Source organism: Zea mays, chromosome 5, assembly GCF_902167145.1.
Source record: "Zea mays cultivar B73 chromosome 5, Zm-B73-REFERENCE-NAM-5.0, whole genome shotgun sequence".
NCBI classification, from domain to species: Eukaryota; Viridiplantae; Streptophyta; class Magnoliopsida; order Poales; family Poaceae; genus Zea; species Zea mays.
Genome location: NC_050100.1, coordinates 59,709,439 through 59,853,617, shown reverse-complemented (window position 1 = coordinate 59,853,617; position 144,179 = coordinate 59,709,439). Strand labels below are relative to the sequence as shown.

General features: G+C 44.7%; 2 protein-coding genes across 15 annotated transcripts; both read right to left on the bottom strand.

The window, feature by feature from the left end:
• Positions 1–34,868: 34,868 nt before the first annotated feature.
• Positions 34,869–37,656, bottom strand: LOC100384040 (3-phosphoinositide-dependent protein kinase-1). Of its 4 annotated transcripts, none has more exons than XM_035958764.1 (7): positions 37,457–37,630; positions 37,221–37,303; positions 36,653–36,817; positions 36,343–36,420; positions 36,075–36,249; positions 35,259–35,626; positions 34,879–35,155 (listed from the first exon to the last, which is right to left on the bottom strand). In XM_035958764.1, exons 2-7 carry the CDS (start codon positions 37,274–37,276, stop codon positions 35,026–35,028), a joined length of 972 nt encoding a protein of 323 aa, XP_035814657.1. In that variant the 5' UTR covers positions 37,277–37,303; positions 37,457–37,630; the 3' UTR covers positions 34,879–35,025.
• Positions 37,657–63,273: 25,617 nt separating this feature from the next.
• On the bottom strand, positions 63,274–123,452 carry LOC103626416 (achilleol B synthase). Of its 11 annotated transcripts, none has more exons than XM_035959042.1 (18): positions 123,072–123,451; positions 120,669–120,857; positions 119,575–119,664; positions 119,290–119,484; positions 118,805–118,889; positions 115,732–115,898; positions 98,433–98,621; positions 97,954–98,067; positions 86,973–87,095; positions 86,780–86,899; positions 86,594–86,692; positions 79,609–79,665; positions 79,385–79,431; positions 79,145–79,288; positions 78,866–79,073; positions 77,461–77,532; positions 77,253–77,336; positions 63,274–63,521 (listed from the first exon to the last, which is right to left on the bottom strand). In XM_035959042.1, exons 1-18 carry the CDS (start codon positions 123,267–123,269, stop codon positions 63,351–63,353), a joined length of 2,352 nt encoding a protein of 783 aa, XP_035814935.1. In that variant the 5' UTR covers positions 123,270–123,451; the 3' UTR covers positions 63,274–63,350. The 11 variants fall into 11 exon arrangements, with proteins under 11 accessions (XP_035814935.1, XP_035814936.1, XP_020393979.1 ...); XM_035959043.1 differs by having other exon boundaries at positions 78,896–79,073; positions 123,072–123,450; XM_020538390.1 differs by lacking the exon at positions 63,274–63,521 and adding an exon at positions 69,031–69,691 and having other exon boundaries at positions 123,072–123,450.
• Positions 123,453–144,179: the final 20,727 nt, after the last annotated feature.

Here is a 144,179-nt window from a genome sequence, read left to right as displayed (position 1 = left end):
ATGTGCATCACTTGCAAATGGACTTGTGAGGTCCGGGGAGTGCTTGTACAACTTGAGCACCATAAATAAACAACAAAATGCATTAAGGAACATGATCAAGGCATAAAACATATGTATGCTATAAATCAATCCAGGTTCCACGAATCTAAGACATTTAGCTCACTATGCAGCCTGCAAAAGGTTGACTCATCTAGAGGCTTCGTAAAGATATCGGCTAGCTGGTTCTCGGTGCTAACATAAAACACTTCGATATCTCCCTTTTGCTGGTGGTCTCTCAAAAAGTGATGTCGGATGTCTATGTGCTTTGTGCGGCTGTGTTCAACAGGATTATCCGCCATGCGGATAGCACTCTCACTATCACATAGGAGTGGGACTTTGCTCAGATTGTAGCCAAAGTCCCTGAGGGTTTGCCTCATCCAAAGTAGTTGCGCGCAACACTGTCCTGCGGCAACATACTCGGCCTCAGTGGTGGATAGGGCAACGAAAGTTTGTTTCTTAGAACTCCACGACACCAGGGACCTTCCTAAGAATTGGCACGTCCCCGATGTACTCTTCCTATCGACCTTACATCCAGCATAGTCGGAGTCTGAGTATCCAATTAAGTCAAAGGTAGACCCCTTTGGATACCAGATCCCCAAGCAAGGCGTAGTGACCAAATATCTAAGAATTCGCTTCACTGCCACTAAGTGACACTCCCTTGGATCGGATTGAAATCTAGCACACATGCATACCCTAAGCATAATATCCGGTCTACTAGCACATAAATAAAGTAAGGACCCTATCATAGACCGGTATGCCTTTTGATCAACGGACTTACCTCCTTTGTTGAGGTCGGTGTGTCCGTCGGTTCCCATTGGAGTCTTTGCGGGCTTGGCGTCCTTCATCCTAAACCGCTTGATCAAGTCTTGCGTGTACTTCGTTTGGGAGATGAAGGTCCCATCCTTGAGTTGCTTCACTTGGAACCCAAGGAAATAGCTTAACTCGCCCATCATCGACATCTCAAACTTTTGAGTCATCACCCTGCTAAACTCTTCACAAGACTTTTGGTTAGTAGAACCAAATATTATGTCATCGACATAAATTTGGCACACAAAAAGATCACCATCACAAGTCTTAGTGAATAACGTTGGATCGGCTTTCCCAACCTTGAAAGCATTAGCAATTAAAAAGTCTCTAAGGCATTCATACCATGCTCTTGGGGCTTGCTTAAGTCCATAGAGCGCCTTAGAGAGCTTACACACGTGGTCGGGGTACCGTTCATCCTCGAAGCCAGGGGGTTGCTCCACGTACACCTCCTCCTTGATTGGCCCGTTGAGGAAAGCGCTCTTCACATCCATTTGGAACAACCTGAAAGAATGGTGAGTAGCATAGGCTAACAATATGCGAATTGACTCTAGCCTAGCCACAGGAGAAAAAGTCTCCTCAAAGTCCAAACCTGCGACTTGGGCATAACCTTTTGCCACAAGTCGTGCCTTGTTCCTTGTCACCACCCCGTGCTCGTCTTGTTTGTTGCGGAACACCCACTTGGTTCCCACAACATTTTGCTTGGGACGAGGCAAAACTTCATTTCGCTTGAAGTTATTGAGCTCTTCCTGCATGGCCAACACCCAATCCGGATCTAGCAAAGCCTCTTCTACCCTGAAAGGCTCAATAGAAGAGACAAAAGAGTAATGCTCACAAAAATTAACTAATCTAGAGCGAGTAGTTACTCCCTTGCTAATATCACCCAAAATCTGGTCGACGGGATGATCCCTTTGAATCGTCGCTTGAACTTGGGTTGGAGGTGCCGGTTGCGCTTCTTCCTCTATCACATGAACATCTTGTGCTCCCCCTTGATCACACGCCTCTTCTTGATGAACCTGTTCATCGTCTTGAGTTGGGGGATGCACTATTGTTGAGGAAGAAGGTTGATCTTGCTCCTTTTGTTCCTGTGGTCGTACATCACCAATCGCCATGGTACGTATTGCGGCCGTCGGAACATCTTCTTCATCTACATCATCAAGATCAACAACTTGCTCTCTTGGAGAGCCATTAGTCTCATCAAATACAACGTCGCTAGAGACTTCGACCAAACCCGATGATTTGTTGAAGACCCTATACGCCTTTGTATTTGAATCATAACCTAATAAAAACCCTTCTACAGCTTTGGGAGCAAACTTAGTATTTCTACCTTTCTTCACTAGAATGTAGCATTTACTCCCAAATACACGAAAGTAAGATACATTGGGTTTGTTACCAGTTAGGAGCTCATATGAAGTCTTCTTGAGGAGGCGATGAAGGTATACCCGGTTTATGGCGTGGCAAGCCGTGTTCATAGCTTCCAACCAAAACCGCTCGGGCGTCTTTAATTCTCCAATCATTGTCCTCGCCATGTCTCTGAGCGTCCTGTTCTTCCTCTCTACCACACCATTTTGTTGTGGTGTGTAGGGAGCGGAGAACTCGTGCTTGATTCCTTCCTCCTCAAGGTACTCCTCCATTTGAAGGTTCTTGAACTCGGACCCGTTGTCGCTCCTTATCTTCTTCACCTTGAGCTCAAACTCATTTTGAGCTCTCCTTAGGAAGCGCTTGAGGGTCCCTTGGGTTTCAGATTTATCCTGCAAAAAGAATACCCAAGTGAAGCGGGAAAAATCATCAACTATAACAAGACCATACTTACTTCCTCCTATGCTTAGATAGGCGACGGGTCCGAAGAGGTCCGTATGAAGCAACTCCAAAGGTCTTGATGTGGTCATCACATTTTTTGCATGATGAGAGCTTCCCACATGTTTACCTGCTTGACAAGCTGCACAAGGTCTATCTTTTTCGAAAGTTACATTAGTTAGACCTATCACGTGTTCTCCCTTTAGAAGCTTGTGAAGGTTTTTCATTCCTACATGTGCTAAACGGCGATGCCACAACCAGCCCATGCTAGTCTTAGCAATTAAGCATGCATCTAGACCGGCCTCCTCTTTTGCAAAATCAACTAAATAAAGTTTGTCGTCTAGTACACCCTTAAAAGCTAGTGAACCATCACTTCTTCTAAAGACAGACACATCTACATTTGTGAATAAGCAATTATATCCCATATTACAAAGTTGACTAACAGACAACAAGTTATATCCAAGCGACTCAACTAAAAACACATTGGAAATGGAGTGCTCGGATGAAATAGCAATCTTTCCTAACCCTTTCACCTTGCCTTGATTCCCGTCACCGAATATGATTGAGTCTTGGGAGTCTTTGTTCTTGACGTAGGAAGAGAACATCTTCTTCTCCCCCGTCATGTGGTTTATGCATCCGCTGTCGATAATCCAGCTTGATCCCCCGGATGCATAAACCTGCAAGGCAAATTTAGGCTTGGGTCTTAGGTACCCAACTCTTGTTGGGTCCTACAAGGTTAGTGACAATTGTCTTAGGGACCCAAATGCAAGTTTTGTCTCCCTTGCATCTTGCCCCTAACTTCCTAGCAATCACCTTCTTATCCTTTCTACAAATAGTGAAGGAAGCATTGCAAGTATGAAAAATTGTAGAAGATTCATAGTTTACTTTCCTAGGAATATGAACAGCATTTCTTCTAGGCATAGCATTTTTCCTAGCCAAATTTCTATCATGCATAATAGAAGAACTAGAAGCAATCATGGCATGAGAATCAAAAGCATCATAACTTCTATAAACATTCCTAGAATGTCTCCTATCATGATACATGAAGGCATGGTTCTTTTGAGCACTACTAGCCATAGGGGCCTTCCCTTTCTCCTTGGCGGAGATGGAAGCCTTATGGTTTGTTAAGTTCTTGACTTCCCTCTTGAAGCCAAGACCATCCTTAATTGAGGGGTGTCTACCAATCGTGTAGGCATCCCTTGCAAATTTTAGTTTGTCAAATTCACTCTTGCTAGTCTTAAGTTGGGCATTAAGACTAGCCACTTCATCATTCAAATTAGAAATTGAAACTAGATGTTCACTACAAGCATCAACATTAAAATCTTTACACCTATTGCAAATTGCAACATGTTCTACACAAGATGTTGATTTATTAGCTATTTCTAACTTAGCATTCAAATCATCATTTATGCTCTTTAAGCTAGAAATAGAGTCATGGCATGTAGACAATTCACAAGAAAGCATTTCATTCCTTTTAATTTCTAAAGCAAGGGATTTTTGTGCCTCTACAAATTTATCATGTTCTTCATACAAAAGATCCTCTTGCTTTTCTAATAACCTATTCTTATCATTCAATGCATCAATTAATTCATTAATCTTATCAACATTAGTTCTATCTAGGCCCTTGAATAAACATGAATAGTCTATTTCATCATCGCTAGATTCTTCATCACTTGAGGAAGCGTAAGTACTAGTATTATGAGTGCTTACCTTCTTTTCCCTTGCCATGAGGCAGGTGTGATGCTCGTTGGGGAAGAGGGCCGACTTGTTGAAGGCTGTGGCGGCGAGTCCTTCGTTGTCGGAGTCGGACGACGAACAATCCGAGTCCCACTCCTTTCCAAGGTGTGCCTCGCCCTTAGCCTTCTTGTAAGCCTTCTTCTTTTCCCTCTTGTTCCCTTGTTCCTGGTCACTATCATTATCGGGACAATTAGCGATAAAATGACCAATCTTACCACATTTGAAGCATGAGCGCTTCCCCTTCGTCTTGGTCTTGTTGGGATGCTCCTTGCGACCCCTTAGTGCCGTCTTGAAACGCTTAATGATGAGGGCCATCTCTTCCTCATTGAGTCCCGCCGCCTCAACTTGTACCACCTTGCTAGGTAGCACTTCCTTGCTCCTCGTTGCTTTGAGAGCAACGGTTTGAGGCTCGTGGATTGGGCCGTTCAACGCATCGTCAACGTATCTTGCCTCCTTGATCATCATCCGCCCGCTTACAAACTTTCCAAGTATCTCCTCGGGCATCATCTTGGTGTACCTAGGATTCTCACGAATATTGTTCACAAGATGTGGATCAAGGACAGTAAAAGACCTTAGCATTAGGCGGACGACGTCGTGGTCCGTCCATCGCGTGCTTCCATAGCTCCTTATTTTGTTGACGAGGGTCTTGAGCCGGTTATACATTTGGGTTGGCTCCTCGCCCCTGATCATTGTGAATCTCCCAAGTTCGCCCTCCACCAACTCCATCTTGGTGAGCATGGTGACGTCGTTCCCCTCATGTGAGATTTTGAGGGTGTCCCAAATCTGCTTGGCGTTATCCAAGCCGCTCACCTTATGGTATTCATCCCTGCACAATGAAGCTAGAAGAACAGTAGTAGCTTGTGCATTTTTGTGAATTTGCTCATTAATGAACATGGGACTATCCGTACTATCAAAGTGCATTCCATTTTCTACTATCTCCCATATACTTGGATGGAGAGAGAACAAGTGGCTACGCATTTTGTGACTCCAAAATCCGTAGTCCTCTCCACCAAAGTGGGGGGGTTTACCGAGGGGAATGGAAAGCAAATGAGCATTGGAACTTTGTGGAATACGAGAATAATCAAAGGAAAAGTTTGAATTAACCGTCTTCTTTTTCTCGTAGTCGTTGTCATCGTCCTTTTGGGAAGAGGAAGATTCGTCGCTGTCGTAGTAGACTATCTCCTTGATGCGCCTTGTTTTCTTCTTCCTCCCGTCTTTTCTTTTGTGGCCCGAGCCTGAGTCAGTAGGCTTGTCATCCTTTGGATCATTGAAGAAGGACTCCTTCTCCTTATCATTGACCACCATCCCCTTGTCCTTAGGATCCATCTCTTCGGGCGATTAGTCCCTTTCTTGAAGAGAACGGCTCCGATACCAATTGAGAGCACCTAGAGGGGGGGTGAATAGGTGATCCTGTAAAAACTTGAACTTTAATGCCACAAAACTTTGTTAGGAGTTAGCACAATAAAGCCAAGTGGCTAGAGAAGAGTTCTTGCAAGACACGATAACCACAAGAAGATCAACACAGATAGACACAGTGGTTTATCCCGTGGTTCGGCCAAGTCCAACACTTGCCTACTCCACGTTGTGGCGTCCCAACGGACGAGGGTTGCAATCAACCCCTCTCAAGCGGTCCAAAGACCCACTTGAATACCACGGTGTTTTGCTTTTTACTATATCCCGCTTGCGAGGAATCTCCACAACTTGGAGCCTCTCGCCCTTACAATATGATGTTCACAAAGAAGCACGAAAGTAAGGGAGGGATGAGCAACACACACAAGACACAAAATCAGAGCCACAATACGCACACAAGTCACAACAGGAGCTCTCAACACAACTCAAAGAGTTCTCTACTCAAATGGAGCTCTAGTTGCTATCACAAAGAATCGAATGCGCGGAATTGAAGTCTTGGTGCTTAGGAATGCTTAGAGAATGCTTGGTGTACTTCTCCATGCGCCTAGGGGTCCCTTTTATAGCCCCAAGGCAGCTAGGAGCCGTTGAGAGCATTCCAGGAAGGCAATTCTTGCCTTCTGTCGCCTGGCGCACCGGACTGTCCGGTGCACCACCGGACACTGTCCGGTGCGGATTTCTTTCCTTCTTTGGCGAAGCCGACCGTTGGAGATTCAGAGCCGTTGGCGCACCGGACACTGTCCGGTGCACACCGGACAGTCCGGTGCACACCGGACAGTCCGGTGCCCCCTTCTGACCGTTGGCTCTACCACGCGTCGTGCGCAGATTACGCGGCCGACTGTTGGCCGGGCCGATAGTTGGCTCACTGGACAGTCCGGTGCACCACCGGATGGTCCGGTGATTTATAGCCGTACACCGCCGTCGAAGTCCCGAGAGCAGTCAGTTGACAGACGCCAGCCTGGCGCACCGGACACTGTCCGGTGCACCACCGGACAGTCCGGTGCACTCAGACCGAGCAGTCTGTTGGCTGTATACAGCCAACTTCTCCATAATTGTTTCTCCTGTTTCTAGCACTTAGACATAATACATTAGTCTTGAAAACAATGTACTAAGTCTAGAAACATACCTTTAATCTTGATTTGCACTTCTTGAGTCCTTGGCACAATTTAACACTTAGGCACTTGTGTTGGACATTTAATCACCAAAATACTTAGAAATGGCCCAAGGGCACATTTCCCTTTCAACAACCCTTTCAGATACGCTGGTATCCAACCTCGACACATCAAGCCTGCATCCCAGGCAGGGGGCCAGGTACCAGGGAGGAGTCAACAACATAACATCACACACAGCAAGAATAGGCGGTACACAGATAAGTGCTAATACTGCTTGATAAGTAGTACTCAAAAGTACCTTACAAAAAGCAAAAAGTATTACATCTGCTTTCAAGCGGAGCCTAGTTCCATCCCTACCCTGCAGGTATAAACTACCCGACGCTAGCAGGGTCACGCTAGAAGGCTGCATCCACTAACCTTGCGGAATCCCCCAAGACGGCGTAACAACGGTGATGGCCGCCTCAATGCGTGTGCCATTGCAAAGAGGTCCTTGCCCCCGTCCTCCTACGGGGGGCGATAATGAGGCCATTAAAGCCAAAGAGTTGGAGGCTCGACGGCAGGTGGCACTGATGGTCTCGCCAGTGGAGGCAACCACCTCTGCAGTGGGCAGCCTCACCAGTGGCGGCAACCACCTCAGCATCGACGACAGCGGCCACCTCTGCACCGATGGCTTACCGGCAACGGCGGCCGCCTCAGCGCGCGCAAAGAGGTCCTCGCTCCCGTCCTCCTACGGGAGTAAGGACAAGACCATCCAAGAACGCGGCCACCACCCCCACGGCGTACGACGCCTTGTACGACCCCCCGGACGGCGTCGGAACAGTGCGGCCGGCGGCACGGGAGACGCCGTGGATGTGGCGGACCTGCGCACGGCGCGACCATCACCCGTGCGGTGGACGGACAGCCACGCCCCGACCAAGCGGCAGGAGACAGCGTCGGAGGCGGCACCGAGGCCATCCAAGCCAAAGAGCCAAACACTCGGCAGCTGGCGGCGCCTGTAGCCGGCCGGCCCCGCGTAGCCAAAGTTCGCCTCCTCCGTAAGGCTGGTGAACACCCTTCTCCCCCGAATGCTGGAGGAAGAAGCGGGTCGCCAGCCCATGCGGAAGGCAGTACCCCAACTCGGCTCGCCTTCCACCCCAGCGAGGATGATGAACATCCTTGAAGCTGAGGGCAGGAGGGAGGCCACAGCCCGGCTCGCTTCTCTCCACCACAAGGCTGGTGGTCATCCTTCTAGATGACCACTGGCGGGAGATTGCAGCCGGGTTGCATGATGAAAATCCTTGAAGCCGAACGATGGCAGAAGAGCGCCAACCCCCGCGAGGTCGCGCTCCTCCAACAGCAGCAAGAAGAAGACAAGATCGACAGCACCGCCGCGCAGGAAACGAAAAGCACAAGCTCCCCGGTGGTGAGACCGCTGGGGGGGTGGCCCTGACGCGGATCCCTCCAGCGAACGCCGACGTGCCGCATCCAGAGGCACTGAAGGCGGAAGGGCGTGGTGAATGCAAGAAAGGCGAGGCATGGCTACTGCCCGAGGGATGAACTCCTTTTTAAAAACAGATCCCCTCGCTCGTGCCCCGAAGCGCCACAGGCAAGGTCTCCCCAATGTGCGCCAAGGTTCCTATTCTACGACATGGGGGTCAGGCCCCACATGTCATACATCCGGCGCTGGCCCGAAGCGCAAAGAAGGCAAACCGTCGCACAGGGAGCGTGCAACCGCCCTGCGGTTACACGCTCTTCCACCTTCGCCGCAGCCAGCGGTCAAGAAGGCGAACCGCCGCACAAGAAGCGTGCAACCGTCCTGCGGTTATTCGCCCTTCCATCTTCACCACAACCAGCGGTCAAAGAGGCGAACCGCCACGCAAGGAGCATGCAACTGTCCCGCGGTTGCGCGCCCCCTCAGCTTCGCTGCAACCAGTAGCCCAACCTCTGGCATGGGGGCCCGGGCCCACATGTCATACATCCGGCATGCCGGTTCCTGGGTGCATGAAAGCCGCACCGCCGCTCGCGTCAATACCTCGCCTTCTCAAGGCCGTCGCAGAAGGCTAATGAGATAAATTTTCAAAACCAATGCAGCGACTCGAGGCACCCCGCGCATGGCCCAACAAAGACATTAAAATACAGAGGTCACGGGCCAGTCAGCCGCGGGGGTAGGCGTGGCAGTCGGCGTGACCATAGGCGGGCCGGCAGTAACTGCATCAACGAGTGCGTAGGAGCAACGAGCCGATCACCAGTCAAACTTTGGCCCCACCTGCAGGCTCGCATCCTCCCCTGAGGCGGGCCCGGGGGCCACTTTCGGTACCCTGGATTAGGGGTACCCCTTACTACGGTATAAGGGCATGATGCCTGCGCAGCTACCCTTAAGCGCGCAGAGAACAACCCTAGGGGTATCTTGTGAGCAGTTAAGGTGGCGTTCTCGGAGGCAACAGCGTCGGACCCAGAAGGCACGGGACCCCTGTACGCACAACCCGGACCCCCGAAGTAAAGCAGCCCGGAGCCATTGGATAGGGTTCGGACCCCACCAAGTGAGCTCCGGACCACCCGTAACAAGGACCCGGGAGGGGAAGCGCCGCGACCTAGGCATGGGTTCGGTATTGATGCATGTCCAAGCTCTATCCGGAGCACCTCCACTCCCCACTCGGCCAAGGGGCTAATACTGCCACATGGCTTATTGTCCGTGACGTAGGCTAGCGGGCGGTGCATGATGTGAGGGCTCTGGGCCACGCGGTCTCCGCATTTATTGCGGAGAGGACGCGCCGCCTGTCTGCCCTTCTGACGGGCGATGTGCCCCCATGACATTTATTGCGTCTTGTCCATTCCACTGGCAGACGGCGCCAGGGCCACCCTGCAGACGGTGCACCTGTCCAGTCCGTTGCTGAAATAGTACGCCCGTATTGCGCGGTGCACTGTACTCATCCCTTGTGCGAGAAGCTTCCCCTGCACGCCGAGACTATACAAGATCTCGGGTGTTAGGGCGCAAGAAGATTGCTCCAGCAGGAGATATCAGAGGCTACATCCGCTATGTTTTTGGGCCCACATGTCGGGGCTCAGCACTCTTGTACATGCCCCCATTTAGCAATAAAAGGGGAGGCATGCGACGTTACAAGATAGGCTCACTTAGACCCAAGTGATTCTAGACAACTCAAACTCTCAAGCAATACATCACACAATGGAGTAGGGTATTACGCCCCGGCGACCCGAACCACTCTAAATCCTTGTGTGTTCTTGTGTTCTTCCCATTTTCCAACTAACAAGCAAAACGCTTAGGCCCCTCCTCAACTTAGGATTTAGGCGGGTGCACTCCGCCACCCGGCCGGAGATTTCCTCTCCGACAGTCTTGTTTACAAAAGTCGGCCTTGGAGTTATACCATCTCCTATGTCGATCTCCTCCAAATGATCGGTCGATGTAAACCCCTGTCCTAATTTATCGAGATCTCTGAATTCCTCTATCATGTCCCCCACAGAGGAATCAGATGATCTTTGTGTGATGGCGGACTCTCCGGTCTTGGGGGCCGGATTATCTGTAATATTGTCTTTACACTGTGGTAGATGTTCGGTCTTAAAGTCCGAACTGTTTTGTGAAAGACCAGACCATCCGGCCTTAGAAGCCAAACTGTCCGTGACCAAGGACTCATGAATTTTGTGTGTACTCATCATTTAAACTTTATTTAGGATTTAGCTGATTCTCCATCGGCTCTAGAATTATAGGAATGAAACCCTTCTTATCTATACTTATGAACTGGTAATCAGAAAAATCTACTCCTGTGAGACATGTAGCAGTCTCATAAGTCTAGAGTACAAGGGCATCGACCACAGCGATACAGGCCGATACATCAGCATGTACTTGTTCTATATCATCGCCTACCCATTGTATTAACATTTGATGTAATGTAGAAGGTATACATTGGTTGGCATGAATCCATTCTCTGCCTAGGATTAGACTATAATTTCCTTCTACATCATCGAAGAAGAATGCAACAGCAAGGGTCTTAGTCCCGATGGTTAATTCAACAGACGTGACTCCCCTGGCTTTGATCAAACTATCAGTTCCAACACCACTGAGGGTCATGTTGGTCTTGACAAGTTCGTCATCTTGTTTACCTAAGTTTCTGTACAATGAATAAGGCATTAGATTTACAATCGCCCCTCCATCTACCAACATTTTAGCAATCGGTATTCCATCAATGTGACCGCGCACGAAGAGCGGTTTTAAATGATTTACTGATTCCTTTGGTTTAATAAAGGCGACTTCTTTAGGACCAAAATCAAACTGGGCAACAACAGGTTCATCGTTGCCGACAATAGTACAATCGACGGAAAATGTAATAACATTTACATCCATACCTGGGCGCTCTGGAGAAGCTTCGTAGTCCACCAAGTCTTCTCCCAGTAGGTCGTCCTCCTCCATTGGTGTTGGCACATCGTCAGAGGCATCCTGGTGTGGTGCGGACGGTCCGGACTCAGAGTCGGACGGTCCGTGCCTGGTGCAGATTGTCCGGCCTTGTTAGCCAGGCTGTCTACCATACCTGTAAGGTGCTGCACAAGTGTTGTTTTATTTTCTATTTTTGTGGCCGTTTGCTTTTCCTCAACGGCCTTTGGTCTCCATTTCTTTTGCGGTGGCAAGTACTGTGGATGTGTTGAAAGGGAAATAGGGTCAAACCTTTTCCTAAATGATTTTGGTGGTTGAAATGCCCAACACAAATAATTGGACTAACTAGTTTGCTCTAGATTATATATTCTACAGGTGCCAAAGGTTCAACACAAACCAATAAAAAGATCTAAGTTAGGGTACAAAAGAAAGGAGCAAAAGAAACCGAAGAGAACCCTGGTCTGGCGCACTGGACTGTCCGGTGTGCCACCAGACAGTGTCCGGTGCCCCAAGGACCGTACAGGCTGAACTCTTCACCTTCGGGTTTCTGGAGAGCCGCTCCGCTATAATTCACCGGACTGTCCGGAGTGGCACCGGACTGTCCGGTGTGCCAGCGGAGCAACGGCTCCAGCACAACAGTCGACTCCAACAGGCACCTGCAAAAGCGCTATAGTGCGCGGACAGTTCACACAGAGTCAGAGCAGCGCCAGAAGGCGCACCGGACAGTGAACAGTGCATGTCCGGTGTGGCACCGGACTGTTCGGTGGCCCAAGCTGTCAGAGCTCCAACGGTCAAAACCGTCAGAACCCTAACGGTTGGGTGACGTGGCTGGCGCACCAGACAGTGTCTGGTGGCACACCGGACTGTCCGATGCGCCCATCGACAGACAGCCTCCCCAACGGTTGGTTTGGTGGTTGGGGCTATAAATACCCCCAACCACCACCACTTCAAGCATCCAAGTTTTTCAGACATCTCATTCAGTACAAGAGTTAGTGCAATCAATACAAGACACCATTCAATAGAATCAAAGCCTCTCCAAGTCCCAAATCCACTCCAAACAAATAGTGACTAGAGAGAGAGTTTTGCTCGTGTTCTTTGAGCTCTTGTTCTTGGATCGCTTTCTTCTTCCTCTTTCTTGTTCTGAAGACACTTGTAATCAAAGCAAGAGACACCAAGTTGTGGTGATCCTTGTGAGGGGTCTAAGTGACCCGTTGATTAAGGAGAAAGCTCACTCGGTCTAAGTGACCTTTTGAGAGAGGGAAAGGGTTGAAAGAGACCCGGTCTTTGTGACCACCTCAACGGGGACTAGGTTCTTTGGAACCGAACCTCGGTAAAACAAATCACCGTGTCATCTGCTTCATTTGCTTGTGATTTGTTTTTGCCCTCTCTTTTGGACTCAGATTTATTTCTAACGCTAACCCTGGCTTGTAGTTGTGCTTTAAGTTTATAAATTTCAGTTTCCGCCTATCCACCCCCCTCTAGGCGACTTTCAATTGGTATCAGAGCCTGGTACTTCATTAGAGTCTAACAACTCTAAGTGATTCGGGAAGATCCGCCAAGAGGGAGATGGAAATGGCCACAAGCCACGGGAAGGCTCCATCAAAGGAGTCTGGCGCCAAAGGAAGGGAGGAATCACCTCCCCGCGTTAAGTCGTGTCGGAGTGGCGACAAGAAGAAAAAGATGAAGAAAGTGGTCTACTACGAGACCGACTCTTCGTCGCCCTCCACCTCCGGCTCCGACGCTTCGTCCATCACTTCTAAGCGCCATGAGCGCAAGAAGTTTAGTAAGACCCCCCTACGCTATCCTCGCATTTCTAAACACACTCCTTTACTTTCCGTCCCATTAGGCAAACCACCGGTTTTTGACGGTGAAGATTATTGTATGTGGAGTGATAAATTGAAGCATCATCTAACCTCACTCCACGCTAGCATTTGGGACATTGTTGAGTTTGGAGCGCAGGTACCATCCATGGGGGATGAAGGCTATGACTCGGACCAGGTCACCCAAATCCGGCACTTTGACTCCCAAGCCACCACTATACTCCTCGCCTCTATGTCGAGAGGAGTATAACAAGATGCAAGGGCTAAAAAGTGCCAAGGAGATTTGGGATGTGCTAAAGACCACGCATGAAGGGGATGAGGTGACCAAGATCACCAAGCGGGAGACGATCGAGGGGGAACTCGGTCGATTCATCCTCAACCAAGGAGAGGAGCCACAAGCAATGTACAACCGGCTCAAAACCTTGGTCAACCAAGTGCGCAACCTCGGGAGCACCAAATGGGATGACCATGAAATGGTCATGGTTATTCTAAGATCACTCGTTTTTCGTAATCCTACGCAAGTTCAATTAATTCGTGCTGATCCTAAATATAAGCTAATGTCTCCTAAGTAAGTGATAGGAAAGTTTGCGAGCTTTGAGTTGATGATCAAAGGCTCCAAACAAATCGTCGAGCAAGGCGGCACCTCCACACCCAAGGTGCAACCCATCGCATTCAAAGCGACGGAAGAAAAGAAAGAAGAGTCTACATCAAGTAGGCTCCCCATCGACGCCTCCAAGCTCGACAACGAGGAAATGGCGCTCATCATCAAGAGCTTCCGCCAAATCCTCAAGCAAAGGAGGGGGAAGGATTACAAACCCCGCTCCAAGAAAGTGTGCTACAAATGTGGTAAGCCCGGTCATTTTATTGCAAAATGTCCATTATCTAGTGATAGTGACAGGGACAATGACAAGAGGGAGAAGAAGAAGGAGAAGAAGAGGTATTACAAGAAGAAGGGCGGGGATGCCCATGTATGCCGTGAATGGGACTCCGATGAGAGCTCCACCGACTCCTCCTCCGACGAGGACGCCGCCAACATCGCCGTCAACAAGGGCCTCCTCTTCCCCAACGTCGGGCACAAGTGCTTTATGGCAAAGGACGACAAAAAGAAGAAGGTAAAATCTAGAGCCTCCACTAAATATACGACATCTAGTTATGAGGGTAGCTCTAGTGATGATGAAGATGATTTGCTTGCTCTTTTTGCCAACTTAAACATGCAACAAAAAGAAAAATTGAATGAATTGATAGGTGCCATTCATGAGAAGGATGAACTCTTGGATAGCCAAGAGGAATTCCTTATTAAGGAAAACAAAAGGCATGTTAAAGTTAAAAATGCTTATGCTCAGGAAGTAGAGAAAAATGAAAACTTGTCTAAAAAGCTTAGCATTTGCCATGACACTATCTCTAACCTTAGAACTGAGAATGCCAAATTACTTGCTAAGGTTGAGAAGTTAAATGGTTGTGATAATTCTCTTGTCAATCTTAAAAATGATAATGCTAGTTTAATTGCTAAGATTGACAAACTAAATGAATCAATTTCTAGCCTTAAGATTGAGAATGATAAATTAATTTATAAGGCTAAGGATTTAAATGTTTGCAATGTTTCTATTTCCTATCTTAGAGATGAAAATGCCATGCTAAAATCTAAGATAGATGAATTAAAATCTTGCAAACCCTCTACATCCACTGTTGATCATGTTTCTATTTGCATGAGATGTAGAGACATTAATGTTGATGCTATCCATGATCACCTAGCCTTAATTAAAGAACAAAATGATCACATAACTCAACTAGCTGCTAAAATTAATGAGCATGAGATAGAAAATGAAAAATTTAAATTTGCTAGGAGCATGCTCTATAATGGAAGACACCCTAGCATTAAGGATGACATTGGCTTCCAACAGGGAGACAATGTCAAGCTTAATGCCCCTAAAAGATTGTCCAATTTTGTTAAGGGCAAGGCTCCCATGGCACAGGATAACGAGGGCTACATTATATATCATGCTGGTTATCCTGAGCATAAAATTAGGATAATTCATTCTAGGAAGTCTCATTCTGGTTCTCATCATGCTTTTATGTATAAGAATGAGACATCTAGTTCCAGGCATTCTACCCATGTTAAAATGCCTAAAAAGAAATCTCCTATTGCATCAAATGAACCTAATGTTTCATTTAAGACTTTTGATGCTTCTTATGTTTTAACTAACAAATCAGGCAAAGTAGTTGCCAAATATGTTGGGGGCAAACACAAGGGCTCCAAGACTTGTGTTTGGGTACCCAAGGTGTTTGTTTCTAATGTGAAATGACCCAAGACCGTTTGGGTACCTAAGAACAAGGCATAAACTTGTTTTGTAGGTTTATGCATCCGAGGGCTCAAGTTGGATCATTGATAGCGGGTGCATGAACCACATGACAGGGGAGAAAAAGATGTTCTCCTACTACGAGAAAAACAATGATCCCCAAAGAGCTATCACATTCGGGGATGGAAATCAAGGTTTGGTCAAAGGACTTGGTAAAATTGCTATATCTCCTGACCATTCCATTTCCAATGTTTTTCTTGTAGATTCTTTAGATTACAATTTGCTTTCTGTTTCTCAATTATGCAAAATGGGCTACAACTGTCTTTTTACGGATATAGGTATTACTGTCTTTAGAAGAAGTGATGATTCAGTACATTTAAAAGAGTGTTAGAGGGTCAGCTATACTTAGTTGATTTCAATAGAGCTGAACTCGACACTTGCTTAATTGCTAAAACTAATATGGGTTGGCTCTGGCATCGCCGACTAGCCCATGTTGGGACGAAGAATCTTCACAAGCTTCTAAAGGGAGAACACATTTTGGGACTAACCAATGTTCATTTTGAGAAAAACAGGGTTTGTAGCGCATGTCAAGCAGGGAAGCAAGTTGGCTCTCATCATCCACACAAGAACATCATGACGACCGACAGGCCACTTGAGCTACTCCAGATGGATTTATTCGGCCTGATCGCTTACATAAGCATCGGCGGGAGTAAGTATTGTCTTGTAATTGTGGATGATTATTCTCGCTTCACTTGGGTATTCTTTTTGCAGGAAAAATCACAAACCCAAGAGACCTTAAAGGGATTCTTGAGATGGGCTCAAAATGAGTTCGGATTAAGGATCAAGAAGATAAGAAGCGACAACGGGACGGAGTTCAAGAACGCTCAAATAGAAGGATTTCTTGAGGATGAGGGCATCAAGCATGAGTTCTCTTCTCCCTGCACACCACAACAAAATGGTGTAGTGGAGAGGATGAATAGAACTCTACTTGACATGGTGAGGACCATGCTTGATGAGTACAAGACTCCGGACTGGTTTTGGGCTGAGGCAATTAACACCGCCTGCTACTCCATCAACCGGTTATATCTTCACCAAATCCTCAAGAAGACATCATATGAACTCCTCACCGGTAAAAAGCCCAATGTTTCATATTTTAGAGTCTTTGGTAGCAAATGCTTTATTCTTGTTAAAAGAGGTAGAAAATCTAAATTTGCTCCTACGGCTGTAGAAGGCTTTTTACTTGGTTATGACTCAAACACAAGGGCATATAGAGTCTTCAACAAATCCACTGGATTACTTGAAGTTTCTTGTGACATTGTGTTTGATGAGACTAACGGCTCTCAAGTAGAGCAAGTTGATCTTGATGAGCTAGATGATGAAGAGGCTCCATGCGTCGCGCTAAGGAACATGTCCATTGGGGATGTGTGTCCTAAGGAATCCGAAGAGCCTCCACAAGCACAAGATCAATCGTCATCTTCCATGCAAGCATCTCCACCAACCCAAGATGAGGATCAAGCTCAAGGTGATGAAAATGAAGATCAAGAGGATGAGCCACCTCAAGAGGAGGACAATGATCAAGGGGAAGATGACAATAATCAAGACAAGGAAGGAAGATGATCAAGAAGTACACGGACAAAGATCGCCACACCCAAGAGTCCACTAAGCGATTCAAAGAGATCACCCCGTGAACTCCATCCTCGGCGATATCCATAAGGGGGTAACCACTCAATCTCATGTCGCTCATTTTTGTGAACATTACTCTTTTGTGTCTTCTATTGAGCCATACAGGGTGGAAGATGCATTAAGAGATTCAGATTGGGTGTTGGCAATGCAAGAGGAACTCAACAACTTCACGAGGAATGAGGTATGACATCTTGTTCCACGTCCTAACCAAAATGTTGTAGGAACCAAGTGGGTATTCTGCAACAAGCAAGATGAGCATGGTGTGGTGACAAGGAACAAAGCTCGACTTGTAGCCAAGGGATATTCACAAGTCGAAGGTTTGGATTTCAGTGAAACCTATGCACCCGTAGCTAGGCTTGAGTCAATTCGTATATTACTTGCCTATGCTACTTACCATGACTTTAAGCTTTACCAAATGGACGTGAAAAGTGCCTTCCTCAATGGACCAATCAAGGAAGAGGTCTATGTTGAGCAACCTCCCGGCTTTGAAGATAGTGAGTACCCTAATCATGTTTACAAACTCTCTAAGGTGCTTTATGGGCTCAAGCAAGCCCCAAGAGCAAGGTATGAATGCCTAAGAGATTTCCTTATCACTAATGGCTTCAAAGTTGGCAAAGCCGATCCTACACTCTTTACTAAAACCATTGCAAATGATTTGTTTGTATGCCAAATTTATGTTGATGATATCATATTTGGGTCTACTAACAAATCTACTTGTGAAGAGTTTAGTAGGATTATGATTCAAAAATTCGAGATGTCTATGATGGGGGAGTTGAATTATTTCCTAGGATTTGAAGTAAAGCAACTCCAAGAGGGCACCTTCATCAGCCAAACCAAGTACATTCAAGATATACTTACCAAGTTTGGAATGAAGGATGCCAAACCCATCAAGACACCCATGGGAACCAATGGACATCTTGACCTTGACACGGGAGGTAAATCCGTAGATCAAAAGGTATACCGGTCGATGATAGGATCTTTACTCTATTTATGTGCATCTCGACCGGATATTATGCTTTCAGTATGCATGTGTGCAAGGTTCCAAGCCGATCCTAAGGAAGTTCACCTTAGGGCCGTGAAAAGAATCATGAGATATTTAGTTCATACACCTAAGTTTGGTCTTTGGTACCCTAAGGGATCCACCTTTAATTTAATAGGTTATCCAGATGCTGATTGGGCAGGGTGTAAAATTGATAGGAAGAGCACATCAGGGACTTGTTAGTTTCTGGGGAGATCCCTGGTGTCTTGGGCTTCAAAGAAACAAAATTCAGTAGCTCTTTCTACCGCCGAAGCCGAGTACATTGCCGCAGGCCATTGTTGCGCGCAATTGCTTTGGACGAGGCAAACCCTTAGGGACTATGGCTATAAATTGAGCAAAGTCTCTCTCCTATGTGATAATGAGAGTGCAATCCGCATGGTGGAAAATCCTGTTGAACATAGCCGCACTAAGCACATAGCCATTCGGTATCACTTTTTGAGGGATCACCAACAAAGGGGGGATATCGAGATTGCTTATGTTAGCACCAAAGAACAATTAGCCGATATCTTTACCAAACCATTAGATGAGAAAACCTTTACCAAACTTAGGAATGAGCTAAACATTCTTGATTCTCAGAACTTTGATTGATACTTTGCACACATAGCTCATTTGTGTACCTTTGATCATAACTCTTTTATGTCTACGATTAATGTGTTTTCAAGTGTATTCCTATGCTAAGTCGTAGATTGAAAGGGAAATGGAGTCTTCGGCGAAGACAAGGCTTCCACTCCACTCTATCGGTATTATTTACCCTTCGTCGTCACTCCGCACCGCTCTCCACGTTGGTATAATCTTCACTCTTATTACTAGTACCAATGGGGAGAAAGTAAAAAGGGCTCTCAAAAGACTCCGTTTTTGGCGATTAATGCCAAAGGGGGAGAAATATTAAGCCCAAAACAAAAGGACCGCACCACCACCAATTTCAAAGTTTAAAAAGAAGTTTTCAATTGGTATCTTATGATGAAATATTTAAAAGAGGATTTTTCAAATTGGTATCTAAAATATTTGGTCTTCTTTCAATTGGTAAAACCCTCTTGAACACTAAGAGGAGATTTTCATCCAGGGGAAGTTTTGTTTGAGTCAAAGGAAAAGCATTTGAAATAGGGGAGAAAATTTCAAATCTCAAAAATGCTTCTCACAAGTTTATTCATATACCTTTGACTATTTGCAAAAGGACTTTGAAAAGATTTTCCAAAAGAATTTGCAAAAACAAAACTAGTGGTGCAAATGTGGTCCAAACTGTTAAAAGAAAGAAAGCAATCCATTCATATCTAGTGAAAGTATAAATTGGTTTAATTCCAAGCAACCTTTGCACTTACCTTATGCAAACTAGTTCAATTCTTCACTTATATATTTGCTTTGGTTTGTGTTGGCATCAATCACCAAAAAGGGGGAGATTGAAAGGGAAATAGGGTCAAACCTTTTCCTAAATGATTTTGGTGGTTGAAATGCCCAACACAAATAATTGGACTAACTAGTTTGCTCTAGATTATATATTCTACAGGTGCCAAAGGTTCAACACAAACCAATAAAAAGATCTAAGTTAGGGTTCAAAAGAAAGGAGCAAAAGAAATCGAAGAGAACCCTAGTCTGGCGCACCGGACAGTGTCTCGGTGCGCCACCGGACAGTGTCCGGTGCCCTAGGAACCGTACAGGCTGAACTCTTCACCTTCGGGTTTCTGGAGAGCCGCTCCGCTATAATTCACCGGACTATCCGATGTGCCAGCGGAGCAACGGCTCCAGCGCAACGGTCGACTCCAACGGACACCTGCAAAAGCGCTACAGTGCGCGGACAGTTCGCGCAGAGTCAGAGCAGCGCCAGAAGGCGCACCAGACTGTCCGGTGGCCCAAGCTGTTAGAGCTCCACGGTGAAAACCGTCAGAAACCTAACAGTTGGGTGACGTGGCTGGCGCACCAGACTGTCCGGTGCGCCCGTCGACAAACAACCTCCCCAACGGTTGGTTTGGTGGTTGGGGCTATAAATACCCCAACCACCACCACTTCAAGCATCCAAGTTTTTCAGACATCTCATTCAATACAAGAGTTAGTGCAATCAATACAAGACACAATTCAATAGAATCAAAGCCTCTCCAAGTCCCAAATCCACTCCAAACAAATAGTGACTAGAGAGAGAGTTTTGCTCGTGTTCTTTGAGCTCTTGTTCTTGGATCGCTTTCTTCTTCCTCTTTCTTGTTCTCAAGACATTTGTAATCAAAGCAAGAGACATCAAGTTGTGGTGGTCCTTGTGAGGGGTCTAAGTGACCCATTGATTAAGGAGAAAGCTCACTCGGTCTAAGTGATCGTTTGAGAGAGGGAAAGGGTTGAAAGAGACCTGGTCTTTGTGACCACCTCAACGGGGACTAGGTTCTTTGGAACCGAATCTCGGTAAAACAAAGCACCGTGTCATCCGTTTCATTTGCTTGTGATTTGTTTTCGCACTCTCTTTTGGACTCGAATTTATTTCTAACGCTAACCCCGGCTTGTATTTGTGCTTTAAGTTTATAAATTTCAGTTTCCGCATATCCACCCCCCTCTAGGCGACTTTCATGTGTGTCATTGAATATCTTTTCCGCCTCCTTTTCCTGGCTCTCTTTTGCTCTTAGGCGCTGTAATTTTCGCTTTTGGGACCGTGTCAATCCCGCTGGGCACCATCGAGGCATGGAGTATTTTGGATCGACTATTTTGAAGGCAGTCGTATCTTCTGTTTTGTTCGTGTTGGCCGATTCACCAAAAATCATCGGCCCTTCGCTTTCTTTCTGTATGACGACATCCGTTGTACCTATTTTGATGATGTCCTTTTTTGTTGTTCTTTCAGTTGCTGCAGGCATATGCCCCCTTGCCTGATTGGTCGACCTTTGAGGATGAGTAGTCCGGCAATATTGTTGGGCTTGTGTCTGGTGACCGGATTGAGCGGCGCCCAATCGGTCTTGTACTGGTGGTGCTAACCTGTCGAAAATAGATGTTTGGGGTGCCCCCCAAGCGGGGTACTGTGGCATCCCAAGTGGATATGGTGGCATGCCCCACATTTGATTTGGGACATATGGTGGAGGTATGTATGCATATGGATATGGCATAGGTGGATATGGGAGTGGAGGTGTCCATATAGGTATGTTAGGTCTTAATTGGACAGTATGATCTTCCATTTTTTCCGATTGGTGGGGTGGTCCAATCGGTCTTACCTGATATTGCTCACGAATGGGCGAGTGAGGTTGCTTTGTTGGCCGGTCACTGGGGCCGGCCTTCTTTTTCACATATTTGGACAATAATTGATCGAAAGTCGGGCCGGATTTGACCAGCCGACTAGCTGCTTTAAATGTATTTGTTTTCCACGTACCTATCTCTGGTCGTCGTGGTTTGAAGGTACGCGGTCGTTGTGGGTCTTGAGTATGATTGGACCGTCCGCTAGAATTCTCCGGACCGTCCGGTGTGGTCCCAGACCGTCTGCGCCTATGCGTCAGACCGTCCGAGATGCGCAGCATTGGCTCCTGCTCCTTGGTTTGCGCTTGCCCCTCAGCGCTGGAGGTCGTGATGGTCACCTTAAGAGTCTCCTCTCCATCGGGAGTCTTCTCGGCCACCACTTTCCTGCAAGAAATTTTATGATTCCCATCGGCCTCCCTTGTGTTGTTGATGATTATCTCTTTGTCTTTGCCCTTATCGGCTGTGTTTGGCCGAACCAGGATCCTCTTGCCCTCAAAATCGATCATGTTCATTGGAAAGGGCTCCATGTCCACCTGCATTTCCTGAAATTTCAATCGTCCTTCGTTAATGGCCGATTGAATCTGTCGACGGAATACATTACAATCATTAGTGGCATGAGAAAATGAGTTATGCCACTTGCAGTATGCACGACATTTCAGCTCGTCGGTGGATGGAACAGTGTGATTTATTTTAATGGTGCCATTTTTGAGTAACTCATCAAATATTTTATCACATTTACCAACATTAAATGTAAACTTGACCTCGTCTTGCCGTTTCTTTTGAACCGGCTGCAAGGAGGAATAAGCTGAAGATTTGGCCTGCTTTGGCCAAACCATTTTAGCAGCATATATTTCTGTTGATTCGTCATCCGAGCTACTTTGGTCGCACTCTACTATATGGACATTGTGCCAAATGGTTTTGGCAGCCTCCTTGCTTCGGCTTTCACAGGCCAAAGCTCTCTGGTGTAATTGTGCTAGCGTGAAAAATTGGATGCCTTCTAATCTTTCTTTTAAATAATATCGTAGTCCATTAAAGGCTGATCCTGCTAGCTATTTTTCTGCTAAGTGTATTTGGAAGCATTAGTTTCTTGTATCCCAAAACCTCCGGATATATTCATTAACTGATTCATCCTTCCCCTGCCGCAGGGCCACTAAGTCTACCAAATCTAACTCATAGTCACCGGAGAAAAAGTGGTCATGAAATTTTTGTTATAAATCCCCCCATGAAGAAATAGAATTAGGAGGTAAAGTGGCGTACCACGCGAACGCGGTTCCTGTTAAAGACAATGAAAATAAACGTACGCGAAATGCTTCTATGTCAGCCAGTTCTCCTAATTGTGCTAAGAACCGGCCTATGTGTTCGCGCGTGTTTTTTCCTTGGTCACCCGAAAATTTTGCGAATTCGGGTATCCTGGTTCCCTGGGGGTACGGGTGGTGATCAAATCGGCTGTCATAAGGTTTCCGATATGATTGCCCCTCGGGCATCATGCTTACTCCGAGCTTATCTCGGAACGCCCTGGCTATTTCCTCCCTTACTATATCGATGGCAGCCGGTCCGAGACCACCGGCTCTCTGGTCAAACATAGGTGGGGTTGGCTGGATATTGGCATGTTGTCTTCCCCCCATTGGTTTGAGCTATGTGGTGCATTGCCATTTGCCCTATATGGCTCATAGGATTGATCGTTTCTTTCCAGCCTTCTAGGCGGGGCCGGAAAGCTTTCCTAGGCTCTGGATTTTGTATTAATGGGCTGATGCATTGCATAGTGTAATGGGAAGTATTGCTGGGACGGGTGAGGATTCAGGTAACAATCCTCCTCAATTAAGTCATGCGCGGACTGTTCGGACATTGGCCCGGACCGTCCGTGATTATATGTGGGCCATCCGTCGTTGTATGCGGACTGTCCGACTGGGTAGTTTAGATTATGTGCATTATGTTGTGGCTCGGGTGCATGTCTGGGTAACTCATTAAAAATGGGCCCGGCCGTAGCTAGCCCGGATGGTCCGCGCTCACGTGCGGACGATCCGGACATGTGCAGATCGGCTGATTTACTGCTGATTTGCGGTTACTTAGGGTATGTGTCCATCGGCATCCCATTAAGGAGTTGTGACTGGTCGTGACAACATTTAGCCGATGTATTACGCATGTTACTGAGAGCACATAGAGGGGGGTGAATAGGTGATCCTGTAAAATTCAACAACTAATAGCCACAAAACTTGGTTATAGAGATGTTAGTGCAAATAGAACCAAGTGGCTATAGAGCGAGCTCTTGCGAATCACAATAATCACAAAGAAAAAACAACACAAGAGACATAGTGGTTTATCCCGTGGTTCGGCCAAGTATAACACTTGCCTACCTCCACGTTGTGACGTCCCAATGGACGAGGGTTGCACTCAACCCCTTTCAAGTGATCCAATGATCAACTTGAATACCACAGTATTCTTCCTTATATCTTTTCCCGTTTGCGAGGAATCTCCACAAGTTGGAGCCTCTCGCCCTTACAAGATTGATCACAAAGAAGGCACGGAGTAAGGTTGGGGAGCAACACACACAAATCCGCAGCACACGCACGCATACAAGCCAAGATTTGAGCTCAAGTGAAGCACAGAGAGTTAACAGCTAGAACGGAGCTCAAATCACTAACACGATCGATCAAGTGCACGGAGACAGAGTGTGGAGACTTAGAATTGCTTAGTGAATGCTTGGGTAACTCCTCCATGCGCCTAGGGGTCCTTTTTATAGCCCCAAGGCAGCTAGGAGCCGTTGGAAGCAATCTTGGAAGGCTAATCTTGCCTTCTGTCGGGTGGCGCACCGGACAGTCCGGTGCACCACCGTTCAGTCACTGTAGCATGTCCGGTGCGGATCTCCTTCCTAATTTGGCGCAGCCGGTCGTTGCAACTCCGGGCTGGTTGGCGCACCGGACACTGTCTGGTGCACACCTGACAGTCCGGTGAATTATAGTCGTACGCCGCCAAAATCTCCCGAGAGCGGCCAGTTCGCCGGAGGCCAGCCTCGCGCACCGGACGCTGTCCGGTGCACCACTGAACGCTGTCCGGTGCACCACCGGACAGTCCGGTGTGCCAGACTGAGCTGAGAGTTGGCTGCTCGAGCCAAGTCCTTTTCTTCTTCTCTTTTCTCTGTTTCTAGCACTTAGACAAGTATATTAGTACACAAAAACCAATGTGCTAAGTCTAGAAACATACCTTGTCTTTGTTTTGCACTTCTCTCTTCATTTAGCACAAATGAACTTAATTAAATGTGTTGGGCACTTAATCACCAAAACATACTAGAAATTACCCAAGGGCACATTTCCCTTTCAATCTCCCCCTTTTTTGTGATTTATGCCAACACATCAAAAAGCAATGCAAAACATGCAACATCGATTCAAATTGAAGCTCAAATTGTTTTTAACTTAAATTTGGCATATTTGGATCATTCTTTGCCACCACTTGGTTTGTTTTTTGCAAATCAAATTCATTTTCCTATCTCTAAGTCAAACTCACTTGTTTGGACATTAAGAGAGATAATCCAAGAGTGAAAATGATCAAGATCCAAAAACTCCCCCTTTTTCCCATAATCATAAATTTTCCCCACAAGAGACCAAATTTTGAAAATAAGAGTATTTTGACAAATCAAAAGTTCTAACTCTACTATTTTCGAAATTCTCAAGTGGTAGCTGATCCATTTGCTTTGGCCTTAATTTCTCCCCCTTTGGCATTAAGCACCAAAACGGGATCATTATCGGCCCTTTAACCCCATTGCCTCACCAAAAATGTCAATGAAGAGCAAAAAGGCAATAGGAGCATAAAAATGAACTTGGAGTACACTAGTACCAGAGTATAGTTGAAGTCTTTACATGGTCCAAGTTCACCTTTCCCTTTCAATTCACCTTTGAGACTACATCAAGTACACTTAAACACACAGGTTAGTCTCAAAAGGTCAAGTTGTAGCACTTCTCCCCCTAAATATGTGCATCATTCACACATGGACTTGTAAGGTCCGGGGATCCCTTGCACAACTTGAGCACCATAAATAAGCAACAAATCTCATAAATGCATAAAGTGATATGATCAAGGGCATAAAACACATGTATGCTATAAATCAATCCAAGTTACGCGAATCTAACACATTTAGCTCACTACGGAGCCTGCAAAAGGTTTTCTCATATGAAGGCTTGGTAAAGATATCAGCTAGCTGGTTCTCGGTGCTAATATAGAACACTTCGATATCTCCCTTTTGTTGTTGGTCTCTCAAAAAGTGATGCCGGATGTCTATGTGCTTAGTGCGGCTGTGTTCAATAGGATTATCCGCCATGCGGATTGCACTCTCATTGTCACATAGGAGTGGCACTTTGCTCAGATTGTAGCCAAAGTCCCAGAGGGTTTGCCTCATCCAAAGTAGTTGCGCGCAACACTATCCTGCGGCAACATACTCGGCCTCAGCGGTGGATAGGGCAACGGAGGTTTGTTTCTTTGAGCTCCACGACACCAGGGACCTTCCTAGAAATTGGCACGTCCCCGATGTGCTCTTCCTATCAACCTTGCACCCGGCATAATCGGAGTCTGAATATCCAATCATGTCAAAGGTAGACCCCTTTGGATACCAGATCCCGAAGCAAGGCGTAGCAACTAAATATCTAAGAATCCGCTTAACGGCCACAAGGTGACATTCCCTTAGGTCGGATTGAAATCTAGCACACATGCATACGCTAAGCATAATATCCGGTCTACTAGCACATAAATAAAGCAATGACCCTATCATAGACCGGTATGCCTTTTGATCAACAGACTTACCTCCTTTGTTGAGGTCGACATGTCCGTCGGTTCCCATCAGCGTCTTCGCGGGCTTGGCGTCCTTCATCCCAAACCTCTTGAGAAGATCTTGAGTGTACTTCGTTTGGGAGAGGAAGGTGCTGTCCTTGAGCTGTCTCACTTGGAACCCAAGAAAGTATGTCAACTCACCCATCATCGAAATCTCAAATTTCTGTGTCATCACCCTGCTAAACTCCTCACAAGACTTTTGATTAGTAGAACCAAATATTATGTCATCGACATAAATTTGGCACACAAAAAGGTCACTGTCACAAGTCTTAGTGAAAAGAGTGGGATCGGCTTTCCCAACCTTGAAAGCATTAGCAATTAAGAAATCTCTAAGGCTTTCATACCATGCTCTTGGGGCTTGCTTAAGTCCATAGAGCGCCTTAGAGAGCTTAAAAACGTGGTCGGGATACCTGTCATCCTCAAAGCCAGGGGTTGTTCCACATACACCTCCTCCTTGATTGGCCCATTGAGGAAAGCGCTCTTCATGTCCATTTGAAACAACCTGAAAGAATGGTGAGCGACATAGGCTAACAGAATGCGAATAGACTCTAGCCTAGCCACAGGAGGAAAAGTCTCCTCAAAATCCAAACCTACGACTTGGGCATAACCTTTTGCCACAAGTCGAGCCTTGTTTCTTGTCACCACCCCGTGCTCGTCTTGCTTGTTGCGGAACACCCACTTGGTTCCCACAACGTTTTGCTTTGGACATGGCACCAGGCTCCAAACTTCATTTCGCTTGAAGTTGTTGAGCTCTTCCTGCATGGCCAACACCCAGTCCGGATCTTGCAAGGCCTCTTCTACCCTGAAAGGCTCGATAGAAGAGACAAACGAGTAATGGTCACAAAAGTTAGCTAATCTTGAGCGAGTAGTTACTCCCTTGCTTATGTCACCCAGAATCTGGTCAACGGGGTGATTCCGTTGGATCGTTGCTCAGACTTGAGTTGAAGGGGCCTGTGGTGCTTCTTCCTCCATAGCTGGTTCTTCTTGTGCTCCCCCTTGATCACACGCCTCTTCTTGAGGAACCTGTTCATCATCTTGAGTTGGGGAATGCACCATCGTTGAGGAGGAAGGTTGATCTTGCTCTTGTTGTTCCTGTGGTCGCACATCTCCAATCGCCATGGTGCGTATTGCGGCCGTCGGAACATCATCTTCATATATATCATCAAGATCAACTTGCTCCCTTGGAGAGCCATTAGTCTCATCAAATACAACGTCGCTAGAGACTTCAACCAAACCCGATGATTTGTTGAAGACTCTATACGCCTTTGTATTTGAGTCATACCCTAGTAAAAACCCTTCTACAGCTTTGGGAGCAAATTTGGAATGTCTACCTTTCTTCACCAAAATGTAGCATTTGCTCCCAAATACACGAAAGTATGAGACGTTGGGTTTGTTACCGGTAAGAAGTTCATACGAGGTCTTCTTGAGAAGGCGATGAAGGTAGAGCCGGTTTATGATGTGGCAAGCTGTGTTCACAACTTCCGACCAAAACCGCTCAGGCATCTTGAACTCTCCAAGCATCATCCTCGCCATGTTGATAAGCGTCCTATTCTTCCTCTCTACCACACCATTTTGCTGTGGTGTGTAGGGAGCGGAGAACTCGTGCTTGATGCCTTCCTCCTCAAGGTACTCCTCCACTTGCAGATTCTTGAACTCGGGCCCGTTGTTGCTTCTTATCTTTTTCACCTTGAGCTCAAACTCATTTTGAGCCCTCCTTAGAAAGCGCTTTAGGGTCCCTTGGGTTTCTGATTTATCCTGCAAAAAGAATACCCAAGTGAAGCGGGAAAAATCATCAACAATAACAAGACCATACTTACTTCCCCCGATGCTAAGGTAGGCAACGGGTCCGAAGAGGTCCATATGTAGTAGCTCCAGTGGCCTTGATGTTGTCATCACATTCTTGTTGTGATGAGTGCTTCCCACCTGTTTCCCTGCCTGACAAGCTGCACATGGTCTATCTTTTTCGAAACATACATTGGTTAGTCCTAACACATGCTCTCCCTTTAGAAGTTTGTGAAGGTTCTTCATCCCAACATGTGCTAGACGGCGATGCCACAGCCAGCCCATACTAGTCTTAGCGATTAAGCATGCATCTAGATCAGCCTCCTCTTTCGAAAAATCAACTAAGTAGAGTTTGACATCTAGTACACCCTTAAACGCTAATGAACCATCACTCCTTCTAAAGACAGATACATCAACATTTGTAAACAAACAATTGTAGCCCATGTGGCACAATTGACTAACAGACAGGAGATTATAGCCTAGAGACTCTACTAAAAATACATTAGAAATAGAGTGCTCATTTGTGATGGCTATCTTGCCCAAGCCTTTGACTTTGCCTTGGTTCCCATCTCCAAAGATAATCGTATCCTGGGAATCCTTGTTCTTGACGTAGGAGGTGAACATCTTCTTCTCCCCCGTCATGTGGTTTGTGCATCCGCTGTCGATAATCCAGCTTGAGCCCCCGGATGCATAAACCTGCAAGACAATTTACGCTTGGGTTTTAGGTACCCAACTCTTGTTGGGTCCTACAAGGTTAGTTACAATAGCTTTTGGTACCCAAATGCAAGCCTTGTCTCCTTTGCATTTGGGTCCCAATTTTTTAGCAACCACTTTTTCATTTTTACATGAAAGTACAAACGTAGTGTTGCAAGCATGAAAGACAGTAGTAGGTTTATTACACATTTTTCTAGGAGCATGAGACACAAAATTTCTCCTAGGCCTACCATTCAAATTGGAACTTGAAGCGAACATAGCATGTGAATCATAAGCATCATAATCATATCTCCTATTATGACTAACAATTTTCCTATTATACATGAAAGCATGCTTCTTTTGAACGCTACTAGCCATAGGGGCCTTCCCTTTCTCCTTGTTGGAAATGGGAGCCCTTTGGCTTGTTAAGTTCTTGGCTTCCTTTCGAAAGCCAAGTCCATCCTTAATTGAGGGGTGTCTACCAATAGTGTAGGCATCCCTAGCAAATTTTAGTTTATCAAAATCAACATTGCAAGTCTTAAGTTGAGCATTATGACTTGCCACCTCATCATTTAATTTAGCAATAGAAGCAAGATGTTCATCACAAGCATTGATATTAAAATCCTTGCATCTATTGCAAATTACAACATGTTCTACACATGAACTTGATTTATTAGCTACTTCTAGCTTAGCACTTAAATCATCATTCAAAGTTTTTAAACTAGAGATAGACTCATTGCAAGCAGATAACTCAGAAGATAGTAATTCATTCCTTTTAATCTCTAAGGCAAGAGACTTTTGAACACTAACAAATTTGTCATGTTCCTCATACAAAATGTCCTCTTGCCTCTCTAGCAGTATATCTTTTTCATTTAAGGCATCAATCAATTCATTAATCTTTTCTACTTTAGCTCTATCTAATCCTTTGAACAAGCTAGTATAATCTACTTCATCATCACTAGAATCCTCATCACTAAAAGTAGAATACTTAGGGGTTTCTCGAACGCTTACCTTTTTCTCCTTTGCCATGAGGCAAGTGTGGCGTTCGTTGGGGAAGAGAGAAGATTTGTTGAAGGCCGAGGCTGCCAGTCCTTCATCATCAGAGTCGGATGATGAGCAGTCCGAGTCCCATTCCTTGCCATGATGTGCCTCGCCTTTAGCCTTCCTATAGCTTTTCTTCTTCTCCTTCTTCCCATGTCTTTTCTTATGACTCGAGCCTGAGTCGGTTGGCCTGTCATCTCTAGGCTCAATAAGGAAAGACTCCTTCTCCTTGTCGTTGACCACCATCCCCTTTCCCTTAGGATCCATCCCTTCGGGCGATTAGTCCCTTATGTGAAGAGAACGGTTCTGATACCAATTGAGAGCACCTAGAGGGGGGGGGTGAATAGGTGATCCTATAAAATTCAACAACTAATAGCCACAAAACTTGGTTATATAGATGTTAGTGCAAATAGAACCAAGTGGCTATAGAGCGAGCTCTTGCGAATCACAATAATCACAAAGAAAAAACAACACAAGAGACACAGTGGTTTATCCCGTGGTTCGGCCAAGTATAACACTTGCCTACCTCCACGTTGGGGCGTCCCAATGGACGAGGGTTGCACTCAACCCCTTTCAAGTGATCCAATGATCAACTTGAATACCACTGTATTCTTCCTTATATCTTTTCCCATTTGCGAGGAATCTCCACAAGTTGGAGCCTCTCGCCCTTACAAGATTGATCACAAAGAAGGCACAGAGTAAGGTTGGGGAGCAACAGACACAAATCCGCAGCACACGCACGCACACAAGCCAAGACTTGAGCTCAAGTGAAGCACAGAGAGTTCACAGCTAGAACAGAGCTCAAATCACAAACACGATCGATCAAGTGCGTGGAGACGGAGTGTGGAGACTTAGAATTGCTTAGTGAATGCTTGGGTAACTCCTCCATGCGCCTAGGGGTCCTTTTTATAGCCCCAAGGCAGCTAGGAGCCGTTGGAAGCAATCTTGGAATGCTAATCTTGCCTTCTGTCGTGTGGCGCACCAAACAGTCTGGTGCACCACCGGGCAGTCACTGTAGCATGTCCGGTGCGAATCTCCTTCCTAATTTGGCGCAGCCGACCGTTGCAACTCCGGGCTGGTTAGCGCACCAGACACTGTCTAGTGCACACCGGACAGTCCGGTGAATTATAGCCATACGCCGCCAAAATCTCCCGAGAGCGGCCAGTTCGCCGGAGGCCAGCCTGGCGCACCGGACACTGTCCGGTGCACCACCGGACAGTCCGGTGTGCCAGACTGAGCTGAGAGTTGGCTGCTCGAGCCAAGTCCTTTTCTTCTTCTCTTTTCTCTGTTTCTAGCACTTAGACAAGTATATTAGTACACAAAAACCAATGTGCTAAGTCTAGAAACATACCTTGTCTTTGTTTTGCACTTCTCTCTTCATTTAGCACAAATGAACTTAATTAAATGTGTTGGGCACTTAATCACCAAAATATACTAGAAATTGCCCAAGGGCACATTTCCCTTTCAGTTACCCCCCTAATTCAACCTCATGTGAAGGAAAATTTGCAATACTAGACTTATCAAATGCATGTACTAGTCTTCTATAATCGTTTTGCATACCCCCTATGATATTTTGCATTTGTTCTCGTTGTCCATCTACATAATTCTTAAGAGATTGTAGCTCGTTTGTATTACTTACATTGGGAATATCTGGTGTGGGTCAGAGCGAAGCCGGATCCGTCGCCCATTGTCGGACGACTTTATTGTTCCTGTCCACTTTGAAGTTGGCCAGGAACTTCGCCCTCGCCTCCTGAATCAGCTGCTCCTTATGCTCCTCGAACTGGAGCTATTCGTCAGCCGGCAAGGTTTCCCAAGTCGGCTCTATAATGTTGCTGGGGGAGACTTCAGAACTATCCCTTGAACAAGCCATTGAGGGCCGATTTGATGGGTCTAGACGTGTTGTCCCCAGCAGAGTCGCCAAAACGTATGTTGACACCTTTTAGGGCGCCAATCACTCAACACGAACCAGCGGTGGTGCTCTCTGCACAGGGGCAGACGGTTTTCCTGCTTAACGGCTGGACGGTCCCCACGTGCGCAGGGGCGGGGGAAGATCACCGGCGGCGCCTGGATCTCGCTCCCGGGAGGGACCCCACCGGGGATGAGAGATCCTAGGAGTTGTCTAGGCTTGGGCAGGCCGATCTAAACTCCTCTAATCGACGTAGAGTCGAAGAGAAGCGAAGAATTTGGGGATCGAGAGGCTAAACTAGAACTAGACTAGAACTACTCCTAATTGTATAGGAAATAAATGCGAAATAAAAGTGTTATTGATTCGATTGGTGATTCCAAATCGGCCGTATACCTCTCTATTTATAGAGGAGGGGGGCTGGACCCTTTACAAACTAATTTCTGAGCTAATTCCACGAATCTAGCTAACAACCGTAGCACAAAACTCGGAACCCTAATCTGCTCTGCGCACGCGCGGACCGTCCGGCCCACAGGCGCGGACCGTCCAGACCGCGGACCGTCCACCTCTCAATTTGGTGCCAACAGACTCACAACAATACCCGCGTAAACTAAAACGATCTTAAGATTTTTTTATTGATTTGTCTCCGCACTCCACATAATATTTTTTTATTTTACTAACTGATGTTGTTTACTCCATCCAATATGTATTGGTACAACACGGTCAATGAATGGAACGATTAGAAGAAAGTTCACAATGAGTGACTGAACGAACAGAGATTGTAAAATGACATAATTCCATCATACAGAGACCAAATAAGAGTAAGTTCATGAGCTCAAGTTTCTAAAATAAGTCACATTAACTCAAATTTATAAAAAAGATAGATCAAAATATGGAGTGGTTGCTAAAGTCAGGCATCAATAAAAATTGGGTGCGCTCCATACAAATTATGGTACTTCGTAGCAATTACTAACGTTTAAAACCAACAAATAAACTTTTCTTTTAATGTTAGCGTAACAAATCATTGCCGCTCCATCCAATTCAGCAACCTCAAACATCATGGAGTCCATGTGCCAATGTGGTCCCAAAAATAACCTAATGCATGCAAAAGCCAAGAATACAAGGGACGAACACCTTATGGTAGTGCCCACATGGATCTCCAAATCCTAACACATATTTTGCAGGATCCATGAGCCATCATCAAAAGAACACAAACCACGTGCATACAATAAATAAAGTATTAACACACCTAAATTATGTTTAGTCCTTAGCGCAACAAAAAAACTAACATCCAAAACAACAGAGGAACAACACAATATATTTTGCAATGACAGAAGGATGGGTGACAGGTACATAGAAGTAGTAGAAGCATACCGAGTCGACACCGTGGTAAGAGAAAGGTCATGTAGACAGGCGATGTCGAGCCATCGAATGGGTACCATAGGCAGCAAATTAGGGACCACATCCCTCGCCTCCCCCACTTTCAAGGTTTCGTAGACCAGGAATGGAAGAGGCGAGCATACATGTTCGTTGCTGGAGAAGGACATGACGAATACCTAGGCATCTGGAGGCGACATAGGTAGTATACCGCTAGATACATATAGGGAGAGAGCACACAAGCGAAGAAAGAAGACCAGCCGGAGCAGCTCCAAACCGAGAGGCACCCGCACCAGGCGTCAGTACGAGAAGGATGAGAAAATGTGAGTGCCTCCCCAGCCTTAGACCAGCCGAGGCGACACAACACCACCACCAACTCCGTAGCATATACCAACTGCTATCGCGCTACGGGACTTGGTTGTCCAATATCTTAGACATGTACTCCTCATCGCCAAGATCACCTAAGCGTGGCAGGCGTCACTGTGTCCTACTCGGCGGCACGCACGGAGAAAGGCTAGGAGCAAGACCGACTCGCCCCGTACCCGCGTCGACGAGCGTCGGTCGGCTCGCGGCTGCGACTGTGGGCGGGGGGCAACAGGTTGGGGAGGAAGAATAGGGCGAAGGCCGAGAAGACGAATGGGACGTCCGACAACGGTGAAAACGATGGTGCGAGCATGCTGTGAAACGTCCCCGTGGACGTGCAATAACTATTGCGCGGGTCGGTGTCGAGGCTGGTGTCGGACGAATATGGGGAGACGTCTGCTCCCACGCTCTCTGCCAAGAATAGGGTGCCACGGAGGCGGAGGCATAAGGGGAGAGAGAAAAGAAGCAGGATATCGAACAAGATGACGACAACTGAGGCGAGGACCATTATTATTGTGCGGAGGTATAAATAGCCAAATGAGTCATGTCTAACGAGCCGGCCCGAGGCACGTCCCATTTAATAGTGCATGGGCCAGCTCGACATAAGCGTCGTGCCATGCTTGGGCCGTAGCCTCGGCCTATAGTACTGGCCCGACCCCACACGATTATATTTTTTTATTTTACAAAAAATCGTATATACATATGTACAATTTATATTCTATATTAAAAACACATGAGCATGATGTTCTACTGGTTAGACGGTTTCACCCAGTGTCTTCTGCACTTCTTCCATTATTAGGACGTGTTTTCGAACCCCACCTTCTACACCGCTTTTTAACATTTTACGCTGATTTAACCAAATGCCCGACGGGCTAACGGGCCGGCCCGGTCAGCAGGCTGACCCGAACAGCAGGCCGACGTGTCGTGCCTGGGCCAAAGCTGTGGCCCACGAGCATCGGGTCTAGCTGGACCGTGCCGGGCCGCCGTTTGGCCATCTATATGCGGAGGTGTAATTTAGAACGTGGAGATTGGTTGCGCGGAGGAGGCGTGCAACAGGTTAATTTAAAATAGATGTAAAGGGTTATTTATAAAAAGATAACGCGGAACGAACGTTGAAACTGTGCTTTAATATAGTAGAGATAGAGATCTATAGAAGAGAGATCAGTCTAAACTGGCTCACCTGGACTGGCAAGGTTTTGCTTGCCCATATAGGCTAGGCGAGACAAGCTGGTTGAGAAACCATGCAACTCCTAGATTGTTGTACTGACACAGAGCTCATAGGATGGCCCTCTTGTTCCACCGCTCCAATCTTGCCAAGATAAGTCAAGGATATGATTCATAGAGCAGCAGATGAGATGTTGAAGACAAGTCCAGAACGAGTTTGGCCTATCCAATCAAAGGTACGTATGAGATGCAACCAAACCAATTGTTATAACAGTACAACCAAGACACAGAACCTTTTTAAAAAATATCCATCCTTATGTCTTGGTTTCATCGGTTACACTAATTGGTTTGGTTGCACTTAATCCGTTTCCCCAATTCAAAAGCCATAGCTCTTGTAAATAATCCCCAGTCCAATATGCTTCAGGTGAGAATGGACACAAAAAAACCCAGGTCATCATCACATTCATGCTGCATTAAGCACACTAGTATTTACACAGCCACATTTTCCGCGACATGAAATCTGGTTGCCTGTTGAATTTCAGTTGAGTTATAATGTTACATAGATCAAGGCATAAAGAACATCACCAATCACCAGCTTCCTCGAGGGGCTTGTGGCACTTGTTGAACAGCAGCTAGAGGGTTCATCTGGACAGAGAACGCAAGCTGAAGTGCATCAAAAAATGCTCGTCGCAGGGAAGCAGCTTGCTGGAACACAGCCCTGTTCAGCAGATTCATACACATAGCATTCACTTGGACTGTTAAAGCACGAAAACAAAACAAGGTGCCTTGGGCCATAGTAAAGTCGACCGAGGGGTTCTTACCTCTTCAAGCCAGCAGTTTTCCTTCGCAGCACGTACATGGCTGAGAACAGCAGAGAGAACAGAAACACTAACTTACCACTGGGTAGAACAATATGTATTTTCCCAAACTTCAGGCGAATTGAATGAAACCACCAGAAAAACGGATCAAAATGATTTGCAACATGCTGAGCTTGTTGAGCAGACTTCAGCAGGACCTTTTTGAGCCCATCGCACGCAGGAACTATCTTTGGAGGATCCTCATGTGGCGATGGTGTTGAGTCATTTGTAGAAGTAGAAAGGTTCCTCTCTGCTGTTTGTTTTACCCCTTCAACAGTGGACAGTTTTTTATTTGCAGCTAATTGCACTGCATGAAGCTTTTTTAGTAGGTCCTGTAGAAAGAAAGAAAAAAAATGTCTTGATGAAAAAAGAATGCAACAGTAAAACCTCTAAAGAAAATAAAGAATGACGGGAATTCAAAACAAATTGCTTTGGAAATATGAAGAGCCCTAGTTTAGCATGGAACTATAGAAGTTATTCGGAAATGAGAAGCATACTGTAGTGGGAATTAATTCATACAAGAAATAGTTTTGGGAACATAAGAATCCTACTTTAGCATGAAAATTATCTGGACCTATAAGATCCCACGCTGGAAGACCTATGTTAGCATAATGGAACACTCAGATTCTTATGCTGTAGTAGAATTATTAAGTAGCGTTTACAAAAAAAAAAAACCTGCCGGCTTTGCTCAGTTAGATGAGCCTTTTCTGCCCATGAGATAGCAGTTTCACTATCTTGAGAGACAATACAGAGGAATGTTACTGTATACAATTCTGCCACCTCAAAATACTGGCCAGTTGACATAATAGATTTAACGACAAAACCATTTGAAGTGCTGTCATTTCCTCCATCAAAAACATAAACCTCATCATCCGTATATCTCCAATTGGCAAGGTACTCCTCAAAGATTGGTCTGAGGTCAGATATAGATCCTTCTGCCATTTGAATGGTAGCTCTATGAGGAGAAATATAGCAGTCATTGATACAGAAAATTGATGGATACATTTCAGGTAGTACTAAGTATATGGGACTTATGAGTAGCAATTACCCTGTAAGGAAAACTCTAGCAGGCACTGATGGCACTGAACCAAACATCATCTTAAGCTGAGCAAACATCTCAGAGGCCCTGGAATATTTAGCGTAGTGTGTTATGATAAAGACTTAAACACGAGCTCTGCGTATGTTCAGCACAGAGCTACATCATCAGTACGCAGGGATCCGATGCTTTCCATTTGGCAAATCTAGGCACTAATTTCGTCACCAGCAGTTTGTCTCGTTACAGCAGATAGCAATATACCAAATCTGGTTCCGGCAGGATGTATAGGTACAAAAAAAAACAGAAATCGAGAAGGATTTACCTCCTGAGTTCTTTTAGTGCCTGCACAAGCACCATCCCAGCCGATTCAAGCATCTCCAGGAGCTCATCCTGGTCGCTAGCGCTCTCCAAAGAAGCCATGTGTATTTCATCGGCGACGGATAAAGCAGTCAACACCGCCTGGTCAAATGATCCACTGACTAGATAGCTGAAACATGAGGATGGCAACAGGGTAAGGAAACAGCTGACCGCACTTCTTACTTTTCAGATAAAATATGGCCTTGCATATTCAGGTATGCAACGGAAAGCACTGTAAACAATGGCAGGCACTCCGCAACTCCATCGCTCATCAGCAGGCAGGAAAAGTAGGCTATAAAAAATTCGGCAATCATGACAGTCATATCAAATGATGAGAATATGCTTCTGTGGCTTCCACTCCTCTTGCAGTTCCAAACCGGATAAAGCAAGATGATCGGAACAGATTTGTACTCAGGACAACGTAGTTCGATTGCACAACCAGTGCTCGTCAACTAGTAATAGCCAATAAGCAAGGGCAGGGAACAAGCTACCCTAAGTAAAGGACGGGGAAGAAGGGAAGCGGAGAATCTTACTACTCGGCATCGTCGATACGCTTCCAGAGAGGCGATTCCTGGGCAGAGGTCCCCATGGTTCGAGGAGCAGGGCACGGACGGATCTAGTAGAAGGACATGGGTGTACACATGGACACCCAATAATTTTCGCAAATAGTTAGAAAGTTACTAGGCATCGAACAGCCAAATAGCTTGAGGTGGGTGGGGAACTCGGCGTCGCACAGCAGCAGGGAAGAGAAGGGGGTGGGAGGGAATACCTGCTGTCTGGGATCTCTTTGATCGGCGAAGGCCTCGGCACCTGGTGTAGGATGGCGGGCGTGTCTCGATCTGGGCCGAGAAACTGTCGGCGGCGCGAGCCAGGCGGCGGCGGACGAGAGGGATGCGAGGAGGACGGGAACGAGGTCACTGCTGAGCGGTGGGAAAATTCGCTGATGAATGTCATCTTAGGCCCTGTTCGTTTTTATCAAATCCATGGGATTGAGAGGGATTGAATCCCCTACAAGTCAAAATCCCCCTCAATCCACTCCAATCCCCCTCGATCCCCATGGATTAGGGATGAAACGAACAAAGCCTTAGGGTGTTTGGAATTTTGGAATTGAAGTTTTTTCACAGTTTTGGAAGTTATATACAGAATAGTGTTTGACAAGCTGACTAAAATCTCTGTTTTCAAAACTGAAGTATTGCAAATACTATAGTTGTTTTAAGATATTTTAAACTTAAATCTGGACCTCAGTTTTCAAAATTGTGATATTGTAAACTACGGTATTGTCATGACTAAAGTATACTGTAGTATTTAAAAAACTGTGGTTTTTAAAAATTTTATTCCCAAACAAGACCTTAACTTGACCATGTAAAAAAGATCAATCGCTAACAAAACATAGAAAATATCCCTGCTAATACTCTCAGTTTTTTTATTTAACACCAGTAGTACAAACTAAAAGTATTCAAAATACTTATCGCTAGTAGTATAAAGTAAAACATCTTTCCTTTTTTACCCTCTTATACTCCCCGCTCAGATTTGAGAATTACTCCAGATGAGCACGTTTGTGCAGCCAACACCTGCTAGAATTAGGGATAATTTAGTCTGGCTTCGGTTATATTAATTTGTGCTAACTGATCGGAAACGTTAAATAAAAGAAAACGGATGGAGTACAATTCTTCCTGAATTGTAACACCTTGTCTAATGGGTCATGTTTCTTTTTGTTTTTAATCTAAAATTAAATTAAGGAATGACTAGATGATCATTTAACACTGTATAATTTAATACTACCTCTATTGTTAAATATTTATCGTCCGCTAGTTTATTTTTAAACTAAACGACGACAAATAAAAAAATGAAGAGAGTAGTGAATGTCGTGCCCCTGCACATGATATATCAAATTCAATTATGAAATCTTAATTTGGATTTAAGTATTGTGTCTATGTAAGTGTAATTTGAGCAGGAAATGATTAATAAGTGGAAGCATGTATGCATGAGATTTGACTGTGTAATGCTAATGAAATGTAATATGTAGGATTGTAAAAGTGAACATAAATAAGCTTATAGTAAAACACAATAACCAGTTATTAGAGCACTCAAGAGACTCTCTGTATTTTTCTTAATCTATATAAATAGAGTTTTTTAATTTAAAAAACACCCCACAACAACTTATCTAAATAGTTATTCAAATATAGCCATCTCTTATTTGGATTTTCTCGCTAGCCAAATATAGAAAACGTGAATGACTCTTTAAAGTGTAAGCAATATATAGAAAGATTGTTGGAGATTGAAAATATATATAAAGTGATTTTTATTCAAATGACTCATTAAATGAAATTTAGCGAGTAAAATTTAGTAGACTCTTGAAGACGATCTTAGTTGGACATGTTTTTCAACGTCATTGCGTCTATCATCATATAAGTACGTTTTTAGCGTGTCTATTTATTTTGGTAGCTCAAGATGTTGACATGTACACATGCAAAAGGGATCGTTTGTGCAACAGATATCTTGGAGACATAGTTGATATTAGGGATGATAATGAGGAATTTATGTCGGGGAATAGCTCTCCATTCCTGTCCCCATTCTAAGGAAAATGAACCTCAGCCCATTTAACTAAATAATTTTGGTGTTTGATGATCAATATAATCTGTGGACTAATGTATTTGTTAGTGTTTGTATTTGTAGTTCACATGACGCTAAAGTGACTTGGACTAAGGCATTGAAGAAGCAACACCTCAAAAAAGACATTATGAAGACCATAAGTGAAGATCAACAATTATTAAGCAAAGTCCAAGACATGAAGAAAGTGTAACCACCGGCGGACCATCCGACTGAGAGCACCGAACTGTTCGGTGGCACACCGGACTGTCTGGTGCCACGTGCTGGACTATCCGGTGCACCAGTGAACAGGAACCTAACGACTAGTTTCTAGTAACACTATGGAGGAGAGCCACCGGACTGTCTAGTGCAAGGCTAACGCGTTGAAACGATCACTTGAAACGATCATATCCAGCGACTAGTGGAGCACCAAACTGTTCGGTGTGTCGCAGAGAAGCAGCAGCTTTTCTCCAACAGCTAGTTTCGAGTTGGGACATATATGTACTTCAACCAACCGACCATTTTATAAACCCTGAATAATGCTTAAGAAGTTTTAACTAGTTCTTTATTATTTTGAGAATAATAATAAAGTCTATTTGAACCCGTGTTTTATTTTGAGGCATGTTTCTTATAAAAAAGGCTAAATAAAAGCGTTAATTCACGCATCATGCTGGAGTTATTGTTTGTGCATTATATTTGGATTTGTGATTCAAACTTTACTAAATCTAAATTAGAAAATGTATAATGGGTGAATAAATAAATAGACTCATTTATATATGAAGATAAAACTTTGCATCACGATCAAGAGTGGCTCAGACCCTCAGTGTGCCCTCACTTACTCACCTTGGAAGTGTTTAAGGGTCCGATCGACCCGAGGCGACAAAGGGAACACATCTTGTGGGTAAAGATGTGCAACTTCTGCAGAGTGTAAAACTGGTATATTAGTTGTGCTGGCTCGGACCCTCACATGAGTATTCTATGGAATTAAACTTAACATGTCATTTGTATTGCACTGTGGGATTCATTATCAATTGTCTCTCACCATGGCAAGGATGGGGAGGGGAGGCCGAGCAGCGCAGGGGGCCGGGCCGAGCCGGGGGGGCACCACCGCCATAGGGGGGAGGGGTGTCGTCGCCGGGGAAGCGAGAGAGGGAAGTGAGAGAGGGGCTACACATGCGGGAGAGAAAAAAACGAAGAACTTTATGTGCAACAATGGTGGAGGGCTCACCAGAGAAGTCGGAGTTCGCCGGAGTTGCAACTGTCCTGAACTTCGGCGAGCAATTCCGGGAGTTGCGGATCTAAACTGGGGAAACAATTTCAAAATTTGGAAAGGGCTCGATGAGAGGGTTCTAGCCATATATATATATATATTGCTAGGGTTTGAAGATATTTTATTTTTCATAATTATCCCATTTTTAAAATAAAAAAATAATTCCAGAAAAGGCTAGAATCGTTTTTAATATCCGAAAAATATCTCGAAGGCTCCAAAAATTCTAGGATACTTCCTAGACATGATTTGGCACCCATTGAACTCAAAAAACATATCTAGAACTTTTGAAAATGTTTTTAAGTACCTCAAATAAATAGATTTTGAATTTCGTAAAATAGAAAAATATTCACAAAATTGTGAAAATTTATCGGAAACTTCTACAAGGCATATTAACATGTTTCAAACACTTCTTGCACTTAGAAACACTGTGAAACAGCATGAATGCAATAACCAAGACACTTCTAGGGCTCCCGCCGACATAGAACAAAATAATTCCCTATTGTTTTAATAAAGGGAAAAGAAAAGTAAAGAAAGGAAAGAGTAACACCTGAATTTTGAGTACAGAGCAAAGAAATTTTTATAGCTCAAAATTCAAGGTGTTACATACCTATCCCCCTAAAAAGAAACTTGCCCCGAGATTCAAGGTTGGCTAGCAAAGAGTTCAGGAAACATGGCTTTCAGATCATATTCGCGTTCCCAGGTTGCTTCTTCCTCAGAGTGGTGAACCCATCTGACTTTTCACATTCTGGTGGTATTTCTCCAGGTGACTCTGTCTACAGTCTCTAGAAGCTACGTTGGCTTGTCCACATATGTCAGGTCTTCTTGGACTTCCAGTCCTTCCACTGACAATTGCTCCTCTGGTACTCGTAAGAACTTCTTCAGCTAAGACATGAAAAACATCATGCACCGCTGACAGATCTTTTGGTAAGCTGAGCTGATATGCCACTCCTCCACGCCTTGCCAGAATCTGGTATGGTCTAATATATCGAGGTGCTAGCTTGCCCTTGACTCTGAACCTTCTGACTCCTCTGATGGGTGACACCTTCAGATGGACATAATCTCCTACTTTAAAACTCAGTTCTCTTCTTCTTGTGTCAACATAACTACGCTACCTTGACTGTGCTATCTTCATATTATCTCGAACCATTTTGATGTTCTCTTCTGCTTCAAGCAAAATGCCAAGACCGAACATCTACCTTTCTCCAGTTGATCCTAGAGCAACGGAGTTCTACAACTCCTTCCATACAGTGCCTGAAACGGTGACATCTTCAAACTGGCCTGATGGCTGTTGTTATAAGAGGATTCTGCATAAGGCAACTTCTTATCCCAACCTGACTTATCTTGCAATGCACAGGCTCTCAACATGTCTTCTAGAATCTGATTAGTTCTTTCAGTCTGACCGTCGGTCTAAGGGTGATAAGCTGAACTGAACTTCAAATGCGTGCCCAAAGCTTCTTGCAGTTGCTGCAAAAAATGAGAGGTGAACTGTGTTCCTCGATTTGACACTATCTTCTTCGGAACTCCATGCAAACAAACAATCTGAGACATGTATAACTCAGCTAGCATTGATCCATTGTATGTTGTCTTCACTGGTATGAAATGGGCCACCTTTGTTAATCGGTCCACAATCACCCAAATGGAATTGTAGCCGGCCTTGGTACAAGGTAGGCCAACTAATACTAAGACACTTGACTTAAGAATTTATTACAAACTCCGGCGATAACGATCTATGGATCCAGGTTTATCTTGGTCCTACCATCGGGAGTGCCATAAGCATGGTGTCCACATGGCGGTGAGCGGTACGGGTGCTGAGTCCCAGCGAGGGCGGGAGAACCATACTCCTGGTGACGGCGCTCTGCACGCTTAGCCTGCAACTCCACGATCTTAGCACGAGCCCTACTCAACTTGTCAAGAGTGTGGTCCAGCTCAGTGTTGAACACAACAACTAGGTTGATTGTCCTGTTCAACCTAGGATTGCCTTCGTCAATAGGTGAGACAATCACACTTTAAGTACTGCCAGTCGAATGGTGGGGGTAATACCTGAGGTTAAGACCATCAGCCACCCCATTGAACAACGAGCAATACTATGAAAGCGCACGTCGTGCAACATCCTGCATGGCCGCCTCTACAGTGTCCCTCTCAGAGATAGAATAGTGCTCTAAGCAGACCTCAGTACCCCGGAGATCATGCTCCGGACGGCGCACCAAACAGGTAGCTTCCCAGCGGTCCGGGTACATCCCGCGACTATGCTGGTAGACTACACAACGGTACTTGATCGACCAGGTGTGTCGGTCCATAGCCCGGCGCAACAAGGTGTCAAGCGTGTCGTGAAAGTGACAACCGCGAGTGGTGTCATGGGTGATGGATCAAGCGATCCATCCTTTCGGCTCCTACTCAGAAAGTGTGGTGCTGTGGCTCGAGCTTCCACCATCATTGTCTCCATCGGGATCTCCTCTAGAAGCTCCTCCTACAGCTGGACACCCTATGGTGGTGCAAGGGGTGCCTCCAGTGGGGCCATAGGGGAGGGACGCCTCGCAGACTCCACCTCCTGCTGTGGCGAGGAAGAAGAATCCTGCTTCTCCCTCTCCTGGTGCCAACATTCCTGTTTGTCAAGTAGATGGTGGTGCAGCCTCTCCAAGTGACTTGACTGACCAATCACGGTGTGGTGAAGCAGACGTTCCGCAAGACGAGAGGGCAGGAAAGGAATCACAGATTTGCATGTTGTGTGCCTAAGGCGAGCCATCTACAAAAGACATTGTAAGCATAAGGATAAGAATAGATCTAATAGGACCAGCAAGTAAACCATAAACAGATTAGGAAACAAAATAAAATAAGATTTTTAACAAGGTATAATATATACAATAGTGAAGCATTAGGTTGGTCGAGACAACCGACTTTTGAAGTGACACCAAAGGTCAAGGTGAGAGTAAGGGTCCCATAATCCTTAGAACAGCCATTCTACTCTAGGTTAGCGGTCCTACAGTCAGCAAGGCTTTGATATCACTTATGTCACACCCGATTTTAGAAGGTAAACCCAATGCGAACCATGTACGTGACAGGATCAGAAATTCACATACACAACGATTACATAATTGGACATCATCACACAATGCTCAAATAATAGCGGAAATAAGTATTACTTCATTACATCATGATGTCCAAAACATCCACATAGTCATTAACTTAAACAAGAATCAAAGTGCTGAACGAAACGTAGTAAGATAAGGCCTTCACAGGCAGCAGACTGGGGGTTTGCCCCTAGTCTAGTTTAGAATTCCTCGAAGTATTGAAACCCTTGAAAATCCTCTGCGTCGCCTTCATCTTGTCCTGAGCAATGGTTGCAATAGGGACAACCTGGTGTTTAGTGTTTAAGCAAGGGTGAGTACACATCAACGTACTTAGCAAATGTCCCGTTCGGTTGAATTGGACTAGTTGTATGTGGGGTTAAGCTTAAAGCAGTTGCTTTTGGTTGGTCAGGTATTTATCATTAGTAGAAGCCAAGTTTTGCATAAAACCCAAGTTGATATTCCCAAAATAAAGCACCTCCTCCAAGAGGAAAGTACTATATATCATAAGTATTGCGATCACCATTAAACCGTCAACATAAATGAATCTAGAGTATCTCTAATCAAAGAGGATCCCAAGGCTGCTCTTAACTATGAGCACGACTGATATATCAGTTCCTAATCCTCTACAGAGGTCGCACACTTTACCCACGAGCTGGGATTCCCATTCTGTCCGGGAATCATGACTCCCCATTGATCACTTCCTAGGTGGTCTGGCAGGGTATCACTATGTAGCCTTTACAAAGTTTGCCCTGGTGTGTAGCCACCCGTTAGGCTTCGTCAGTAGTATAAACACAGTACTCCTCCCTAAGGTGGGTGACTAACAAAACCAAATTGAATGAACCTCAGCACTAACCCTTAGCAGAGCAAGCATTATGCCCCAGTCCGCATTGATGGCACAACGACAAAGCAAACTACACCCCAAGTTTCTCCAATTAATAAACTAAGTGTGTCCCATACCACCCTCATGGTTGTACTGTTGTCCTAGGTGATCTCTCAACGAAGAGGTCCTGTCACACCCGGTTTTAGAAGGCAAACCGAATGCGAACCATGTACATGCCAGGATCAGCAATTCACGTACACAATAGTTACATAATTGGACATCATCACACAGTGCTCAAATAATAACATAAAAGAAGGTATAATAGTCGATTACATCATGATGTACGAGACATCCACATAGTCTTTAACAATTATCAAAGTGTGGAAAAGAAAACGTAGATACACACGGCCTTCATAGGCAGCCGACTAGGGGTTTGCCGCTAACCCACGCCTAGAACTCATCGTACTCTTGGAACTCCTGGAAGTCCTCCTCCACGACTTCATCTTCACCTGAGCAGTGGTTGCAACGCGGAGAACCTGGGGGTTGGTGTGTAAAGCAAGGGTGAGTACACATCAACATACTCAGCAATATGTCCCGTTTGGATGTAGTGGACTAGCTTTATGTGGAGTTTAGTCAAGCAGTTGCTTTTAGTTGGTCAGGTTATTATTACTAGTAGAAAGCCAGGTTTTAGCATTAACCCAAGTTATTAACCCAATGTACCCTTTCCAACTAGAAAGAATACCACTTACCATTACCATAGTCATAACCAAAACCATCATCCTCATCACCACCTATAAACCAAACATCTCTGATCAAGTATCTCTAATCAATAGAGCTCCCTTGGCCGCTCATAACCGCGAGCACGACTGGTATATCAGTTTCATAACACTCTGCAAAGGTTGCGCACTTTACCCACAAGTCATGATTCCCTCTTGCCTCGGGCCGATCAAACCCTTAAACACTACCAAGGTGAACAGATAGGGTTTCACTATGTAGCCTTTACAAAGATTCCCTGAGGCTGTAGCCGCCCGTTAGGTTTCCTAAATGCACCGCACTCCTCCCTAAGGGGGCGAACCAACCTTGGCAGAGCGAGCCGCATACACCGAGCCCCATTAACGGCACAACGTCGAAGCGAACTACACCCCAGTTCCTCTAATTATTCAGCTAAGGGCGTCCCATTCCACCCTCAGGTTGCACTGTTTTTCCGGGCGGTCATCCAACGAACCAGTCCTTACTGAGAGGCACTCGAGAAACAGCTCGAGTCCCCTTAAATGCCATAAGTATATCATTATAATCAAAAAGAGAAAACAGCATATCATAGATGATCTCATCATGTTCATTGATTAATATGAAGCACTAGCATATAGCTAAACCGAAATAACCCAACTAAAATAGGTAAACAAGGACAAGATAAACCAAAAGCTAGTCAATCCTTAGGTATAAACTGTATAAATGCGGGGAGTGAATTATAAGAATGAGTAGGCCATAGATAGGTCAAGGGACACTTGCCTCCACCAACCAGCTACTGCTCAGGGTCTTCTCCTGCGAGCTCTTCGGACTCCGTAACCAGACCGTTATCTATGCGAATGCAAACATACATCCAGATCCTTGAATTAGGAAATAAATAGTACACCATACAGACATATGACCGCGCAGATTAATTAAATGTGCACATGACATATGATTTGCATTCGTAATTACGAGAAAGAGAAAAAGGAATCGCCATGGCTATAGACGAGACGTATAGGGGGTTAGACGGGCACGTCGCATGCGCGGCGGGGCGAGCAGGCCGCGCGCCGGGGCCAAGCCACGGGCAGGGGCTGTGCAGGGCCGGGCCGCGCCGCGCCATGGCTGGCCGAGGCCGCACTGCACGCGCCGGGCGAGACAGGAGGCCGCGCCATGGCCACGCGCCAAGACCGCGCAGGGGGCCGAGCCGGGGCGGGGGCACGCGCGCCAGGGGCCGCGCCAAGGGCAGGCGCGCCGGGACCGAGGCCACAACCGCGCTAGAGGGCAGCAGCCGCGCGAGGGGGGGGGAGCGCGTGCGCAGGGGTCGCTCCACGCCGGGCCGCGCACCGTGCCGGGGCCGCGGCACGCCACGCGGGCAGGGCGGGGGCTACCGGGCAGGGGCAGGGGGCCATGGCCAGCCACACCGAGCACTCGGGGCTGCGCCGAGCACCGCGCCTTGGCCGGGCCACGCCAAGCAGAGGGGTCGGACATGCCGCGCGGGGAAGGGCAGCGGCCGCGCACCGCAGGGGCCAAGACTGGGAAAGAAGAGGGGGGGGCGAGGAAGAGGAGGGAGACAGTGAGACGGGAGGCTCAACACGGGGACGAGGACGGAGCGGACGACGCGAGTGGTTGCGATTCCGGGCGGCGAGGGCGTCTTGGAGGAGAGAGAGAGAAAGAATGTGCGTTAGGGGGGTAGAGGAGATGAGCAGGGAGGAAGTTTTTGGGGTGGGGACTGACAGGTGGGCCCCACTAGGGGCGGCGGCGGCGGTAACCGCCCACACGCATAGCGCGCGGGGGACGCGGGGGAGGGGCGTTGGGGGCGGCGGGGCCGCGCGCTGCGATGCCGGCCCAGGACGAGGGGAAGTGGCGTTGGGGTGGCTGAACCGCACGCCGCGAGGCCGGCCCAGGACGAGGGGAAGCCGCGGCTGGGCCGCGCGCCTGGCCGGGCCGCGCGCCTGGCTGGGCCACAAGGAGAGGGGGAGGGAAGAGAAGGGAAAAAGGGTTTTTCCCTAATTAATCTATTTTCTAAATGCATGTTTCACAAATTCACTCAACAAACAAAATAGATGCATGGTCCCGTATGGTGCAACAACCAAGAGATTTAACCCTAGAGTTTTACTTACACATGATGTCGAGCTAATTCTCGCTAGAACTTTGAAAAAGAACAAGGCATAGCGAGAAGAAAAATAAAAAGGAAAGGTAACGCCCGAATTTGGTGAGTGCTAGAGAAGGAAAAAATTAACTCTAAAATTCGGGGCGTTACAAACCTATCCCCCTTAAAAGAATCTCGCCCTCGAGATTCAAGGTTGGCTAGCAAAGAGTTCAGGATATTTAGCCATCAGGTCATCTTCACGCTCCCTAGTTGCTTCTTCCTCGGAGTGGTGACCCCATCTGACTTTGCACATTCTGATAGTCTTCCTCTGGGTGACTCTGTCTGAAGTCTCAATAATTTGCATTGGCTTCTCGATATAGGTCAAGTCTTCTTGGACTTCGAGACCCTCCACTGGCAACTGCTCTTCTGGCACATGAAAGACATTTCTTCAACTGAGACACATGAAAGACATCATGCACGACAGACAAATTTTCTGGCAGACTGAGCTGATAGGCCACTTCTCCGCGCTTTGAGAGAATCTGATACAGACCAATATAGCGAGGTGCTAGCTTGCCTTTGACTTCGAATCTTTTGACTCCTCTGATGGGCGATACTTTCAGATAGACAAAATCTCCGACTTCAAAACTCAGCTATCTCCTTGTGTCTGCATAACTTCGCTGCCTTGATTGCGCTATCTTCAGATTCTCCCGAACCATCTTGATGTTCTCTTCAGCTTCAAGAAAAATGTCTGGCCCAAACACTTGCTTTTCTCTAGGCTGATCCCATTGCAACGGAGTTCTACAACTTCTTCCATAAAGCGCTTGGAATGGTGACATCTTCAAGCTGGTCTGGTAACTATCGTTATAGGAGAATCTTGCATAAGGTAATCTCTTGTCCCATCCGGACTGATCTTGCAATGCACAGGCTCTCAACATGTCTTCGAGGATTTGATTAGTTCTTTTAGTCTGACCGTCTGTCTGCAGATGATATGCTGAACTGAAATTCAGATGTGTACCCAAGGCTTCATGTAACTGCTGCAAAAAATGAGAGGTGAACTGTGTTCCTCTGTCTGACACTATCTTCTTTGGTACACCGTGAAGACAAACGATCTAGGACATGTACAGCTCCGCCAATACTGCACTGCTGTAACTGGTCTTGACAGGTATGAAGTGCTGACTTGGTTAAGCGGTCCACTACTACCCAAATGGAATCGTAGCTGGCTCGAGTACGAGGCAATCCGACTATGAAGTCCATCACGATTTCATCCCATTTCCACTAAGGAATTCGCAACGGTTGCAACAATCCAGCTGGCTTCTGATGCTCCGCCTTGATACGTCGACAACTATCACACATAGCCACGTGCTCTGCTATTTCCCTCTTCATTCCGTACCACCAGAACTTCTTCTTCAGATCCTGATACATCTTCTCACTTCTAGGATGTATAGAATAAGCTGTCTCATGAGCTTCCTTGAGGATCAACTCCCGAATGGACTGGACATTGGGAACACACAAGCGGTCCTTGAACCATATCACACCTTCTGCATCCTCTCGAAAATCTTTACCTCTTCCTTCCAGAATCAGCTGCCGGATTTCACCGATCTTCTCATCATTCTTCTGTGCCTCTTTGATTTCCTGCTCTAAAGTGGGCTCTAACTCAACTGTCACTCCTCGCATATTGTTCAGAAATCCAAGGCTCAATCTGTCAAACTCCTTGGCCAACTCATAAGGCATCGGATGAGCGACCATCATATTGACTTGACTTTTCCTGCTCAAGGCATCTGCTACCACGTTTGATTTGCCCGGATGGTAATGAATCTCCAATTCATAGTCTTTGATCAACTCTAACCATCTTCTTTGCCTCATATTCAACTCTGTCTGAGTGAATATGTACTTCAGACTCTTGTGGTCTGTGTAAACATCACATTTCTGCCCATACAGATAGTGCCTCCATGTCTTCAGTGCATGAACCACTGCTGCCAAGTCTAGGTCATGGATTGGGTAATTCTTCTCATGAACCTTAAGTTGTCGAGACGAGTAGGCCACAACTCTTCCCTCTTGCATCAACACGCATCCCAAACCAGTGTAACAAGCGTCGCAATACACTGAGAAGGGCTTGTGCACATCAGGAAAGACTAAGACAGGCGCTGTAGTCAACTTCTCTTTCAGCGTTTCAAAGGCTTCTTGGCATTTCTGGGTCCACTTGAACTCAACTTTGTTGCCTAGCAAAGCTGTCATCGGTTTCACAATCTTTGAAAACCCTTCAATGAATCGTCGATAATATCCGTCCATTCTAATGAAGCTCTTGGTTCCTCGAGCATCTGTTGGCGCTTTCCAGTTCAAAATATCTGCCACTTTCTTCGGATCCACGGCCAATCCTTCTCTGTTTATTTTGTGACCCAAGAACAGGACTTCATTGATCCAGAACTCGCACTTACTCAACTTTGCATACAGCTGGTGCTCTCGCAATCTCTGCAATACCATCTTCAAATGATCCAAATGTTCTTCCTCACTTTGAGAATATATAAGAATGTCATCAATAAATACCACCACAAAATTGTTGAGATAATCCATGAATACACTGTTCATCAAATTCATGAAGAAGGCTGGCGCATTTGTTAGGCCAAAAGACATAACAGTGAACTCATACAACCCATACTTGGTAATGAATGCCGTCTTCAGAATGTCTGAAGGTCGAATCCTGAGCTAGTGATAACCCGACCTCAGATCTATCTTTGAAAACACGTTGGCTTCTCTCAATTGGTCGAACAGATCTTCTATTCTGGGCAAGGGGTACTTGTTCTTGATTGTGACTTCATTCAGAGCTCGATAATCGATGCACATCCTCCTAGTGCCATCTTTCTTCTCCACAAATAGGACAGGGGCGGCCCAAGGCGAGGTGTTTGGCCTTATATAACCTTTCTCTGACAGCACATCGATCTGCTTCTTAAGTTCAACCAACTCTGGTCCTGATACCCTGTAAGCTCTTTTAGAAATGGGGGCGGTTCCAGGAAGAAGCTCTATGGCAAACTCAACTTTCCGCTCAGGTGGCATACCTGGTAAGTCTTCCGAAACACATCTGGGAATTCTGACACAACCTTGATAATCTCGAGTGAATCTGGCTCCTTGCTATCAATAGCCATCTGATAACAACTCCCTTTCCTTGGCTCAGGTGGCACTAACTCGGTCATCACTTCCTCTCCTAGTGGGGACATCAACTTAATTGTCCTCTTATCACAACTGATAACTACCCGGTATTTATCTAGCCAGTTTATCCCTAGGATAAAATCTATTCCCTAAGTACCCATTACTATGAGGTTAGCGGGAAACTCTATCCCCCTTATTTCCACACTTACATTCAAGCAAACACTATCGGCTCGAATTCTACCACCGGATGAGTCAATTTGGATGGGGGTTGACATGGTAGTGATTGGAAGATTATGTTCTTCTACCCATGATGCAGTAATAAATGAATGTGTTGCTCCAATATCAAATAACACTTCTGCAATATGGGAGTCGACTGGAAACATACCTACTGTCATGCCAGGGGTTTCCTGGACTGCTTCAGCCTCCAAGTGGTTCAGTCTCCCATGGTTGTAGCGTGGTTGGGAGCGGTTGCCTGCTCCAAGCTGAGACACATTCTGCTTGCTGGGGCACTAGGGCATGACTGCTGCTGGGCTGCCTTCTTCAGACATTGCATCACCCAATGACCTTGCTCTCCACAGTGGAAACCTGCTCTGCCTCCACCTTGAACCGAGGCTGCTTGACTGTTCTGTTGGGTTGCTGGGGCAGGAAGACGAGGTGCCTGCTGATTCTACCTCTGAAACTGACTCCCTCCTGACTGGTTGTTCTGGCGATTCTGCTGCTGGTACTGAGGGTACTGCTTCTGAAACTGCCGCTACTTAGGTGGGTACTGGTTCTGTCTGAACTGCTGAGGTGGGTTGCTCGAGAAACGAGGGCGATTGCTGCTCCCAGGCTGAGGCCCACTGTTTTGTGCTTGCGATCCTCCATCTCTTTGCGCTTCCTCTCTGTCATGATCGCTCTATCGATCAGGTGCTGAAATGTGGGGAAGGTGTGGTTCATCAGCTGATAATGTAGAGGGTCAACTAAGCCTCTCAAAAAACGATACTGCCTCTTGGCGTCTGTGTTGACATCTTCAGGTGCATAGCGGGACAGCCGCAGAAACCTGTCTCGGTACTCACTGACGGACATAGACCCTTGCCTGAGTGTTAGGAACTCCTCCTTCTTCACTGTTATCAGGCCTGCTGGAACATGATACTGACGAAAGTTATCTCTGAATTCTTCCCAGGTGATGGTGTCAGGGTTGGCATGGGTGGCGAGATAGGACTCCCACCAAGACTGAGCTGCTCCTCTCAACAGATGGGAACCATACAGAACTTTTTCCCTGTCATCACACTGAGCGGTGTGCAACTCCCGCTGCATGGTACACAACCAATCTTCAGCACCCATGGGGTCAGAAGAGTGAGTGAACACTGGGGGATGACCTCTCATGAATTCAGCATGCTTATCTCTGGGCATCTGAGGCATCTGAGGCTGAGGTGGGGGGTGATGCTGCTACTGCTGCTGAATGGCGGCCAGAGTCTGACCGATGGCTTGGACTGCCCGAGTCTGCATTAAGAACATCTGTTCGATGGTCATCAGGGGCGGTGGTGACAGCTGCTGTTGGGGTGCCTCATCCTGTGGTGCTGCCTGCTCCTGCTGAGCATGCCTTGCTCCTCTGTGCCTGTTTTCTGACATCTGCAGAATGCAATCACATATCAGAACTGATCTTGCAAGCTTGCAACATAATAAAAGAGTATAGAATCCTTCCACAATACTGAACAGATGAACATCTTCACTGATTTCCAACACAGGTAAGCACAACTTCTCAGATAAAGAGGAAACTGGAATAAAAAGGGCTTCCCAACTAGATAACTAATTTCATTAACATTTAATAGGTAAACCAAGGTGCAGGGGATACCCACACCCTGGCGATAGTCATTACAAAGATTCAAATCCATCATAGTTCATCATGACAAACATAAAAGCACATGATAAGAAAACTACCCTGTCTAACTAAGACTAAGTAAAAGTAAGACTGAGACTAAGACTTCTATTTTAAACTTTCATTACAGGACCCAACACTGACGATCTATGGTTCTAAATTTATCCTGGTCCTAAAGTCGGGGTTGCCATAAGCCTGGTGTCCACGCCGAGGTGAGCGGTACGAGTGCTGAGTCCCGATGGGAGCGGGGGAGCCATCCTCCAGGTGACGACGCTCCGCGCGCTCAGCCCGCAACTGGGCGATCTCAGCACAAGCCCTACTCAGCTCATCTAAAGCGTGGTCCAGCTCCGTATTTAGCACGGCGGCTAGGTTGATTGTGCTGATCAACCTAGGATTGTCCTCACTAATAGGTGAGACAACCACACCTCCTGTGCTGCCAGATGGATGGCGGGGGTAATACTTCAGGTTAAGACCATCGGCCACCCCACCAAACACTGAGCAGTAGTGCGAAAGCGCACGCCGTGCGGCATCTTGCATGGCCGCCTCAGCTGAGTCACACTCAGAAATAGAGTAGTGCTCTGAGCAGACCTCCGCACCCCGGAGACTGTTCTCCGGACGACGCACTAAGCAAGTCACCTCCCAACGGTCCGGGTAAACCTCGTGACTGTGCTGGAACACAACACAGCGATACTCGATGGACCAAGTACGCTAGTCGAGTGCCTGGCGTAGCAGGGTGTCGAGCGTGTCGTGGAAGTGACACCCGCGAGCGGCGTCGCGAGTGATGGGTCGAGCAACCCATCCTTCTGGCTCCTAGTCAGCTGAAAGGTTGGTGCTGAAGCTCGAGCTGCTATCGCCACCTCTGTTGTTGGGGTCTCCTCCAACAGCCACTCCAGCGACTGGGGCACTCAGTGGTAGTGCAGGGGGCGCCTCCAGCGGGGGCATAGGAGAGCAGCTCCTCACAGACTCTACCTCCTGCTGAAGCGAGAAAGAAGAGCCCTGCTGCTCCAACTCCTGTCGCCGACGCTCCTGCTCAGCCTCTACAAATGGCTAGACTGATCAGTCACTGGATGGCGAAGCAGACGCTCCGCGAGACGAGAAGGCAAGAAAGGAATGACTGACTTCTGTGTAGTGTGTCTAAGAGGAGCCATCTACAAAAGACACCGTAAGCATAAGAGTGAGAACAGAGCTAATATGATCATCAAGTAAACCATAAAATTAGGAATTAGAATAAAACAATTTTTTTCCAGCAAGGTATAATATACAATAGAACATAGATTTGGTCGATATGACCAACTTTTGAAGGGATACCAGAGTCAAGGTGATAATAGGGGTCTATAATCCTTAGAACAACCATTCTACTCTAGGTTAGCGGTCCTACAGTCAGCACGGCTCTGATACCACCTATGTCACACCCGGTTTTAGAAGGCAAACCAAATGTGAACCATGTACGTGCCAGGATCAGCAATTCACGTACATAGCAGTTACATAACTGGACACCATCACACAATGCTCAAATAATAACATAAAAGAAGGTATAATAGTCGATTACATCATGATGTCTGAGACATCCACATAGTCTTTAACAATTATCAAAGTGTGGAAAAGAAAATATAGATACACATGGCCTTCACAGGTAGCCGACTGGGGGTTTGCCGCTAACCCACGCCTAGAACTCATCGTACTCTTGGAACTCCTGGAAGTCCTCCTCCACGACTTCATCTTCACCTGAGTAGTGGTTGCAACGCGGACAACCTGGGGGGGGGTTTGGTGTGTAAAGCAAGGGTGAGTACACATCAACATACTCAGCAATATGTCCTGTTTGGCTGTAGTGGACTAGCTTTATGTGGAGTTTAGTCAAGCAGTTGCTTTTAGTTGGTTAGGTTATTATTAGTAGTAGAAAGCTAGGTTTTAACATTAACCCAAGTTATTAACCCAATGTACCCTTTCCAAACGGAAAGAATACCACTTACCATTACCATAGTCATAACCAAAACCATCATCCTCATCACCACCTGTAAACCAAACATCTCTGATCAAGTATCTCTAATCAATGGAGCTCCCTTGGCCGCTCATAACTGTGAGCACGACTGATATATCAGTTTCATAACACTCTGCAGAGGTTGCTGTCACACCCGGTTTTAGAAGGCAAACCGAATGCGAACCATGTACGTGCCAGGATCAGCAATTCACGTACACAGCAGTTACATAACATGGACATCATCACACAGTGCTCAAATGGTATTAAAAGGGAAATAGTCGATTACATAATATGTCTGAGACATCCACATAGTCTTTACAATAAATCAAAGTGCGAAAACGAAACGTAGATAAACGCGGCCTTCACAGGCAACCGACTGGGGGTTGCCGCTAACCCACGCCTAGAACTCGTCGTAGTCTTGGAACTCCTGGAAGTCTCCTTCCACGGCTTCATCTTCTCCTGAACAGTGGTTGCAATGATGACAACCTGGGGATGGGGGGGTTTGGTGTGTAGAGCAAGGGTGAGTACACATCAACATACTCAGCAAGTATCCTGTTTGGCAGTAGTGGACTAGCCTTATGTGGGGATAAGTCAAGCAGTTGCTTTTAGTTGGTCAGATTATTATTTACTAGTAGAAAGCCAGGTTTTAGTATTAACCCAAGTTATTAGTCCGATGTACCCTTTCCAAACGGAAAGAATACCACTTACCAGTACCATAGTCATAACCAAAACCATCAGTCTCATTACCACCTGTAAACCAAAATGCCTCTGATCAAGTACCACTAATCACTGGAGCTCCCTTGGCCGCTCATAACCGCGAGCACGGCTGATATATCAGTTTTCAAACACTCTGCAGAGGTTGTGCACTTTACCCATAAGCCGTGATTCCCTTTCTGCCCAGAGATTATGACTCTCCATTGATCACTACCAAGGTGACCCAGCAGGGCATCACTACGTAGCCTTTACAAAGATTCCCCGGGGCTGTAGCCGCCCGTTAGGTTTCCTAAATGCACCGCACTCCTCCCCAAGGGGCGAACCCGAGCTTGGCAGAGCGAGTCGCATACACCGAGCCCCATTGACGGCACGACGGCTAAGCGAACTACACCCCGGATCCTCTAATTATTCAGCTAAGGGCACCCCATTCCACCCTCATGGTTGCACTGTTTTCCCGGGCGGTCATCCAAAGAACAGATCCATACGGAGAGGCACTCGAGAAACCGCTCGAGCCCCCTTAAAGGCCACAAGTATAACATCATAATAAGAGAGGGGAAAACAGCGTATCATAGATAATCTCATCATGTTCATTGATTATAGTTGAGCAATAGCATAAAGCTAAACAATAATAATCCAACCCAAATAGGTAAACAAGGACATGGATAACAAAAGCTAGTCAATCCTTAGGTATAAATGTGTAATGCGGGAGGTGAATTAAATAATGAATAGGACAGAGATAGGTCAAGGGACACTTGCCTCCACCAACCGACTGCTGCTCAGGGGCTTCTCCTGCGAGTTCTTCGGGCTCTTCAACCAGATCGTTCTCTATGCGATTGCAAACATACATACATCCATCCATTGAAATTAGGAAACCAACAGTACACCATACAAGAGAACAAGTAGATTAAACATGCATAGCATATGACATGCGATATTGCATTTACCATGGTTAGAAAGAAACGGGGAAAGGTCTCGCAGGGGTTAAAGCTTATGCTCGAGGCGCACTACGGGTAGACGAATAACTAAACGTTACGTGCTCTAGTTCTACTTAGCTCCAATAATAAGGATTAGCTACATGCACTAATAGAAACGTGACCACTTTTAGTAGATTAACATTAAATGAGATAGACGATTAGCTATATAAATTAACTAACGTAACCAATTTCTAAATTGAGTTTCCTATTTTATTAACATGAATAATGTGATTAGTGCGCATAAAATAAAGGGGGGTAGACGGGCACGTCCATGGGGGTAGACGAGGGTACGGCGAGCCGTGCCAAGGCACTGCGCGCACCACGCGAGCAGCGCGCGCGCAAGGCCGCATACACGCGCCGCGAACTAGCCGTGCGCACGTCGGGGCCGCGCGCTGGCCGAGCTCAAGGCCGCGCGCCACAAGCACGCTGGGCCGAGCTCGAGGCCGCGCCGGGGCCGTCACGACGCGAGCGGGGCACGCCGGGGCGGGGGCGGCGGCGGCGCGCAGGGGGAGGGGAGGCGCGGTTAGGGCAGGGGAGAGGATGACGGGCGGGGCCCGCAGGGGAGGGGAGAGAAATTTTGGGGGAGGGGGGCGCGGCTGGGCCGCTTTGGGCCCAAAGCGGGGGCGCGCGGGGGGGGCGAGGTGGGCCGGCCGGCCGGCTGGGCCGGGCGCGAGGGGGAGGGGCGGCTGGGCCGAAATGGGGAAGGAGGGGGAGGGGAGAGAGGAAAGGATTTTCCTTTTTTTAATATCTATTTCCTAGATGAATGCGTTTACATTTTCAACAATCAAAAAGAATGCATGGTTCGGCATGGTGCATCAAGCAAAATAAAATATTTTAGGGTTTTGCTTTACATGGGATCTCAAGCCGAATCCCGCTATAACTTTGGAAAAGGTCAAGGCTTAGCGAGGAGAAAAAGGGAAAAGGAAAGGGTAACACCTGAATTTGGTGAGGGAAAAGAAGAAAAAAATCTACCCCCAAATTTAGGGCGTTACAAACCTATCCCCCTTAAAAGAATCTCGCCCTCGAGATTCAGGGTTGGCTAGCAAAGAGCTCTGGGTATTTGGCCATCAGATCATCCTCACGCTCCCAGGTTGCTTCTTTTTCTGAATGATGATTCCATCTGACTTTGCACATTCTAATGGTCTTCCTTCGGGTGACTCTGTCTGCCGTCTCAAGGATTTGCGCTGGTTTCTCTGTGTAGGTCAAGTCCTCCTGGACTTCGAGACCTTCCACTGGCAACTGCTCTTCCGGCACACGCAAGCACTTCTTCAACTGAGACACATGAAAGACATCATGCACAACAGACAAATTTTCTGGCAGACTGAGCTGATAGGCCACTTCTCCACGCCTTGCGAGAATTTGATACGGACCGACGTAACGGGGTGCTAGCTTGCCTTTGACTCCGAACCTTCTAACTCCTCTGATCGGTGACACTTTCAGATAGACAAAGTCTCCAACCTCGAAACTCAGCTCTCTTCTTCTTGTGTCTGCATAGCTTCGCTGCCTTGATTGCGCTATCTTCAGATTCTCTCGGACCATCTTGATGTTCTCTTCAGCTTCAAGCAAAATGTCTGGCCCAAACACCTGCTTTTCTCCAGGCTGATCCCATTGCAACAGAGTTCTACAACTCCTTCCATAGAGCGCCTGAAATGGTGACATCTTCAAACTGGCCTGGTAACTGTTGTTATAGGAAAACTCTGCATAAGGCAATCTCTTGTCCCATCCGGACTGATCTTGCAACGCACAGGCTCTCAACATGTCTTCAAGAATTTGATTGGTCCTTTCGGTCTGACCATCTGTCTGTGGATGATACGCTGAACTGAAATTCAGATGTGTGCCCAAGGCTTCATGCAACTGCTACCAGAAATGAGAGGTGAACTGTGTTCCTCTGTCTGACACTATCTTCTTTGGCACACCATGAAGACAAACGATCCGAGACATGTACAACTCTGCCAATACTGCACTGTTGTAGTTGGTCTTGACAGGTATGAAGTGGGCTGACTTGGTTAAGCGGTCCACTACTACCCAAATAGAATCGTAGCCGGCTCGAGTGCGAGGCAATCCGACTATGAAATCCATGCAGATTTCATCCCATTTCCACTGAGGGATTTGCAACGGTTGCAACAATCCAGCTGGTCTCTGGTGCTCTGCTTTGATCCGTCGACAACTATCACACATAGCCACATGCTCTGTGATTTCCCTCTTCATTCCGTACCACCAGAATTTCTTCCTCAGATCCTGATACATCTTCTCACTGCCAGGGTGAATCGAATAAGCTGTCTCATGAGCTTCCTTAAGGATCAACTCCCGAATAGACTGGACATTGGGAACACACAAGCGATCTTTGAACCATACCACACCTTCTGCTTCTTCCCGAAAATCTTTGCCTCTGCCATCGAGAATCAGTCGCCGGATCTCACCGATCTTCTCATCGTTCTTCTGCGCTTCTTTAATTTCCCGCTCCAGGGTAGGTTCCAACTCAACTGTGACTCCTCGCGAATTGTTCAGAAATCCGAGACTCAACCTGTCAAACTCTTTGGCCAACTCATAAGGCATCGGACGAGCGACCATCAGATTGACCTGACTCTTCCTGCTCAAAGCATCTGCCACTACGTTCGCTTTGCCTGGATGGTAGTGAATCTCCAACTCATAGTCTTTGATCAACTCCAACCATCTTCGCTGCCTCATATGCAACTTTGACTGAGTGAATATGTACTTCAGACTCTTGTGGTCTGTGTAAACATCGAATTTCTGTCCATACAGATAGTGCCTCCATGTCTTTAGTGCGTGAACCACTGCTGCCAACTCTAGATCATGGATTGGGTAATTCTTCTCATGAACTTTCAGCTGTCGGGACGAGTAAGCCACAACTCTTCCCTCTTGCATCAACACGCATCCCAAACCAGTGTAACAAGCATCGCAATACACCGAGAAGGGCTTGTGCACATCAGGCAAGACTAAGACAGGCGCTGTAGTCAACTTCTCTTTCAGCACTTCGAAGGCCTCTTGACATTTCTGGGTCCACTTGAACTCAACTTTGTTGCCTAGCAACGCTGTCATTGGTTTCGCAATCTTCGAAAACCCTTCAATGAATCGCCGATAATACCCGGCCATTCCAATGAAACTCTTGATTCCTCGGGCATCTGTTGGCGCTTTCCAGTTCAGAATGTCTGCCACTTTCTTCAGATCCACAGCCAATCCTTCTTTGTTGATTATATGACCCAAGAATAGGAGTTCACTGATCCAGAACTCACACTTGCTCAACTTTGCATACAACTGGTGCTCTCGCAATCTCTGCAATACCATCCTCAAATGACTTGCATGCTCTTCTTCGCTTTGAGAATAAATTAGGATGTCATCAATGAATACCACCACAAACTTGTCAAGATAATCCATGAATACACTGTTCATCAGGTTCATGAAGAAGGCTGGTGCATTGGTCAAACCAAAAGACATCACAGTGAACTCATACAACCCATACTTGGTAATGAATGTCGTCTTCGGAAAGTCCGAAGGTCGGATCCTGAGTTGATGATAACCTGACCTCAGATCAATCTTGGAGAACACACTGGCTCCTCTCAACTGGTCGAACATATCTTCTATTCTGGGCAAAGGGTACTTGTTCTTGATCGTGACCTCATTCAGAGCTCGATAATCGATACACATCCTTTTGGTGCCATCTTTCTTCTCCACAATAGGACAGGGGCGGCCCAAGGCGAGGTGCTTGGCCGAATGTAACCTTTCTCTGACAGCTCATCAATCTGCTTCTTAAGTTCAACCAACTCTGGTCCAGATATTCTGTAAGCTCTCTTAAAGATGGGGGCGGTTCCAGGAAGAAGCTCTATGGCAAACTCAACTTTCCGCTCTGGTGGCATACCCGGTAGGTCCTTTGGAAACACATCTGGGAACTTGGACACAACCTTGATCCTCTCAATTGGGTCTGCTTCACTGGTATCAACAGCCATCTGATAACAACTTCCTTTCTTTGGCTCAGGCGGGACTAACTCGGTCGCCACTTCCTCTCCTAGTGGGGACACCAACTTGATTGTCCTCTTATCACAACTGATAACTGCCTGATACTTATCTAGCCAATTCATCCCTAGGATGATATCTATTCCCTGAGTACCCATTACTATGAGGTTAGCGGGAAATGCTATCCCCCTTATTTCCACACATACATTCAGACAAATGCTATCGGCTCGAATTCTAGCACCGGCTGAGTCAATTTGAATGGGGGTTGACATGGTAGTATTGGAAGATTATGTGCTTCTACCCATGATGCAGTAATGAAAGAATGCGTTGCTCCAGTATCAAATAACACTTCTGCTATATGAGAGTCGACTGGGAACATACCTACTATCATGCCGGGGGTCTCCTGAACTGCTTCAGCCTCCAAGTGGTTCAGTCTTCCATGATTATAACGCGGCTGAGAGCGATTGCCTGCTCCAGGCTGAGACACGTTCTGCTTTGCTGGGGGCATTGGGGCCTGATTGCTGCTGGGCTGCCTTCTTCGGACATTGCATCACCCAGTGGCCTTGCTCTCCACAGTGGAAACATGCTCTGTTTCCAACCTGAGCTGGTGCTGCCTGACTGTTCTGCTGGTTTGCTGGGGCAGGAAGACGAGGTGCCTGCTGATTCTGCCTCTGGAACTGGCCTCGTCCTGACTAATTGTTCTGATGATTCTGATACTGATGCTGAGGATACTGCCTTTGGAACTGCTGATGCTGCTGAGGTGGACGCTGGTTCTGCCTGAACTGCTGAGGTTGATTGCTTAAGAAACGAGGACGATTGCTGCTTCCAGGCTGGGGTCCACTGATCTTGCGCTTGCGATCCTCCATCTCTTTGCGCTTCCTCTCTATCATGATTGCTCTGTCAATCAAGTGCTGGAATATCAGGAAGGTGTGATTCATCAGCTGATATTGAAGAGGGTCAACCAAGCCTCTCAAGAAACGGTACTGTCGCTTGGCGTCGGTGTTGACATCTTCAGGAGCATAGCGAGACAGCTGCAGAAACCTGTCTCGGTACTCACTGACAGACGATGACCCTTGCTTGAGGGCTAGGAACTCCTCCTTCTTCACTGTCATCAGACCTGCAGGCACATGGCACTGACGAAAGCTACCTCTGAACTCTTCCCAAGTGATGGTGTCGGGGTTGGCATGGGTGACGAGATAAGACTCCCACCATGACTGAGCTGCTCCTCTCAATAGACGGGGACCATACAGAACTTTCTCCCTATCGTCACACTGAGCGGTATGCAACTCTCGTTCCACAGTGCGCAGCCAGTCTTCAGCATCCATGGGGTCAGAAGAGTGAGCAAACGTTGGTGGATGACCTCTCATGAATTCAGCACGCTTGTCCCTGGGCATCTGAGGTATCTGAGGCTGAGGTGGTGCCTGTTGCTGCTGCTGCTGGATGGCGGCCAGAGTCTGACCGATGGCTTGGACTGCCTGAGTCTGCATCAGAAACATCTGCTCGATCGACATCGGGGGGCGGGGGTGGCAGCTGCTGTTGCTTGGGTACCTCTTCCTGCTGAGCGGCTTGCTCCTGCTGAGCACGCCTTCCTCCTCTGCGCCTGTTCTCTGACATCTGCAGAATGCAATCACACATTAGAACTGATCTTGCAAATCTTGCAGCATAAGAAAAGGGTATAGAATTATCCACAACACTGAACAGACGAGCATCTTCACTGATCTCCAACACAGACCACACAGCTTCTCAGATAAAGAGGAAAGTGGAATAAAAGGCTTCCCAACTAGATAACTAACTCCATTAACATAACATGTAGACCAAAATGCAGGGGATACCCACACTCTGGTGACAGTCATTACAAAAATCCAAACTAAACATAGTTCATCATGACAAACATAAATGCACAGGATATAGCAAACTACCCTGTCTAACTAAGACTAACTAAAAGCGAGACTAACGCTAAGACTGTAGCTTCTACGTATATATTTTGTAATAATTACAAGATCCGATTCTAACGATCTATGGTTCTAGATTTATCTTGGTCTTGCAGTCGGGATTGCCATAAGACTGGCGTCCACGCCGAGGTGAGCGGTACGGATGCTGAGTCCTGACGGGAGTGGGGGAGCCATCATCCAGGTGACGATGTTCCACGCGCTCAGCCCGCAGCAGGGCGATCTCAGCACGAGCCCTACTCAGCTCGTCTAATGCATGGTCCTGCTCCGTGTTTAGCACGGCGGCTAGGTTGACTGTGCTGCTCAACCTAGGATTGTCCTCACCAACAGGTGAGACAATCACGCCTCCTGTGTTGCCAGATGGATGGCGGGGGTAATACTTCAGGTCGAGACCGTCAGCTACCCCACCGAGAACCGAGCAGTAGTGCGAAAGCGCACGCCGTGCGGCATCTTGCATGGCCGCCTCAGCTGAGTCCCGCTCAGAGATTGAATAGTGCTCTGAGCAGGCCTCCGCACCCTGGAGACTGTTCTCCGGACGACGCACCAAGCAGGTCGCCTCCCAGCAGTCCGGGTAGACCCCGCGACTATGCTGGTAGACCACACAGCGATACTCGATGGACCAAGTACGCCGGTTAAGTGCCCGACGTAGCAGGGTGTCGAGCGCATCGTGGAAGTGACACCCGCGAGCAGTGTCAAGAGTGATGGGTCGAGCGACCCATCCTTCCGGCTCCTGGTCAGCAGAGAAGTCGGTGTCGTGGCTCGAGCTGTCGTCGCCACCTCCGTCGTCTGGGTCTCCTCCAGCAGCTACTCCAGGGGCTGGGGCGCCCAGTGGTGGTGCAGGGGGCGCCTCCAGGGGAAGCACAGGGGAGCAGCTCCTCACGGACTCTATCTCCTGGTGGAGCGAGAAAGAAGAGCCCTGCTGCTCCTGTCGTCGACGCTCCTGCTCCTCATGCAGGCGGTGATGCAGCCTCTCCAGGCGACTGGACTGTCCGGCCACGGGACGGCGAAGCGGACGCTCATCAAGACGGGAGGGTAAGAAGGGGATGACAGACTTTCGTGCAGTGTGTCTAAGACGAGCCATCTACAAAAGACACCGCAAGAAAAAGGGTGAGAACAGAATTAATATGACCAGCAAATAATGAATCATAAATAAATGAAGGATTAGAATAAAACATAATTTTCAGCAAGGCATAATATATAGTAGAATATAGGTTTGGTCGGTATGACCAACTTTTGAAGGGATATCAAAGTCAAGGCAGGGACAGAGGTCTATAATCCTTAGAACGACCATTCTACTCTAGGTTAGCGGTCCTACAGTCAGCACGGCTTTGATACCACCTATGTCACACCCGTTTTAGAAGGCAAACCGAATGCGAACCATGTACGTGCCAGGATCAGCAATTCACGTACACAGCAGTTACATAACATGGACATCATCACACAGTGCTCAAATGGTATTAAAAGGGAAATAGTCGATTACATCATATGTCTGAGACATCCACATAGTCTTTACAATAAATCAAAGTGCGAAAACGAAACGTAGATAAACGCGGCCTTCACATGCAGCCGACTGGGGGTTGCCGCTAACCCACGCCTAGAACTCGTCGTAGTCTTGGAACTCCTGAAAGTCTCCTTCCACAGCTTCATCTTCTCCTGAGCAGTGGTTGCAATGCTGACAACCTGGGGATGGGGGGGGGGGTTTGGTGTGTAGAGCAAGGGTGAGTACACATCAACATACTCAGCAAGTATCCTGTTTGGCTGTAGTGGACTAGCCTTATGTGGGGATAAGTCAAGCAGTTGCTTTTAGTTGGTCAAATTATTATTTACTAGTAGAAAGCCAGGTTTTAGTATTAACCCAAGTTATTAGCCCGATGTACCCTTTCCAAATGGAAAGAATACCACTTACCAGTACCATAGTCATAACCAAAACCATCAGTCTCATTGCCACCTGTAAACCAAAATGCCTCTGATCAAGTACCACTAATCACTGGAGCTCCCTTGGCCGCTCATAACCGCGAGCACGGCTGATATATCAGTTTTCAAACACTCTGCAGAGGTTGTGCACTTTACCCACAAGCCGTGATTCCCTTTCTGCCCGGAGATCATGACTCTCCATTGATCACTACCAAGGTGACCCAGCAGGGCATCACTACGTAGCCTTTACAAAGATTCCCCGTGGCTGTAGCCGCCCGTTAGGTTTCCTAAATGCACCGCACTCCTCCCCAAGGGGCGAACCCGAGCTTGGCAGAGCGAGTCGCATACACCGAGCCCCATTGACGGCACGACGGCTAAGCGAACTACACCCCGGATCCTCTAATTATTCAGCTAAGGGCACCCCATTCCACCCTCATGGTTGCACTGTTTTCCCGGGCGGTCATCCAAAGAACAGGTCCTTACGGAGAGGCACTCGAGAAACCGCTCGAGCCCCCTTAAAGGCCACAAGTATAACATCATAATAAGAGAGGGGAAAACGGCGTATCATAGATAATCTCATCATGTTCATTGATTATAGTTGAGCAATAGCATAAAGCTAAACAATAATAATCCAACCCAAATAGGTAAACAAGGACATGGATAACAAAAGCTAGTCAATCCTTAGGTATAAATGTGTAATGCGGGAGGTGAATTAAATAATGAATAGGACAGAGATAGGTCAAGGGACACTTGCCTCCACCAACCGACTGCTGCTCAGGGGCTTCTCCTGCGAGTTCTTCGGGCTCTTCAACCAGATCGTTCTCTATGCGATTGCAAACATACATACATCCATCCATTGAAATTAGGAAACCAACAGTACACCATACAAGAGAACAAGTAGATTAAACATGCATAGCATATGACATGCGATATTGCATTTACCATGGTTAGAAAGAAACGGGGAAAGGTCTCGCAGGGGTTAAAGCTTATGCTCGAGGCGCACTACGGGTAGACGAATAACTAAACGTTACGTGCTCTAGTTCTACTTAGCTCCAATAATAAGGATTAGCTACATGCACTAATAGAAACGTGACCACTTTTAGTAGATTAACATTAAATGAGATAGACGATTAGCTATATAAATTAACTAACGTAACCAATTTCTAAATTGAGTTTCCTATTTTATTAACATGAATAATGTGATTAGTGCGCATAAAATAAAGGGGGGTAGACGGGCACGTCCATGGGGGTAGACGAGGGTACGGCGAGCCGTGCCAAGGCACTGCGCGCACCACGCGAGCAGCGCGCGCGCAAGGCCGCATACACGCGCCGCGAACTAGCCGTGCGCACGTCGGGGCCGCGCGCTGGCCGAGCTCAAGGCCGCGCGCCACAAGCACGCTGGGCCGAGCTCGAGGCCGCGCCGGGGCCGTCACGACGCGAGCGGGGCACGCCGGGGCGGGGGCGGCGACGCGCAGGGGGAGGGGAGGCACGGTTAGGGCAGGGGAGAGGATGACGGGCGGGGCCCGCAGGGGAGAGAAATTTTGGGGGGAGGGGGAGGGGGCGCGGCTGGGCCGCTTTGGGCCCAAAGCGGGGGGCGCGCGAGGGGGGGGGGGGCGAGGTGGGCCGGGCGCGAGGGGGAGGGGCGGCTGGGCCGAAATGGGGAAGGAGGGGGAGGGGAGAGAGGAAAGGATTTTCCTTTTTTTAATATCTATTTCCTAGATGAATGCGTTTACATTTTCAACAATCAAAAAAATGCATGGTTCGGCATGGTGCATCAAGCAAAATAAAATATTTTAGGGTTTTGCTTTACATGGGATCTCAAGCCGAATCCCGCTATAACTTTGGAAAAGGTCAAGGCTTAGCGAGGAGAAAAAGGGAAAAGGAAAGGGTAACACCTGAATTTGGTGAGGGAAAAGAAGAAAAAAATCTACCCCCAAATTCAGGGCGTTACAGTTGCACACTTTTCCCACAAGTCGTGATTCCCTCTTGCCTCGGGCCAATCAAACCCTTAAACACTACCAAGGTGAACAGGTAGGGTTTCACTACGTAGCCTTTACAAAGATTCCCTGAGGTTGTACCGCCCGTTAGGTTTCCTAAATGCACCGCACTCCTCCCCAAGGGGGCGAACCAACCTTGGCAGAGCGAGCCGCATATAACGAGCCCCATTAACGGCACTACGGCGAAGAGAACTACACCCTAGTTCCTATAATTATTCAGCTAAGGGCGTCCCATTCCACCCTCAGGTTGCACTGTTTTCTCGGGCGGTCATCCAACGAACCAGTCCTTACGGACAGGCACTCGAGAAACAGCTCGAGTCCCCTTAAATGCCACAAGTATATCATCATAATCAAAAAGGGAAAACAACGTATCATAGATGATCTCATCATGTTCATTGATTAATGTGAAGCACTAGCATATAGCTAAACCGAAATAACCCAGCCAAAATAGGTAAACAAGGACAAGATAAACCAAAAGCTAGTCAATCCTTAGGTATAAATTGTGTAAATACGGGGAGTGAATTATAAGAATGAGTAGGACATAGATGGGTCAAGGGACACTTGCCTCCACCAACCAGCTGCTGCTCAGGGTCTTCTCCTGCGAGTTCTTCGGACTCCGTAACCAGACCGTTATCTATGTGAATGCAAACATACATCCATATCCTTGAATTAGGAAATAAACAGTACACCATACAAGAAAGCAGATCAATTAAACGTGCACATGACATATGATTTGCATTCGTAATTACGAGAAAGAGAAAAAGGAATCGCCACGGCTAAAGTTAGAGTCGAGAAATACTACGTGTAGGTTTTCGTGAATAATCATTATAACATTTAATCCTACCTAGTCGTACTGATAGGTATTAATCACATGCACCAATAGAGTTACAATTATTCCAATTGGCCGACATTAACTAAGTCGTCATTTAACTACGTGAGATAAGTAATGTGATCAATTCTAAGTGGAGTTCAACTATATAAATTAAAAAACACGCTCAACGCGCACAATATACACGGGGGGGGGGGGGGGGGGGGGTACGAGGCGTCTAGGGGGGGTAGACGGACTCGTCTAGGGGGTAGACGGGCACGTCGCATGCGCGGCGGGGCGCTAGGCGCCGCGCCGGGCGGGACGCGGGGCCGCGCGCCAAGACCGCGCAGGTGGCCGAGCCGGGGCGGGGGCACGCGCGCCAGGGGCCGCGCCGAGGGCGAGCGTGCCTGGACCGGGGCCACAGCCGCGCTAGAGGGCAGCGGCCGTGCCGGGGGGGGGCGGGAGCGCGCACGCAGGGGCCGCTCCACGCCGGGCCGCGAACCGTGCCGGGGCGGGCACGCCGCGTTGGGGCCGCGCCACGCCGGGGCGAGGGCCACGGCCGCGTACAGGGCGGGGGGCCATGGCCGGCCGCGCACAGGGCGGGGGGTGGGGGTGGGGGGGGGCTTGGCCGGCCACGCCGAGCGCCGCGCCAAGCAGGGGGGTCGGGCACGCCGAGCGGGGAAGGGCAGCGGCCGTGCAGGCCATGCACCGCAGGGGCGGGGACTGGGGAAGAAGAGGGGGGCGAGAAGAGGAGGGAGACGGGGGGCTCACCGTGGGCACGAGGACGGAGCAGACGTCGCGAGGGGCGACGATTCTAGGTGGCGAGGGCGTCTTGGAGGAGAGAGAGAGAGAGAAAGAACGTGTGTCGGGGGGTAGAGGAGATGAGCAGGGAGGAAGTTTTTGGGGTGGGGGCTGATAGGTGGGCCCCACCAGGGGCGGCGGCGGCGGTAACCGCCCACGCGCGGGAGACGCGGGGGAGAGGCGTTGGGGACGGCTGGGCCACGCGCCGCGAGGCCGGCCCAGGACGGGGGGGAAGCCGCGGCTGGGCCGCGCGCCTGGCTGGGCCACAAGGAGAGGGGGAGGGAAGAGAAGGGAAAAAGGGGTTTTCCCTAATTAATCTATTTTCTAAATGCATGTTTCACAAATTCACTCAACAAACAAAATAGATGCATGGTCCGGCATGGTGCAACAACCAAGAGATTTAACCCTAGGGTTTTACTTACACAGGATATCGAGCTAATTCTCGCTAGAACTTTGAAAAAGAACAAGGCATAGCGAGAAGAAAAAGAAAAAGGAAAGGTAACGCCCGAATTTGGTGAGTGCTAGAGAAGGAAAAAATTTAACTCTAAAATTCGGGGCATTACAGGTCCTTACGGAGAGGTACTCGAGAAACAGCCCGAGCCCCATAAATACCACAAGTTCATAATCATAATCATAATGGATCATCGTATCATAAATTAATTCTCATCATGTTCGTTGATTAGGGTAAAACACTAGCATGTAGCTGATCATAATAACCCAACCCAAAAAGGTATTCAAGGACATGATAAATAGAAAGCTAGTCAATCCTTAGGTTAATCATAGTGTTGGTCACTTGTTCTCAAATGATGTGAATCAAGAACAATGCTTCTAACATGTAGACAATTTTAATACGAATCTAACGCGACTTGAACGGAGCGAATCAGACTTAAAACGCAAAAGTTGTCGCAATTTTAAATTAAAACGCATTACTGCGCACAGTTTTAAAATTGTCGAGGTGGGGCTTTTCGCAAAATCGTCATCTTCTTCCTCTCTCCATCCTCTTCTCTTGCCACGGCAAGGAAGGGGAGGGGGAGGGGAAGGGGCACGGCCGGGACGACCACCACTGTCGCCGCGTGGGAGGGGAGAGGAGGGAGAGGGGCGCGGTGGAGGGGCACCACCACTGGGGAAATTTTTATACCCCAAAATTCAGAGTGTTACAAAAATCTTTTTGTTATTTTCTAAATTTCAAATTCAATTCATAGTTTCAAGATTAAATTCTAGTTTAGAATATAACATTGCCATTCATTTATTTTAGGGGAATAATAAGATAGTTCCAATTAAAAGAAATTCAAAAACTTTGGAATTTTTTAAATCCAAAATAGAATTTCAGGTGTTACAACCCCGAACAAACTTTGTAGATAGTCATCGTCCTTCTCCATGCGCAAGTGGTGTTCTAGTTTTAGCCTCTGTTGGATGCTTCTCGTCGCCGTCATTGTAGAGCTTCCGGGTGAAACGTCGTAGGCCTCATTCCCTCTGGTTCACGGTGACAGCCATACCACAAATACAGTTGGTGTGATCTCGTGAGACTCTCATCCCCACTTGGTACAATTACAACGACTTGTGTAAGAGTCGATGGATTTGTGGGTTTTCCTAACCTCACTCTAATCAATTAGGCACAACCTAGGGCAAGCACAATTAATCGATCTAACTAAGTACTTTGCAAAGTATCTATGCAAATAACCAAGTGACACTCTTAGCACTTCGGTGTCTAAGAGCTATGGAATGGTGTATTAACTTGTACATAATGTGGCTCCACTCTCCACAAACTCAAATGGTCGGGTGGGTGGCTATATATACCCAAGCCCAAAAAAGCTGTTGGAAGGAAGCAGACTTTTCTGCGTCACACCAGACCGGTCCGGTGCACCATCCATGTAAACTAGACCTGGTTTGATGCCCTTCCATGTCACCTAAATGTTACTATATGGTAGACTCTCCATTCCTCATTAGAGGTCCGATGTGCACCATATGATCTAGTGCCTACCACGTCAAAAAACCGTTAGAGCTAGCCATTGCCGGTCGTTGAGCCTCTAGGGTCCGACGTGCCGCCGGTGTACACCAGACTCAGTCTCGTGTTCCAGGAGGCTCGGATGCTGAATACATGCTCTCTACATGATTGGTCTAGTGCCTTGGTCCAGTGTATCATCGGATGGTCTGGTGCACACAGAAACAACCCAGTCTTCTATCCTTAAAGTTTCTTCACTTGGGCTTTTCTTGTCTTGTGTCTTGGACTTCGCTTGATGTTGGTAAGTCTTTAATGAGTCATCTAATATCTTTTTTTGAGGTGTTGCTTCCTCAATGCCTTAGTCCAAGTTCACTCTACATCCTTTGAACTATAAACATAAACACTAGCAAACACATTAGTCCAAAGGTTATGTTGGTCATCAAACACTAAAATCACTTAAGAAAATGGTCACGGTTCATTTTCCTTACAATATCCACCTTTTGGTGATTGATGACAACACAACCAAAACAAGCAAATAATTCAAATACTAAATGTAAAGATGGAATCTACTTGCTATGGCACATGTGCATAGGCAATATGTACATGATACCAAACTGAAACTTATGTGGTCATGTAAGCATTTGATTATTATTCTAGCTCATGCAAACTATCCCCATAATGTGTGATTATGGATTTAAGCCTCACCCTAACTAGAGATTGCAATGGATACCTGCGACCCAATAGCCGATGTGTATTTACTCTATTAGGGTATGTATATGGGCTAAATATGCTAACTATGGGTCTCTTATTAGGCAAAAATCTTCACCCAACGGGTAATCGGGCATTAGAACGTTCTGACCTCACCCATACACGTTACCCTTGGGCATAAAATATCCAGTATAAACTTATCCGAAAAGCATGAACTTGGGCTTCAGTCATTCATGTAATGGGACATACTTGATGATGGAACATGTAATGTGTTATGTCATAGAAGGCTCTAGCATCTTCTAACTATTTAACAACCTTTTGGGTGATAATGTCATAGAATGCTTAACAACTATTTGATGAGCATGTAATGGAACATGTAATGTGTTATGTGGTACTATCATAGTATTGCTACTTTATCTAATTATTTATGGTCTTGTTGAATGAATGATTGAATGATGCTAGAAATTTTGTAATGATATTTATATGGATATACTTGATGTTTGTATAATGTATTATTTTGATAGATGTTTAATCTTTGTGGGTACGGGTGACCCGATGGGTGACCCATACCCGCATGGGTATGGGCATGGGGGTAAATCCATATCTACCGGTGGATATGGGTGACCCAACGAGGTTATATTTTTGTCGTGGGTATGTGTATGGGATAGTAATACCCGGTGGGTATTTATGCATTGCCATCTCTACCCCTAACTCCATAATCCACATCCTTCCTATTTTTTGACCTAAACCAACACAAACAACCACTTGAAAGAATTTTGAAAATTTTAAAATAGTGATTTTGGTATTTGATGAACTTTGGTTAGCTTTGGTCCTCAAGTATCTCCCCCTTTGGAATCAAACACCGAAAAAGAAGACATTTTAAAGCATGTATGAAGGGTCAAATACTTGTAGCCTCTCAAAAAGGTTTTCTTCCTTAGAGAAGATTATCCCTATTTGATAAAGTAATCTCCCCCAATGTGAACAGATATACTCCCCTGTTGGAAAACTCCCCCCTTTGGAAAACGTAAGTTTTAACAACAAAAGAGGTTTCCAAGACATTTTTTACATTTTGATGTAAAGACTAGACTCCCCTTTTTCTATGCATATTTAGATGAAATAGAATATTCTAGAAACACAAAAGGACATTTAAAGCATATGCATAATGGCAACATGAGGGGTAAATGAAATCTAACAGATTCTCATATGAGTATCTGTTGATACAAAGTGCCCGTTATGGCATCTATGCAATGTATAAGTCATTGATTCCTCAAATAACAAACATCCATGCTCACAATAGAATGAAGCGGTTTGATACTATCATGGAAAACAATATATATGTTCTTGCAAGGAACCATACTTATATCTATACCCTCAATGTCATTAGCAATACAATAATTATGAACATTGTCTGGTATCATTTTTTGTTTGCACCAAGCCGCTGGCGAAATTCTCCAAGAGCCCAAATGGGGTATAAGTTGCGGTAGTTAGGATAATTGAGGTAAAAGTTAGAGTTAAAGCATCCAACATGTTCCTATACCAAAAATAAACAACTTTAGTTCAATACCACCATAAGAATGTTGCAAAAAAGTTACCATTTAACCCTACAAAAGAATACTTACTATCGTAATGCTCTTTTCATATATGTATAAACTACCTCCCATTGAAAATACTTAGCATCATTGATCATCTTTGTGGTGCAATTTTGACCTTTACTTTTTTTAGAATTCATAGTTTTAATATCAATAAATACATACGATTATGAAAGTACTCTTCAAGTTAAATATAGAATATGATTTCTATACATTTTAAAAGTTGTTCATGATCAAACTTCATTTTTCATTGGATTTTAGTCAGAGCATCAAATTTTTATGACTATGGTAGTAGTTTGCTAGTCTATCAGAGAGCTATGGCTGTCATCTATGTTTAGTTTACGGTACCCAAATTTTGGTGTTGAGCACCAATTTGAGCGCGCGGACGGTCCGCGCCTGTGGGCCGGACGGTCCGCGCGTGCGCAGAACAGATTAGGGTTCCGAGTTTTGTGCTACGGTTGTTAGCTAAAATCATGGGATAAGCTCGGAAATTAGTTTGTAAAGGGTCCAGCCCCCCTCCTCTATAAATAGAGAGGTATACGGCCGATTTGTAATCAACAATCGAATCAATACAACTTCTATTTCACATTTTATCTTTGGAGTAGTTCTAGTTTAGCCCTAGTTTAGCCTTCCAATCCCCAAATTCTCTGTCTCTCTTCGACTCTACGTCGATTAGAGGAGTCTAGGTCGGTCTACCCGAGCCTAGACAACTCCTAGTATCTCTCCTCCCCGACGGGGTCCCTCCCGGGAGCGAGATCCAGGCGCCGCCGGCGATCTTCCGCCGCCCCTGCGCACGCGCGGACCGTCCGGCCGTCAGGCAGGGAACCCGAGCTCCTGCACCAGGTCGCGGACTGTCTGGCCCGGTGCCGCGGACCGTCCGCGCCTGACCAGAGAGCACCGCCGCCTCGCGCCAGGTCGCGGACCGTCCGGCCCTGGGCCGCGGACCGTCCGCGCCTGACCAGAGAGCACCGCCGCTGGTTCTCTTGAGTAATTGACACCTCCAAAAAGGTGTCAACATACTTTTTGGCGACTCCGCTGGGGAAGACAAATATAGACGCATCAAATCGGCCCTCAATGGCCGGTTCAAAAGATAGTTCTGAGGTTTCCACTAGCAATATCATCACACCGACATGGGAGACCTTGCCGGCTGAAGAACAGCTCCTGTTCGAGGAGTGCCAGGAGCAGCTGATACAAGAAGCAAAAGCAAAGTTCTTGACCAACTTCAAAGTGGACAGGAACAACAAGGTCGTCCGACATCGGGCGACGGATCCGGCTTCGTTCCGACCCACACCAGATATCCCCAATGTAAGTAGCACCAACGAACTCCAATCTCTTAAAGCTTACATAGACGAACAGCGAGGACAGTTGCAACGTATCGTAGGGGATATACAAAATGATCATAAATGTCTAGTGCATGCGCTTGATAAGTCTACTACGGCAAATCTTTCTTCGCACGAGGTTGAATGGAGGGAATACACACATAATTCATCGGCTACAGGTTGGCACGACCAGTCACAACCCCTTTATGGGATGCCGATGGACATGTACCCTAGGCAACGACAGCCTCCCATGCACATCGGCGATAAATTTACCGATCTGCGCATGTCCGGACCATCTGCACATGGGCGCGGACCGTCCGGGCCAGCGGCGGCTGATCCTATTTTTAGAAGTGAATTACCGAGACCTGTACCCAAGCCGCCACATGTCGTACAAACCCTAGATAACCCATTCGGAGTGTCTGCGTATGACGCCAGACAACCCGAATATAATGTTGGACGGTCCGGCCACATGGCCGAACAGTCCGCGCACGGAGTCGGACGGTCCGCGTATTTAACCGGACGGTCCGGCACAGAGTTTTTTAAGGAGGATGGATATCTAACTCCGTATCCGTCCCAGCTAGACTCCCCATCTCACCATACGACACAACAACATCATAATATAATCTATCAAACCCGTGAGAGTGAGAACTTTCCGGCCCCTAGAAGGCCAGAAAGGAATGGCCAGTCCTATGAGCCTCATAGGGCATGCATTAACGCGCCGCAAAACCCAAACCAATGGGGAGGAAAACAACACACCAACATCCAAACAAACTCACCCATATTGGATCAAAGAGCCGGTGGTCTCCCACCGGCTGCCATCGATATAGTAAGGGAGGAAATAGCTGGGACGTTACGAGATAAGCTCGGAGTTAGTATAGTCCCCGGAGGGCAGTCATATCGGAGACCTTATGATAGCAAATTTGACCGACTCCCATACCCACAGGGGACCAAAATACCTGAATTCGTAAAGTTTTCGGGTGACCAAGAAAAGAGCACGCGTGAGCACATAGACCAGTTCTTAGCACAGTTAGGAGAATTGGCCGACACCAAAGCATTCCGTGTGCGTTTATTTTCATTATCTTTAACATGGACTGCATTCACATGGTATGCCACGCTCCCTCCTAATTCCATTTTGTCGTGGGGAGATTTAGAACAAAAATTTCATGAACATTTCTTCTCTGGCGATTATGAGCTAGATTTAGTAGACTTAGTGGCTCTACGACAAGAAAAGGATGAATCGGTTAGTAATTATATCCGGAGATTCCGGGATACGAGAAACCGATGCTTTCAAATTCATTTAACAGATAAACAATTGGCGGAAATAGCCTTTGATGGATTGCGCTATTATTTAAAAGAGAGATTAGAAGGCATCCAGTTCTTTACTCTAGCACAATTACATCAGAGAGCTTCGGCTTGTGAAAGCCGAAGCAAAGAACTAGTCAAAATGGTTCATCATAATGTCCATATAGTAGAACACAATCAAAGTAGTTCGGACGATGAACCAAAGAAAGTTTACACTGCCGAAATAGTTTGGCCCGAGCAGGCCAAATCTTCGGCTTGCTCCTCCTTGCAGTCAGTTCGGAATGAACGGCAGGAGGAGGTTAAGTTTACATTTAATGTCGGCAAATGTGATAAGATATTCGATGAATTACTAAAAAATGGTAACATTAAAATTGATTATATCGTTCCACCTGCCGACGAACTAAAGCGTCGCGCATACTGCAAGTGGCACAACTCATTTTCCCATGCCACTAATGATTGTAATGTGTTCCGACGACAAATCCAATCGGCCATTAACGAAGGACGATTGAAATTTCAGGAGGACACAGAGCCCTTTTCAATGAATATGATCGACTTCAAGGGCAAAAGGGTCCTAATTCGGCCCAGCACAACCGATAAGGGCAAAGACAAAGAAGTCATCATCGGCAACTCACAGGAGGCCGATGGAGACAACAAAATTTCCTGCAGGAAAGTGGTGGCCGAGAAGACTCCTGATGGAGGAGAGACACTGAAAGTAACCATCACAAACTCCGGCACTGGGGGGCAAGCGCAGACCAGGGGATATGCGCGAGAACCCATACTACGCATCGCGGACGGTCCGTAACATCACCGGACAGTCCGGAGCGTTCCAGCGGACGGTCCGGCAACACCGAAGAGCCGCGGCGACCACGTACCTTCAAACCACGACGACCAGAAATAGGTACGTGGAAAACTAACACGTTCAAGGGTCAAGGCAACTGGTCGGTTGGTAAAATCTAGCCCGACCTTTGATCAATTATTGTCTAAATATGTGAAAAAGAAGGCTCGCCCCAGCGACCGGCCACCAAAGGGACCTCGCTTACCCACCCAGGAGCGACGACAGGTTAGGCCGATTGGACCACCACACCAATCGGAAAGGACGGGAGGTCATAATGTTCAATTAAGACCTAACTTACCTGCATGGACACCTCCACCACCATATCCACCTATGCCATATTCATACACATACATACCTCCACCATACGTCCCAAATCAAACGTGGGGCATGCCACCATACCCATTTGGGATGCCACAGTACCCCGCTTGGGGGGCACCCCAAACATCTGTATTCAATAGGTTGACACCTCCAGTACAAGACCGATTGAGAGCCCCTCAATCTGGTTCACGAGCACAGGCCCAGCAAGATTGCCGAACAATTCGGCCCCAAAGGCTGACTAATCCGGCAGGGGGCATACAGCTACAACCTCTAACAGTACGGAAAAGGGAGACGTCATTAAAATAGGAACGACAGATGTCGTCGTACAACAAAATAACGAAGGGCCGATGATTTTTGGTGAATCGGCCAACACAAACAAAAAAGAAAGTATGACTGTCAATAAAATAGCCGATCCAAAATACTCCATGCCCCGATGGTGCCCATCGGGATTGACACGATCGCAAAAGCGAAAATTACAACGCCTTAGAGCAAAGGAGAATCAGGAGAAGGAGGCGGAAAAAATATTCAATGACACACATCCGCAGTATCCGCCACCACAAAAGAGATGGAGACCAAAGGCCGTTGAGGAAAATCAAACGGCCATAAAGACAGAAAATAAAACAGCAACTGTGCAGCTCTTTGCAGGTATAGCAGACAGTCCGGCTATAAAGACCGGACCAACCGTACAGGGCGCGGACCGTCCGACCCCTGAGGCCGACTCATCCGCAATAAACCATGAAACCTGCAACGACGTGCCGACACCCATGGAGGAAGATGACCTGCAAGGAGAAGACCTGGTCGACTACGAAGCTACGCCAGAACACTTGGAAGATTAGGAAAAGCTAGGTGACAGATTGGTCAGGATCAGTATGACGCTCGACGGTGTTGGGACCGACAGTTCGATCAAAGCTAAAGGAGTCACTCCGAGACCAAGACCATTGCGTACCATCCTAGTAAGTGGCAAGATGCCTAAGAAAACCGATGTGATAATATCGAGTTAGTTGCTTTTGGTTCGCTCAGCTCCACCAAAAGGCAGGGGGGCATATGTTGAGCACCAATTTGAGCGCGCGGATGGTCTGGCCCTGAGGCCGGACGGTCCGCGGTCCGGACGGTCCACGCCTGTGGGCCGGACGGTCCGCGCTTGCGCAGAACAGATTAGGGTTCCGAGTTTTGTGCTACGGTTGTTAGCTAAAATCATGGGATAAGCTCGGAAATTAGTTTGTAAAGGGTCCATCCCCCCTCCTCTATAAATAGAGAGGTATACGGTCGATTTGTAATCAACAATCGAATCAATACAACTTCTATTTCGCATTTTATCTTAGGAGTAGTTATAGTTTAGCCCTAGTTTAGCCTTCCAATCCCCAAATTCTCTGTCTCTTTTCGACTCTACGTCGATTAGAGGAGTCTAGGTCGGTCTACCCGAGCCTAGACAACTCCTAGGATCTCTCCTCCCCGATGGGGTCCCTCCCGGGAGCGAGATCCCGGCGCCGCCGACGATCTTCCGCCGCCCCTGCGCACGCGCGGACCGTCCGGCCCTAGGGCGCTGACCGTCCGGCCGTCAGGCAGGGAACCCGAGCTCCTGCACCAGGTCGCGGACTGTCCGGCCCTGTGCTGCGGACCGTTCGCGCCTGACCAGAGAGCACCGCCGCCTCGCGCCAGGTTGCGGACCGTCCGGCCCTGGGCCGCGGACCGTCCGCGCCTGACCAGAGAGCACCGCCGCTGGTTCTCTTGAGTAATTGATGCCTCCAAAAAGGTGTCAACATTTGGTTTACACACTTTCTAGGTTTCTACAACAGTACATACTTCACCTTGAATATACTAAATTCATAATAAAGACTATTGCTTAATTTTACTTCACTAAGTAAACCATAATATTACCTGTTGGGGAAAGTCTCCTGTGTCTAGTTGCATGTTAATTAATTCTCTTGCCGCTTGGTACAGTGGTATGGGATCTCGCTCAACCTAGACGGGATGTAAAAATATATAGGAACTCTCATTAGATAATGCATTTTAGATAATAATAATATGTAAAAAGTTTATAAAAACAACATATCAATCTTCCATTCAAGAAACAATAATTACAAACCTGTCCAGCATATATCAACGACAGCATCGCCCAAGCAGTGTTCACTACATGGGTATTTCCATTAATATAATTCTGTACAATTTTGGACAACAAAACACCAGCCAACGATGGTTCATTAGAATTTCATCAAATTTGTTTCATTAATTCATCAATTCCTAGATTTGTCTTTTACCAACAATAAAATAGTAAACACAATATTTTTCAACACTAGGATATAATAAAATAAAGAAAAATATGGGGGAAATGGTACATTGGAGGGCCTAAAACTTATGCGTATGATATGTAGAAAGCCCTTTTTAGTTCCATTTTCTATACAATTTGGCTAGGTTGTATGTTGTAAGTTCTATTTGAAATAGTTTTTAGACAATAGCCAACATCCGTATCTTCCTTTTAAGACTTGAATACCATGGGGACATCGCCCATTCAATGGTTTACTCATGAAATATGTAGTGAACTGTGTAACCATTTTAGGTCCATATTATCTTTAAAAATAACATATAGACTTTTATCTATAAATTTAGGTACATATAGCAAAATCTACCTCTAACTCTATCTAATTATTATAATAAAATACGATCTCATGGTCTTAAAAATTTCTCTCACAACTTGTTCATTTCACTGTCACCACCACTACACTACACCCACATACTTCATCCTACACACCCAATGGATCTAGTGGGACTATATGGGTGACTTAACACATGGATCATATGCAGTGTTAGGGTGTGTATAATCCAATCATACACTTTTATGGATGGATTAAGCTAGCTAACCATCATCAATTATCACAACCCTCTTCATAAAGGATTGGATCTATCCAGAGTCCTCTACACCTTGTCCTATGAATCAATTTTTTGTATCATGGTGGAGGCATGTGTGTGGGTGCGAATATACTCATAAAGATTATTGATATACCCGCATATTCCACATGCATGTGTGCATTCAATGGTTTATCATAATTAGATCATATGAGACATTCTTATGGATGTGTGAGTGTTTACATTTGCATCTTCCTTGTAATTAAATAAAACTCTTCATCCCTACCCATATATCCTTACCTAAGTGTTGTCAATGAGAGAATTTTCCATTGAGTTGTGTCAACATCGTACCATTGTGTTTGCACTCACCAGTGAAGGTTAAATTAGAGACAACATGTTGCAACCATAGTGGCTGACAACTAGTATTTCTCTTATGACAAAAGATCATTGGGTACTAATCATTAGTATCTATGTTGTGCCAACCCATAGATGTGTAAGAATTGACCTTGCTAGCATAGGTTGGTAACCAACACATTTATCCCAATACTCTTGATGTTTAAAAGTGGAATTATAGATCTATCACATCAATTCCATGTATAGATAAGATGAAATTGAATCATTTTTAAATTTAAAAAGAGAAAACATACACCATTAGAAGACATGGAAAGAAAGGGTACCCCTATTTCACTAGAAAGGTAGCTTTCCCCCCATCCACCTGTAGCTTGTTGTTTTGACAACAAAAAGTTGCATGCTTGCCTTATGGAAGAACTAGTATCATACGTTCTTCCAGTAGCTACTAATCCTTTTATTGCAAAAAAGGTTCCACAGATGAAACATATACCCCATGTGCCATACCTGCCAAAATAGTTCTAGGTCATGTAGGTTGAAAGCATCTATATACAATGAAATTACATAATGTTACTTACCATGAACCATCCTTCCTTTGTTTGTTCTCAATAAACATGGCAGCATTGTTTATGCATTTATCTATCTCTTTGGTACGGTAGGAAGGATATAGCTCTTTGAAAAATATAAAAGCTTCTAGCACTGATGATGTACATTCAACATATCTACCAATTGACATCCCAATAAATAGTTTAAGTTGAAAATATAAATGGGCGATAATAGATGTTAAGTAAGCATTTGTGAGTTTTTGTATCTCTTACGGATAATCGACGACAATATTCATAAAATTCTCGCAAGGGTTGATAATCTAAATTTTCAAACAAAATTTGGGTTAGTATAAGTGCAACGCTACAATATATAATAAGTCATACTAGAGAGGAATGGTAGAAAATAATATATCTACTCATGCTTGGTGCCTGACATACCACATGGATATACTAATGAGTATATAACCAAAATGATATAAAAATTGGGATACACTTACCTCTAACCAAGAAGCTGTCCTTTGACATTCATATGAAGAAAAGGTTCCACCTTCATTCTTCAACACCCAATTAACAAAACAAAAAATATAGATTGTGATATGACGGTCTTTGCACTAGAAAAGAGATAAAATTGTGTATTTACTGTGGACACAAACTTAAATTTGTATGGTCATTGACACTAATTATAACAATTACATAATTTTGATGTCACATAACCTGCAACTCGTATTTGATCCTAGTGCCCTAAGATGGATGTTTTCTTGTCACATTTGTGACCATACAAAAGTGTGTTTGTACTAACATACTTGAATAAATTAGTTAAAGACTAACAAAGCCATTTCAAGGTGCATGTTAAATGTCACTATTTCAAGGTTATTTTGAAAGTGATTGAATTTGTTGGACAAATAATTATTTTCTTTGGTTTGTTATGGATACATGTTATACATATATATACCAACATGTTAAATGTCACTATTTCAAGGTGTTGGTATAGATATGTATACAAAGTGACATAAAAACGTGTACGCGATTGTATGTCGTCACTCCACCAGGAATATGCATTCAAACGTGTCCCTAACCAGACGCATGCACGTGATCATATTTTTATGATAGATCTAAAAATATGGCAACCACTAGGAACATGCATGCAGTTCCTATTTTTATGCAGATTCAAAAATTATGGCAGGTCGTGGAAGTTTCCATTGCATACGCACAAATTTTAAATGGAATTTTCATTCCTACAGCATACACACAAAAAATGGATGGGTGATATCGCGCAAAGCATAAATCGTTATAGAAAGTTGCATAAATACATATATCATACATCATAATTAATGAAGAAAAATCCTAGTACGGGCTCATCCAACAGCCGCATGCATAAACAAAGGATTGGAGGAGGTCGTCGTCGGAGGATGCCGCCGAGGCCATCGAATCGGAGGAGTTGGTAAACGAAGGACACCCAAACCACCATGCAGACTATCGAACCCTGCAGATCGCGTCTTGCTCGACCGTCGTCGTCGCTGGAGTCACCCATGCCTAGCATGACAACCATCAGCGAAGATGGTCGTGCCTCATGGGGCGCTGCCGCCACTTGCATGTCGGGGTCGCCGTCGCTCGCCCACCTCAGGGCCCAGGTGTCGCCACCGCTCACTCGTCCCGGCGACCTGTCGCCGCTTGCCCTCCGGATCGGGGAGCCGCTGCCACCGCACCTCCAAATATGGGAACCGTCATCGCGACTCTGGATCGAGGAACCGCCGCCACCGCGCGTCCGGATCGGGGAGCCACCATCGCCTTGCCTTCGGATCGGGGCGGTGGCGCCCAGAGTTCCGCCGTCGCGCGCATTCTTGGGAAACCGTCGTTGTCGCACACACCTGGGTGGGCGTCGTCACCCATGCATTGTGGTGGGGCGTCGAAAACTAAACCCTAGCGCTCTGGGACTCCTTTTATAGACGTCTGGACCTGGCGTGGCTGAACCGGATGGCACCATTGGACCAAGGCTTACTCCAGTTATTGAAAGCCCATGACTCTAAATATATAAACTATATATATAGCTACTATATTAAAGCACCATTTTCAATGGTCGTTCCACGACATCTTTTTACAAATATAACCTCATATCTATTTCAAATTAACCCGCTGCACATTCGTCCCCTCCTCGCAACCCTGCATGGCCTCGCTAGGCCCACACGGCACGCCGGCCTGCTGCCGTGCCTGGCTGGCCCGTTAGCCCGTCGGGCCATTTGGTTAAATCAGCATAAAATGTTTAAAAGCGTTGTAGGAGGTGGGCTTCGAACCCACGCCATGATGGAAGAAGGACGGGAGACACTAGGTAAAGTCGTCTAACCAATAGAACATTATACTAAGGTGTTTTTAATATTGAATATAAATTGTACATATGTATATATGATTTTTTGTAAAATAAAAAATATAATTATGCCGGACCGGGCCAGTACTATGGGCCGAGGCTACGGTCCAAGCACGGCACGGTGCTCGTGCCGGGCTGGCCCAGGCACTATTAAATAGGTCATGCCTTGCGCCGGCCTGCTAGGCACGACCCATTTGACCATCCATCTCCGTACGATAATGATGGTCCTCGTCTCAGTTGCCGCCACCTCATTCGCCATCTTGCTTCATTTCTCTCTCCCCTCATGCCTCTGCCTCTGTGCCACCCCATTCTTGGCAGAGGGCGTGGGAGCAGATGTCTCCTTCCCGTATTCGTCCGACAGCAGCCCCGACACCGACCCGGTGGCTATTGGACGTCCACGAGGACGTTTCACAGCATGCGCGCACCATCGTTTTTGTCGTCGTCAGACGTCCCGTTCGTCTTCTCGGCCTTCGCCCTATTCTTCCTCTCCAATCTGCTGCCCCCGCCCAAGGTCACAGTTGTGAGCCAACCGACACTCGTCGACGCGGGTACGGGGCGAGTCGGTCTTGCTCCTGGCCTTTCTTTGTGCGTGCCGCCGAGGAGGACACGGTGGCGCATGCCACGCTTAGGTTATCTTGGCGATGAGGAGTCCAGATCTGAGAAATTGGACAACCAAGGCCTGTAGCGCGGAGCAGTCGACATATGCTGCGAAGTTGGTGGTGGTGTTGTGTCGCCTCGGCGGGTCAAGGTAAGGCGCTCGCATTCTCTCACCCTTCTCGGACTGACGCCTGGTGCAGGTGCCTCTAGGTTTGGAGCTGCTCTAGCTGGGCTTCTTTCTCTGCTTGTGTGCTCTCTCCCTATATGTATCTAGCGGTATACTACCTATGTTGCATCTAGATGCCCAGGTCTTCGTCGTGTCCTTCTCCGGCAATGAACAGGTATGACCGTCTCTTCTCTTTCCTTCCCTTCCTGCTCTACGAAACCTTAGAAGTGGGGGAGGCGAGGGATGGGGGTTCCTGATTTGCTGCCTATGGTACCCGTTCGATGGCTCGGCATCACCTGTCTACATGGCCTTTCCCTTACCATGATGTCGACTCGGTATGCTTCTAACACTTCTATGTACATGTAACCCATCCTTCTGTAATTGCAAAAAAATATTGTGTTGTTCCTCTGTTGTTTTGGGTGTTCATTTTTTGTTGTGCTAAGGACTGAACATAATTTAGGTGTGTTAATACTTTATTTATTGTCTGCACATGGTTTATGTTCTTCTGATGATGGCTCATGGATCCTACAAAATATGTGTTAGGATTTGGAGATCCATGCGGACACTATCACATGGTGCTCGTCCCTTGTGTTCTTGGCTCTTGCATGCATTAGGTCGTTTCTGAGACCACATTGGCGCAATGGACTCCATGATGTTTGATGTTGCTGAATTGGATGGAACATCAATGATTTGTCACGCTAGCAGTAAAAGGAAAGGTTATTTGTTGGTTTTAAACGTTAGTAATTGCTACGAAGTACTATAATTTGTATGGAGCACATCCAGTTTTTATTGATGTCTGACTTTAGCAACCACTCCATATTTTGATCTATCTTTTTTATAAGTTTGAGTTTACGTGACTTATTTTAGAAACTTGGGCTCACAAACTTACTTTTATTTGGTCTTTGTATGCTGTAATTATGTCATTCTATAATCTATGTTCGTTCAGTCAATCGTTGTGAACTCTCTTCTAATCAAACCCTTTATTGGTCGTGTTGTACCAATACATATTGGATGGAGTAAGCAACGACATCAGTTAGTCAAATAAAAAAAATATTATGCGAAGAGCGGAGATAATCAATAAAAAATCTTGATATTTTTTATAATTACGCACGGGTTGCTAACAATCTCTTGTAGCATACGACCGTTCCAAAAAAATGATGCATGAATAGGGGCAACAGCTATAGATGGCCAATAAGCACGAGGCCCGCGAGCCCGGCCCGAAGCCCGCTGTTTGGGCCCGGTCCAAGCCCAGCACGACCCGGTTCTATGCAGGCCTGGGCCGGCCCGGCACGAATAAGCGGGCCGGCTCGAACAGTAAACTAGGCACGGTGGGCTAGCCCGGCATGGCCAGTTTACCCTAAGCCTGTTAAGCCCGCTTTTTTACACTAAAACGTGCTTATCGGCCCGTTTAGCCCGTTTTTCGGCCCGCTTTTTTCGTGCTAAACGGGTCGGCTCGACCCGTTTTGGCCCGCGATGGCCGGACTCGGACAAGAAATCGAGCCCGCGTGCTTAGACAGCCCGACCCGGTTTTCTAACCGTGCGTGGTAGGCCGGACCCAAAATGGGTCAGGCTTCACCGGGCCCGGGCCGGACCGCCCGTTTGGCCATCTCTAGTAACATCCACTCCACAAAAATGGCGCATGCATGCACTCCACCCCCACCATCACATGTAGTTGTGACTCCAAAAAAGGATGCATACATGCATGACTTGGTGTCCACTTTGATAATTAATATCTACTAAAATGAGTATTAAAATTAAAAACCGATTTCATCGTTGTGTTCGTCTCGATAAAAGCTTCAAAACTAGATCTTACTTGACATATTTATCTCAGAATTTATCAGAATCAGTCATTTCATCTTTTAGTCTCAGTTATTTATGAGAATTACTAAGATAACAGTCATTTAGTGAGTCTGTCATTATATAAAAAAATAGGCATCACGAGAAAGAAAGTGAATGAACTCAGTCATTCTATAAATACTCAGACATTCCATATTTTTAACCTCAGGCATTCATGAGAATTACCGAGATAACAATGATTTAATTGACCAATTATTCTAAAAAGCATGCACTACATGGAGAAATGAACAGCTAGTCATTCTATGAATACTTAGTCATTACATCTTTTAGTCTTTTAGACATTAACTAGCCATGTTGCCCGTGCTTTGCTACGGTTTTTATATATCATATAAATATGTATTAAGATATTTATTTAAATATAATTATTGTTTATTTCTAAACACTAAGTTACGTGTGGTCTGGTGATTAGCCCCGATTCGAGTGCTTGCTCTGTACTTTTTTTGCGTGGTGTGGTAGCTGCGTGTGTGGGTCGGGTGCTGAGCATGCATAGTAGCTGGCTGTGTGAGCATTGGGATCCATAGGACAGTAGCTGAGAGAGGAGTAGCTGAGAGAGGAGTTGGAGAACCAGTCAAAGAGCATGAGACGGGCCTAGAGTGTAAGCGTGTCCATAGGCAGTAGCTGAGAGAGGGACGATAGAACCAGTCGGGACGCGTGGGGCAGGCCTAAAGTGTTAGCGTGGAAGGTGAAGCTGTGGTAGCACCAGGTGCTCACATTAGATTCAAATTGTTTGTTTATAAACATTAAGGTATGTGTGGTCTGGTGGTTACACCAAAATGTTTAGAGCAAGGGGTGTGGGTTCGAGTGCTTGTTTTGCACGGTGTGATGCTCATATTAGGTTCTTAATAGATTAGTATAGATTAGAATTACTGAGAGATAACTTATCAAGGTCGGTCATTGTATTTTTTTATTAGGACCAGTCATTGTATTTTTATCAGGATCAACCATTATATTTTATCAGAATCAGTCATTTTATTTTTATTATATTCAGTCATTGTATTTTTATCATGGTTAGTCATTGTATTTCTATTAGGGCCAGTCATTGTTTTATCAGGGTCGGTCATTGTAATTTTACCAGGGTAAGGGGGTGTTTGGGAACAAAGTTTTTCTGCAGTATTGAAGCAATACTGTAGTATTGAGCAATACTGTGGTATTATATACTTTGAGGTGTTTGGCAACTCATCTGAAATCTCTGTATACTGAACTGTAGTATTGTAAATACTGCACTTGTTTTGCAGTTTTGGAAACTTTGGTCTCAGCCAAAGTTTTTCTTTGTAAAGAGAGCGCCAGCTGGGCCCCGCTCTAGCTGATTGGTCTCAACCAAAGTTTTTCCCAAACACCTTGATGTATTGGATACTGTTGTATTCGAAAACTGAAGTATTGTAAACTGCAATAATGTCATGACTAAAGTATACTTTAGTATTTGAAAAACTGCAGTTTGAAAAAACTGTGTTCCCAAACAGGGTCTAAGTCGTTGTAGAATGACTGACATTCTGTTTTTATAAAGCGTTAGCCACTCTGTAATTTAAAGTCAGTAATTCTATTTTTAAGTTAGTAATTCTAATTTTAAGTTATTGTGCTATGATGTGTCAACCAATTTTTATGAATTATTCGTATTTAGTTATTGTGGTTATATTGCTCATCTTTGTTCAGTAGCTTCAATTTAAAGTTATTGTGGTTACATTGATCACCATGAAAATGACTTTGGCATTGCTGGTTTTAAACGACCCGTCCTATATTTTAGATTTGGCATGACTTTAACTATCGTATGAAAATATGTGAACATAGACAATGTTCCTAATAAAACTAGAAGGTTGTATAATTTGGAGAGACGTTAGTACGTTCATTTGGATTTAATTCGTACTGGCTTCTACTACTTATACATTGTTTTTGTCTCTATAGATTGTAGTTGTAACAGTCCAAACAACTGACTTTAATCGGAAGCGAATAACTATGTTTGGTTTGCGTTTTGTGGACCAGAGAGTTGTTAATAATAAATGACAAGACTACTGGCTGGTCCATTGATTGATGTGAACATACAAATGAAAAAAATGTGCTAACAAGGCACGTCTCCGTTCGGTGGGACAGTGCGGCGCTAGTCTAGTGTTGGTGGTGGGCAGCCGGTTGGTATAACCGTGTAAGATCATCCGTCTGTCCGCGAGAGGTGCGCTCGGAAGAAAGGCACGTGGGAGGCACGTTGGTGCCAAATAACTATTTAGCACCTAGGGTGTCAAATAGCACTATAGTATATATATATATATATATATATATATATATATATATATATATATATATATATATATATATATATATATATATATATATATATATATATATATATATATATATATATATATATATATAAGCTACCAACTAGCACTTAACTGTTTAAACAATATGATAATACTTTTGGTTGTGCATAAACAAAAAGTTTTCATGAGTATGAAAATGATCCTAGACTTAATGATGGTAATGTTACATAATATAGTTTTGAAGGTCATACCATAGAATAAAGGATGCAGTCAACGGCATCATACAACTTTTGTTCTTCTATCGGATTGCCAACAAGGTTAGGAGAAATCTTTGATAACAACATTAATACCTAAAGGAAAAGACATGCAAAATTTTAGAGGCCACAAAAGGCAAAAATACCATTGCACAATAAAATTTAGAGAAGTATTCTAATAACCTTAAGAGCTTCTGCAGTAATATCTGGTGAATTCCAAGTACTATCTACTGTTGAAAGAGTCCACGAGCCTTTTGACCTTTGGCGGTAATAACTTTGATAATTTGGTTGATCTTTAAGAACCTTTACTCATTGAAAAAAGGTTGTGGCAATTTGTAATTAAATTTTTAGTAATCAAAGTTTGGAAACAACAAACCTGTGATCTTTTTATATATTCATGTGCTCTTTCTATAGTTGAACCAAACTCATCAATAAGATTAGTTGAGCAAAAGGCGTAAACTGTCAGAATCGTCTCCCAGCTTTGGCAGCCATTGTAAACCTAGTTTTGATATAATAACAAAAAACATTATCTAGATAGTGTCTCAAATGACTCATGTTTCATTAAAAATAAATATTAGATTTTATCTTAGAGTTTGATAACAAAGATAACTTTTGTTGTTAGAAATAGGTTACACTATTAATTAATGCCAAGGATGCTATTGTCACTTTACAAAAACTAAAAACATAAAAATGAGCTCTTGAGGCTCATTTATTCAAAAAACAATATCATTTTTTATGCTTGTAACATGGAACACATCTAGCTTACTGAGAAAATATAAACCAATTCATTGTCCACACTTTCTTTGAAGCAAAATTACTTCATTACAAATTATAAGTGGTAAGTTCTCAAAAGGTGACATGTGATCTAGTGTCATTTTTTCCATGGTGACCCATGTTGTGTGTTGATGTGTATTGTGTGTGTGGAGGGGTGTTTAGTCCCACCTTCTTTGGTGATGGTGGGTTAGACCAAAATATAAAGCTTTTAGAGTTTGTACTACCATCCCTGGGTTAATCTTGTGAGGATGTGAAAGCATAAATGGGTTGGTGCTAGTGTGTGGTTCACTTGATGTGCACAGTGGATATAGACATTTTGTTCTATAGTATTATAAATGGTATTAATGACATTCATGCACATATGATACATGATACATATAGACATTGAGGGTGGATAGCATGACACATATAATGACACAAGATGTACTATTGTGTGTGTGCAACCAGGCCCTCGGGCCGCAACCAGGCTGGATAAGCTCGACCTAGGGAGGCAAGGACCGGATGACCGAGTCATGCATAGAAGGAGCATTGGTACCTTGGGCAGAGAGGTTGAGCACACCAGAAGATCTAGATACTCGGCGATAACTCAGATGAAGGGCAACTGAACTCCGGATAGATTCAGTTAGAGTTAGATAGTCATCACAACTTGTAAAGGGATAACCCCATGGTCATCTATATAAGGTCGAGGGGGTGCCCCTACGATCTGATATCTCATTTCGAAACATCCCATCACCACCTCATAGCTCATCACTCTTCTCATAGCAACCACACCACAACTAGATCAACAGGAGAACTCACCCTCCATCGCCCATAGCTCATCTGTATTCATTGAACACTAGTGAAACTCAAATACTTAGCCTCGACAAGAAGTAGGGTGTTACGCATTCTAGCGGCCCAAACCTGTATAAACCCTTGTGTGATCCGATGTGCCTTTGCACGTACCATCGAGTCGCAATCAATGACGTCGTCCTGCTCAAAGCATCACGTGAGGAACCCCGTGGTGCGCAGTCGGGTCATAAACACCGACAGCTGGCGTGCCAGGTAGGGGGTGTGACGTTGATTCCCAACGACTCCATGGCTATTATCTTCAACACTCGGGTCATCTTCAACACCGGGAAGGTTTTCCACTTTGGATCCCTCTCCTGCATTACGAATCGAGAAGGCGTCCTGCACCGCACCGCGGATCCATCCGAGAAGAGGTCTTCTCCGAAGGCACCGATCACGGAGCCAGGCTCGTCCCGCCCGACCTCAGCAAGAACTACCCTGACGAACTCCAAGGCGCGAAGACCTCAACCAACCTCTGCCCCGTGCCGAATTGTGCCCGTGTCATGCGGGCCTAGGTCCATAACAACACCTGCGACCCAACTGAATGAGGTTGCGCCCCTATCGTGGCTGACTCCTCTGTCCAACTCATCCACCTAGGTGTGGACTCAGATCACTCGGTTAAAAGGAGTGGACAGCCCCGGCACCAGCATGGCCGCGAGAACAAGACTGACGGCCATATTGGCCGCCCTGCTCACAGGAGAGATGGCCGAAGCATGGGACGTGCCTCTGAGCTCTTTCTTCCCAGATGTCCTCTTTATCCAGGGGTGAATAGAGGATGCTCCCATCTCTGATGACGAGCCCACTGTATTGGGGGAGGAGCCCCACAGCGCGAGGCACGCCAACACCGGAACAGGTGTCATAACATTCAGCGTCACCACAAGGCCGGAGAACGGGACCCCGCGTAACCCGTATATCGAGACGAGGCATCTGAGGTAAAAGAGACTCCTAACAACACGGTGCTCCACGAGCGTAGCAATTCCCGACGCTGCGATCGTCGCCACACCCAGGAACGTGAATAGGAACGAACGGAGCATGATGCTAGGCACCGAAGCGAGAACCCGCCCCTTCCCCGGAACCCGTTGCTCGACTTCGCCCAAGCGTGAACACACCGAGCGAAGTCGGTGGGGCTCTGGTTCAAACCGCCAATGGCCTGCCCCGTACCCTGGACACGGAGGGCTACCAAAAGATCCTCACCTAGGCAGCAAACCATCTTCTTCCACCCGCTCATCCGGGTACGGACATGCACTATGTCATCAACAGTCAATGAGACGCGCAGAGCAATATCAATGATTTGCACGATCATCGGCACGAAAGTAAGATAAGGCGGCAGGAAGAGTATGACCGAGATCATGGCGCACCAGCACGCAACCGTGCAACAAGGACAGAGTCGGCATCAGCCTCTACAAACAACCCAACACCATGTTGATTGGCTCGAGAGAGGTTGCACGACTATTCGCATCAGTCGCCTCCCAGGGACCGCCACCATGACTGCGATCGAAAAGACTACTGGGAGGCTCGTGGGATGTGTGGAGTCTCAGCCCTTTCTCCCCGATTCTAGGCGATTCAATGGCCGCCTAACTTCAAGGTCTCGGACATCGACAAGTACAAGCACAAGCAAGATCCAGGTGGCTGGTTGGCCGTCTATATGACCGTCGCCCTAGCGATCGGGGCAATAGAGGACATCATGATAGTGTACTTGCCCATCGTCCTCAGGTAGGATGCGCTGCAGTGGCTCCAACACCTTCCTTGCCATTGCATCAACGATTAGGCCGACTTCTGCCACCGGATTGTCACGAATTTCTAGTCACTTTTCGATAAGCCGACACAACCCTAGGACCTCAAATCCATCAAACGACAAAGTGACGAGTCCCTCCATTCATTCCTGAATCATTTCCAAACTATGAGGAATCGCATCCCAAACATCACGGAGACCGCTGTAATCGAGGACTTCTACCGTGGGTCTAGTGACTTCGCTTTCATCTGAGCCATCCTCCAGAAAAGCTCCAATGACCTCAGAACAACTTTTTTGAGAGGCAGACATCTACATCACCACTAATGAGTGGGCCTAGGACCTCATTGGCCACACGAAGCCAGCACCCTAGGCGTCGAAGGAGGGAAACCAGCAGTCGGTCAAGCGCTGGGACAAGAGGCCAAGATATGAAGTGCATGCTGCAGGGCCCCCGGTGTCCTGACCTCGCGGCATGCCACGAGGAAATGCTCGGACGCTGGACGAGATCCACGATGCCCAGTGCCCGTACCACAAGGAGACGTGCCACACCCAACGCAACTGCAGGGACTTCAAAAACTTAGTCGGCAATGACTGACCATTCCAACAGCTATCGCCGCCCCCACCACAAAGAGAGCAAGACACACAAGAACAACCGCAGCCTCGGGAGGGGGTAGTGGTGGCACCTTCCCATGCATTGACAGAGAGGTCAATGTCATCTTTGGGAGCCATGGGTCCTAGGAGAGCAAGAGGCAACAGAAGCTAACCGATCGACAGGTCCTGGTGGTGACCCACGGTGCCCCGATACCATATCGATGGTCAAAGCACTCCATCACGTTCACCAAGCCGATTAGTGGCTTAACTTTGATCACCCCATCAAGTACCCTCTGCTTGTCAACCCCGTGATCCAAGAAAGTCGGGTCAAGAAGGTTCTGGTGGACGATAACAATAGCATCAATGTCACCCTCCCTAGAACACTCTAGGCCTTAGGGATCTTGACTGTTTAGCTCATTAAGTTAGATACCCCATTCTTCGACTTCGTACCAGTTGAAGCAGAGTACCCGCTCAGGCACCTCTTCATGACGGTCACCTTCGGTGCTCCAGACAACTACCGCACCGAGTTCCTGCGCTTCGAGATAGCTCGGTTCGAGTGTGGGTACAACGTCAGCATCGGGAGGCCAAGACTAAGCAAGTTTATGGCCATCCCACACTACCCACATATGATACTCAAGATGTCCGGATCTCAAGGCATCATCACTGTCCAAGCAAATTTCCAAGGAGTGGTGGAGTGCGATCGGGGGCCATCCAGACGTCACTCACCGTCGGACTCTCGGCAGCACCCCCAACAATGAGCGTCGACGCATCGTCAGGGGATGACCTCACAATCCCAGCAAATGAAGCATCTACAAGTACCACCATGCACTTGGTTGAAGAAACCAAGAAAGCCAATCTCGGCTTCCTCGACAAACTCAAGACGACGATCATTAGCTCCAGCCTCACCGCCAAATAGGAAGACGCTCGTCCATTTTCTGCAGGACAACTGGGATGTATTCGCGTGGAAACCCGCGAACATGCCAAGAGTCTCCAGAGAGCTAGGCGAGCACAAATTGAAGGTGTATCCTCAAGCTGACAAAAGTTGTGACGCTTTACACCCAACAAGAGAGAAGCCATATGGGTCGAGCTAGCTCGCCAAGTAGCAGCATGATTCATTAAAGAAGTAATGCACCCTGAGTGTCTTGCGAACCCTGTTCTTGTACTAAAAAAGAATAAAGTTGATTGACGCATGTGCGTCGACTATACCAATCTCAGTAAACACTACCCGAAGGATCCCTTCGGGCTCCCTAGAATAGAGCAAGTGGTTGACTCCATCGCTGGTTGTTCCATGCTCTCCTTCGTAGACTGTTACTCGGGATATCACCAGATCAGTCTGGTGGAGGAAGACCAGGAATAAACGACAATTGTCACACCCTTCGGAACCTTCTGCTATACCTCCATGTCGTTTGGCCTCAAAAATGATGGAGCAACCTATTAATGGGCCATCCAAACATGCTTAGCTGACCATTGGGGCAAGCAGGTGGAGGCCTACGTTGACGTCGTGGTAATCAAGACTATGAACCCGAAGAACTTCATCGACAACCTCCAGTAGGTCTTCAGTAGCCTGAGGCGCTACCGCTGGAAGCATAACCCAGACAAGTGCATGTTTGGGGTACCAGCCGAGAAGCTCCTCGGGTTCATCATCTGTCACCGGGGAATCGAGGCCAACCCAGAGAAAATTGAAGCCATCCTAAGGATGGAACTGCCACGATCACAAAAGAAGGTTCAGAAGCTTACTGGTTGCATGGCAGCACTGAGTCGCTTCATTTCACGGCTCGGTGAGAGAGGCATGCCATTCTAAAAACTCCTCAAGAAGGTGGATAGATGCTAGTGGACCCCTGAGGCTCAAGAAGCATTGGAGGCACTCAAGAAATTCCTGACTACCCCATCGATCCTCAAACCACCCAGTTGAGCCACCGTCGACCAACCGACTGAAGACCTGTTGTTGTACATCTCGTGCATGACTCATGTGGTAAGCACCACATTATTAGTAGAACGGACAGAAGAAGAGCATGCACATCCCATCCAGCACCCTGTGTACTTCATCAGCAAAGTCCTCGGGCCCTCCAAGATCAGATACCCTCAAGTACAGAAGCTGCTATACACAGTACTTCTCACGTGTAAAAGTTACGCCACTACTTTGGTGACCACAAAGGCGTAGTGGTTACAACCTTCCTGATAGGAGACATACTCTGCTATAGAGAAGCAGTGGGAAGAAAATCCAAGTGGGCGTGCGAACTCAAAGCTCACAACATAGAATTTTGACCTCGCACGACAATCAAGACCCAAGCTCTAGTAGACTTCAAATCAGAGTGGACCGAGCAATTGATTCCTGAAAATTCTAATCCAATGGAAGTATGAAGATGTACTTTGATGGGTCACTGAGATTACAAGGAGTAGGGGCAAGCATACTTTTCATTGCCCCTAGAGGAGATCAGCTCTTGTATGCACTGCAACTCCTATTTCCCGCCTCCAATAACGCTGCAGAATATGAAGCCTTGATACATGGGCTTAATATTGCCATGTCACTTGGAATCAAAAGATTGATGGTATACGGAGATTCTCAGGTTGTCATTAGCGAGGTCAATAAAGATTGGGACTACTCCATAGAATCAATGAGCAATTATTGTGCTGCGGTTAGGAAAGTTGAGGATAAATTTGAAGGGTTGGAGTTTCACCACATTGAGAGAGACTGCAACATGGCAATTGAGGCTTTATTTAATCTAGGATCGAGCCGAGCACAGGCTTCCTCAGTTGTCTTCGTCCAAGAGGTACAACAACCCAGTGTCAAGTCAGGGCCAGGGGAAGAATGCAAGGCAATAGAGTAAGCAGAACCAGATCCGAATGACTGGAGGGTACCAATCATCAAATACATAAAAATGAAGAAGAGCAAGATGATAGAGCCACGGTCGAGCGTATCGCAAGGCAGTCGGCTCACTAATCAGTCATAGGCGATGCACTATACAAAAGAGGGGCCAAGGGTGTTTTCATGAAGTGCATTGACTCATGCCCTTAAAAACACTTGCTGTAGGAAATCCACGCGAGGCAATGTAGGGTTCATGCAACATCGAGAACACTTATCGGGAAGGCATTCTGGGCTGGTTTTTGCTGGCCAACTGCAAAGAAAGATGCAGCCGACCTAGTCTAGAGATGTGAATTCTGTCAATTCTTGGCCAAGCAACAACATCTACCAGCACAACAATTGCAGACTATTCCAATCACTTAGCCCTTCGCATTCTAGGGGCTGGACATGGTCGTGCCATTCAAGAAAGCTCATAGAGGATATACGCATGTGTTGGTAGCTTTTGACACATTTACAAAATGGATAGAGTACAAGCCAATTGCCACTCTGACCTCGGCCAACGTGGTAGAGTTCATCTACAAGATTATCTTCAGGTTTGGGATACCCAATAGCATCATCACAGATCTGTGTTCAAACTTCACCAATGTCGAATTCTTCAACTTATGTGAACAAAAGTGCATCCAGCTCAAGTTTGCTTCGGTAGCGCACCCCAGGGCCAATGGGCAGGTGGAAAGAGAAAATGCAATGATACTAGAGGCACTTAGAAAGAGGGTCTTTAACAAAATCGAGAAGTTTGTAGGGAAATTGATCAAGGAACTGGCCTATGTGGTTTGGAGCTTACGAAATTAACCTAGCCAAGCCTTGCATGGAAATACCCCTTCTTCATGGTGTATGGGCGAGAAGCAGTGTTGCCGGTAGACCTTGCTTTCGGGGCACTAAGTCTACCTTCAAAAACATCACAGAAGCAGAAGCAACCCGACTCGAAGAAATTGATGTGCTGGACAAGGAACGGCTAAATGTCGTTATTCAGTCGGCCAGATACCAGTAGACCCTGAGGCGCTACCACGACAAGGCGATACACCACTGATCGTTTGCATTAAGAAACCTTGTGCTCTAGTGCATACAATGGGGAAAAGGACGCCACAAGCTATCACCACCCTAGGATGGACCCTTCATAATCACGGAAGTGGCTCGGTCGGGCTCATACCGGCTAACTCAGATGGATGGCACTGCAATTGGGAACTCCTGGAACATTGAGCATCTCAGAAAATTTTACCCTTAGCAGCACCATAAATTCTAGAGGGTGGGCTACCACATGTAATTCTGTGAACTCTTTTTCAATAAAGTTCTACTTTCTGCCCATAAATATTTGTACTTTGGTAGACTACTTATGGAGCAATCGACTTAATTCGGGATTGACTTAAGTTGGTGTTACATGCTCACGCTTACAAAAAAGGTGCACACCATACCCTACCACATGAGGCAATTGGCTTGGGCAGCAAAGTCCGACCCTGGTTCGGTGCTACATGCCTCACTTGACTCATGGGCGACCTCTAAGCCATTACTTACACCAGGCAATCAGCTCGGGCGGCAAAGTCTGACCCTAGTTCGCTGCTACATGCCTTGCTTAACTCATGGGTGACCTCTAAGCCTTTACTTACACAAGGTAGTCAGCGCAGGCGACGAAGTACGACCCCAGTTCGGTGCTACATGCCTCGCTTAATTCATGGGTGGCCTCTAAGCCCTTACTTACACGAAGCAATCGGTTTGGGCGGTGAAGTCTGACCCCAGCTCGGTGCTACATGCCTCGCTTGACTTAGGGTGCACTCAGTCCTACTTTATGAAAGCAGTCACCAAAGGCTGCACTCCGACCCATGAACAACGTTACACACTCTCGCTGCGCCTCGACGACATGGACTCGATTCTTACTTCATGACACAAAGATAAGTATTAATAGGATCTTCAAAGCTCAATACTCAAAGTTGCATGATCAAACATCAAGCTCGCCGAGCCACTACTTCGATAGCTTGGGGGTTGGGCTGATGCCCGCCTCACCGAGTCATTACTTCACCGGCCGGGGCTGGGATGCTGCCCGCGTTGCCAACTCGTTGCTTCACTGGCTCAGAGGTTGGACTGCTACCCGCCTCATCGAGCCACTACTTCAACAACTCGAGGGTTAGGCTGCTGCCCGCCTAGCTGAGTCACTACTTCACCGACTCGGGGGCTAGGATGTTGCCCGCCTCGCCAACTCGTTGCTTCATCGGCTCTAGGCTAGACTGCTACCCACCTTGCTGAGACACTACTTCGACAACTTAAGGGCTGGGCTACTGCCCGCCTCGCTGAGTAACTACATCACCGGCTTGGGGGCTGGGCCATCGCCCAGCTCACCGACTCACTGCTTCACTTGCTTGGGGGCTGGGTCGTTGCCCACCTCATCGACTCCGGGAGGCTATGCTAATGTCTCGTCAGCTTGGGAGTTGCGTTACCGCGCACCTCAGTGACTACTTTGTTAGCTCAGGTGTTGCTGCCCACCTCACCAAGATCACTTGGAGGAATAAGTTTCTTGATCCTCAACCTGATTATCTTAATCAGTTTGAGATTAGGGGGCTACAGGGAGGATACCATTAGAAAATTTCCAAAGACTACAAGACCAAGCATTCTGAAGCATGTTTTGGACCTTCAAGCTGATTGTTTCTCAAGTCAACTTGAAGCTCGAGGGCTACACCCATTGGGTGCACCTGGATGCAAAGGCAGAACAAAGCTGCACCAAAAGGCATAAGACAGTTAAATAGCACGATTCATTTTTGGAGTCTCAAACCAATTACCCTTAAAAATTGGCTTGAGCCTCGGGGGCTTGTGGGATATAGATATCTCCTGGATCCTTACAAGCACTAAAACGCAGTTCCGACTCGGTTGAGGCCAACCTCGGATGGGAGAGGCAGTTTCGTCTCGTCCGAGGCTAACCTCGGGCGGGAGATGCTGTTCCATCTCGCCCAAAGGCCAACCTTAGATGAGAGACGCTATTCTGACTCACCTAAGGCCTGCCTCGAACGGGAGACGTTATTTCGTCTTGCCTAAGGCCAACATCGAACTGGAGACGCTATTTTGTCTCGCCCGAAGCCAACCTCGGACAGGAGATGCTCTTCCATCTCGCCTAAGGCCAGCTCTGGATGGGAGCCTGAGGCCAACCTCGGGTGGGAGATCTTGTTACGTCTCGCTCGAGGCCAGCTTTGGGTTGGAGGCGCTGCTCCGTATCACTCGACGCCAACCTCGGATGGGAGACGCTATTCGAACTCGCCGAGGCCAACCTTAGACGGGAGACTCTGTTCCATATCACCCGAGGCCAACCTTAGGCGGGAGACACCATTCCATTTCGCCCGAGGCCACCTCTGGGCGAGAGACGCTTTTCCGGCTCACCCGAGGCCAACCTTGGGCAGGAGTGCAGAAACGCTCCATGGGCCGCTTGATGGGCCTCCCGATGGTTTGCCTAGCAAGGCATGCCCTCAGGCCGCAACCAAGCTGAATAAGCTCGACCCAAGGAGGCGAAGATCGGACGACCAAGTCATGTGCAGAAGGAGCGCTGGTACTTCGGGCCAGGAGGTTGAGCATACTAGAAGAGCTAAATACTCGGTGATAACATGGATGAAAGGCAACTAAACTCCGGATAAGCAGGAATCCATGCCACATTAAAAGGATAGATTCAGTTAGAGTAAGATAGTCATCACGACTTGTAAAGGGATAACCCTCTAGTCATATATATAAGGCAGAGGGGGTACCCCTACGATATGATATATCATCTTGACACATCACATCACAACCTCATAGCTCATCAGTCTTCTCATAGCAACCATGTCACAACTAGATCAATAGGAGAACTCACCCTTCGTAGCCCATAGCTCATCTTTAATCCTTGAACACCGTGAAACTCAAATACTCAGCCTCGACAGAAAGTAGGGTGTTATGCATTCTAGCGGCCCAAACCTGTATAAATCCTTGTGTGATCCCGACATGCAGCCGCACGTACCGAGTCGCAATCAACGATGTTGTCCTGCTCAAAAGCATCACGTGGGGACCCCGTGGTGCACAGTCGGGTGATAAACACCGACACTATGTGTCCCTAGTTATACTTTCTACATGCAAACAAGAAGAGTCCAAAGAGAATTTTGGTCCATTCCAACTAACTATTGAGACTCAAATTTGCTTCAATGCTAATACTTCAATTGGAAGGTTTCTTTAAATACTTTGGGTGAGTTTGGTTTTGCTTTTGGCTTTGACTTTTGTCCCTAAAAGCCAAAAGTCAAACCAAAGGACTAGATCCAGGAAGCAGCTTTTTCTAAAAGCCGACTTTGTCATAGTGCAAAAATGAAAGCACCACTGGACCTGCTTTTAATGGCTTTCGGATGGAACTGTGAAAACATATATCGAATAACTTTTAATGATTTTTAGTGGTTTCAACCAAACGGTTTTTAGCTTTTTAATAGCTCACAGCCCACAACAACTTTTTCCACAACTCACAGTCCACCGTAGCTTTTTTCATAGCCACAGCTCAACCAAACGGACCCTTTATCACTCAAAAATTGTTAATATAAAAAACATTTGAGTCCAATAATTCCAAAAGATAGTCTCAAGTTGTACCTGTGCTTTCATGCCGTCTTCTGCAAGCCAAAAGTAATCATAGATCCTTGGAAGATGTTGCTTGAATGCATTTGAATTTGGATTTTCTACCCAACAGCAAATCATATTAAGTGCCTAAAAACAGAATATCATATGTTCCATCAAATCTACTTAGACTTCAATACAAGAATAAGAATAAAGAAAAGTAGCTATTTAGTACAATATTTCCACAATGTCCTATTAGACAATTTCAACAATACACCACATGGAAACACCACCATATGTGACCAATCAACATTTAGCTCCAATATAATGACAAGCAAAAGTATAAACATTACCAAGATGGAAATCTTGAACAAATTGCAAGAACCTTCCAAAAAGGGCTTATGAAACCATGGTTAACTTTAGGATAGTTGTGTTTCTTATTATTTATATGATTTTCCCTAGAATAAACAAGTATACACCTTTAATAGAAGAGTACAAAGATAGTTCTACAATACCTTGTTAACAGGACAAAGGCAAATATATTTAGTAGTTTCATCTTCATAATGTATATGTTCCATGAGGTTATGTAGAGCTCTCTCTCTGAGTTTGTTAATTGGCCAACAATTTAACATTGGCTCCACAAACTTGTTGAGACAAGTAAAAATAATATTTTTCACTTGTGAGTATGGATAGAGAAGATCTTCCTGTAACAAAAGAGAAGTGAATCAAGCATCCAAAAAATTGTTTATATTGTTCTAAAGCTATATACATATTAACAAGTATATAAAGCATATATATTAAAGATGTATATAAAGCTAGCCTAGCTAGCTTGGTTTGGCATATAAAAATCATTCAAGATTTAACTTTTTACTCAACAAGGAAGATTGACCATTTAAGCCAAATTTTGGTATGTCAGCGAATTCAAGCTTCATGGAATGATGGAGAGAGTAATAAGACAAGGGCTAAATACATTGATTATTCTTGGAACATGGATTTTTTTGGAACCACATAAATCAGTGTGTTTTTATGGTATTTCTCCTAACCTGACTTGTGTGTTACTGCAAGATGGAAAGGAGAGTTGCTTCTGGGAGTGCCTGGAGCAAAGGGAATTTCTTTTCTAGTTTCCCCAATGAAGACGTGTGTCCCAGACACTCGGCAAAGACATTTTTGTACTCGGTAAAGTCTTTGTCGAGTGTTACACTTGGTAAAAAACATTCGACAAACATTTTATCGGTAAAGGGTTCTTTGCCGAGTGCTTTTTCGGACACTCGGCAAAGAATTTATCGAATGTAAAAAACACTCGGCAATTTAAGAATTGCAAAGACCCCAAAATTAACATTTTTAATTAGGGGAACCAACCTCCCACCAATTAGCGTCATTGCCCTATCCATCGCCCTATCATTTTCACCATTTTTAAATTGAATTCACATGTTTTGTGACCGATGAGATTCGAACTCGATTACCTCTCTCATGCGTAACCTTATTATCTACACTCCACCCGTATATCACTTATGTCTATATTACATTTTCCTTTTCCCACGTATTATAACAAACTAAGAGTAAAGTGATTATTTGAGGCACTAAATGAATTCAAATGAAAAAGTCGTTGACTACAAAGTTCAGTGACTCTTTGAGACCTACAACTTTCATTTTAGTAGTTTTTCATCCGAGATCATTTACAAAATTTGAGTTTGAAATTTGAGAACTTCAAACATATTTTTATATGATAAGATGATTTCAAATAAAAAGTTATCAATTATAAAGTTACATAACTTTTTGAGACCTACAACTTGAATTTTGGTGGTTTTTCCATTCGAGACAGTTTGAAAAATCCGTAATTTGAATTCAAATATAGTTTTCCATGACCAAATGATTTCAAATAAAAAAGTTGCCAACTACAAAGTTTCATAACTTTTTAAGACCTACAACTATCATTTTGGTGGTTTTTTCTAGTCCAAGATCGTTTCACAAATTTGAATTTTAAAATTTTTGAATTCAGACATAGTTTCTATTGACAAGATGACCTCAAAGCAAAAGGTTGCAAACTACAAAAGTCTATAACTTCTTAAGATCTACAAAGTTTATGTTATTTGTTTGGTTATTTATTCATCCAATATGGTGGTTCTAACATTGTTCACAAATTTTATACTTCTCTCTTATATCATAAACTACAAGAGAGATATATAAGTTTTGTGAACAAATTTACTTTAACTTTGTCATACGAAAAAATGGCCAAAATAAATATGATACATCTTAACGAGTTATACAACTTTATAGTTGAAAACCTTTTTATTTGAATTAATTTACCGCTTCAAATTTCAATCTAAAAAATTATCTTTGCCTAGTGTCAAAAAACACTTGACAAAGAAGCTCTTTACCTAGTTTCGAAAAAACGCTCGACAAAGAAACTCTTTGCCTAGTATCGAAAAAACATTCGGCAAAGCAGATCTTTACAACACTCGGTAAATAAGCTCTTTACCAAGTATCGAAAAAACACTCGACAAAGAAGTGTTGCAAAGTATTTTTTACACTTGGTAAAGAGCTTATTTGCTAAGTGCCGAAAAAACACTCGATAAATCACTTGTTACTCGGTAAAGAGTTGGATTCCGGTAGTGGTTTTAGGTCGTATGTGTTCTTTCCTATGTAATAGAAGTAGAAGTTTCATGTACGTATGTGTGTGTGAGTGATTGTAATCAGAATTTCTGTTTTTTTCTTAATATAAAGATACGTAGATCCCTTGTATGTTTAAAAAAAGTGAGATGTGTTATAGTCACATGCGGAATTGCCTGCAGCATGGTGCATGGCTCTTCTACATGACAATAAACTATAGATAGTTTCCATCTATTGCATGCACATAAATATCGTGCTTGTGCCTTTTTCTTATACTGCGCAATATTTACCAATCCCAATAAATATCAAATGAGAGAGATGATCTTAGTTTGGATCTACATAATCATGCTTAATTCTTTATACAATCAATATATGCGTATCTGACAAACTAGGATACCTTTTCACAAAAAAACAATTGGCAACGAAGCTCCCTCTTAGTATAAAAAACTTTCTTGGCATCTCTGAAGAGGTGTTATCTCAATAAAGGATAATTAGCTAGAAAATTTGGATTGGTAGCCAAAAGTGTTGTTTCTATTATTAATAAAAACAATTAAGGACCTTTTTTGTAGTTTTGCAGCTATGGCTATTTGGAATATTGTTTATATAACTACTGGGTTAACCCTACTAAAAGAGAAATGGGCTAGATAGCTATTTCTACCTATTTTGGTGATTGAATGTCCAACACAACATTGTGGACTAACTTGTTTGCTAAGTGTATGAGCATAAGTTTACTCGGATACAATTTGGAAGTTACTAAGTCCAAATGTTATCAAAAGAGGCCTAGAAACGTAATTGTGTGCAAAAAGGGTAAAACTGTGAGGTTTGAACCTTTAGATAAGTTGTGTATGCCTATTACAATGTTTTTAGCACTTGTTTTTGCACTCTAACTCATTCTGTAGAGAAAAGTGTGTTTTGGACTTAGTTTGTCTTGGAGAAAAGATGAGAAAGAGGTGAGTTTCCTAGACTTAGTTCAATTGGTTATACTCTAACAATGTTTGTCTAAGTCATTGGGAAGCTCACAAGAAAGGCCAAATCAAAGTGAAGAAGTAAGGCTCAAAAGAGCTTAGTTTGGGTTGGTCCGGGACTCACTGGATCAGCCTGATGGTGCACAGGACCGGGTCCGCAGGGAGCCTAGACTTGGTCTACGGAGGCATGGTGCTCCAGACCGTCTACAATACTGGTCCGGAGGTGCACTGGACCCCATCCGTACGAACTCTACATTCTCGAGAATTTTATTTATAAAATTCACTGGATCGTATGTAGTAGTGGTCCGGTTGTGTACTGGGCCACGTGGTAACGGCTACTTCGGCGCCCAACAACTACTTCAACGAGAAGCAGAAACGTGGAGGTGTCTACCCATTTTGGAAGTGCCTAGTCAGAATCTCGGAGGACCCGTCCCTGTTCCCGGTACGATGGTGCACCAGACTTGTCCAGTGTGCCAATCGAGAGCTAGTTTTCAACATGTTTTTAGATGAAGGTTCAATGATTCCTAGCTGCCTTTGGGATATAAAAGGACCCCCATTTCGACCTCCAAGGACACCCAAGCATGCCAAGAGCACATACCTCACTCCTACGCATTTGTGAGACACCCCAAAGCGATCTGAGCACCAGTTCTTGTGAGATAGTCTTGTTCTTTCGTTGTGCGTTCATGTTTTGACTTTGCGGTGTTATGCTTTGCTCTTGTGTGTGTTCTCCCTCTCTATTGTTGTATTCTTTGGAGTTGTAACTCCCATCAATCTATGTACGACTGCAAGAGACTCCAACTTGTAGAGATTCTTGCGAGGAGACTAGTATTGAGATAAGGAAGACTATGGCACTCAAGTTAATCATTGGATCGCTTGAGATGGGTTGAGTGCAACCCTTGTCCATCGGGACACCACAACGTGGAGTAGGAAAGCATTTGAGGCTTGACCAAACCACATGAAAAATCATTGTGTCTTGTGTGCTTGATTCTTTGCGATTGATTCTTCCTAGTTTTTCACTTGTGATATTGCTCAAGTTAATTCCACAATCTTATGAGAGCAATCAAATGATATAACTCATCCTTCTTCTCACTCTGACTTGATTTAGTTTGCACTAATACATGGTTGATATCATGATGAACACAACCGCACTAAGCACATAGACATCTGGCACCACTTCTTAAGAGACCACCAACAAAGTGGAGATATCGTTATAGACCATGTGAGCACCCATTCCCCATTAGCTGGTATCTTCACCAAGCCGTTGGATGAAAAGAGATTTTGTGAGTTGAGGAGTGAGATTAATATCTTAGATTCTTGATACGTGGATTGAAGTGTTGCACACTTGCAAATTTGTCTAATACCTTTTGAAAGGGAATTAGGCTTACACCTAGTTCCTAAATAATTTTGGTGGTTGAATTGCCCAACACAAATAATTGGACTAACTAGTTTGCTCCAGTGTATAAGTTATACAGGTGCCAAAGGTTCACACTTAGCCAATAAAAAGACAAAGTATTGGGTTCAACAAAAGAGCAAAGGGACAACCGAAGGCACCTCTGTTCTGGCGCACCGGACAATGTCCGGTGCACCAGAGGACTCCCAGTCAAACTCGTCACCTTCGAGAAAATCTAGAGGCGCTCCGCTATAATTCACCGGACTGTCCGGTGTACACCGGACAGTGTTCGTTGCTCCAAGGAAGAGCGGCCTCAGGAACTCGCCAGCTTCGGGAATTTGCAACGGCTAGTCCGCTATAATTCACCGGACATGTCCGGTGTACACCGGACTGTCCGGTGTGCCATCAAAGCAACGGATACTTCGGCGCCAACGGCTACCTGCAGCGCATTGAATGCGCGCCAGCGCGGGCAGAAGTCAGGCACGCCTATACTGGCGCACCGGACACTCTACAGTTCATGTCCGGTGCGCCACCGGACATCCAGGCGGGCCCAGAAGACAGAGCTTCAACGGTCGGAACCCAACGGCTTTGGTGACGTGGCTGGCGCACCGGACATGTCCGGTGTGCACCGGACTGTCCGGTGCACCATACGACAGTCAGCCCCACCAAACGACTAGTTTGGTGGTTGGGGCTATAAATACCCCCAACCACCCACCATTCATTGAATCCAAGTTTTTACACTTCCAACCACTTACAAGAGCTCTAGCATTCAATTCTAGACACACTCAAGAGATCAAATCCTCTCCAACTCCACACAACGCCCTAGTGATTAGGGAGAGAGATTTGCTTGTGTTCTTTCGAGCTCTTGCGCTTGGATTGCTTTCTTCTTTCTTGATTCTTTATTGCGATCAAACTCACTTGTAATTGAGGCAAGAGACACCAATCTTTTGGTGGTCCTTGTAGGAACTTTGTGTTCCAAGTGATTGAGAAGAGAAAGCTCACTCGGTCCGAGGGACCGTTTGAGAGAGGGAAAGGGTTGAAAGAGACCCGGTCTTTGTGACCACCTCAACGGGGAGTAGGTTTGCGAGAACCGAACCTCGGTAAAACAAATCCTTGTGTCTCACCGCTTTACTCGCTTGTGATTTGTTTTTACGCCCTCTCGCGGACTCGATTATATTTCTAACACTAACCCGGCTTGTAGTTTTGATTATTTTTGAGAATTTCAGTTTCGCCCTATTCACCCCCCCTCTAGGCGATTATCAATTGGTATCAAAGGCCGGTGCTTCATTAGAGCCTAACCACTCGAAGTGATGTCGGGAGAACTCGCCAAGAGGGAGATGGAGACCGGCGACAAGCCCGCTACAAGCCACGGGTCGACTTCATCGGAAGAGTCCCGCAACAAGAGGAAGGAGAAGAAAAACTCCTCCAACAAAGGGAAGGGGAAGGAGAAGAAACCCTCTTCCCACAAGTCGGATCGGAGAGGCGACAAACACAAGAGGATGAGGAAAGTGGTCTACTACGAGACCGACTCTTCATCACCATCGACCTCCGACTCCGAGGCACCGTCCGTTACTTCTAAGCGCCAAGAGCGCAAGAAGTATAGTAAGATTCCTCTACGCTATCCCCATATTTCAAAACGTACTCCTTTAATCTCCGTTCCATTAGGCAAACCACCGGTTTTTGACGGTGAAGATTATAATATGTGGAGTGACAAAATGAGGCATCATCTAACCTCACTCCACACAAGCATATGGAATGTTGTTGAGTTTGGTGTATAGGTACCATCCGTAGGGGATGAAGACTACGACTCGAACGAGGTGGCCCAAATTCACCACTTTAACTCCCAAGCCACTACTATACTCCTCGCCTCTCTAAGTCGAGAGGAGTATAATAAGGTGCAAGGGTTAAAAAGTGCGAAGGAAATTTGGGACGTACTCAAGACCGCGCACGAAGGAGACGAGGTGACAAAGATCACCAAGCGGGAAACGATCGAGGGGGAGCTCGGTCGCTTCATGCTTCACCAAGGGGAGGATCCACAAGCTATGTACAACCGCTTGAAGACCTTGGTGAACCAAGTGCGCAACCTCGGGAGCAAAAAATGGGATGACCATGAGATGGTCAAGGTTATTCTTAGATCCCTCGTATTTCTTAACCCTACACAAGTTCAATTAATTCGAGGTGATCCTAGACATAAGCTAATGTCTCCCGAGGAAGTTATAGGAAAATTTGTGAGCTTTGAGCTAATGATTAAAGGCTCAAAGAAAATCATCGAGCAAGGCACCTCCTCCACACCCGAAGCACAACCGGTCGCATTCAAGGCGACGGAGGAGAAGGAGGAGTCTACATCGAGTAGACAACCCATCGACGCTTCCAAGCTCGACAACGAGGAGATGGCGCTCATCATCAAGAGCTTCCGTCAAATCCTCAAACAAAGGAGGGGGAAGGACTATAAACCCCGCTCCAAGAAAGTGTGCTACAAATGTGATAAGCCCGGTCATTTTATTGCAAAATGTCCAATATCTAGTGACAGTGACAGGGGCGATGACAAGAAGGGGAGAAGAAAGGAGAAGAAGAGATACTACAAGAAGAAGGGCGGCGATGCCCATGTTTGTCGGGAGTGGGACTCCGACGAAAGCTCTAGCGACTCCTCCGACGATGAGGACGCCGCCAACATCGCCGTCACCAAGGGCCTTCTCTTCCCCAACATCGGCCACAAATGCCTCATGGCAAAGGACAGCAAAAATAAGAAGGTTAAATCTAAATCCTCCACTAGATATGAGTCTTCTAGTGACGAAAATGCTAGTGATGGGGAAGATAACTTACGCATTCTTTTTGCCAACCTCAACATGCAACAAAAAGAGAAACTTAATGAATTGGTTAGTGTTATTCATGAGAAGGATGATCTCTTGGACACCCAAGAAGACTTCCTTATTAAAGAAAATAAGAAGCATGTTAAGGTCAAAAATGCTTACGCTCTAGAAATAGAAAAATGTGAAAAACTTTCTAGTGAGCTAAGCTCTTGCCATGAAACTATTGACAACCTTAGAAATGAAAATGCTAATTTGTTAGCTAAGGTTGATTCTCATGTTTGTAATGTTTCAACTTCCAATCCTAGAAATGATAATGTTGATTTACTTGCTAGGATTGATGAGTTGAATGTTTCTCTTGCTAGCCTTAGGGTTGAAAATGAGAAATTGCTTGCTAATGCTAAAGATTTTGATGTTTGCAATGTTACTATTTCTAACCTTAGAAGTGAAAACAATATATTACATACTAAGGTTGTAGAATTAAAATCTTGCAAACCCTCTACATCTATCGTTGAGCATGTATCTATTTGTACTAGATGTAGAGATGTTGATATTAATGCTATTCATGATCACATGTCTTTAATTAAACAACAAAATGATCATATAGCAAAATTAGATGCTAAAATTGCCGAGCACAACTTAGAGAATGAAAAATTTAAATTTGCTCGTAGTATGCTTTATAATGGGAGACGCCCTGGCATCAAGGATGGCATTGGCTTCCAAAGGGGAGACAATGTCAAACTTAATGCCCCTCCTAAAAGATTGTCTAATTTTGTTAAGGGCAAGGCTCCCATGCCTCAGGATAACGAGGGTTACATTTTGTACCCTGCCGGTTATCCCGAGAGCAAGATTAGGAGAATTCACTCTAGGAAGTCTCACTCTGGCCCAAATCATGCTTTTATGTATAAGGGTGAGACATCTAGTTCTAGGCAACCAACCCGTGCTAAGTTGCCTAAGAAGAGAACTCCTAATGCATCAAATGATCATGACATTTCATTCAAAACTTTTGATGCATCATATGTTTTAACTAACAAATCCGGCAAGGTAGTTGCCAAGTTTGTTGGGGGCAAACACAAGGGCTCCAAGACTTGTGTTTGGGTACCCAAAGTTCATGTTTCTAATGCCAAAGGACCCAAAACCGTTTGGGTACCTAAAGTCAAGAACTAAACTTGTTTTGTAGGTTTATGCATCCGGGGGCTCAAGTTGGATACTCGACAGCGGGTGCACAAACCACATGACAGGGGAGAAGAAGATGTTCTCCTCCTACGAGAAAAACCAAGATCCCCAACGAGCGATCACATTCGGGGATGGAAACCAAGGTTTGGTCAAAGGATTGGGTAAAATCGCTATATCTCCTGACCATTCTATTTCCAATGTTTTTCTTGTAGATTCATTAGATTACAATTTGCTTTCTGTATCTCAATTATGCAAAATGGGTTACAACTGTCTTTTCACTGATGTAGGTGTCACTGTCTTTAGAAGAAGTGATGATTCAATAGCATTTAAGGGTGTGTTAGAGGGTCAGCTATACTTAGTAGATTTTGATAGAGCTGAACTCGACACATGCTTAATTGCTAAGACTAACATGGGTTGGCTCTGGCACCGCCAACTAGCCCATGTTGGAATGAAGAATCTTCACAAGCTTCTAAAGGGAGAGCACATTTTAGGATTAACAAATGTTCATTTTGAGAAATACAGGGTTTGTAGCGCATGCCAAGCAGGAAAGCAAATTGGTGCCCATCATCCACACAAGAACATCATGACGACCGACAGGCCACTGGAGCTCCTACACATGGACCTATTCGGCCCGATCGCTTACATAAGCATCGGCGGGAGTAAGTACTGTCTTGTTATTGTGGATGATTATTCTCGCTTCACTTGGGTATTCTTTTTGCAGGAAAAATCTCATACCCAAGATACCTTAAAGGGATTCTTGAGACGGGCTCAAAATGAGTTCGGCTTAAGGATCAAGAAAATTAGAAGCGACAATGGAACGGAGTTCAAGAACTCTCAAATTGAAGGCTTCCTTGAGGAGGAGGGCATCAAGCATGAGTTCTCTTCTCCCTACACGCCACAGCAAAATGGTGTAGTGGAGAGGAAGAATAGAACTCTATTGGACATGGCAAGAACCATGCTTGATGAGTACAAAACTTCGGATCGGTTTTGGGCCGAGGCGGTCAACACCGCTTGCTACGCCATCAACCTGTTGTATCTACACCGAATCCTCAAGAAGACATCTTATGAACTCCTAACCGGTAAAAAGCCCAATATTTCATATTTTAGAGTCTTTGGTAGCAAATGCTTTATTCTTGTTAAAAGAGGTAGAAAATCTAAATTTGCTCCTAAGACTGTAGAAGGCTTTTTACTAGGATATGATTCAAACACAAGGGCATATAGAGTCTTTAACAAGTCCTCCGGACAAGTTGAAGTTTCTTGTGACGTTGTGTTTGATGAGACTAACGGCTCTCAAGTAGAGCAAGTTGATCTTGATGAGATAGGTATTGAAGAGGCTCCGTGCATCGCGCTAAGGAACATGTCCATTGGGGATGTGTGTCCTAAGGAATCCGAAGAGCCTCCAAATACACAAGATCAACCATCCTCCTCCACACAAGCATCCCCACCGACTCAAAATGAGGATGAGGCTCAAGTTGATGAAGGAGAAGATCAAGCAAATGAGCCACCTCAAGATGACGGCAATGATCAAGGGGGAGATGCACATGATCAAGACAAGGAGGATGAAGAACAAAGGCCGCCACACCCAAGAGTCCACCAAGCAATCCAACGAGATCACCCCGTCGACACCATCCTCGGCGACATTCATAAGGGGGCAACCACTAGATCTCGTGTTGCACATTTTTGTGAGCATTACTCTTTTGTTTCCTCTATTGAACTACACAGGATAGAGAAAGCACTTCAAGATTCGGATTGGGTGATGGCGATGCAAGAGGAGCTCAACAACTTCACTAGGAATGAGGTATGACATTTAGTTCCACGTCCTAATCAAAATGTTGTAGGAACCAAATGGGTCTTCCGCAACAAGCAAGATGAGCATGGTGTGGTGACAAGGAACAAAGCTCGACTTGTAGCCAAGGGATACTCTCAAGTCGAAGGTTTGGATTTCGGTGAAACCTATGCACCCGTAGCTAGGCTTGAGTCAATTCGCATATTATTAGCCTATGCTACTTACCATGGCTTTAAGCTTTATCAAATGGACGTGAAGAGTGCCTTCCTCAATGGACCAATCAAGGAAGAGGTCTATGTTGAGCAACCTCCTGGCTTTGAAGACAGTGAGTACCCTAACCATGTCTATAGGCTCTCTAAGGCGCTTTATGGGCTCAAGCAAGCCCCAAGAGCATGGTATGAATGCCTTAGGGATTTCCTTATTGCTAATGGCTTCAAAGTTGGAAAGGCCGATCCTACTTTATTCACCAAAACTCTTGACAATGATTTGTTTGTATGCCAAATTTATGTTGACGATATCATATTTGGGTCTACTAACGAATCTACATGTGAAGAATTTAGTAGGATCATGACACAAAAATTCGAGATGTCATTGATGGGGGAGTTGAAGTATTTCTTAGGATTTCAAGTGAAGCAACTCCAAGAGGGCACCTTCCTAAGCCAAACGAAGTACACTCAAGACATTCTAAGCAAGTTTGGAATGAAGGATGCCAAACCCATCAAGACACCCATGGGAACCAATGGGCATCTCGATCTCGACGAGGGAGGTAAATCCGTCGATCAAAAGGTATACCGGTCGATGATAGGATCTTTACTCTATTTATGTGCATCTCGACCGGATATTATGCTTTCCGTATGCATGTGTGCAAGATTCCAAGCCGACCCTAAGGAAGCTCACCTTAAGGCCGTAAAACGAATTTTGAGATACTTAGTTTATACTCCTAAGTTTGGGCTTTGGTATCCTAGGGGATCCACATTTGATTTGATTGGTTATTCGGATGCCGATTGGGCGGGATGTAAGATTAATAGAAAGAGCACATCGGGGACTTGCCAGTTCTTGGGAAGATCCTTGGTGTCTTGGGCTTCAAAGAAGCAAAATTCCGTAGCTCTTTCTACCGCCGAAGCCGAGTACATTGCCGCAGGCCATTATTGCGCGCAACTACTTTGGATGAGGCAAACCCTTAGGGACTATGGTTACAAATTAACCAAAGTTCCTCTTCTATGTGATAATGAGAGTGCAATCCGCATGGCGGATAATCCCGTTGAGCATAGCCGCACTAAACACATAGCCATTCGGTATCACTTTTTAAGGGATCACCAACAAAAGGGAGATATCGAGATTTCATACATTAATACTAAAGATCAATTAGCCGATATCTTTACCAAGCCTCTCGATGAACAAACTTAGGCATGAGCTAAATATTCTTGATTCTAGGAACTTCTTTTGTTGATTTGCACACATAGCTCATTTATATACCTTTGATCATGTCTCTTTCATATGCTATGACTAATGTGTTTTCAAGTCTATTTCAAACCAAGTCATAGGTGTATTGAAAGGGAATTGGAGTCTTCGGCGAAGACAAAGGCTTCCACTCCGTAACTCATTCTTCGCCATCACTCCGAGCAACACTCCGTCTTTGGTATAATCTTCACTCATTTATTTATGACCAAAGGGGGAGAGAGTCATTCAAGGGCTTATATCTCACTCAAAGTATCCATTTTTTGCGATTCATGCCAAAGGGGGAGAAAGTATGAGCCCAAAGCAAAAGGACCGCACCACCACCCTAATTTTACAAATGATTTTCAATTGGTATATTTCAAATTGGTATCTTATTGTGTTCAAAAGGGAGAGCAAGTAGTATTTTCAAAATTAAATCTTAAAAACCCTCTTGAACACTAAGAGGAGAATTTATTGAGGGGGAGTTTTGTTTAGTCAAAGGAAAAGCATTTCAAACAAGGGGAGAAAATTTCAAAACTTGAAAATGCTTAGCAAAATCTTATTCATTTACCTTTGACTATTTTGCAAAAGGATTTTGAAAAGGATTTACAAAAAGATATTGCAAAAACAAAACATGTGGTGCAAGCGTGGTCCAAAATGTTAAAAATAAAAGAAACAATCCATGCATATCTAGTAAGTAATATTTATTGGCTCAATTCGAAGCAACCTCTGCACTTATATTATGCAAGCTAGTTCAATTATGCACTTCTATATTTGCTTTGGTTTGTGTTGGCGTCAATCACCAAAAAGGGGAAGATTGAAAGGGAATTAGGCTTACACCTAGTTCCTAAATAATTTTGGTGGTTGAATTGCCCAACACAAATAATTGGACTAACTAGTTTGCTCTAGTGTATAAGTTATACAGGTGCCAAAGGTTCACACTTAGCCAATAAAAAGACAAAGTATTGGGTTCAACAAAAGAGCAAAGTGACAACCGAAGGCACCTCTGGTCTGGCGCACAGGACTGTCCGGTGCACCAGAGGACTCCCAGTCAAACTCGTCACCTTCGGGAAAATCCAGAGGCGCTCCGCTATAATTCACCGGACTGTCCGGTGTACACCGGACAGTGTCCGGTGCTCCAAGGAAGAGCGGCCTCGGGAACTCGCCAGCTTCGGGAATTCGCAACGGCTAGTCCGCTATAATTCACCGGACATGTCCGGTGTACACCGGACTGTCCGGTGTGCCATCGAAGCAACGAATACTTCGCGCGCCAACGGCTACCTACAACGCATTGAATGCGCGCCAGCGCGCGCAGAAGTCAGGCACGCCCATACTGGCGCACCGGACACTCTACAGTTCATGTCCGGTGCGCCACCGGACATCCAGGCGGGCCCAGAAGACAGAGCTTCAACGGTCGGAACCCAACGGCTTTGGTGACGTGGCTGGCGCACCGGACATGTCCGGTGTGCACCGGACTGTCCGGTGCACCATACGACAGTCAGCCTCACCAAACGGCTAGTTTGGTGGTTGGGGCTATAAATACCCCCAACCACCCACCATTCATTGAATCCAAGTTTTTACACTTCCAACCACTTACAAGAGCTCTAGCATTCAATTCTAGACACACTCAAGAGATCAAATCCTCTCCAACTCCACACAACGCCCTAGTGATTAGGGAGAGAGATTTGCTTGTGTTCTTTCGAGCTCTTGCACTTGGATTGCTTTCTTCTTTCTTGATTCTTTATTGCGATCAAACTCACTTGTAATTGAGGCAAGAGACACCAATCTTGTGGTGGTCCTTGTAGGAACTTTGTGTTCCAAGTGATTGAGAAGAGAAAGCTCACTCGGTCCGAGGGACCGTTTGAGAGAGGGAAAGGGTTGAAAGAGACCCAGTCTTTGTGACCACCTCAACGGGGAGTAGGTTTGCGAGAACCGAACCTCGGTAAAACAAATCCTTGTGTCTCACCGCTTTACTCGCTTGCGATTTGTTTTTACGCCCTCTCGCGGACTCGATTATATTTCTAACACTAACCCGGCTTGTAGTTTTGATTATTTTTGAGAATTTCAGTTTCGCCCTATTCACCCCCCCTCTAGGCGATTATCACCTTTGATCATGTTGTTTTAATTGATGTTGTGCTTAATTTTTTCATATTATGCTTATGTTGTGGTTCAAAGTGTAGAAAATCATCCCTGGACATCACAAGTCCAAGTGCAGTGATGCACGCATTTACGAGGGGATTGTCTATATTTTGACCCTTTGGGACTAACAATGCTTTTGAGTTGATAATGTGTGTAGTACCAAGGTGCTTGAAAGGGAAATGGTGAATTTGGACAAAGAAAGGTGCTTCTACTACAAAACATTATCAAGCTTCTTTGTCTCAATTCCCTTGATTTTTATTGCTTCTGGCTTTCATTTGTTATTTTTGGTGAGGCAATGGGATTGGGCCACTTAGTTTCTCTATTTTGGTGCTTAATGCCAAGGTGGGGGGAATTAGAGGCCAAAGCAACTGGACCAACCACCACTTGAGTTTTCAAAATAGTTTTGAGTTTTTAACTTGTCTTTTGATCCAGAACCCTCTTGATTGCAAAGAGGAGCTATCTTGTTGTAAAAACTGCTTAGAGTTGAGTTTTTGATAAAAAACTGGTTGCTTTAAGTCAAAACAATTTTGATTTGCAAAACTCAAAAAAGTATTTGGCTTATAAAAGTGAAAACATTGAAAATGGCTTACTTTGCAAACCAAAAGAAAATGGTGGCTAAAAGGTCCAAGTATGCCAAATCTAAGAAACCTTTGTATTTCTCATCTCAACTTGGTTTGAAATTCATATTGAAGCTTTTATGTCATATTGCATAGCAAACTTGTTTAGAGTTAGTCATACTCTTGTTGTTTTAGTTGTGTTGGCATAAATCACCAAAAAGGTGGAGATTGAAAGGGAAATGAGCTAGATAGCCATTTCTACCTATTTTGGTGATTAAAAGTCCAACACAACATCGTGGACTAACTTGTTTGCTAAGTGTATGAGTATAAGTTCAATCGAATGCAATTTGGAGGTTACTAAGTCCAAATGTGCTCAAAAGAGGCCTAGAAATGCAACCGTGGGCAAAAAGGGTAAGACTGTGAGGTTTGAACCTTTAGATAAGTTGGATATGCCTATTACAATGTTTCTAGCACTTGTGTTTGCACTCTAACTCATTCTATAGAGAAAAGTGTATTTTGGACTTAGTTTGAGCCACAACTCAAATCCTGGAGAAAAGATGAGAATGAGGTGAGTTTCATAGACTTAGTTCAATTGGTTATACTCAAACAATGTTTGTCTAAGTTGTAGGGAAGCTAACAAGAAAGCCCAAATCAAAGTGAAGAAGTTAGGCCAAAAGAGCTTAATTTGGGCTGGTCTGTGACTCACCGGACCGGTCGGATGGTGCACCGGACTGGGTTCGCAGGGAGCCTAGACTTGGTATGTGGAGGCCTGGTGCTTCAGACCATCTACAACACTGGCTCGGAGGTGCACCAAATCATCTATAGTAGTGGTTTGGTGGTGCACGGAACCGCGTGGTAACGACTACTTCGGCGCCCAACGACTACTTCAACAGGAGGCAGACACATGGAGGTCCGGTGGCCACCTGGACCGTCCAGTGCCTGCTAGGTGGCCACCTGGTAACGACTACTTTGGCGCCCAACCGCATGATAATCGGACCACTCATTTTGTTAGTGCCAAGTCAGGATCCCGAAGGACTCGTCCCTATTGCTGGTCCGATGGTGGGCTGGTCTGATGCGCCAGCCGAGAACTGGTTTTTAGCAGGTTTTTGGAGGAAGGTTCAATGGCTCCTAGTTGTCTTTGGGCTATAAAAGGACCCCCCCATTTCAACCCCAAGGACACCCAAGCATACCAAGAGCACATACTTCACTCCTACACATTTGTGAGACACCCTAAAGTGATCCGAGTGCGAGTTATTATGAGATAGTGTTGTTCTTTCATTGTGTGTTCATGTTGTGACTTTGCGGTGTTGTGCTTTGCTCTTTTGTGTGTTCTCTTCTCTCTATTGTTGTATTCTTTGGAGTTGTAACTCCCATCAATCTGTGTACGACTACTGGAGACTCCAACTTGTGGAGATCCTTGCGAGGAGATTGATATTGAGATAAGAAAAATGGTGGCACTTAAGTTGATCATTGGATCTCTTGATAGGGGTTGAGTGCAACCCTTGTCCGTCGGGACACCACAACGTGGAGTAGGCAACATTTGAGGCTTGATCGAACCATGAGAAAAAAATCGATGTGTCTTGTGTGCTTGATTTTTTATGATTGATTCTTCCTAGTTGTTCACTTGTGATATTGCTCAAGGTAATTCCACAATCTTGTGAGAGCAATCAAGTGATAGAATTCATCGTTTCTCACTCTGACTTGATTTAGTTTGCACTAGTACTTAATACAGATCATGTTTTTTTGTTTAATTTGTGTTTTCCAGGTGTCACCTATTCACCCCCTCTAGGTGACTGTCACCTACCTAGATCTACTATTGGCAAGCTTGGAGGCTAGCCTAGGCATTGAGAGAAGATAGAGGATAAAATATATTTTTGTGAAGGGAGGGGGTGTTGCTATTATTTGGATAATTTGGTGTACACATGATGATATTGATTGTTTTATGTAGGCTATTTTTATATGATCATATTGGCTATAGTTAGATGCACTCCCGCAACATGACGATAATAGAAACAAGTTTTAGTTAGCAATCAATTCATTAGAGGTTATTGTTTTCGACATGTTTTGCTAAGAATGGATGGCAAAGTGAAAATTAGACTTTGCCTATAATTTTCTACTATTTGAGTGAACTCTTTTTGTTTACTTCCATAAGCAAATAAATTGGTAATGCTGTAAGACTTGGTTGTTAGTGGCAGAGACTGAAAGTTTACATTTTATTAAAAAATATGTACCAATCATAGTTAATTGAGTTGTATTGCATGAAATATTTTCACCTTCATGGTATCATGAACGATTATAAATCATATCCACCCTTTCATACACTTTCCTTCCCTACCCTCTCTCCCTGCTTTGTCACTCTTTTCCTTTGTTTGACTACATATAATGGGTAACAATGCAGAGCATCTGCACATCGAGTATGATGAATGCACAGGACATGAGATTCTTCTAAGTTTTTTAACCTTGAAGCACAATGTGCAATTGACCAACAACCACTACTTGAGATTTAGTTTCTCCTAGCACAAATAATATTATGAGTGAGTAGGTATGTTGTCACAAAATTCATTATGATCACACTCTTGATCATAATAAGCCTCAATAGGTTCTAGATAGATTCATGCCCAAGTCAACAAATCTCTAATAATGCGCCAAAATAAAAAAACATTCACCCTTGCAGACACTCATCAAACTAAACTAGCATAAGCTTTCAGTGTCATTTAAATTTATATATTCCATGTGAAATCAATTATATCCCCTAAAATTTAGTTGTATGTAATAAATATTAAAATTTCAACACCACTTTTAATTATCCAAAATTGTTTAATAAATGGATAACCTGACAGTATTTTAGCATTTCTTTTAATGTGTGTATATATATAGCCTTAAAACAATTGCATAGACAAAGGTTGCATGCTGAGCTCTTAGGGTGTTAGTTTAGATTGAAACAAACCTTGGAACAAGAACGACGAGCTTCTTTCCAATTAATATTACCATATGGGATGTTGTAAAGCTCCTCCCTTAATGCCAATACAGTTGGAGTAATCGGCCCAACAAATTTCTTTCCATAAAGATACGCCATTGGCATATATACCAACCGAAAAAAACAATAGAATCGTCCTACAAAGGAGAACTTTTCTTGTATTAGATATGTCAATGTATCATATACAAACTAAGTTTTCGTACAAACTCCGTATAAACCAACTAACAAAAGTTACAAAAAATTCTCAAAAAATTATATATATACTTCATTGCCTACTATACTACTATATAAAATTTCAAGTTAAAATTCATCATATGTTAAGTGATACCAAAAAACTGAAAATTATCTCGAAATAAAATTCATCAGAATTTTCTCTTTTTTGTATATCAGAATTTTCTCTTTTTTATATCTCTTAACATACGATGAATTTGAAATTTTATACAATGGTAGAGTAGGCAATGAAGTACATCTATAATTTTTTTGAGATTTTTTTGTGACTTTTGTTTGTTGGTTTACACGGAGTTTGCACGGAAACTTGGTTTACTCCTGATACATTACCATTAGATATATACATTTAATGATTATTTTTCATAACAATGTTTTGTTTCAAATTAGTCCCAAAACTAATAAAGTTTTCATGTTTCACAAATAACGTTGTAACACCCTAGCTGCGGGTCGGTTAACCCTTTTACACGAAACGAGAACAAGAGATGTGCTATTGACTGATCATAAAGGTGAACAAAGCTCATTTGTAGTTTCGTCGCAACATGTTAATGAAAGAGGTTCCGTTTACTGTCCATAGGGGTGATGAAAGATAAAACCAATCCTTAGGCCTTCTGTAGCAGTTTATCTATAGTTTAACCAAAAATACTGTTTTGCACGATTCCGCACTGTAGATTGCAGTGCAGTTTGAATATAGGTATGAAGAGATAGTCTTATGGGCATATGACTGACCTTATTGGCTTCTTACCACAAAAGTTGTGGGGATCCAAACCTTGTTTTTGGAAGGTTTACCGATGGACACAAAATACGATGAATTAAGAGGTTAATATAATGCAGGTTCGTGAAATCTAGTCTATGAAATAAATTGTGCTATTATCTGGAAGAAGGCATGCATGATGCATTCTATGGTGGTACACGAAAAAAAAGCTTGTAGATCGAAAGGGATCAAACAAATCTGAATGGTGCAGACTTAGATGATGAGCATTATATTATTCTCTTAATTACTTTAAGTTTGTAAGATAAGCTTGAGAATAAGATTAGTAGTTGGAAAGAAAAATTTATGTCGATCGGTAGTCGACTGATGTTAATAAATTTTGTCCTTTCGAGCCTGGTTATGTTTATACTGTCATTTTCTGAAGTTCCTAGGAGAGTTTTGGACAGGATTGATTTCTTTCGAGCTAGGTTCTTCTGGCAAGGAGAATATCATAAGAGAAAATATAGACTTGCTAAATGAGACATCCTTTGTCAGCCCAATGAGTGTGGGGGTTTATGACTTTAGAATATTGATTTGCAGAATAAGTGTCTGCTAAGCAAGTGGCTTTTCAAGTTGATTAATGAGGATGGCATGTGGCAAGATCTTTTACAGAAAAAATATCTACAAAAAAAATCCTCTATCTAAAGTTTCACAAAGCTTGGTGACTCGCACGTTTGGTACGGGCTCATGAAAGTAAAGGATGTTTTCTTCGGTCTTGGTGTTTTTACCATTAGAAATGGTAAATAAATTAGGTTTTGGAAAGATAAATGGTTAGATAACCAACACCTCATGGTTCAATACCCATTTTTATACCAAATTGTTCGGCAAAAAGTGCCATTTGCCAATGTCTTCATATATGTCCCGCTTAATTTATCTTGTCGTAGAGCTTTAGTAGGTCATAACTTGGTTTTATGGCTTAACCTTGTTCAGTGTCTTGTGCATGTTAGATTAAATACTAAAAACGATTATTTTAGTTGGAATCTAATTCGTTGGGACAATTTACTATTCAATCGATGTATAGGACTTTGATCAACAATGGTTAAATCTTCCATCCCAAAATTCTTTGAAAATTAAAACTGCCTTCGAAGATAAAAAACGTTGTATGGTATTTATTTAAAGGAGTGATACTCACTAAATATAACTTAGCAAGATGGAATTGGCAGGGCAATAAAAATGTATGTTTTGTGGTAAAGATGAAATGATTTAACATTTATTTTTTCCATTGCCGTTTTGCCAATCATTTTGTGTCAGCTTTTATTTTGGTGTTTTGGTCTTGGACCACCTCTGTCAATTCGCCATGTTTTTGGGAACTGGCTCGTGGGCGTGGACTAAAAAACTAGAAAGCTTATTATTTCAGGTGTTTCGGTTTTATGCTGGGCTATCTAGGTAACTAGGAATGATTTAGTTTTTGGTAACATCTCAATGCTAACTTCTCTATAGATGCTTTTCAAGGGAATCTATTGGCTTAGTTCTTGAACCATACTGTAGAAAAAACGAAGAGGAAGGAGACCAAATAAAAGCCGAGTAGAACTCACTACAAGCACGGCACATTGGAGGGTCAAAGCTACCACTACCATACAACACCTTCGTTGCCATACACAAAGATACATTACGTCATAACAAGTTCTCCACCACCGGTTAGAGATGGTGGCTTGGAGATTTGTTCTTTTGTTGGGGGCAGACGGATGAGCTGCTATCCTCCTTATGAGATGGAATCATGGAAGCCAGATATTTTTCTCCATTATCTAAAAAAAGTTCAAGCATACCCTATATGTATGTTGTAGTATAACTTTTTTCCATCAAGCCTATTGCTTGCTTGTAATAAGCTGAAACGTCGCATATACTTCTTTGTAAAGCCGTACACATGTTCATGGATCTTTTTCCCTAGTTACTTACAAACACATAGTACGATATGTAAAAAATTAATTAATTCAAAAGGCACTTTGTCAAAATTGCTAAAAGAAGTTAATGTGAAATCACATGTTTTTTCATGGTGTAAAAACCATTTTATGTATCAAGGACAGACGCTAAACCTAAGTTACCCCCACAAAATGAACAGTTAATTACCTGGATGTATTGGAAGAGCATATGGCACCATCCACAATTCAGGGATAATTGGATTATTTCCTGACCAATCATAAGCACCAATTATCTGTGATTTCAAATATATGGTAGCTTACATTAGTCTGAGCATAACCATGAGTTAAATGTGGTTGATGATGTCTTTGTATGTGATTTCACATTGTCCCTTTTTTGAAAGAATATTTCACATATCCTTAACAACGTGTTGCAAAATGTTGTTGCTATAGTGTGATAAAAACAAAAAAAAGTTTGTGTCAGGTAGGGCAATGATTCTCATCTTAATAAAAACCAAGTTTAAGGGCTAGTTTGTGAAAACTTCAAGAGATTCCTATTTTCAGGAGAAAATAAACTAATTTCACTTGGTAAAATATAAGTTTCTTTAGAAAATGTGGTTTTCAAACGAGACCTAAGTATTTTTTTCTTATTATAGCATAAAAAGTAATGCTTTTCTATAGCTTTCTTTTTCATACAGAGAGCCATATCTTTCCCCATTGTGGTAGCGCAGCTGCACTTCCATGGGATAAAATCCAGGCCCGTCCTTTTGACAAAGCATCTTCCTCCCTATGTGCCACCTCGCCGAGAAGCCTCAAGGCTGCATAGTTCAAGCATGATCCTAGCATGGTGCTTGTCGTTAGAACATGCGTGCTCCAACCGCCATCTTCATTCTGCATTTTTATTTGTTTTGGGTATAATTTATAGAAAAAAAGGAGAGCTCTTACAAAATTTATTCAATTGGACTCGAATAAGAATAGTACCTGATGATTGTAAATGTAGCGCAATATCTCGTGCCGATGTTCCGGTGATATGATTGTATTAATTGATCCAGTAACATATAGAGAGAATATCTGCGAGAGAAATAGAACATCCATGTTGTACGTTAATAATGTCCTCAAACCGTCAAATGGAATTCGATTACAATATCGCCCCGTTTGGATCATTGAAATTGAATTTCATTTTAATAATATTAATTTAGACATATATTAATTAAGTTAATTCGGTTTTATACAAAAATATATTTATATACTATTATTAGCAAGATGTCGGAGATGTTTATGTGCTACATTTTTACTATAGAGGAGTGAGACGAAGAGTGTCATGTTAGTTACAGAGTAGAAACAAATTCTACTAATGTATAAAATCATTTTTCATCCCCCTCCTCGTGAATTTGACATAGACTTATATCTAAACTTTGGAAAGTGGTGGAATGTCAAATTCCAAACTAAATAAGTTATTTTATTGATTGAATTCCAATTTCTATAAAATAAAGGGATCCAAACGCCCCGTACAGAAAAACATATTTTAAATCCTAGTGGGTTGTTGTTAACCATTGAGAGCCAGGGAAAAATGATTGCTCCATGTATTAACATATGTGACACGACTAGTAGTAGTACCACATCAAAGATAACTTGTTCTATGTATTAATGCACGAAGTGAATGATACTTATTTTCTTTTTCCTTGTATGCCGCGTTTGGATTCCATTCTAATAACAGTAATTTATGCATGTATCTATTAAGATATTTCGATTTTATGCAAAATATATTTATATATTATTATTAGAAAGATGTCTAAGATATATACATTTTTACTTCTAGACGAAGAGCGTCCTTTAAGTTATAGAGTAGAAACAAAATTCTACTAATATATAAAATCATTTCTAATCCTTCGTCACAATGAAATCGAGATAGATTTATATTTGAACTTTAGAAAATGGTGAAATGTCAAATTCAGAGCTAAATATATTACTTTATTGAGTGAATTTTATTAATTTCCCTAAAATGAAGTGATTCAAACACAGAAAAGACAGATGAAAACAATCGGTCGCTGACGGATGAACCCTAAAGTACTTACAAACATTGGCATAATAACCAGAAATCCACTGTAATCTCCAGGCCAATGACCGTCATGTGCTTGTAAAATAGACTGTTGACTTAAAGCTCGCCGTAACGAAGTTAGTATTATTTCTTCAGTCACTTCTTCACTGTTTTCAAGCTTCATCGATGGAGTTGAAGGGCTTAATCGTTGGCTTGATTTTGCATACTGCATATAAATAAATACAATTTGAGTACACTATAGCAAATCCAAACAATTATTTATATTAACTATAAAAAAGCAGACATAGATTAATTAGTTTACATCGACAAATAAAATAATCAATTATTTATATCAATGTAAAGATGGTCGACATAAATAATCTTATTTATATTGGATAGAAAAAAAAACCGATGTTTATTTACGTAAATTAGCACCCCGCCTTCTTGCTGTCGCAGTACTGATGGGTTGCAACTTGCTGTCGCAGATCATGATAGAGATGGACCCAGATGCCCCTAGCCAGCTAGCCCCAACAACCCGGACATGAGGGAGTACCACCACTGGTATGCAGTACTGATACTGCTAGCTAATTTTTATCTCTGTCAGCATTCAGCAAGCTCACCTACACGCACCTACGCTCTCTCCTATACATGTGCTTGTCCTCCTCATATATATTGTCATACAAATTGAAGTGATAAGCTAAGGATCGATGCAAATACATGTATTTATTATTTCGTATTCTCTTCATTCCAAATTATAAGTCGTTTTTAGATGTGTTGGCTTGGCTATATTGTTTAAAGAGATGTTTAATAGCACCATCCTGATTGTTCGCTAAAACGGGTCTTATGTATCACATATGATGGCTTAGCAGTTGACCTAAATAAATGGGTGCTAAATTTGTGATAGTGTAGCTCGAGTAAATTATGGTAAAACTTGGTAGGTTAATGGTTGGTATGAACCACGGGTATAATTACCTTGCGATGTTTCTCGTTTACTCCCTCTGTTCTTTTTTATTTATCATGTTTTAGTTCAAAAATGAACTAGCGGTCGAAAAATATTTGAGAACGGAGTTACTATTAAATTATGAGGTTGCATGTTAGTATCGGTTTCGTAGTGAATAAGTGTAAAGAGAACGCCTAGCTCTTAATAATCAGTTATATGATTTCATTTTGAGATAAAGAATATGTGTGCTCCTTGCATCGCCTGATTTTTCTGTCATGGTTGCGGTGGAGTCTTGATTCTATACCTTCTAGAATATGGGCCTTCCTCTTTACTGTTAATCTCATCAAGTGGTAAGCCATGTTATTAACCTGCATGAACCTTAAGGAACTCCTAAGGGATGAAAGATGTTTTGTTGGAAGCATGAGTCTTCCTGTGTTGCCTGAATAGTTGTGTGTTAAGTAAGTATATGTATAACTCTGGATTGTGCTACTGCCAGGTATACCTTCACTTTGAACCTGTTTATGGTTGAACAAATAAATTCTTTGTGCGTAATTGAGATGATGGCTTACTTGTATGTTTAGTAGTGTTTTTTTTTTTTTGCTAAGAGAATAAAGTCATTTATGTGCTGCCTTAAAGTAAGGGTAAAAATGAGGACACCAGCAAAACCAAGGACACCAGCTTAAAAAACCCTAAATTAAAGGATGAAGAAACAATTGACATGTGTGATGAAATTTCTGCTTCTATAGTTTTGCTTGGATAAAATTCATGTACTTAAACGATTGTTTCTGTAAATCTTAATGATATAAAAGTTGCAGAGAACTTAGATATCTTTGCTGCACTAAAAATTCTGGATTTTAGTCCAGCAGGTTTGGAAGGTTCCGGTCACATTTTAATACTGGATCTGCAGTGTATTTTGTTGACTCGTGTGTTAATTTGCCAAAGCTGTTATTTCACACAATGGTTGCTGGTCGTTGGTGGTGGTGCTAGTGTCATTTATGCTGATACAGTAAGCATCAATTTGTATCCTATTTTTATTTACACATACAAAGTTTTTTTTCGAGTTGATGCCTGTTCACCTATATTTAGCTGCCATGATAAAAATCAATTCCTCCAGTGTACCAGGTTGGAGACTTGGAATACACATCAGAGCTTGGAAACTATGTATAGTGGTGCTCCTAATGAGGAGGTTCTGAATTATGTTAGAGTTGTACTTGATGTAAGCAAACACAATAACTTTATCCATTTTTCTGGTTTTCTGAGCTCAAGGATCCAAGTAACATATAGCGTGTCAACTTCGATTTACTCTTGTTTTTTTTCTTTTATTTGTTTGAGCCGGTACGTTGTAAAATGTGGTATATGCCTGACCTAATTTTCTTGTGGTGAACCTGTGTACAGCTGAGTATCTTATATTACGAATAAGACGGAACAAGGAGGAGAAAAATGCAGCATATGTGTGCGCCATGTTGAATGATCGGAATAGTAATAACCAATGCACCGCACCTGCATGCGCAGTAGGAGGTCCTGGGACTCTTTCCTCTGGAAGCGGTGGCGGGTGAACTCCTGGCGAAGCCTCTCCACCTCGGCGCGCTCCTCCGGCGTGCCGGCGTCGGCGTCGAACTCCCACACCTGCCTGCCGAGGAAGCCGTTCTCCGTCCGCAGCCACGGCCCGCCACCTTCACTAACCTTCAGCCTCCACATGACCGCGAGCACTAGATCAGTATCGTTCGTTCCTGCTGCGAGCTGCGCTAGAGCGTGACGCCCTCGTTCTTATATGGAGATGGAGTTCCTCACGCAGACTCGTAGAGCCGAGAGAGGCCGTCGGCCCTCGTCTTATCTGAACAGTCTACGCATGAATGAATGAATGATTGCTTGACTGACTTGCAGGCCTCCTCAAGCTCCCCTTAGTCATCAGAAAAACATATAACTTTTTGGTGGTCTCTTGCCGCCGAAAATAAACTAGCATATAGTCCATGTTAACCTTACGATTTCGAAGAGGAAAGGGTCTGACGGCGGTGCGAGCGAGGGGAGGGGGTGGCTGGGTTGCGGAGGAAGGAGGAGGGGACGCTGGGGTGGCGAGGACAAGGGGAGGGGAGGGATGATCCAAAAAATATTGTCTGAGTTTGTAAGGGAGAGAAGTTTATCTAGCAATATGAACCATTAATTTTGATGGTGTGTTAATTCTGGGTGCAATTTGTTTGATGGATTTAGTAAAGGTTATGAGTGTAGTGATTTGGTTGTGTGGGTGTTTAGCACCAAAATAGGCGAGGGGCCGGACGATCCGTGGTCCGGACTGTCTGTGGTGGCGGCGCGGATGGTTCGCACATGCATAGAATCAGTTACAGTTCTTTGTTTCTTACGAGATTTGTTAGCGATCTCCACGGGATTAGCTAGGAAACCGACTTGTACTGGGTCCAGACCTCCTCTTATATAGATAAAGGGGTACGGTCGATTAAGCCCCCCACAATTGATCTAATCAAATCTATTTACCAGTTTTACCTTATTTACATTGTTCTTTCCATTTCCTAGGAGTAGGAGTAATCTAGTCTTAGTTTAGATCTAGTTTAGGGCATGTTTGGTGTGGCGCCTAAGCCGCCACACCGCGCCTAACCCGCAGCGGCCAAATCAGCCGCCACACCTGCGGCTTGAAAAGTGTGGTGCGGTGTGGTGGCTTAGGCGCCACACCAAACATGCCCTTAGTCTTCCACAACCATCCCTCTTTGACTCTACACCGGTTAGGCACGCCCCGTGTGGCCTGCCGACCCCAGAGCAACCCCTGGAGCTCTCCTCCTCAACGGGATCTACCCGAAGGCGAGTTCTAGGGTTCTTCACAGAGAAGAAGACCTTGCACCATCGCGAATAGTCCGGCCCCAGGTGTGGACTGTCCGGAAGCATGCAGGGAAGGAGCCGTTGCTGCACCCAGGCCGCGGACCGTCCAGTCCAGGGCTGTGGACCGTCTCCACCGCCATAGAGAGCACCGCTAGGTGGTTCATTGCGTGTTTGGCACCTAGATCAGTGCCAACATACTTTTTGGCGACTCCGCTAGGGACAAGGGTGTCTAGATCTACTAAATCGCCCCCTAGATGGCCAGTTCCAAGGATCACACCAACATCTCCACCACCAACATCATCAAGTCAGCTATTGGATACTTGATTTCAATCCTCTGAAGGCGTTGAAAATCAAGGCAACACAAGTTACAAGTGTGGACCTTCGTCCTTAGCTTAATGTGAAGGACGAAGGTCTTTAGAAGGAAATGCATGTGAAAACAATGCAGAATGAAATAATATTGCTCAATGGAGCATGAACACTCATCTTCTTTGCCTCAACATTTCTTATTCCATCTCCCATTATATTAGATGAGTTTACAATCATACCTTCGGTTCCTTAATACAAGATAGCACGAAGGTTCTTCGAAGGCTGAGTGACACGAAGCTTTGGCCCTCGAGAAAGGTACTTTATCCAGGGCATTATTCATCTATTTATAGGAAAGACGAACCGCCTTTGTACAAAATTACAATCATGCCCATCAAGACTTTACATACATTGTTTACAAATGACATCAGGACAATAACGTATTTTCTTCATCCTCGGGTGCGCAGGTTTAGGCGTTCGTTGTTTGGTAGCTTCTCATCTAACTTAAGTCCGAAGTTATTGACTTTGGTTATCATCTTTGCCACTTGCTTGCACAGGCGATGCTTCTTTGTACGCTGCCTCGGCCGAAGGTCAGCTTCATTGCAGTACAAATGTTCCTAAAATACACTTACTTGTGCCGAAGCAAAAGGTTAAACGAGTGATCATTGGCATAGAAGGCCCCAAATAGTAGCCCCTTGCGGGATGAGTTCGTTTCTTCGTAACGAGCTTAGATCGTAAAAACTATAATTTGGAGGCCTCATGCCGAAGATCTGAAAAACACCTTACCGAAGCTTGTTATGAAGAAAATGGATTCAATTCAATGAAAACAGACGGTCTGAAGTCGAATCGACAGAGGGGAAGCTGGGGGTGCTGTGTGGGAATATTTTCAGGGACCCACGTCGCTTCGCGCGAATTTTTCAGTAGCGTAGATCACATTTACTGTCCTCACCTACACGCTGCCAACATTTTCTGTGCCACCGAAGCTTCCCCTCCAGTAGTGCTTCAGAATCTAGCTTCGGGTGAATCACTTTAGAAAGAGTTTGTGTCTTGCTCAGATGGCCAGAATTCAAACCACCGCAAGCTGATCACTCCTACCTCCTCCTCGGAGGCACGATAAGGTACCCTGCCTATTTCTGAGGCAATGAGGGCTTCATCGACATCAAAACCTACCGTAGAGCTGCCGAAGGATATACCTTCGAAGCCAATCTATATTGATATTTGTCAATCTACTCTGAAGGAGAAAGACTTGCAATCTATGAGGAGGCTTGGCTATTTCTGCAGCAAGGTGAATGTGCGCCTTCCTGGAGAAGAAACGACGTCGAAGCTGGGAAAAGACAAAGTTGTTGTTTATAGGAGTTTTTTCAAGGCAGGAGTTCGGCTACCCATGTAACAAGATGGTTGCGAAGGTACTGCAGCGATACGAAGTGTACATGCATCAATTAACTTCAAATACCATGGTTCGCTTTAGTGTTTTCATCTAGGCTATACGAAGCTAGGGGCGTACCGACGCTAATGCATTTTGCAAGGTTCATGATTTACATTACCAGACGAAGGCAAAAGGTGAATCAGGCCTTCATAATAACTTTGGGTGTTATAACTTTGCATATCACAAGGATACAACTGGTCCAGTTCTGGCCTACCGAACCAAGTGCAATGGCTACTAGACGAAAGAATGATTTTATGCCGAAGTTGATTCTGAGCAACATGAGGATTTTAAGGGTATACTGATGAGCCCTTTGGACATTAACTTTGCCTTGAAGAGGCCGAAGTGTGAGATGAGTGAGGCTATTGATGAATGCTACAAAGCCTTCAATATAATCATCTGAAAGATTGGATCTTGGGATCTAGTTCAAGAGGTGCTTGCTTACATATATCCGACTCGGACTAGATGGAAACTACCGAAGAAAGTGAAATCCAAAGATGAAGAACTTGTTACATTGGCTTTTGACTTCAAAGAACAGTCCTCATATAAGGTTTCTTCGGCTGGGTGGTTGAGGTTCATTGAGCAGAAGTGTAATGAAATGTGTGGAAATTACCTTATTAGAGAACACGAAGATATAAAATCTATCTTCGGGAGCTGAGGGAAACTTTGGCTTAACAGAGTCATGGATGCTCTAAAGTTTGAATACCTAGACTATGAAGATCCTTCAGACAATGTTGGAGCTGGAGAGAAAAGGAAGAGAGCTGCTAAGAGTGAGGCTGATGAAGAGCCACCTTCGGGTCTGGTAAAGAAGAAGGCTAAAATGTCTGTCCAGAAAGATACAACTATGAAGAAGACCTCGGCTCCAAAGAAGACCACAGCTGCCCAAGAGCATGAAAAGGGTAGCATCACTACCACTTCGTCATATAACTGCACCCGGATTCTCGAGATAATGACTCAACTGCTACCATTTTCCCCTTTAAGTCCCTTTGGACCAACATTGACTTGGTTTATGCCAACTTCAAAGGATTCTACGAAGGCGAAAAATCTTCGAAGGGCCAAGAAATTTTATCTGAAGAGGAGGTAGAGAGCTCGCGCATTCTAGGTCTTGTCAGCGCTGCCTTCGGGGGTTCATCATCTTCTGAGAAAAAATGGTGCAACGAAATCCGCCAAAGGTTACGGGTCTTCAGGGCATGAGAAAACAGAAGGAGACCCAAAAGGGCAAAATAATACACTTGAGACAGAGGCTACCGAAGCTACCCAGACTACTAGCGAAGAAATGGGAGAGCTTGAATTTTTTATGAGGCATATTGGTGGTGGCGAGTTGAATGAAAAAGAAGTTTCTGAGTTCGAAAACAAAAGTGAAGCTTTGGGCTACGGTCCTGGGGTCATGCTCTTCGACGGAGAAGACCAAATGATGATGTGCGTGCCTGATTCTGAAGAATCAATAATTGTACGAAACATTGCCCGAAGCATTGGTTTTCCGGATATCAAAGAAAAACTTTGCCAAGTTAAGAAGCAGAAACTTTCTCATAGCTTGGCCTACACTAGTATCAAGGTACCAAGAATTTTTATTTTGATGTAGCTTCGGGGAAATTTTGTATTTTGACTAAACTATTTTTGTTTTGATGATGCAAGGTCTAATGTTAAGTAAAGCCTTAAGGATACAACAAGACAAGGAAGATAAGGAACTAACCACACTTCAAGACAAAGTTGCAAAACATTGGAAATCCTTAGAGGAGAAAGAGGCAGAGATAACATCCTTAAAAGAAAAGGTAAATAAAGTCGAGAAGAAGAATGAAGAGGCAGTAAAAGTGCATAATGCTGATATGGCAAAAATGAAGAAACAAGACGACTCAATCATTGAGCTTTGGACTAGTCTCGAAGCTGCAAACGAGAATATTGCCAACAAGGACATGGAAAATCAAAAGTTATTGGAAACTTTAAGGCAGCTTTGGGATAATTCCTTTGCTGTTGCTTCTCGATGCTGCGATATTTTGAAGAAAATTTTCTCTTCAACTGGTGACACTTCAAGGGCAGCTTCGCATACTAGTGGGGACACTAAGGAGGCACTTAGTTGGATAGAAAAGGAATTAGGAGTAGTTCAATCAATAATCATCGCGTGCAGTGACTATTGCACGATGATTGGTTCTCGTAGAATGGTTTCGGTACTCGATAAAGCTGGTTGTGATCATGTCAAAATTTTTAGAGAAGCTAGCTCCGCCATTGCCATTGATGATATCAAAGCTCCTTCGAAGAATGTACTGAACACTGCAAAGAGATTTTCTTCGAGCTATGGAACAAAGGAGGCCAATAACTAGCTGCCCTAGAAGACGAAGAGTACACCAGGAAGGTTCATCTTTAAACTTGTATTACCGAAGCTTTATTTATGAACCCTCTTAGATAGTTACCTTGTTTCCTTGGTTTCTTTCACTACAAAACAAGGAGTTGAAAAAGATGAAGAAAGCAAAGAACGACTTTGGAGCTTTTTCACCTTTACTTGGTGATAAAACTTTTAGCTCTACATTCCCTTGGGAACGACTTTGGAGCTTTTTCACCTTTACTTGGTGATAAAACTTTTAGCTATGCATTCTCTTAGGAACGACTTTGGAGCTTTTTCACCTTTACTTAGTGATAAAACTTTTAGCTCTGCATTCCCTTAGGAACGACTTTGGAGCTTTTTCACCTTTACTTGGTGATAAAACTTTTAGCTCTGCATTCCCTTAGAAACTACTTCAAAGCTTTTTCACCTTTACTTGGTGATAAAACTTTACCTTCGTATTGGGCTCTTGAAAGTCAAACCCTTCTTCAATCTTGATTCTCTGCATCCGAGGATACTGCTTCGACATGATTGCTTTTTTGAGGAAATGTACCTTTATTGATTTTAGGAATGCTTTTGTACAAATGTTATCTCTTCAGTCCCATTAAAAAAACATTATCCCCTCTTGTAAGGAAAAAGGGTACATGATCATGAAATTAGACGTGATATCTTTGAAGCTCATCGGCATTCCATGACCTTGGAATGTTGTTTCCTTTCATGTCCTTCAATTTGAATGAGCCTAGTCTATTCGAAGCTGAGACCAGAAAGGGGCCTTTCCACTTCACTTGTAGTTTTCCTTCTGTATCTGGGTTAGCCACCCTTCGGAGCACAAGATGTACTGGTGCTATGCTCTTGAGCCTCACTTTCATGTCTCACCATCTTATGGTTCTGCTTGATATTTCATTATATGCTCTATTGCTTCGAGCCTTGACTCTTCTATTGCATCCTTTGTAACTTTCTCGTTGTCCTGCTCTTGAGCCAAAGCTATGACTCTTGCTGATCCCAATTTGATTTCTTCAGGGGTAACTGCTTCGTCCCCAAAAAGGAGCTTGAATGGTGTGAAACCAGTAGATCTTGATACTGATCTGTTATGATTCCACACAACTTTGATGAGTTCATCTATCCATTTACCCTTCGGCAATCCAACCAGCGACTTTGTGATTCCTAGCAAGATTATGACATTTGCTCTTTCCACAAGTCTGTTGGACTCTGGATGTCTAACCGAAGAAAAATGAATATTAGTTCTCACCTGAGTGCAGAATGTTCTAAATGCTTCAGCGTCAAATTGGTTGCCATTATCAATAGTGATGGACCTTGAAACTCCAAAGCGACATATAATGTTTTGCCAGAAAAACTTTTGAATAGTCGCCGAAGTTATTGTTGCCAAGGCTTTTGCTTTGATCCATTTTGAGAAATATTTCATTGCATACTCCAAGTTCCCCTGGGCAGCTAGCATTGGGCCAATTATGTCTATTCCCCACAATTGCAAGGGCCATGTTGGTTGTATCAACTAAGTCATAGACGAAGGTTGTTTTTGATCCCTTGCACACCTCTTACAAATTATTGCATTTATGTACAAAATCTGTTGTATCCGAAGCTACCTTCGACCAGTAAAATCCTTGACGGAAGATTTTCCCTAGAAGGGCCCTAGGGCCAATGTGTGATCCACATATTCCAGCATGAATTTCTCTTACCAGCTCTTGACCTTCGTCTCTGGAAATACATTTTAGCAAGGGTGAACAGACTCCTTACTTGTACAATTCCCCTTCTGTGATTTTGTGCGGCCTTGTCCTTGCTTGCATTCTTTTGATGTACACTTCGTCATCGGCCAAATGATTTCCCCGAAGGGAGGTTAAAATCTTTGTCCTCCAGTCTTCACTGTGTGTAGAGGATATTGTTAAGATAGCCCTTTCCATCAATTCGACCGAAGGTGCTTTCAATATTTCAAAGAATACTTCGAGGGGGTAGAGGGAGCCCTTGAGCGACAGACTTGGCTAGCATGTCGGCATGCTCATTATCCAGCCTCGGGATATTCTTTACTGAAAATCCTTCGAAGGAAGCCTCCATTCATTGGATCGTATCAAGGTACTTTTCTAAAGTTGAATTCTTTGCCTTTCATGATTTGTCCACTTGGCCTTTGATAACTTAAGAATTAGATTTCAAGATTGCTCTTCGAACTCCCATTGCTTTTAACTTTCTCAGAACCAACAACCAAGCTTTGTACTCTGCTATATTATTTGTATTGGAATTGCGGCTTGGTAGCATATGATGTCTTCACTTTAGATGGTGAAATAATAATGGCTGTAGCACCAGCCCTGAAGGACCCCCATGGGCCATCACAGAAAATTGTCCATACAACTTTGTATGAATGGGTTGCTTCGTCCTGTGGGCCCAGAGTCCGATCAGCAATAAAATCTGCTAATGCTTGAGGCTGAATGGAGGGCTTATGAACAAAATCAATGATAAACTCATTGAGTTCTGCTGCCCAGTTTGCAATTCGTCTCGAAGCTTCTCTGTTTCTTATAATACCCTTGAGTGGTTGTGATGATGACACAATAATGTTGTAGGATTGGAAATAATGCCAAAGCTTTCTTGAAGCCATCAGGACTGCATAAAGGACCTTATCCATTGTAACACCCTAAAATCCTAATTTGGGACTTATAAAATTTCCAAGAAGAATAAGTACCAAGATGTCTTTTAATAAGATTTTCTTACTTTTGAAGTTGTCCTTCTTTCCTGAAACAAACAAATGGTAGTATTAAAGTATTACTAAAAAAATATTTGAAACTATGATCTAAGTTGAAACTCAGAGAATAGATAGATAAGAAGACTTTCAATTTATCTGTGAAAATGGATTCTTCCCCTCGTGAAATTATGTGATTAGAAAACCATCTTTACAATATGAGTTTTAAAGTAATTCTTGATAGATACTACTTTTCTTAAAGAAAATAATGAATGAATATCCCTTTTGAATTTTACTTTTTATGTTATTTTCATCACACATCCAAAATAATATTTTCTTATAAAAAGAGAAGTAATATGGGCATGTGTGTTTTATGTTTGAATCATTTTCTATAATAGATGAATAAAAATAAATAATATAAATTGCATCCCATGCTAGATCTCTATTGTGCATTTAGTTTAGGTTTGAATTTGAAATTGAATTTAAATAACAAATTAAAAACTGGAAATAAAAAAGAAAAGGAAAAACGGGAAAGGGAAGAAGTCGCTTGGGCTGAAACCGTGCAACCGACCCACTTTGACCTAGATTCATCGTGGCCCATTTACCCCACCGCACAGGCTTTTCTTTTCCCAACTTCTTCCTAGTGTCACTTACATGCGGGCCAGTCTTGTCAGCTCCCTCTCCTTTCTTGAGTTTGATGAAAACAACCGACCTGAGGCGGCCGCAACAAACCTAACTAGGATTCCCTATGGCCGTTGTAACAACCCCCCCTCTCGTCTGGTCTCAGGGGGGAATAAATACTCACCTGCTATCCTCCCCTCATCCACCTAGAGCTGTGTCGAGGAAACTATCGTGTGACAGAGGGCAGGATGGAGGGAGAAGTTGCTGCTAGCGATTTGTGACTACGACAACACGCTGCCCACATGGGTAGGTCAAGGTGAGTCACCGGCAAGCACTGTGTGTTTGAGGCTTTGCTAGACGATATTCATGACCAGAAGATGGGCAGTCGCTTGCTGGACTTGGGAGCCGTCGCGGAGCCACCCTATACCGTGGGCCAACTTCACAACAACACTATTGCCGGTGAGCTTCATCCCTGTTGATTCGCTATACTCTGTGCATCGTTTAGAACTAATCCGTTTGAGAGATGAGGCACAAGAGCGTTAGTTGGGGGGCTCACCGGGCTGCACCACCATGAAGTAGAACGGTGTCGCCGACTGGTGACCGTCGGGGGAGGAGATGCACACTGGAGTCGTTGGTTTGTGGATGTCCGGCCCGGATTAGAACTTTGTACCAGTTCAGCTTGAATTGATCTCGATCGTAGATCAATGTGTGGGCGGGTGAGGATAGATCGGGAATATTTCAAATCTCGAGTGTTGATACGTGATCGTACGACCATGGCTTCATACTGATTCGTATTGGCAAGGATTTAATCCGAGCCATCAACTTTTGATCGGACGGCCAGGGTGTGTGGTCTCGTGGATACCCCTTCAGCCGACAATTTTCATAAAGAGCCCCTGCTCTTTCATTAAATAAACACGTCGTCTGATTATAGCTGTAAAGAATATAATTTAGGTCCTAATATTTACATATTAGCCCCTGAGTTCTTTAGAACCTTACACCACCATCCACGAATTTCAGAATAAATACAAAATTGAAGCTAAAATGAATTTTTTGTATACAAACAATTCTAGAAATCATAGAAAATTCATATCTTGTCCATTTTTACTCTGATTCTGTCTGTTCCAGTTGTGGTAGCTTCGTAACTAAATTGCCGACGCATTAACAACAATATTTGTATTGTATCACATGCTTTTATAATTTGATATTTGTTTAACCTATGTTTAGCAGAATAATCTTGCTAATCAAAGATAATCTATCTATAATTATAATTTGACTAAAAAGGTGATCTCTAAATTAAAGTTATAACTTAGATTAAATTTAAAATTAGTTATTTATTTATAGTATCTTTATTACATGAATTATAATCAATATAGAATATAGTTTAATACTTAACCACATAGAACTTTCGAAAAATATATCTTTTTAACCACAACTCCTGTTTTAGTGGTTCTTGAACCTATGATCTCATAGTGACACATAGAATATTCTTACGTAGTTTGTTCTTATGCTTTGGTGTAATGTTACCATATCCATTATTTGCTTGATTGTATGTATTGCTACGCATAGAAGCAAGGTCACGAAGAACCTGAAGACCAAATTGGATAAGTATCTGGAGTTGCACCAAAAAGGCAAGTTGTGCCCTTGATCACTCTTCTTTACCTACTAATGTTCCTGTTAATCACTGTGACATGCTCGGTTTAATTTGATGGGACCTAATAGGTTACCCTAGTTTTGTTTACCCCACACATTGCAAACAAATGAATTATTGGGTAGATTGGCTATGCTCTACCTGGTTTTTGGGAAGTAATGTTATATGACATATGACCATGTTTTATCATTGTAACTTGATTATATTATTCATGATAAGATCATTTTTGTTAATCGGAACATGGAGAACCACTCGAGAAAACAGTGCTACCACAAGGGTGGTATAAGATGCCCTTGGCTGACTAATTAGGAAAGCTAGTGGAGGACTACCTTACCCAAAAGGGGCACTCTTGTTATACTCACCCTAGGTCAAGAACAGGTACCACCAAGATGAGGAGTATGAAGGATGCTACGATGAGTTTGGAGAGGTCTAGGCCGTTGTCTCCTAGTCAACTATGGTTGCAGAGGATCGTTATCGCCACATGACGTAATTATTTAGCTAATTTGTACAAAACCCCTATTATATAATAAAGATGTGACATTGATTTTTGTATCATGAGTCATCATATGTGTGAGACTTTATCCTAGCACATATTTGAGATGCACCTGGATTTGCCCTTGAATCCGGGTGCGACAGTTATGAAGTTGGTCTTCAACTCATCTTTCTTCTTCATCCATATATGATGGTAACCTGAGTAGCAATCGAGTAAACTCATGAGCTACGAAGTTGCAGCTGCATCCACTAGTGAATCAATTCTTGGTAATGGGAACTCATCCTTGAGGCATGCTTTGTTGAGATCTGTGAAATCATTACACATTCTCCATTTACCATTGGATTTCTTGACCATAGCTGTGTTGTCCAACCACTAGGGGTATGCAACTTCCCTTATGACTCTAGCACCATGCAATCTTTTAACTTCAGCTTTTGCACCTTCATCCTTGTCTTTGGACATTTTATGGAGCTTTTGCTTGACGCTTGGATCCACATTTAGGGCATGGTCTATTAAGCTTATGTCCACTCCACATAGGTCATTTGCTGACTAGGCAAAGACATCCTTGTTGTGAAACAGAAACCTTCAGAGATTAGACTCTAGCTTCGAAGTTAGCTGATTGCCGAAGAAAACTCTCTGCTCTGCAACATCATCATAGAGAAGCACCAGCTTCGTATGATCCACCGAAGATGCTTTTTATTTTACTGGTTTCTCAGAATCCTGGATTTGCGCTTCACCTTCATCTATGCTATAAACAATCTTCGGCTGCCATAGACTGATATCACTCCTTGATTACTGGGTATCTTCATACAAAGGTAAGCTAAATACAGAACTACTTCAAACACATTGAGAGCTCCTTTTCTGATGATGGCATTGTATGGGAATTCCATGTCAACAACCTCAAACATGATTTCCTCTGTTCTTGTGTTGTTGACATAGCCGAAGGTCATAGGCATAGTCAACTTTCCTAGTGCCATGACCTACTGTCATCCGAAGCCACAGAGAGGGAAAGCTGTATCTTGGAGCTTATCTTCGGGATCTTGCATTTGCCTAAAAGCTTTGATAAATATGACATCTACAACACTGCCTGTGTCGATTAGAACATTATGGATAACAAAACCTTTGATTACATAGGAGATAACCATGACATCTCTGTGCGGATAATCTTTAAGACGAAGATCATCATGAGAGAAGGTAATAGGAATGTGGGACCACTTGGTCCTGATGTAGGGTCCCTGGACACCTACATGGTGCACCCTTCTTTGGGCTTCTTCTTCTTCTTTTTGTTGTTGGGTTCGAGGCTCGAGCCCCAGTGGTGGGGAGAGTAAGCTTTACCATAGAAGCTGATGAAGCTTAATGGCTTGCCATGCTCTTCGTCGTGATTAAGCTCGTCGTGGTCATGACATCACCGAAGGTGGGTGCCAGTGTTGGATACTTGATTTCAATCCCCTAAAGGCGTTGAAAATCAAAGCAACACAAGTTAGAAGTACAAAGCTTTGTCCTTAGCTTTTGAAGTGTTAAAGTGAAGGACGAAGGTCTTCAGAAGGAAATGCATGTGAAAACAATGTATAAAGAAATAATATTGCTCAATGGAGTATGAACACTCATCTTCTTTGCCTCAGCATTTCTTATTCCATCTCCCATTATATTAAATGAGTTTACAATCATACCTTCGGCTCCTTAATACAAGGTGGCATGAAGGTTCTTTGAAGGCTGAGTGACACGAAGCTTTGGCCCTCAAAAAAGGTACTTTATGCTGGACACTTTTCATCTATTTATAAGGAAGATGATCGCCTTTGTATAGAATAACAATCATGCCCATCAAGGCTTTACATACATGAAAGGGAAATATGCCATTGGGCAATTTCTATAAGTATTTTGATGATTAGATGCCCAACACATATAAATTGAATCCTTGTGTGCTAAATGTGGGAAAAGTGCAAATCAAGGCACGAGGTATGTTTCTAGACTTAGTTCATTGTTTTTGAATACTAATGTGTTTACCTAAGTGCTAGAAACAGAGCCAAGAAGAGAAAAGTTGAATTGAAGAAGAGTTGGCCGTGTACAACCAACTCCAGCTCGGCCTGTGCCCCAGGCGAGTCTCCGGTGAACTAGCTACTCTCGGAAATCGACAGAGTCGTACGGCTATAATTCACCGGACTGTCCGGTGAGACATCCGTGGTGAACTCGTCGCTCTCGGGAAAAAGAACAGGGTGACATGGCTATAATTCACCAGACTGTCCGGTGAGCCAACGGCGCCCGCGCCAACGGTCGTTCGTGCGATCAACGCGCGACACGTGGCTGCTCCAACGGTCGGCTGGGTGCACCGGACTGTCTGGTGCGCCAACCGGCTCTGAGGAGCAACGGTCGACTGTGCCCGATTTGGAATGAAATCGTGCACCGGACATGCTACAGTGGCTGTCCGGTGGCGCACCTGACTGTCCGGTGTGCCACACGATAGAAGGCAAGGATAGCCTTCCATGTTGATCTCCAACGGCTCCTAGCTGCCTTGGGGCTATAAAAGGGACCCCTAGGCGCATGGAGCAGAACACCAAGCACTCTCTAAGTATACTAAGACATCCAGACTCCGCTCCCACGCTTTTGATTCATCGTGTTAGTGATTTGAGCTTCATTCGAGTTGTGAACTCCCTTTGTTGTCCTTTGAGCTCAAGTCTTCACTTATGTGCGTGGTTGTGCTGCGTATTTGAGTCCTATGTGTGTTGCTCTCCTAACCTTACTCTCGTGCTTTCTTTGTGATCTATATTGTAAGGGCGAGAGGCTCCAACTTGTGGAGATTCCTCGCAAACGGGAGAATACTCAAAAGAGAAAAGACTGTGGTATTCAAGTGGATCATTGGATCACTTGAAAGGGGTTGAGTGCAACCCTCGTCCATTGGGACACCACAACGTGGAAGTAGGCAAGTGTTACTTGGCCGAACCATGGGATAAAAATTGCGTCTCTTGTGTTGTTCTTTTCCACTATTGTTTTGTTCACAAGAGATCTTCTCAATAACTTGATTAACTTACACTAATATTTCTATAATCAAGTTTTGTGGTTGTTTGTCTCTTGATTTCATAGGATCACCTATTCACCCCCCTCTAGGTGCTCTCAATTGGTATTAGAGCCGTACGCTTCATTCAAGGGACTAACCGCCCGAAGAGATGGATCCTAAGGGAAAGGGGATGGTGGTCAACGACAAGGAGGAGTCCCTCTTCAACGAGCCAAGGGACGACAAGCCCATTGACTCAGGTTTGAGTCACAGGACGAGGGACGGGAAGAAGAAGAGGTGCATCAAGAAAATCATCTACTGCGACAGTGATGCCTCCTCTTCTTCACCAAGAGACGACGACGACGACTCTTCGTCGAAAAAGAAAACGGTTAATCAAAACTACTCTTTTGACTATTCTCGCATTCCGTACAATTCAAATGCTCATTTGCTATCAATTCCACTTGGGAAACCCCCACACTTTGATGGAGAAGACTATTCTTTCTGGATTCATCAAATGTGTAGTCATTTATTTTCCCTCCATCCTAGTATCTGGGAGATTGTTGAAAACGGAATGCATTTTGATAGTACTGACAATCCTGTTTTTATAAATGAGCAAATCCATAAGAATGCCCAAGCTACTACTGTGTTGCTAGCATCTCTTTGCAGGGATGAGTACAATAAGGTGAGTGGCTTGGACAACGCCAAACAGATCTGGGACACCCTCAAGATATCACATGAGGGAAATGATGCCACCATGATCACCAAGATGGAACTGGTGGAGGGTGAGCTATGGAGGTTCGCGATGATCAGGGGAGAGGAGCCAACACAAACCTACAACAGGCTCAAGACCCTGGTCAACAAGATACGAAGCTATGGAAGCACAAGATGGACGGATCATGATGTCGTCCGACTCATGCTAAGGTCTTTTACTATAATTGACCCCCATCTTGTCAATCTTATTCGTGAAAATCCCAGGTACACCAAAATGATGTCCGAGGAGATCCTCGGAAAATTCGTGAGCGGGCGCATGATGGTGAAGGAGGCTCGATACGTGGACGATGCTCTAAATGGTCCACTACTCATCTACGAGCCACAGCTCGTTGCTCTCAAGGGAACTAGCAGCAAGGAGACGCTACCAAGCAAGGTAGCACAAGTGGAGGCTGCTGGGCTGAATGAAGATGAGATGGCGCTTATCATCAAGCGCTTCAAGACCGCACTCAAAGGACGCAAGGAGTACCCCAACAAGAATAAAACAAGGGGAAAACGCTCCTGCTTCAAATGCGATAAGACTGGTCACTTTATTGCTCAATGTCCCGATAATAAAAATGACCTGGCACAAGAAAGACATGGGAAGAAGGAGAAGAAGAAGAATTACAGGAAGGCAAAGGGCGAGGCGCATCTAGGAAAGGAATGGGATTCTGACTGCTCTTCATCAGACTCCGACGACGAAGGACTTGCTGCCTCGGCCTTCGACAAATCCTCACTCTTCCCCAACGAACGCCATACATGCCTTATGGCCAAGGAAAAGAAGGTACACATTCAAGATACCCCCAAGTACACTTCTTCTAGCGATGAGGAATCTTCTGACGATGAGGTAGATTACTCAGATTTATTTATGGGGTTAGATCAAGCTAAAGTAGAGAAAATTAATGAATTGATCGATGCTCTCAATGAAAAAGATAGATTAGTAGAAAAGCAAGAGGATATTTTACATGAGGAACATGACAAATTTGTTAGTGTGCAAAAATCTCTTGCTTTAGAAATTAAGAGAAATGAAATGCTATCTTCTGAGTTATCTGTTCACCATGAATCTGTCTCTAGTTTAAAGAAGTTAAATGATAAATTAACAGCTAATCTAGAGGAAGTTAATAAAACTAGTTCATGTGTAGAGCACGTTATTATTTGTAATAGATGTAAGGATTTTGATGTTAATGCTTGTGATGAACATCTTGCTTCTATTACTAAGTTGAACAATGAGGTGGCAAGTCTTAATGCTCAACTTAAGACTTGCAAAGTTGATTTTGACAAAGTGAAATTTGCTAGGGATGCCTACATAGTTGGTAGACACCCCTCAATTAAGGATGGACTTGGCTTTCAAAAGAAAACCAAGAACTTAACAAGCCAAAGGACTCCCATTCTCAACAAGGAGAAAGGGAAGACCCCTATGGCTAGTAGTCCTCAAAGGAATCATGCCTTTATTTATGATAGGAAAATTGCTAGTCATTCTCATAGGAGTTATGATCATGTTGCTTATTATGATTCAAATGCTATGTTAGCTTCTAGCTCCACTCATGATTATGGTAGAAATAGGCCTAGGACAATGTGCAATAAACCTTCTACTATTTATCATACTTGCAATACTTCTTTTGTACTCACATGCAAAAATACAAAAGTAGTGGCTAGAAAATTGGGATCCAAATGCAAGGGAGACAAGACTTGTATTTGGGTTCCAAAAGTTATTTTTACTAACCTTGTAGGACCCAACAAGAGTTGGGTACCTAAAACCCAAGCTTAATTCCTTGCAGGTTTATGCAACCGGGGGCTCAAGCTGGATTATCGACAGCGGATGCACAAACCATATGACAGGGGAGAAGAAGATGTTCACCTCCTACGTCAAGAACAAGGATTCCCAGGATACAATCATATTTGGAGATGAGAATCAAGGCAAGGTCAAAGGTTTGGGAAAGATAGCCATCACAAGCGAGCACTCCATTTCAAATGTATTTTTAGTAGAGTCGCTAGGATACAACCTTCTGTCTGTAAGTCAATTGTGCCACATGGGTTATAATTGTTTGTTCACAAATGTTGATGTATCTGTCTTTAGAAGGAGTGATGGTTCATTAGCTTTTAAGGGTGTATTAGACGACAAGCTCTATTTAGTTGATTTTTCAAAAGAGAATGCCGATCTAGATGCATGCTTAATAGCTAAGACTAATATGGGCTGGCTTTGGCATCGCCGTCTAGCACATGTTGGGATGAAGAATCTTCATAAACTTCTAAAGGGAGATCATGTGTTAGGACTAACCGATGTCTGTTTTGAGAAAGACAGACCCTGTGCAGCATGTTAGGCACGGAAACAGGTGGGAAGCACTCATCACAGCAAGAACGTGATGACAACATCAAGACCACTGGAGCTTCTTCACATGGACCTCTTTGGACCCGTTGCCTACCTCAGCATCGGGGGAAGTAAGTATGGTCTTGTAATTGTTGATGACTTTTCCCGCTTCACTTGGGTGTTCTTTTTGCAGGACAAATTAGAAACCCAAGGGACCCTAAAGCGCTTTCTAAGGAGGGCTCAAAATGAATTTGAGCTAAAGGTGAAAAAGATAAGGAGCGACAACGGGTCCGAGTTCAAGAATCTGCAAGTTGAGGAGTATCTTGAGGAGGAAGGCATTAAGCACGAGTTCTCCGCTCCATATACACCACAACAAAACGGTGTAGTAGAGAGGAAGATCAGGACGCTAATCGACATAGCAAGAACGATGCTTTGAGAGTTCAAGACGCCCGAGCGGTTTTGGTCGGAAGCTGTGAACACAGCTTGCCACGCCATAAACCGGCTCTACCTGCATCACCTCCTAAAGAAGACCTCCCACGAACTCCTTACCGGTAACAAACCCAATGTCTCTTACTTTCGTGTATTTGGGAGCAAATGCTACATTCTGGTGAAGAAAGGTAGACACTCTAAATTTGTTCCCAAGGCAGTAGAAAGGTTTTTACTAGGGTATGACTCAAATACAAAGGCGTATAGGGTCTTCAACAAATCATCGGGATTGGTTGAAGTCTCTAGCAACGTTGTATTTGATGAGACTAATGGCTCTCCAAGAGAGCAAGTTGATCTTGATGATGTAGATGAAGAAGAAATTCCGACGGCCGCAATGCGCACGATGGCAATAGGTGATGTGCGACCACAGGAATTACAGGAACAAGATCAACCATCCTCCTCGATGGTGGTGCATCCCCCAACTCAAGACGATGAACAGGTACCTCAAGAAGAAGGGCATGATCAAGTGGGAGCACAAGAAGATCAAGTGATGGAGGAAGAAGCACCACGGGTCCCTCCAACTCAAGTCCTAGCGACGATCCAAAGACATCACCCCGTTGACCATATTCTAGTTGACATCAGCAAGGGAGTAACTACTCGCTCACGATTAGCTAATTTTTGTGAGCATTACTCGTTTGTCTCTTCTATTGAGCCTTTCAGGGTGGAAGAGGCCTTGCAGGATCCAGACTGGGTGTTGGCCATGCAGGAAGAGCTCAACAACTTCAAGAGAAATGAAGTTTGGAGCCTGGTGCCATGTCCAAAGCAAAACGTTGTGGGAACCAAGTGGGTGTTCCGCAACAAGCAAGACGAGCACGGGGTGGTGACAAGAAACAAGGCTCGACTTGTGGCAAAAGGTTATGCCAAGTCGCAAGTTTGGATTACGAGGAGACTTTTGCTTCTGTGGCTAGGCTAGAGTCTATTCGAATATTATTAGTGTTGGTCACTTGTTCTCAAATGCTATGAATCAAGAACAAGGCAACACGAAACGTTAATAATTAAAGGCCTTCGTCCTTCGAAGCATTATCTCCCTTAGGAGATAATGATCTTCAGACGAAGGTTGTGAAGGACATACCTTCATCATCTCAATAAATAATAATTGAAATTGAGAGATATGAAACATGGAAAATAACATAAATAATCATATAACATTATTAAAACATTTTATTATCATGAATGAATATAAACAATATTGAGTTACACTCTATACCTTCGGTTTTACAGAAGATAAAAGCTTGAGAGTGACGTGCGAGTGAATACAAGTCAGCGTGAACAGTATGAGGTTACTGTTCATCTATTTATAGGCACGGGACACAGCCCGGTCGAAATTACATTCATGCCCTCAATGAATAACCATAAACATGACACAAACTATCGTGAACTGATCGGTCTTTTCCTCTTTAAGTCGGTGCAAACCTTCGTCTCAAGGCATGTCGCTATGCCGAAGCTACCTGGATCATAGCTTCGGCTTGTATCTTCGTGCTTTGTCTGCTTGTGTCAACTTGCCGAAGGTGTTTTTGCTTGGTGGTCGTTCGACAACGAAGCATGCCCCCAACAGTAGCCCCTTCACGGTGCTAGATCATTTTTCGTAACGAGCTCGATCTGCGAAAAAATCTCAAGGACTTCGGAATGCTGAAGGACTAAAAAACACCTTCCCTAAGCTCGTTGCCGAGAAACGATTAAAGTATTTTAAGCGGTGGACGGCCCACCACTCAGCGGGTAGAAGTGACTTGGTGATTCACTTTTCAAGCGCCGAGTGGTCCACCATTCACCGGGTGCGGGCGACTGTTCAGCGGGTGCAGGCAACCTGGCGATTTACCTTCCCACGTGCTGCACTATATAAACAGACGGGTAGGTGTGTAGTTACCACAACATTCATTGCCATTGCACTGTTGTGCTGTTGAAAAATTTAACCATAGCCGAAGCTTTTTCACTGCATTCTCGAGCGAACCATCATTTTGAATTAGCTTTGCAAAAGAGAGAGCTTCGTCAAAAACTGTTAAAAACATCAGCTTCGTAAAAACCGCGAAAGACGCAACAGATGGCCAGAGTACGCTTGACTGCGAGAGTTTCTCGTGAAGGAGAGGAGACTTAGGCCACCGAGACAGCTCCGATTTCCAAAGTCATGAGACAATCGGGCTTAGTTGTGACAGAGGGAACCGTTGAAAAAGGTACTTCTAGTGCCGAAGCTGAGCAGGTTGATATTGAAGAAGAAAATGCTAATGAAGAAGAAGAATATTATAGCATTTTGATCCCATCAAAACCCAGTCACTTGGATTTTGAGAAATCTACTGTGTCTGAAGTCGACATGCCCATGATGATGAAACTGGGATACTTCGGAGAAGCTGAAAAGAAGCTTGTTCGTTTTGCCGGAGAAAAAACCACTCCAACGCCGAAGGATGATGAAGTAGTGGTTTTCAAAAGCTTTTTCAGGGCAGGATTACGGTTTCCCCTGAACGAGAGGATTGGAGAAGTATTGAAGAACTTCGAAATTTATCTTCATCAGCTGACCCCTAACGCTATCGTTAGGCTAAGTATCTACATCTGGGCCCTTCGAAGCCAAGGGATGAACCCAGATGCCGAAGCATTTTGCCGAGTGCACGAGCTACACTACCAAACGAAGGCCAGAGCAGATGGGTTGCATGAAAATTTTGGTTGTTATAACTTCGCGTACCGCAAGGATACGAAGGCTCCAGTCCTCAGCTATCACACCAAGTGGCCAACCAGCTGGAAGAGCAAATGGTTTTATATTAAGGTCGATGAGAAGAAAAGAGAGAAACTGATGACGACGGTGATGAGCCCGCTGGCCTTGAGCTTCGGAATGACCAGACCTTTGTGCAACATCAAGCCAGGGTCAGCATGCCAACTGTCTGTATCAGAGTTTAGGGTGGTGGCTGAACAGATCAGCACTAGAGATCTGGTTCAAGAATACTTGGCCAACAGGACGTCTCCGACGTTAAGTGAATTTAGCATGCCGAAGCTAAAGGGGACGAAGAAAACACTTGAGCTTGTGTGATTGCCTTATCGGTTTAAGTTTGAGAAGCAGTTCAAGAAGCCTTGTCAAGAGTGGCTGGAGATGATTGAGACTATGTGCAATGAAGTTTTGGGCAATTATACCAAAAAAGAAGATCAATTAAAGACTGCAGCCTTCGGCACCCGACCGAAACGAAGATTGAACTGGGTAATGGACGCTTTAAACTTTGAATACCCTGATTATGAACGACTCAGCAAGGGTGTCAAAGGGACAAAGAGAAAAAGGGTTGTTAGTGTTCTGAGCAGACAGACTGCTAGAATGGTGAAAGAGGATGAAAAAACTCTGAAGAAGAGAAAATCTGCGACTTCAAAGAAGAGAAGAGCTGCAACTCCAGAGCCGAAGGTGGCTGAGATGGAAGAGGAAACTCCTTCAACGCCTTCTGCTGCCGAAGTAGAAGAAATTTTAAAGGTAATGACTGAATCCTTACCTATCAAGATGCTAAGTCCTCTGGGGCCGCAAGTGACGAAGCTTTTACAGAAGAAGGACGAGCCTTCGGCAGCAAAAAAGGTGGCTAGGCCTAAAAAGCAGAGAATTATCACCGTTATGCAAGCAATTGAGGAAACGCCACCGCCAGCCTCAGCATCAAAGATGACACCAGCTACCAAAGCAGATACTACTGCCGAAGCTGCGGCCGCCGAAGCTACCAATCTAGAGAGTACGATGTCTGCTATTGATAAAGTGCTCTTGGATATAGCCACAGAGGAGACCGCCGCAGCTACGGAAGAAATCATGGTCG

What these genes read in the sequence shown, in the direction of transcription:
- LOC103626416 (XM_035959039.1), bottom strand. Translation starts at nt 123,269, where the DNA reads ATGTGGAGGCTGAAGGTTAGTGAAGGTGGCGGGCCGTGGCTGCGGACG. An exon ending in CGTTGATATATGCTGGACAG is followed by an intron (nt 77,337 to 77,460) that starts GTTTGTAATTAT and finishes CATCCCGTCTAG; the next exon opens with GTTGAGCGAGATCCCATACC. An exon ending in CAGGAGACTTTCCCCAACAG is followed by an intron (nt 77,118 to 77,252) that starts GTAATATTATGG and finishes ACCTTTTTGGAG; the next exon opens with GCATCAATTACTCAAGAGAA.
- LOC100384040 (XM_008645916.3), bottom strand. Translation starts at nt 37,641, where the DNA reads ATGACATTCATCAGCGAATTTTCCCACCGCTCAGCAGTGACCTCGTTC. An exon ending in GCACTAAAAGAACTCAGGAG is followed by an intron (nt 36,421 to 36,652) that starts GTAAATCCTTCT and finishes TAAATATTCCAG; the next exon opens with GGCCTCTGAGATGTTTGCTC. An exon ending in TAACTGAGCAAAGCCGGCAG is followed by an intron (nt 35,627 to 35,969) that starts GTTTTTTTTTTT and finishes TTCTTTCTACAG; the next exon opens with GACCTACTAAAAAAGCTTCA.